General features: G+C 45.3%; 1 protein-coding gene and 1 pseudogene across 2 annotated transcripts; both read right to left on the bottom strand.

Moving 5' to 3' along the window:
* Window positions 1–2,651: 2,651 nt before the first annotated feature.
* On the bottom strand, window positions 2,652–99,948 carry ARRDC4 (arrestin domain containing 4). 2 transcript variants are annotated; one of them, XM_063925716.1, is made up of 8 exons: window positions 99,885–99,948; window positions 37,327–37,390; window positions 22,623–22,770; window positions 20,205–20,307; window positions 13,999–14,255; window positions 11,801–11,963; window positions 9,815–9,969; window positions 2,652–7,858 (listed from the first exon to the last, which is right to left on the bottom strand). In XM_063925716.1, the coding sequence occupies exons 2-8, from the start codon at window positions 37,377–37,379 to the stop codon at window positions 7,796–7,798; spliced, it is 942 nt and encodes a 313-aa protein (XP_063781786.1). In that variant the 5' UTR covers window positions 37,380–37,390; window positions 99,885–99,948; the 3' UTR covers window positions 2,652–7,795. The 2 variants fall into 2 exon arrangements, with proteins under 2 accessions (XP_063781786.1, XP_063781785.1); XM_063925715.1 differs by lacking the exon at window positions 99,885–99,948 and adding an exon at window positions 96,498–97,344.
* LOC134933795 (protein NDRG3-like) lies at window positions 44,321–85,191 on the bottom strand (annotated as a pseudogene).
* Window positions 99,949–144,179: the final 44,231 nt, after the last annotated feature.

The following is a 144,179-nucleotide window of genomic DNA, read 5'->3' on the forward strand; positions in this document are numbered from 1 at the left end:
TCAGGAAGTCTTTCAACACCTAGTGGACAAGTGGGGTCTACCAGATGTAGACCTGATGGCGTCACGTCACAATCACAAAGTTCTGGTCTTCGGATCAAGAACACAGGATCCTCAAGCAGCGTTTGTGGATGCACTGGCTATTCCATGGAACTTTCGGCTGCCCTACATGTTCCCTCCAGTGTCACTTCTGCCCAGGGTACTATGGAAATTCATGCAAGACGGAGGAATACTACTTCTAGTCGCAACAGCGTGGCCCAGATGGCATTGGTTCTCAGACCTGCAGGGTCTATCGATAGAGCGTCCTATTCTACTTCCTCAACGCCCAGACCTCCTTGTTCAGGGCCCTTGTGTCTACCCGGACCTGGCTAGATTGGCTTTGATGGCGTGGCACTTGAAGCTTCACTCCTGAGGGCCAAAGGATTCTCAGAGGCGGTTATCCAAACTGTGCTAAAGGCCCTCAAACCGGCTTCTGCACGGATTTATTATAGGGTCTGGAATTCTTACTTCACCTGGTGTGCTGCTAAGAATTATGATGCTTCCAAGTTTAGTACTTCCAGACTTCTGGCTTTTTTCAACAAGGCCTGGATTTAGGACTTTGTCTGGCCTCCCTCAAGGTTCACATATCTGCCTTGTTGGTGTAGTTTCAGAGAAAAATTGCGTCTATACCTGACGTTCATACATTCACTCAGGGCATATTGTGGATTCAGCCTCCCTATGTCCCTCCTGTGGCTCCATGGGATTTGTCTATTGTCCTGAATGCCCTGCAAGAGTCTCCCTTTGAACCTGTTTCTGCTGGCTATTGCCTCTGCTAGAAGGATGTCAGACTTAGGTGCTTTGTCCTGTCGTCCACCCTTTTTGATATTTCATCGTGGCCGAGCAGTTCTTAGAACTCGCCCTGGATATTTACCTAAGGTGGTGTCATCTTTTCACCTTAATCAAGAGGTTGTGGTTCCAGCCTTCATCTCTTCCGAATTGTCCTCCAAAGAAGGGTCTTTGGATGTGGTACGGGCTCTCCGTATATATGTGGAGAGGACTGCCTCTATCAGGAGGTCAGATACCTTCTTCATACTGTTTGGTTTCCACAAACGTGGCTGGCCTGCGAATAAGCAAACCTTGGCCAGATGGATTAGAGTGGTGATTGCGCAAGCTTATGCGCAGGCTGGACTCGCAGCTCCTGCTGCCATTAAAGCCCATTCTACTTGGTCTGTTGGACCCTCTTGGGCGGCCCGTCGTGGTGCATTCGCAGAACAGTTTTTCAAGGCGGCTATGTGGTCCTCAGTGACCACGTTCATTAGGTTCTATGTCTTTGATACTTCCGCCTCCCAGGATGCTTCCTTTGAACACCAGGCTCTCATACCCGCTAAGGTGTGTCCCCTCCCTTGAGGAACTGTTTTAGGACATCCCCGATGTATTGCCTGTGGAACACAGTGTACCCCACTGCAGAAAAGGAGATTTATGGTAGACTTACCATGGTTAAATCTCTTTCTGCGAGGTACACTGGGTTCCACAGGGCGCCCACCATGTCGAACTTAGCTTCTTTGGGTTTGTATGGCATTAGCCGCTAGTCCCTTCTCCTGTCGTGAGAACGTGGTTTTATGTGATTAACATCTGCCTTCTCTTTTACCTGCTTCTGCATTGGACTGGTTAACAAAACTGAGCTCACAGTGCCTGGAGGCGGGGTTATAGAGGAGGCCCCGCAATGCATTCTGGGATAGCCTAAAGCTTTAACCTGTTGGTGCCTCTGGATCAAGATCCATCTCTACACCCCCGATGTATTCCCTGTGGAGCCCAGTGTACCTCGCAGAAAGAGATTTAATCATGGTCACGGCCCATACACATGGTGAGATTCAGGCTATGCCCGATTCTCACTATGCGACAGGGGCTAGGTCGGCATCGCAAGCACATAATGAGTGTGCTTGCGATACTGACTATGTGCTATTTTGGCTAAGTGTCAATTTTGACTATCTCTTCTATAGAGATAGTCAAAATTGACTTGCCTGCACAGTCTATCTAGGCTAGCAATGCCGATCGTGCGGGACCACGCATCGGCATCGAATAGGGATCGCAAGGTGACTTTCACCTTGCGATCTGCACTAACTTTTCTTACGATTTTGACTATATAGTAAAAATCATAAGAAAATATCTCACCGTGTGTACACACCATAAGTGTACCATAAATCTCCTTTTTAAAAAAAATAGGGACATTAGGTGCATGTCCAAAAAATGGGTGTGTCCTCGTGGAGAAGGGGAATGGCCTAACTACTCTGGAGTTGTGTCCATCACTCCTGGAGATGCTGGGTTGTCTTAAGGCTCTCTCCCTGCACTAATTCCTATATAAAGCCTGCATCTCCCCTGTACCGCTCTATACAGCCTGCATTGCCCCTGTACCCCATATACAGCCTGCAACTCCCACCTGTACCCCCATAAACAGCCTAATACAGCAGACACTGATATCACTCCTCCTTCATCAACAGCATTACTCTCCCCTGTATCACCCTAATGTTGTTCTAACATCCATTTCTTTATATGCTATAGATAGCAATAACAAGTAAAGTTTGCAGATCATAGATTCTTACAAACGACACTAATCTCTGTACGTTTACCTTTTTGGAGAGGTTTGGACCTTATAACAAATCTACAGGAATCAGATATCCACAACATTCACTTTATTTTAGGACAGAGAAAATCATATAATTTAAGGCAATAATTTGATATTATTACGAAACGTAGCACATATTAGTGCAATGCAGACACATTCAGGATATTTTACAAATTACAGTTGGAATCTACAATATTCAGTCATTATATATGATGGGAAACCATTTGGCTATACACATAGAAGTCTTGCTACGTAATATTGCACTTAGGGGGATAATTCAGAGTTGATCGCAGCAGCAAATTTGTTTGCAGTTAGGCAAAGCCATGTGCACTGCAGGGGGGCAGATATAACATGTGCAGAGAGAGTTAGATTTGGGTGGGTTATATTGTTTCTGTGCAGGGTAAATACTGGCTGCTTTAGTTTTACACTGCAATTTAGTTTTCAGTTTGAACACACCACACTCAAATCTAACTCTCTCTGCACACGTTATATCTTCCCCCCCTCCTGCAGTGCACATGGGGGGTGATTCAGACCTGATCGCTCGCAGGCGTTTTTTTGCAGTGCTGCGATCAGGTAGTTGCCGCCTACAGGGGGAGGGGGTAGTTGATGTGCAGGGGTGTGAACGCTAGTGCAGAGAGCTGCACAAACAAAAGTTTGTGCAGTCTCTGCGCAGCTCAGGACTTACCCAGCCGCTGCAATGATCCGACCAGGAGCTGACGTCACGAATCCTCCCTCCAAACGGCTGGGCACGCCTGCATTTTTCCGGACACTCCCTAGAAACAGTCAGTTGACACCCACAAATGGCCTCTTCCTGTCAATCATCTTGCGATCGCTTTCTTCATTAAATCCATTGCTGTCTGGCGATCCCCGTCGCCGGCGGCCAACGCGCCGACGCATTGCAGAGCATATGCATGTGCAGTTCAGACCCGATCGCACCGCTGCAGAAAAAGCTAGCGTGCGATCAGGTCTGAATGACCCCCATGGTTTTGCCCAACTGCTAACAAATGTGCTAATGCAATCAACTCTGAATTAAGCCCTTAAATTGTTAACTGGAAGCAAACTTTCTGAAAAAAATAAACTGTATTTATAGTAGTTATAAGTCTTGTACACTAGATATACTGCGGTGAATGGACTTGTTAGGACAGTTAGGAGCTGGTTGTTTATCACTCTATGGGCGGTTTTCAATTAGAGGAGATAAAACACTTAGAAGAGCTTTTTCGCACTTTTTGTGATGTTTCACCAATTTTTTTTTACAGGCTATCCAATTAGGATCGCCTGTAAAAAAAAAAACAGCTTTACTCGTGAAAACATACAGGTTCAGTTAAATGGGGACTTTCCCGAGGTGGGAAAAACAAAATCTCAGATAAGCCGCGCCATGCGCCGATCAAGGCTAATTGGATGGCACAGCGGGAGAATTAGCTGCGGTAATTGGATACCGCTCAAAGAACCTGACTGAGAATCAATGGCAGATTCTGCTAAATCGCAGAATCTGCTACTGCTTGCGCTCCCATGCTGGGGGCCGGCCAGCAAAGGGCAAGGCCACTCAGCATACAAAGGTCTGCCCAGCGCTGCAATCACAATCTAATGGCATTAACATAGCTGAACTGAAATTTAAGGATGACCCCTTCTTACCCAGAACGGCTGCATATGCAGCCGCACCGCCACCATATTTTTACTCGGAGCGGATGCGTGTGACGTAACAACGGTCTCGACACGCCTTTGTTGTCCGAACTACTCCCCCACAATGTTACGTGACCCCCCTCCCCATCGGCCGCTGCTGTCAATCTCAGCGTGATTGCATCATCCAGGGATGCGATTACACTGAGCGTTTGCCCATGTGCAGATTGCCAAAAATTGCTTGTTATCGATTTTTTGTAATCTGTGGTCCTTACTGAATTAGGCCCAAAGTGCTTTAACTTTATATACTTTCCTATGGTCACAGTTGCTGCTGTTGTCTAGAGTTTTAGTTATGGACAGAATGTATTTAGAGAGTAACATCATCACTAACAAATGTAGTCCACATTAGCATATAAACAATTACACCTAAATAGTAAGACAAGGTTAGAAACACAAATATTCAAATTCATATACAGTATATATTTTACATTTCTATTTAGCTTCACAAAACATAAAAATATGTGTTTTGAATATACTTTCCCTTTGAGCACCCAGATATTATCCTGAGATATAAAAAAAAAAAAAAAGTGCTAGCTTTGGTTTATAGGTACGATGTGTGTGAAATAACTGACATTTCAAGACAGCAATAAAAGCACCAATTAAAAAGCTTATTTAATTCCACTGGGCAAATGCTACGAATGTGCTTTTCTTGCAAATAGTGATGATCCATCTTATGCAAATAAAGAAATAGAAGAAGGGGTCTGATTGGACGCTATGTTACAGTACATTTGGGTTATTGGCAACAGAGAATAAGACATAGCAATAAAATGTTCTCATCCTTTGAAAGTTTTCAAATGTTGTTGAATTACAAATGAAATGTACACATATTTTCCATTATTTTTTTTTACTGCAACAAAAAACATGCAAATCCCTGTGATTTGGCAGCCTGTGTACCATTAATTGACTGTTCTATGATCTAGAATTGGAATACTGTATGTGTCCCTTTACGCTTTACCCTGCTGCTAAGAAAGGTTTTTCCCTGAATACTAATTCCTGAAAAAATCAAATAAGAAAACTTGTGAGGGACAACAATCACTTTGAAAGAGGTCAGTGGCAGAGTGAGGTATAACAGTGGTTTAGTCAAGTATGCCATCACCACACAAAACAGGCCTATAAGAGATAGAGGCTATAAAGTGATCCAGCAACAGTCTGGTCTATATAGTATGTGTCGCTACACAGCTGTTAAAGGTTTTTCTATAATTTCAAACAATAGTAAACAAACAATAGTAATTAAAATTATATATAAAGTAATTATTCACCACATGATATGACCATGCACCTATAAATAATATTAATATTAGGCAACCTCACTATGCTAAATTGAGTACATACCTGTATTACCAAACACATTTTAATAACTATCCATTAAATAACCCTCACACACTGTCTACATTACAAAACACTTCAAAATACGTTGGGGGGGGGGGAATTCCAACAACATATGGAAATGCTATACAACACTTACTACCACTTGGTTCTCTGTGGCCTTTGACACTGTGATCCACCCTGCCTTCCTACAAACCCACCACTTCATTGGTATATGAGATACTGTTATATGTTGGTTGTCTTCTTGCCTTCCCAACCACTTCTTATCTGACCCCACCTCCTCCTCTCCCAGTGACTGTCAGTGTTCCCCAGGTTCCATTCCCTGCCCTCTTCTGTTCTCCCTGTAACTTTCATTGTGTGTGTCCGTATCATGTCATTTAGCCTCCAAAACCACACTTATGCTGATAGCACACATATTTACCTGTGTAAATCTATCTCTCCTCTTCCTCCCCCCCAAAAAAAACATAAAAGACTACCAGCACTTCTAACCTACCCTTCCACCTCCCCACCACCTATTCTTCCACACAGAATCACCCACTCTTTTACACCACACATATGCACCACACTTCTTTAAATGTTAAGCTCTCAAGATCAGGCATTCTTTACATTGTAATCCTCCTCCTCTCAATATTCCCTATACAAGTACAACTATAGTACGACCACATGCACATCCTGGGGCCATAGCCCCTGCTATCCAAACTTTTCTTATCTCAGAATTACTTGACTTTGGAGAGACAAGCCAAGAAGTCCTCATCACAGTAAAGTTGCAAACTCCGGAAGCTAGAGAGTTGTGTGTCCCTATAATGATGTGCAGGTACCAAGTCATTTGTAATTCAGAAACATTTCAAAGAGTACTGTAAAGTATAAATACTTTTGCAAAGCACACATAAAATACATACATTATATTTATTTTATAGCCATTTTTCGCAGCGCAATGATCAGGTCACTACTGTTCATGCGTATGAACCGCAATGCACAGGCGCATCATACGGGTACAAAGCGGATCATTGCTAGGCGATGGATTTAACGAAGAATCCATTTGCACAGCCGATCGCAAGGAGATTGACAGGAAGAAGGCGTTATGGGTGTCAACTGACCGTTTTCTGGGAGTGGTTGGAAAAACTCAGGCGTGTCCAAACGTTTGCAGGGCGGGTGTCTGATGTCAATTCCAGGACCGGACAGGCTGAAGTTATCGCAAGGGCTGAGTAAGTTCTGAGCAACTCAGAAACTGCACAAACTATTTTTGTACCGCTCGGCTACACATGCGATCGCACCCTTGCATAGCAAATATACACACCCAGTGGGCGGCGACTATGCATTTGCACGGCTGCAAAAAGTAGCTAGCGAGCGATCAACTTGGAATGACCCCCATACAATGGTGATGCGCAGCACATCAGTATTTGTGTTTATGATAAACACATACATCTCACAGCATGCTAACAAAGCAAATCATATCTAATGGACATAATATTTAAAATGGGCTTTGCCATGAATTTCACATTCAGTTCAGTGAGAAATTCATAGAGGAAGGGTCTCAATACCCCATCTATTAGTTTGATAATAAGCCCACCCAATAATTACAGATCTCATTCACTGATCGTAGCTGTGCTAAACTTAGCACAGCTATGATCATTCACACTGACATGCGGGGGGACGCCCAGCACAGGGCTAGTCCACCCCGCAAGTCAGTGCCCCCCCCCAAGAAGTGCAAAGGCATCGCACATCGGCAGCTTGCCAATAGAGCAGTTTGCCAATAAATGAACATGTAATTATGTAAACACAATTCTGCATACCCACATCAAACAGTCATTTTGTAGCCTAGTATCAAAAATTAAAGTACAGTATATGGGATTGGCTGCTTGAACTACAGCTACCTGTGTACCAATCATCAAAACTGTACCACAGTATATTTTCTGGAATATCTGCATCTATCCATTCTGCTACACATTATAACCAAAGTTGTAATACATTCCCCAAATTTTAATTTCACAGTTATAGATAGAACTTAAAAAAACAACAACACACACACACAAAAAAGTTTGGCAACTTCACAGCAATTTCCCAAAGTTTTTTCTCTTTTGCCCCAAAGAAGACATGTTTAAGGCAGGTTGAAAAAGGTTTAGAATTCTCCATTGTTCTTGGCATAACATCAGATTAGGAAATGGCTTTTTATTTCAATTAACTAATAGGTTTTCATCCTTCTTGAGTAAACGAGGCCGTTCTTTCTTCTGCAGATTGGTTGGGATGTTCATCTACCTGGATAGGGAAAAAGTATAACTGTGTAAAATGATTCATGTGAATACTTTCACAACGCTTTGAGAATTTTAGAATTGATATAGAAAAATGCAGTATTCCAAAGTAAACTTGTCACAGAAGCCCATCTGTTTTGTAAACTCGCTAAATCATTCAGAAATATATATTCATTCTTATGTATATATTAGGACATTTCATAGACGAACATCAGAACCAATTTTAAACCACAAAAGTGTAAGGGACCGGGTCTATTAAAAGTGTAGGTTACAATGTGACTTCGGAACTGTGTAGAAACATTGGTAACGGCAGCACAATGCAGCCATAGGTTTATTTATAATGGGAGAAAGGTGTGAGTTGTACACGGGCCCCTAGGTTCATGGGGGCCCTGCACTGCACACCCTGCACCCAGAGTATACATACCTTGTGCCAGCAAGCTGGTCCCTCCTCCTTCACTGCACCATCTTCCCAGTGACTTCTTCGAAAAGATGGCACCGCATAGTGAAAGCCGAGTCTATGGCATGGTGCCAGTCTATTCTTTCTTATGCGCATGCGGCATGGTTATGAATAGTACTGGGAATATAGTGCCACGAAGCAAGAGGTACCTCTTTGCCAGTGTATGGTAAGATGTGCAGCTGGGGTGGGGGGGATCAACCACTCAGATGAGGAAGCCTGCTGCACCTTTGGCCATTAATATGCCCTCGTTTAGCACCCCATGGGGAAGAGCAGTATAAGGAGGGATGAGTGTACGCCTGCTCACTAAAAAGTAAACATTGCTTGACATACTTATTTTAAGCTGAGCTACTCTCCTGCTAACTTTCATTTATGTAGACACAACTTTTGTAAAGTCCCCTTCCTTGTAAGAAGTAGGTTGGAAATGGAAAACTTACCTCAAACATGCAAGAGTAAAAAGTATTGGAAATACATTTTACAAGGTGAATACAGATGTAGCAGCGTTAGTCATTGCCGAAATGCGTAGGCACAAGCATAGCCATGGCCCACTGTGGCTATTCACACCCAGGACTAGACACTGTAATGTCTACAATATATGCGCACTATCCGTGGCAAATTAGTCGCAGGTGCAATTAGCCACAGACAGGATGAGTCACAGAAACATAGAATTTGACGGCAGATAAGAACCACTTGGCCCATCTAGTCTACGCTTTTTTTTAACCGCATTTTTATCTCAAAACTTATTTGATCATTATTTCTTTGTAAGAATATCCTTATGTCTATCCCATGCATGTTTAAATTGCTCTACTGTCTTAGCCTTTACCACCTCTGATGGGAGGCTATTCCACTTGTCCACTACCCTTTCTATGAAGTAATTTTTCCTCATATTTCTCCTGAACCTCCCCCCTCCATGCTCAGTGCATGTCTTTGTGTCCTATTGCTTCTCTTCATTTGGAGAATGTTTCCCTCCTGGACATTGTTAAAACCCTTGATATATTTGAAAGTTTCTATCATGTCCCCCCTTTCCCTTCTCTGCTACATCTGTATATCTGCAGATAACACCACCCTGTATTACATCTCTTTACAAACCAAAGAGATGCAGTAAACAGTATGAGCTAAACTTACTATGTGGTGCTTTTCAAAGTCCATGCATCTTCGGTGGTTTCAGTACAAAAGTGGCATGTTCCTTTGAAAAGGGCTGCACAGTAAATGTATCCCTATGAGTTCTAACTTACTGATCATACGTCCCTTTCCTGTACTCATACATCATTTATCAATTGACTACTTCTCAGTTTTATTTACCATTTTTTTCTTACAATATTACATTTTTATTGAATTAAAGTGTCTTATTTAATATTCAATTCTTATTTAATACTGAAGCTGCTTCCTAAAATAAAAAGAAATTAAACTTTAAATAATTGTATACTGAGGTTTGATGATGTCCTAAAACTGATACAATATCAAACATTTATAACTAAATATACCTCAAGCACGCATGCACACCTTTACCTCTGAGTACAGCGGTGGTGGCTGGAACCTGAACTGCTGCATGGCATCAAGTGGTGGGAAGTGAAGGCCTTCAGCTAAGTCATCCTGTTCTGTGAGTGAAGGGGCACTCCATGAAAGATCTCCCTCTGATACAATAGCAGAATAATTTGGTGGTGCTGTTGAAATATAAAATGCAATAGAGCAAATGCAAAGCATATACAGTATATTTACAGCATAGCAAAATAGTAAGATGCAATATTTGAGATATAATATATATATATATATATATATACTCTATATATTATTGATTTATTTTTATTTATTTAAAGTTATATAGCGCAGCATATTCCATTGCGCTTTACAATTAAGTAATGCTTTCCAATATGATAAAAGTGTATAAAAGATATCTTTAACACCTACGGATTGGTTGCTTTCTAGCCTTGATAAAGATATGCTACATGTCGAAACGCGTTGGTCGAGAGTACCCGACTATTATTTATACACTTTTATCATATTGGAACATGCACTGGACTGCGGGGAAGTGGTCGCAAGACAGTTATTCAGGTAATATGCCATAATACACCATCTACCATGTATGATATAGTGTTATGTATTCAGTCTTTTTAGTTTTTAATACTGTAAATTCAAAACCCTTAATTAAAACGTCTATTCTTTGCTTCTATGTCATACTCCCTATATGGGAGAGAGAGAAGTGGTCATTCAGGCTGATAGGATACTTATGGAATCACCAAGAAACTGCTATGTGGTTGATCCTGACTCATGATGTGAGAGTATAGTATGGCCATTTGTATGAAACAGTCAAATACGGTGATTTACCAATTACCTCGAATCCTGTGGTGGATTACTGTCAGTTTAACGATACCTTTATAAGCACATATCTATGTTTTATATTGTGAGTTGGGGTACGCTATTTAGAATATTGTTCATAGATCTGGAATGGTGGAGTGACTTTTTCTGACATCTACAAAAGAAACACCTTTTCATGGATATTGCACACTGAGGGATGTCATATTTTTGTGGACATACTACACTATGGGGGAGATGTACTAAGCAGTGATAAAAGTGTGCCAGTGGAGACGTTGCCTAAGGCAACCAATCAGCATTGATGTAACATTTATTATTTGCATACTGTAAAAGTATACAGAGCAGCTGATTGGTTGCCAAGGGCAACTTCTTCACTGGCTCACTTCTCCACTTTTATCACTGCTTAGTACATTTCCCCCTATATGTTGTTTTTTCTTTTTCTTTTATGATATATCAGGTTACTTCATCAAACGATATGAACTGAGACACGCATGTCACCCTGAATTCATTTGTAGAACCAAGTAACCTCAATGTATGGACATTTAATGATTTCACAGTTGTGTATGAAGCAAAGCTGAGCACCATACCTGTAGTTTTTTTATAGTATCTGCCATTTATTATAGGATTATTGGTCCTTGTTCACATGAGGCCGCAAAGGCTTTTTTGTTGCGCCTTGGAACTTATTTTATCTCTATTTGCTTGTGTTAATGGACTGAGCCAAAACCAAGCAGAAAATAACAGTGTAGGTCAGGGGTTCTCAAGTTTTCCCAACAGGACATGTACTGAGGATTTCGGTCTGCGGGAGCATGCAGTAAAATTGTACAGGTCCTAACCCTGAGACTGCTACATGCAGTGTTCAATAAAGAATGCTACTCCTTTCTAATGCACAAAGGGAGATCCTGTAAACACGTTGTTGACACATGTGCAGGCTATGTAAAGGCTGAAGAGACCTTAAGTAATCCAGGCAAACTTTACTGCATAGTACAGTAGTTAGCTTCTTATTTGCAAAGAGATCCATTTTACATTGTAATAACTATAGCTGCTGGCCACAGAGCTGTAACTAGAGATTTTAGAGTGAGGATGATCTGGTCATAAAGGGATTAATAAATCAATCAATTAAATCCAAGTCAGAGTTTTTGTTCTATACAAAAAAAAAGGACGACATATCAACATATTTCCTACCTTCTGGTTGATCTGGCAGTCCTAAGGCAAGCCAACTCATGTCTAGTGTAAAATGTCTGGCCACACTTGTGTTCCTGTACATGAATGCATTAAATGGGACTGTGCCAATAACTAGAGGTAGCTCCACCATCAGCTTCTGTGCACCAGGAATGTGAATATAGACCTAGGAGAATATTAATGTATATATTTTAAACCCAAGTTACTATAATATGATAAAAAAGGGTGGTAGGGGGCGGGGCATGGGGGTTAATGAAAGGGTGTGAGAAGAAAGATGGGGAAAGCAGTAGGTAGGGCGTGGGAAGAATAAGCATGGGAATCTAAGCCATAAGTACAGTATGAGTAGAAAAAACAGGCTTTTTGGGATGAGGTATGAGATTAGGTAGTGCCACGGGAGGGGGGTACTATTGAGTGAGTACCAAGGCTCGTAGAAAGTGTGATATCTGCCTACTGTAATATTTAGAAGGCTGGCAATATACTTAATTCTAGCAATAAACCAAATATGATTCAGTATTTCTTGACTGGTAGGAGGATTAGTTTGTGTCCAGTTATGGACCAGTTGCTAATTCGCTGTACAGGATATATGTAGGATATGTTTATTTATACTTGCATAGTACAAATTACTCGGATATAACAACAATATTTGAATACACTAAACACTAAATATTTAAAATATCCATATTTTCTATTTATTATATACTAAAGCTCTACAGTCTGTTAAATGAGAATAGCCACAAAATTTGAAATGGCTTAAATTCTTGAAGAAAGGACTAAATAGTCCTCAACAATTGCCATGATAAAGATATAATATTGATGCCACTATTATCTACTGGTACCGATGTGTCCTCTTACATGTATGCTCTGTGTGCTGCAAGTCATGCTACACATAATGTGTGAGTGCCGCCTGACTCTGTAGTGCCAAGCATCTTTTTTTGCACTTTTTCCCGCAAAGATGCGTCTTAGTTGCAAAGTAACGTAACAGGACACGCGAGCAGCTTCTGCTGAGTAAAATGATATGCAGCACACCTGACTGCAGCAAGGATGTGAGGACACATTTGTACATAGGGTACATGGGCCCTCATTCCGAGTTGTTCGCTCGTTGCCAATTTTCTCTATATTGCGATTAGTCGCTTACTGTGCATGCGCAATGTTCGCAGAGCGCATGCGCTTAGTTATTTTACTCAAAAGTTAGGTATGTTACTCACGGCATTACAAGGATTTTTCTTCGTTCTGGTGATCGGAGTGTGATTGACAGGAAGTGGGTGTTTCTGGGCGGAAACTGGCCGTTTTATGGGTGTGTGTGAAAAAACGCTGCCGTTTCTGGGAAAAACGCGGGAGTGGCTGGAGAAATGGGGGAGTGCCTGGGTGTGTTTGTGATGTCAAACCAGGAATGAAACTGACTGAACTGATCGCAGTGGCAGAGTAAGTGTCGAGCTACTCAGAAACTGCTAAGAAATTTCTATTCGCAATTTTGCGAATCTTTCGTTCGCAATTCTGCTATGCTGTCAGCTAAACCCAACGAAAATACTGCCCACAATGCAAATAGTCCAGTTTTGGCACCCATGCGGGACACTTTTTGTACATATATACTCGCCACCCCAGGAGACTATGGGGGTCATTCCGAGTTGTTCACTCGTTGCCGATTTTCGCAACGGATTGATTAAGGCAAAAATGCGCATGCGCATGGTACGCAGTGCGCATGCGGTAAGTATTTTTGCTCAAAACTTAGTAGATTTACTCACGTCCCGAACGAAGAATTTTCATCGTTGAAGTGATCGGAGTGTGATTGACAGGAAGTGGGTGTTTTTGGTCAGAAACTGCCCGTTTTCAGGGAGTGTGCGGAAAAACGCAGGCGTGTCAGGGAAAAACGCGGGAGTGTCTGGAGAAACGGGGGAGTGGCTGGCTGAACGCAGGGCGTGTTTGTGACGTCAAACCAGGAACGAAACGGCCTGAGCTGATCGCAATCTGTGAGTAGGTCTGGAGCTACTCAGAAACTGCTAAGAATTTTCTATTCGCAATTCTGCTAATCTTTCGTTCGCTATTCTGCTAAGCTAAGATACACTCCCAGAGGGCGGCGGCTTAGCGTGTGCAATGCTGCTAAAAGCAGCTAGCGAGCGAGCAACTCGGAATGAGGGCCATTGTTTTAGCCTCACACAATTACTAACTAACAATAGTTTATTTGGCCATGTGAGTGTACATACCGCTAGTGCATACTCCACATGGATGATACGGCAGTCCATGATAGTGGGTGTTACTGGAGGTATTTTGAGTGTTTTTCCGTTCCATGTTTCAGTGCTTCCAGAGGCAATGTGATTCCCACGCACGCTGGCCAGCATCTGCCTGTGTGCTTTCGTCTTTCCACAGACTCTGAAAGTTTGGGTTTGGTATATAGCAGCTTTGGGAACAACTAAACGTGATGATCCATTTTCTATTTCTGCATAAATGGGTATGGCTTCCCCTAAAATGAATGTACATTAATATACATGAACTAGTCATTAGGTGGATAATGTTTGCATAGCAGCTCATCCTGCCCACACATGCTTTTCTTGAACCCATGACTGGCTACTTTAGGAGCAGATTCATCAAAATGTAAAAGTGGGCAAGACATTGCCTATAACAACCAATCAGATTATAACTAACTTTTATCCAGTATATTCTTGTGCACTTGTCTCTGTGCGGTGTTCCAAAGTCACCTTGACTTTAAAGCCCCAAGATGTTTTCTATATGAAATCTGTCACATCTGTTAGTACTGTTTTAAACTTCCTGTCTTCAGGAGCAAATCTCTTACACAGGAAGTAGGAAACCTTTATTGTCAGTAACAAATACCATGGAATGTCAACGAATCATCAAGTAGGACCACTTAACTTAAAATACAAGTTGACTTATATAAGCTGTTGATCTTTACGAACATGACAAACATACATTATATATATATATATATATATATATATATTTCAGATGATGATGTGATCCCTACTCATTCTATAAATGGCTACTGCAGCCTGCCTCTTCTAGCAACCATAAAAGTATCAATATACTGTAGGTGGCATACTGTCAAATACAGTGACAGGAACACTTGAACAGTGTTTGAGAGCAGGTATATTTATCCCAGGTTTATGATTGATCTACAAGTTTCAAAAACCCCAGGAAGATGTTTTAGCTGTGTTGCTAAGAGGGATTTGGTAAAAGCTGGCTAGGGGTTCCTGGGTTATGGATGGAGAGTCAGGGTGGGCTCCATCCATTAGGCCCATTCAGGGCTTCTTGCCTAAGAGTAGGATAATTAGCATTTGCAGCGGGTGAGAGTGTTAAAAAGGCTGTCAGGCTGGACAGTCATTTTCTCAATGACTGGGGAAAGGGACTGCAGAGTCTTTGGGGTAAATTTACTAAGCTCCCGATTTTGACCGAGATGCCGTTTTTTCATCAAAGTGTCATCTCGGTAATTTACTAAGCAATAATCACGGCAGTGATGAGGGCATTCGTAATATTTTGAAGTCCTAGGAAAAAAATCACGAATGAATACACCATCGGTCAAAACGCGGCTGTTTAAGTATGAATCTCGGTCATTTACTAAGAAGTGCAAAGCAAAAAAAAAAAAAACACTGCCGTGAAAAATTACAACTCGTAAAAAAGTGCTAAAAAAAACCAGACCTTTTTTTTTAATTCGTGATTGGATAGGCATGCACGGATCCATGAGATCCGTGCATGTATATCAGTGGGAAGGGGTGGGAAAGTGCTTATTTTTTCAAAAAAAAATTGCGTGGGGTCCCCCCTCCTAAGCATAACCAGCCTCGGGCTCTTTGAGCCGATCCTGGTTGCAGAAATATGGTGAAAAAATTGACAGGGGTTCCCCCATATTTAAGCAACCAGCATCGGGCTCTGCGCCTGGTCCTGGTTCCAAAAATACGGGGGACAAAAAGAGTAGGGGTCCCCCGTATTTTTAAAACCAGCACCGGGCTCCACTAGCTGGACAGATAATGCCACAGCCGGGGGTCACTTTTATATAGTGCCCTGCGGCCGTGGCATCAAAAATCCAACTAGTCACCCCTGGCCGGGGTACCCTGGGGGAGTGGGGACCCCTTCAATCAAGGGGTCCCCCCCCCCAGCCACCCAAGGGCCAGGGGTGAAGCCCGAGGCTGTCCCCCCCCATCCAATGGGCTGCGGATGGGGGGGCTGATAGCCTTTGTTGTAAAAGAAAAGATATTGTTTTTAGTAGCAGTACTACAAGTCCCAGCAAGCCTCCCCCGCATGCTGGTACTTGGAGAACCACAAGTACCAGCATGCGGCGGAAAAACGGGCCCGCTGGTACCTGTAGTACTACTACTAAAAAAATACCCAAAAAAACACAAGACACACACACCGTGAAAGTATAATTTTATTACATACATACACACATACATACATACTTACCAGGGCCGGTTCAAGGGCGCAGAGCGCCCCGGGCAGGAAAGGGGCGTGGCCTAATACAGGGGGCGTGGTGAGTCACGCCCCCTGTACATTGAAAGCGCCGCTTGAATGCTGAGCGGTGCGCGATGACGTCATCGCGCACCGCACAGCAAAAGGTCCTCTCCACGAAGAGAAACTAGACGCTATGCGTCTAGTTCCCTTCGTGGAGAGGACCTTTGCTGTGCGGTGCGCGATGACGTCATCGCGCACCGCTCAGCAGTTACTCTCCACGAAGGGAAACTAGACGCATAGCGTCTAGTTCCCTTCACAGGAGGCGCCGAGGACGGGGACGGCAGCGGGCAGCGGAGGCGGACGGGGGACACAGCGGGCAGCAGTGGCGGATCTTGCCACGGTGCGGCGCCCTCCGGATGGCGCCAGCGCCCTCCGGAAGGCGGCGCCCCGGGCAAAAGTCCTGCTTGCCCGTGGCAAGAACCGCCACTGATACTTACCTTATGTTCCCACGCAGGTCGGTCCTCTTCTCCAGTAGAATCCAAGGGGTACCTGTTGAAGAAATTATACTCACGAGATCCAGGGGTCCAGGGTCCTCGGGGAATCCAGGTGTAATCCACGTACTTGAAAAAAATAACAAAACGGACACCCGAGCCACGCACTAAAAGGGGACCCATGTTTGCACATGGATCCCCTTTTCCCGACTGCCAGAAACCCAATCTGACTGATGTCTAAGTGGGTTTCTACAGCCAATCAGGGAGTGCCACGTTGTAGCACTCTCCTGATCGGCTGTGTGCTCCTGTACTGAGTGACAGGCGGCACATGGCAGTGTTACAATGTTGCGCCTATGCGCTCCATTGTAACCAATGCTGGGAACTTTCTGCTCAGCGGTGACGTCACTTTAGGTCAACCGCAGGGCAGAAAGTTCCCAGCATTGGTTACAATGGAGCGCATAGGCGCTACATTGTAACACTGCCGTGTGCTGCCTGTCACTCAGTACAGGAGCACACAGCCGATCAGGAGAGTGCTACAACGTGGCACTCCCTGATTGGCTGAAGAAACCCACTTAGACATCAGTCAGAGTGGGTTTCTGGCAGTCGGGAAAAGGGGATCCATGTGCAAACATGGGTCCCCTTTTAGTGCGTGGCTCGGGTGTCCGTTTTGTTATTTTTTTCAAGTACGTGGATTACACCTGGATTCCCCGAGGACCCTGGACCCCTGGATCTCGTGAGTATAATTTCTTCAACAGGTACCCCCGGGATTCTACTGGAGAAGAGGACCGACCTGCGTGGGAACATAAGGTAAGTATGTATGTATGTATGTGTGTATGTATGTAATAAAATTATACTTTCACGGTGTGTGTGTCTTGTGTTTTTTTGGGTATTTTTTTAGTAGTAGTACTACAGGTACCAGCGGGCCCGTTTTTCCGCCGCATGCTGGTACTTGTGGTTCTCCAAGTACCAGCATGCGGGGGAGGCTTGCTGGGACTTGTAGTACTGCTACTAAAAACAATATCTTTTCTTTTACAACAAAGGCTATCAGCCCCCCCATCCGCAGCCCATTGGATGGGGGGGGACAGCCTCGGGCTTCACCCCTGGCCCTTGGGTGGCTGGGGGGGGGACCCCTTGATTGAAGGGGTCCCCACTCCCCCAGGGTACCCCGGCCAGGGGTGACTAGTTGGATTTTTGATGCCACGGCCGCAGGGCACTATATAAAAGTGACCCCCGGCTGTGGCATTATCTGTCCAGCTAGTGGAGCCCGGTGCTGGTTTTAAAAATACGGGGGACCCCTACTCTTTTTGTCCCCCGTATTTTTGGAACCAGGACCAGGCGCAGAGCCCGATGCTGGTTGCTTAAATATGGGGGAACCCCTGTCATTTTTTTTCCCATATTTCGGCAACCAGGATCGGCTCAAAGAGCCCGAGGCTGGTTATGCTTAGGAGGGGGGACCCCACTCAATTTTTTTTTAAATATTTGACAGTGTTTAATTTAAAAAAAACAAAAAAAATGAACCCCAGCACGGATCACACAGATCCGGCCGAGATTCATTGTAAAAAAGTCGGCAGTGTTTTGCTAATCACTGCCGTAAAAATAGAAAAAAAACCACGAATGACATCGACATCGGAACAAAAGAAAAACCCGAATACGACAGCTTAGTAAATTAGTCGTAATCAATTCAAAAAGTTGCAGTTTTACACTTTCGATGTCATTCGTGATTGAACTTTGACCTGAAACGGGAAAATACGAATCTTAGTAAATTTACCCCTTTGTTGGAGAAAACCTGCTGCTTGGTACAAGTGAGCTATACTTGCTCAAACTTACAATGTTATTGAAATTAATAGCCAGAAATGTTTTATGTTTAGTTAGTGGCGGACAGCAAAGTTGTTTTATTTTGATGCTTTATTTTCTTTTTTTGATTAATAAAACTGGCAAAGGCGAGTTGCAGCAGAAACCTTGAACTGATGTGATCTCTCGGCTGCTGTTTTCTAACAACTAACCTGGAGATGGTACCTTTTCCCCTAACCCTGTTACAATGCTTAAAATTCATCAAAACATGGAAACATGTACATATTTTTGCAAATGTAATTTCCATCTATTTTACATAAGGAAATGTGTATTTCAGGGGGACTGCTTAGTGAATACAGCTTGTGTATAAAAATCGATTAAAATAGCAGATTAAACGGCACATACAGTAGGTCTATCGTTATTTCTGACCAATTACAAAGACATACCCAGTCACTTTCTCGCTATCTATCTATCTATCTATCTATCTATCTATCTATCTATCTATCTATCTATCTATCTATCTATCTATCTATCTATCTCAAGATAAAATAAATGGTAAGCAGCATATAGATTTCTCCTTGTGGAATATACCTCCTTTCTGACCACTGTTTAGTCCTGATAAGTATAAAGGTTTCAATTCCTCATATATTGTTTTTTTTTGAGCTACATATATTAATTTGGAAGTACACTTGCTCCTATACATAGTGGAAGCAACCTTTCAGTGGGACAAACCAATATTTTTGAGAATAATAACTAGTGGCATCAAGTATATATTTGGTATTTCCACACAATTCTGGTGAAGGGGTGGCACTATTCTATTGTTGTCACTGCAAACCTAGTAATTTTGTCAGTCCCCACTGTAACAAATGCTAACCTGCAGACAATTCCACTGCATTTCAGACAGAGCATTGGGGATAAATTATTGATATATATTGGCCAATATCAGTGAATGAGTAACGTGAATACATGTATAATTTCCTCTAGAATGAGCTCTGATGTTATTGCAGAGGTTGACGCCTATGATTTCACTGTTCACTAGGAAAACTTGTGCAAGTATTGTAAATGTCACCCTTGATGCCAGTGAGCTGTATATTATTTTCTCAGACACATGTAATATTCATATATTATATAGCAGTGCTTCACAACTTTGGTCCTTAAGGCACACTGACTATCCAGGTTTTAGTGATATCCATGCTCAAGCACAGATGGTTATATCAAAATATCTGAGATACTAATTAGGTCACCTGTGCTCAAGTACAGCTATTCTTAAAGCCTGTACTGTTAGGCCCCTTTCACACTGAACCTGAGACACTATCAGTGCAACACAGGTCCGGTTTCAGTGTGAAAGGGTCTAACCGAGTACAGAGTTCCTGGGTAGTCCCTGGTGTGAAAGTTATATCCTAGGTCATGCCTAAAAGGAGATAATTGGCAGGCTTAGTAGCGCTTGGAGATGGCATCATATCCAAGCATTCAGTGTTAGATGGAAGACTCGGGTCCGGCGTGAATGGTGACGACCCAGGAATAACCTGGGTCCATCTGCCGGTGTGAAAGGGGTAAGTAACCTAAAACCCGTCTCCAACCCCATGTTCAGTGTACCAGGTTGGAGCCGAGTTTTAGGTGTGAAAGTAGTCTAGGGGTGCCTTGCAAACTGTGGTTGGGAATACCTCCTCAACAGTATTGAGTGTTTTATCCCATATATATTGTTAGTCACAACAGTAACCACAACATACCATTGCAGTAACCTTTTCGTCCAATTTTGGCACTTAAAGATATTGGTCCAGAAGTTAGGAAAAGGCAGCCAATCATTTGCTCTTTGGATTGTTCTACAGGAGTCTAAAAAACAAAAATAGTTCTCAGACCACACGGTTAACAAATAAATGGCAGGACAGTTTTATTGTCATGCATCAAGGAAAATCTACTGTAATTAAAAGGTGCAATTAATAGTCAGCAAACAGGTTAGCCAGGTAACAAATAGTATAAAAGTCCAGTTAAGATCATGCTTATCACAAAGCAACAATTTACAGTGTTTATACTGTTCTACTAATGGTTTATCCCCTTGCTTGGAAATTAATCACATTATGCTCATAACAGTGAGGTGCGGTGAGGTCATCACAGGCTAGTATCGGAGCCAGGTTTACACACACACACATAGATGTGTCCTCTAACATCGTTGCTGCAGTCACGCTAAACAGCCCTTCAAGTCGCGCCATGCCGTGGCGGGACTCGGTAGTGATGAGCGTCTTTTTTTGCATCTTTCGCCTGGAAAATGTGTCTTAGACGCAATGTAATGCAATAAGATGCATAAACAGCTTCTGCTGATTAAATTGATATGCAGCATGCCTATATACTGTGTGTAACAGCGTCTCTATCTGCATCTGAAATGAAATGTTACAGTGTTTTCCAGGAGAACACTGTAGCATAGAATTTTGTATGCAAATACAGTGGCAGTCACACACAGAATATAGGCATGCTGCATATCATTTTAATCAGCAGAAGCTGCTTGTGCATCCTATTGCATTACAATGCATCTAAGACACATTTTCGCGGCAGAAGATGCAAAAAAAGACGCTCGGCGCAACCAAGTCACATGGCACTCACGTGTTATGTGTAACGAGACTTGTAGTACATGGAGCAAAGTTGTAAGGGGGCACATCTGTATATGATTTGGTGGTGAGATTTGACTATAGAAATGATTAGAATAACCAAATATATCTATCACAATTTGGCATTTGTCAAAGTCACTCAGATCCTTACGCTTACCCATTTTTCCTGCGCTCAACATATTAAGTTCAGGAACTGACTGTTCACTTGCTGTCTAATCTATCCCACCCCTTGACAGGTGCCATTGTGACGTCATAATCAATGTTATTTACTTCATCTGTCAGTGGTTTTAATGTGTCGTATTTCTGCACGACAACGACAACGACAACCACATGTGTTAGTTGTTACAAAGCTACCATTGGATGGTACTAGACCATCCTCCCTACAGCCCTAACCTGGCACCAAGTGATTTCCACCTCTTTGGACCATTGAAGAAGGTGGGTGGAAGGCGATGCTGGGATAGATGCCCTGGTGTAGCGTTGGAACACATACTTAGACAAGTATGGGACTATGTGGAAAAATAATCTGTACCAAGGCCATACTATTGATTATACATATATGTACGTGTTGAATACATTTACATAATGAGAGGTATTATTTATGGAACCACCCTTGTACAACGTATTATAATAATAATAATAATAATAATAATAATAATAATAATAAATAGGAGCAGGTTAAATTACAATGGAGTTGTTGGACAAGCCCTTCAAATGTACAGTACAAAATGTGGCAAACAATATGTCACCTGGATACTTAAATAGCTGCCCTACACCGATAACTTTGTACAGTTACACAAGTCTTCAGTGAACAATTCCCCTCCAAAATAATAATTAAAAAAATCTCTACACATTTTATGTGAAATTTGTGTTGTTTAAAGTCAGCTTCAATTGCCAGAGTATTTTTGTGATGATATCATTCATATTTAAATACTGGGCCATTAGGCTCCTCTATAGCTGTCATGAAAGTGCAAGGTATAATTGTATATTATTTTGATAAAATGGGAGCAGATAAAAGAATAAAGCTCATTAGCTCCACATCTCACCACTGTGTTGTTACTCAAGCTCTGATCCTCCCTGCCATACTATGTATTTGCAGTCATTATGGAGTTCAATGCTTTAATGTGATCCAATTTGCCATTAGGGCATGATAGCTGAAAGGATTCCGCCAGCAGCTGCATACACTTACTTAGTGGTAGAAAATGGCATGAAAAATGGAAGGATACGTGACATATAATGGGCTGAGTTAGATAGCAGACCTGCAATGATTAATAATAAGTCTCCCATAATTATGTCTTCTGCAGCTGTCATTATTCATGTTTAGGACAGCAAGCCTTACAAATGTAGCTTCTGCGGTAAATGGGTTTGCGTGATGTACAGCTAATAAAACAAATTGGCACACCTGCATATATTAGGAATGCAGATACCGAATGGAGACTGATAGAAGTACAGTACTTATTATTGCAAGGTAAACAGAAATTAAATGGAGTCATTCAGAGAGGCGTCAGGTTTTAAATAACACTTTCGCATTGCTAATATAGTTCTTACAAGTAAAGACGGAGAGTTGACATCAATACGACTGGTGACTCGGAGCTCACGGTGGATGCTACAAGCAGGCATGGATGGTCTCTCCAATACTGCAGTGAGTTGGTATTGAACCCTACCATATTTCCCAGTGAAAGAAGTAACCAATTGTCTAAAAGTAACAAAAATAAATGAATACAAATTATTATTGCACATCTAATAAACAGTAAAGTAGGCACTAAGAAATTTTTTCAGTCAGTGATCCCTCCCAAATATGCGATAATATTCATGATATATTCAAACAGGCCAACAGTAATGCTTATATTATGGTAATTAATCTCATAATAGTGATCACTATTTGGGGGACAATCTGCTGGCATGTACAAAATAAGGAGTGCACCGTGTAAAAAACACATACAAATATAGGCAATGTGGCTGATTCTTAGTTGGAAGTAAAAAAAAAAAAAAGAAAAAGAAAGAAAACAGTAACTTTGCACCTGGACAAACCATGCTGCAGTGCAAATATACAACAACAAAAAAGAAAAACAAATAAAAATTTTTACATGAAGGGTAAATATTGGCTGTTTCTGCACCTAGCCCACACATGCCGGACAGCTTTATTTTACACTGCAATTTACTGTAGATTTGAGCTACTGTAGTACACGTTCCTCTCACATCTCTCTGCACAACAACATGGTTTTGCCAAGGTGCGAAAGTACAGTAATCTCAACTCAAAAACAGGTCTATATGTGAAGAAAAAAAAAAAAAAAAAAGCAACTGCTTCCTCATAAAACACACTGATTAATATTATTTGGGGACATGCTAAACTAAATTTGTAAAAAGTGAATCTAATGTTTTCCAAAATATGAGGATCAAGCAGTTTAATTAAAGTAACTGAAATCTAAAAACTGACACTCAGCTTGGTGGCCAATGGAATTTGCCCATACAACTGTGATGTCAGTCCTTGCAGCCAGAGTACTGGTCGTCGGTTGAGCGCCCATACACACAGCCAGATGCACAGATATAGCTGAAGATATATCAGCCATCGGCTGTGCTGCATAGCAGACGCAATAGGGCCCGATGTAATGAGGTCCGAGTTGGCCGGAGGTGCAGGTTCCCGGCCGAACTGGATGTTTTTTAAAGAGGCAATCATGTACAAGGCAAAACCATGCCTTGTAAATCCTGTGGCACGGCACCATTTCCCTGCATGCTTCCACGCTGTGATGAGCTCTGTTGTTGTGCGCTGTCAGTCTTTGTCCTTTTAAGGACCGACTGTCAGAGTGTCCATCAGGGGCTGTGTCAGAGTCAGTCAGAGTGTCCATCAGGGGCTGTCAGTATGAGTGTCCATCAGGGGCTGTCAGTCAGAGTGTCCATCAGGGGCTGTGCTGTTGGGCTGTCAGTGTGTCCATCAGGGGCAGTCTGTGGGGCTGTCAGTCGGAGTGTTCATCAGGGGCTGTCAGTCAGAGTGTCCTTAAGAGGCTGTGCTGTGGGGCTGTCAGTCAGAGTGTCCATCAGGGGCAGTCTGTGGGGCTGTGTCAGTCAGTGGTATAACAGCCCTGGGCTGTGTCAGTCAGTGTAGTAGTGTACAGAAGAGGCTGTCAGTCAGTAGTGTACATCTAAGGGGCTGTCAGTCATTGTGTCCAGCACAGCCAGTGGTTTTTTTTTGTGCTGTCCATCAAAGGGACTGTGGTGCTGTCACTGTGTCCAGTCCCCTAAGTCCATCACAGTGGTACTGCAGTGACTACGTAGGCCCCACCCTCTGCGTTCACAGTGCGTGTGCGAAAGCGGTCTGACTCCACGCAGTGTGGGACACGGTTCGTCCAACAAAAATTAAAATAATTTTTTTTTGTGTGTGCACTGCACCCCAGCACACACTATCCATGCAGTGTGGGACAAGGTGTGTCCCCCAAAAAATAAAATACAATTGTATGTTGTGTGTACTGCACCCCAGTACACCACAGTTGTATAGTACCATGTGTAAAAGCGGTCTGACTCCAGGTAGTGTGGGACAAGGTGCGTGCCCCCACCAAACAAATAAAAAATTGTTGTGTGCACTGCACCCCAGTACACCAAAGTATAGTACCGTGCGTGAAAGCAGTCTGACTCCACGCAGTGTGGGACAAGCTGGTTCTCAAACCCTTCAAAGCAGCCACCTGTGAAGTGAGTTCCCAAACTGCTAGCTTGAGCCAGGTGGTTCCCCTAATTAGGCTTTTGGAAAAACAACTGGAGAAATTGAAGGAGGAGATAAAACAAGGCAAATTTGCTAAATATGCCGGACTTGCAGATCAAGTCTTTTTTTTGCTTCGCCAGGATCCACGGGTTGCCAATATCTTGAAATCGGATCACTACATTTTGGCATCTGTGCTTGATCCTAGGTTCAAGTCGTAAGCTATGTCTTTCTTTCCAACTGACACAGATCTTAAGAGATGCAAAAAGCTCCTGGTGACCAAATTGGTCGGGTCTAAATGAATTGGCCAGTATTAGTGACACCTCTACTGTAACTCCATCTGATATAGTCACCATCCAAAGAATGGTGGAGAATTATTTTTACAACACCATAAAAGTAGGCATGTCACAGAGTCCCTTTGTGTACTGGAAGGAAAAATAGGAATTTAATACCTACCGGTAATTCCTTTTCTCGTAGTCTGTAGTTGATACTGGGGATCTGTACTTTAGTACCATGGGGGTATAGATCGGGTCCACTGGAGCCTGGCACTTTAAAACCTTTAGGTTGTGTATGTGTGTGCTGGCTCCTCCCCTCTATGCCCCTCCTACCAGACTCAGTCTAGGAAAACTGTGCCCGAGGAGGACATACCACGAGAGAAGGTTAATACAACAGCGATGAGGCAACAAGCCAACACACAACCATAACCAAAAGGATGACGCTAACCAGAACAGAGGATAGCAGCACCAACCCAACCAAAATAGTACAGCTATCCCAACATCATAACTGGACCGCAACGGTGGGCCAACCAAAAACTTACTCAGGTAAGCAGGAATCGAAGCACTGAGGCGGGCACCCAGTATTCACTACGGACTGCGAGAAAAGGAATTACCGGTATGTATTAAATTCCTATTTTCTCTAACATCCTAGTGGATACTGGGGATCTGTACTTTAGTACCTTGGGGAAGTCCCAGAGCTCCCAAATGGGTGGGTGAGTGCTGAGACCCCTGTAAAACAGCCTGACCAAACTGAAGGTCATCCTTGGCCAAGGTGTCGAACAGATAGACCTTAACAAAGGTGTTTGAACCAGACCAAGTAGCAGCTCGGCAGAACTGTAAGGCCGAGACACCCCGGGCAGCTGCCCAGGAAGAGCCCACAGACCTCATCGAGTGGAGCTGAATAGATGTCGGCAAAGGCAGAGCCGCCAAAGTATAGGCCTGTTGAATGGTCAACCTGAGCCAACAAGCAATTGATTGCTTAGAAGCTGGACAACCAAACTTGGTGGCATCATAAAGGACAAAGAGCGAATCAAATTTCCGATGATGAGCCATCATTTTGACATAGATCTTCAGAGCCCTCATCACATCCAAGGACTGTGGCCCAATGGAAACGTCAGACAACACCGGAACCACAATGGGTTGGTTAACATGAAAAGCTGAAACCACTTTTGGCAAAAACTGAGGATGGGTCCTGAGTTCCGCCCTGTCTTCATGGAAAGTCAAATAAGGGATCTTACAGGATAAGGCCCCCAATTCAGAGACACGTCTTGCAGACACCAATGCTAATAACATCACCGTTTTCCAGGTGAGAAATTTCAACTCCACCCTATGTAAGGCTTCAAACCAGTCCGACTAAAGGAAGGAGAGAACCACACTGAGATCCCACGGAGCCATGGCAGGCACGAAGGTCGGTTGCATATGAAGCCCTCCTTTTAGGAAAGTTTGTACTTCCGGCAATATGGCAAGTTGTTTCTGGAAGAAAATAGAGAGCGCCGAAATCTGGACTTTGATGGAGCCTAAACGTAGGCCCATATACACTCCCGCTTGCAGGAAAAGTAGAAAACGACCGATTCTAAATTCCACAGGAGACACCTTTCTACTTTCACACCAGGAAACATACTTTTTCCAGATACGATGAGAATGTTTTGACGTCACCATCTTCCTGGCTTGGACCATGGTGGAAATAACACGAGAGGGAAGACACTTTCTTGCTAGAATCTCCGCCTCAACTTCCAAGCCATCAGACGTAGCCGCAGTAAGTCTGGATAGAAGAACTTTCTTGTTGAAGAAGATCCTTTTGGAGCGGTAGAGACCAGAGATCCTCCAGAGTCATGGTTAGGAGGTCCGAGTACCACGTCTGACAAGGCCAATCCGGGGCAATTAGAATTGCCTGAACGCTTTCCCTTCTTAGTCTTTTTACAACCCTTGGGATTAGCGGTAGAGGAGCGAACAGGAACACAAACTAGTATGGCCAAGGCATCGTCAGCGCATCCACTGCTACAGCCTGCGGATCTCTCATCCTGGAACAGTAACAGCATAGCTTCTTGTTGAGACAAGAAGCCATCAGGTCTATCTGCGGACAGCCCCACCGGCGAATTAATTGTTGAAACACCTGGGGATGTAGGCCCCATTCCCCCGGATGGAGGTCGTGTCTGCTGAGGAAGTCCGCTTCACAGTTGTCCACTCCTGGAATGAATATGGCTGAGATGGCCCTTGCATTGGCCTCTGCCCAGAGGAGGATTTTTGACACTTCTTGCATCGCTGCTCTGCTTCTTGTTCCCCCTTGCCGGGTTATGTACGCCACCGCCGTGGCATTGAACGATTGAACCAGGATTGCCCAATCCCTTAGGAGATGGGAAGCTTGCAGAAGGGCATTGTAAATTGCCCTGAGTTCCAGGAGGTTTATCGGCAGAATAGATTCCTGAATTGACCTTATCCCCTGGAACTGGGCCCCTTGGGTCACAGCCCCCCAACCCTGGAGGCTGGTATCTGTTGTCAGTAGAATCCACGAGTGGATATTGAAATTCATGCCTTCTACCAGGTGAGGAACTTGTAGCCACCATAATAGAGAAATCCGTGCTTTTGGAGACAAGGTCACTTCTGGATGCATGTGAAGGTGAGACCCCGACCATTTGTACAGCAGATCCAGCTGAAATGGCAGGGCATGAAATCTGCTGTATTGGATTGCCTCGTAAGCAGCAACCATCTTGCCCAGCAAAAATATGCAAAGATGTATGGACACCTTGCAAAGACGGAGCACTGAGCGGACCAAAGCCTGGATGGCCAAGGCCTTGTCCATCGGGAGAAATACCTTTTGAGACACTGTATTCAGTATCATTCCCAGGAATTGGAGACGTTGGGCCGATTCCAGGTGAGATTTCTGGAAGTTTAGAATCCACCCATGATCCGTAAGCAGGCGAGTCGTCAGTTCGATGCTGTACAATAGACGCTCCCTGGACATAGCCTTTATCAGGAGATCGTCCATGTAGGGGACTATGTTGACTCCCATCCTACGCAGTTGCAGCATCATCTCTGCCATGACTATGGTGAAGACCCTTGGATCTGTGGACAGGCCAAAGGGCAAGGCCTGAAACTGGAAGTGGTCATCCAAGATGGCGAACCTGAGGTAAGCCTGATGAGGGGACCACATGGAAATGTGTAGATAAGCATCCTTGACACCAGTGCCCACAGGGATTCCATCTTGAATTTGAACACCCGCAGATACGGGTTGAGAGACTTCAGGTTTAAAATGGGTGGCACCAAACTGTCCGGCTTTGGAACGACAAAAAGACTGGAGTAAAACCCTCTTTTGTGTAAAGGATGAGGTACTGGGACCACCACCCCTGTTACTAAAAGTTTTTGATTATCCTCTTGCAAGGTAACCCTTGCTGCGGGTAAAACTGGTAAGCCCGATCCCTGCAGGACTTTGCCCAAACATGGGCGAAGTGTTGAAAGCGAGCACCCACCTGAAAGTCGCCTTGCCGCTGGGGCCAACCGTCACGCGAACGGTTTAGCGGCAGGGGATCCGGTGGTCTGGTCCAGGGAGATCCAGCAGCTGCAGGTTTATGGAACTTACCAAGTGATCATCTCGGAGTGGTGGAGACGCCCCGGCCCCTGCCTATGAACCTTGCCACATGAAAGGACTGCAAGGAGGGTCCTGTGTAAGAACGTTGAGCAGGTGGCGCAGCGACGGCAGATAGGTAGACTCACCCGCCGTTGCCTGGGAGATCCATTTATATAACTTGTCCCCAAACAAAGCATCACCTGTAAAGGGAAGATTCTGCACACCCTTTTTGGAATCAGCGTCTGCTGACCATTGACGTAACCACAGAGCTCTGCGTGTCGAAACAGCCATAGCAGTAGTGCGCCCATTTATCTTACACAATTCCTTAACAGCCTTGCTCATAAAATTAGCAGCATCCATTATGTGTTGCAGCAGAGTAATGACCTCAACCTGGGGCAGACTGTCTAAACCATTTATAATATGATCGGACCACTTGACCATTGCCCTAGAAATCCACCCACAAACTATTGTGGGGCGCTGTGCAATGCCCGCTGCCGTATAAATTGCCTTGAGAGTGGTCTCAACTTTACGGTCAGCCGGCTCTTTTAGGGATATAGCCCCTGGCACCTGCAGTACCAATTTCTTAGACAGTCTGGACACAGACGTATCCCTTGATGGGGAGGTTTTCCCATACATTCCTGTCCTCACCTGGGAGGGGAAAGGTAGCTAAAAACCTCTGAGGAATCTTACATTTATTATCAGGGTTTAACCATGCTTCCCTGGCCAGGGAGTTTAACTCTTTTGACACAGGAAAAGTTAGTGAGGTCTTTGGTCTAACATTAAAGTACAACTCCTTATCTGGTTCTGCCTCCTGATCCAGTGTGTGAAGAACCTCTCTTACAGCAAAATTGAGGGCCTCCACCCCTGGGGACAGATAGCTGTCCTCATCCATAACATCATCATCCACATCAGGGTGATCAGAATCAGAATCAGACTGGAGCACCTGTGGCAGTGGGCATTTATGTGAAACCAACAGAGCATACGCGCACGCAGGGGGGGTTTCCGAGTACCTAGAAACCCCCCCTGGCGCAGCTGACCGATTGTTTTATTATATTTTTTATATATACAGTACGGATCTCAGTCAGTGTTATGACGTGACTGCAGCAGTTGCCTCCGTCCTACATACACAGTGGAAGGCAGGCGACTGGCGGCAGGTAGGGGGTGCTGAAGCGGGGCTGCGCAGCTCCTCTCATGAAGTTAAGTTCTCGTGTGAGGAGTATGCAGTGGCGTAACTCCCGGAGGCAAAGGAAGGATCTGCCTCCGGGCGCCAGCTGTTAAGGGGGATAGAGGAACAGAGCTGGTGGGAGGGGGGGGGGCAATGCACGCTGGGACCAGTGCCGGGTATAAGCCACCATCAAGGGAACTGCCTGCCTGCATGCATTTTAGGGCCCCGCCCACCCCCTCCCTTCACAAAGCGGTCTTTCTTTATTTTTTGCAGTGACCTGTGCGGGGAGGGAGAGGGGAAATCAATCTGAGGCTGCAGCAGGGGATTCCTTGCAAATGCATCTCTCACCCACCCACTGCTGTGCCGAGTCTCTCCATTATCTCAGCCCAAGGGTCAGATGAGCATGGCATGTGCTGATCTCTGATTGGAGGAGCTCGGCACATGCTGATTAGAAGAGCACCTGATTGGAGGAGCCTGACACCTGTTTCCCTGACCTCTGGGACATTAAGGATCTCTCTCAGCATGGCCCCCGTCTGTGAGTAATCAGCCTGCCTCCATGGGTTATGCTCCTGTTCCCATAATACCTGCCTATCTCTGCCACCCACTGTTCACTGCATCTGTCTCTCTGCATGTGTCTGTCTCTCTATATTCTCTGCCAACCATCTTCTTCCCATCTCTCTGCCCACCATCTGCCTCCCCTCCCTCTTCCCACCATCTGCCTCCCCTCCCTCTTCCTACCATCTTCCTCCCCTCTCTCTGCCCACCAGCTGCCTCCCCTCTCTCTGCCCACCATCTGCCTGCCCTCTCTTTGCCCACCAGCTGCCTGCCCTCTCTCTGCCCACCAGCTGCCTCCCCTCTCTCTGCCCACATCTACCTCCCCTCTCTCTGCCCAGCAGCTACCACCCCCTCTCTGCCCACCATCTGTCTCCCCCCCTCTCTGCCCACCATCTGCCTCTCCTCTCTCTGCCCACCATCTGCCTCCCCTCTCTCTGCCCACCATCTGCCTAACCTCTCTCTGCCCACCATCTGCCTCCCCTCTCTCTCTCTCTGCCCACCATCTGTCTCCACTCTCTCTGCCCACCATCTGCCTCCCCTCTCTCTCTCTGCCCACCATCTGTCTCCACTCTCTCTGCCCACAATCTGCCTAACCTCTCTCTGCCCACCATCTGCCTCCCCTCTCTCTCTGCCCACCATCTGTCTCCACTCTCTCTGCCCACCATCTGTCTCCCCTCTCTCTGCCCAGCATCTGGCTGGGACACACTGTCTCTTCCCAGCATCTGTCTTCCCCCCCTTTCTCTGCCAAGCATCTGCTTGTGTCCCCCCCTCTCTGCCCAGCATCTGTCCCCCCATCCTCTCTCTGCCCAACATCTGTCTGTCCCCCCATCCTCTCTCTGCCCAGCATTTGGTTGCCCTGTCCAGCATGTTTAATTTTTTTCTACAGGGGGGAGAGAAGGGGGGGAGGGGGCAGCAATGTGTTTTTATTTATCTCCTGTGGGGGGGACAATATGTGCACTAATTGTTAAAAGAAATCTCTATCAACATTTGCGGCCACCCCCTTAAAATAAAGATTCCTTATTGCCGCACTTTGCGACAATAAGGTATCCTTATTTGCCCAGAGGTATCAGTGAGTTGCAGGGACAGGAGCTCCAATAGGAGCCTGTCCTGGCGATCACTGAGAAGGTGCTGCCAGATGCCGGTTGGGATGGGGGGAAGCACTACCATCTGTTTCGCGTCCAGGCACCTGTTATGAAGTTACTATCCTGGGCGCATGGTAACTGGAAAAGGAGAAATAGTGTCTTCAAGTTCACCCTCTCTAACTCTGCTGCAGCGAGGTGGGTCTGAGCAGAGGCGTCACGGGGTGTGGTGACAACCGTTGCGCATCCTTCATATGCAAGCGCACCGAAGGCGTGGCCACAAAGAAAGGGGCGTGGCCTTGCTGGTCGTCACTCCAGGGGGAGACTGTCTGCAGCGCTGTTTGCTCCTCTGCTATGACAGGAGCCGGGTGATGTAGCAGAATTTCACACTGCAGCACCTGGCTCCTGTCACTGCGGAGGAGCCCACAGATTGGTGTCACCCTCTTCTAGCCCCGGACCCCCCGCACCCGCCTTGTGACGCCACTGGGACTGAGTCACATATGTCGGGGGCTAGGGGGAGGCGATAGTCGGTATTCTATAATAAATGATGCTGGCTTGGTCACAGCACTCAGTGTCCTGATAACCGCAGCAGTGGTTTGTGTAACCGGCATGAGTGGTGGTGGTGGTGGTGGTGGTGGGGAATCGAAGAGAATGATGGTGGCTATGCTTTCTGCTTATGGAGGGGGTGCTCGGGGGGAATAATGGTGGATGTACTTTCTGTTTGTGGAGGTGGGTTCGGGGGGGCTGATGGTGGCTTTTTTTCATAGGTTCTGCAACCAATTATTTGGAAACCCCCCTTTCAAAATCCTGCGTTTGCCACTGCAGAGGGGGCTAAGAAGCCTTTCTGGTATCTGCAACTTTAGCCATACAATCAATAGACTGTTTCAACACCTGTCTCTCCTTTTTAGCTGCAGCTAATTCTGAATAGATATTCTGAATCATGCTTTTAAAATGATCTAACCAGTCAGGTGCCTGTGAACTATGTCCCTGAGGAGATAAGGAGCATTGTTCACACGAGGGACCCTGCTGAAGAAGCTGCTTTTTTTCGCAGCAGTGCGAATGGTTCCGGAATGCGCATGCGCAGCGGGCACAATGCGCAGGTGCGTCGCTGCCCGGTGACGGGGAACACTGTGCAGCAACTGAATTAAAGGAGAGAACGAACACTGCCGCGATCGCAACGTGATTGACAGGAGGAAGACGTTCCAGGGTGGCAACTGACCATTTTCTGGGAGTGGTGAGGAAAACGCAGGTGTGTCCAGGCGATTGCAGGGCGGGTGTCTGACGTCAATTCCGGGACCTGACAGCAGTGGGTAAGTAAGTCCAGACCTACTCAGAAACTGCACAAAATGTTTTTGCATAGCTCGGCTGCACAAGCGATCGCATCCTTGCTATGCAAAAATACACTACCCCACAGGCGGCGCCTAGTTGATCGCACGGGCTGCAAAAAGTGGCAGCATGCGATCAACTCGGAATGAGGGCCCATGGGGGTCATTCCGAGTTGTTAGCTCGTTATTTTTTTCTCGCAACGGAGCGATTAGTCGCTAATGCGCATGCGCAATGTCCGCAGTGCGACTGCGCCAAGTAAATTTGCTATGCAGTTAGGTATTTTACTCACGGCATTACGAGGTTTTTTCTTCGTTCTGGTGATCGTAATGTGATTGACAGGAAGTGGGTGTTTCTGGGCGGAAACTGGCCGTTTTATGGGAGTGTTTGAAAAAACGCTACCATTTCTGGGAAAAACGCGGGAGTGGCTGGAGAAATGGAGGAGTGTCTGGGCGAACGCTGGGTGTGTTTGTGACGTCAAACCAGGAACGACAAGCACTGAACTGATCGCACTGGAAGAGTAAGTCTCGAGCTATTCAGAAACTGCACAGAGAAGTCTTCTCGCAATATTGCGAATCTTTCGTTCGCAATTTTGATAAGCTAAGATTCACTCCCAGTAGGCGGCGGCTTAGCATGTGCAAAGCTGCTAAAAGCAGCTTGCGAGCGAACAACTCGGAATGAGGGCCCATGTCCACAGACATATTTACACAACTGAGAATACAGTTCACTGAAAACACCCCCACACAGACCCTAGAGAGCCCCTGGAGTGACACTGAGGAAACGAAGACAAGCACACAAACACAGCAGCACAGTGTGTGAATTCAAGTGTACGCCTGATATAAGTGCAGCGGGGCTGCCACTGGAGAGCTCCCCCTGTGCTATGACCCGCTGGTACCAGTACAGAAGTCTGAAACAGCGTGGGTCCCCGGAGGAGCAGCATGCATGCAGCAGGAAATGGTGCCTTCCGGCCTCTGGTCCCGCTCCGGGAAGCCCAGCCCCTTGCAATGGCACGCGGTCCCTGATGTTTGTTTCTTTATACTGGCCATGTTAATACACACAAAACAGTACACACAAAGCCTTGTTTGACAGTGAGCAGTGCTGACGAGAGCCAGTTTTGTCAGTGGCGGGCACCGCAGCGCGTGGCAAATGACCATGCTGCTAAAACTGCACCGGGACCCGCTAACCGGGACCCCGGTGTAATACTCACTGCACCTTGATCATCAGCATCTATTAGAGGGTGGCGGCTAGCTGCCAGCATGGGCACACATACTGACGATGTGTGATCAGCACCTCAGTAGCTCAGTGTCCTGTCAGCTGGGATTACAAACCATTAACCCTCAGGAGGTTGGTTCGGTCCGCCTTCTAAGTCCCACGAAGCAGGTAGACTGGTTGCCAGCCAGGGCTACCTGAAAATAACTAGCTCCTTGGGCACATTTTTCTAAATTTAGTCTGGTAGGAGGGGCATAGAGGGGAGGAGCCAGCACACACATACATACACTAAAGGTTTTAAAGTGCCAGGCTCCAGTGGACCCGATCTATACCTGCATGGTACTAAAGTACAAATCCCCAGTATCCACTAGGAAGTTAAAGTCAATATGGAGGCCCTTGTACAAACTGGCTTTGTATTACTTAAGCTGCTCACCCTCCAGTGTGTACTCGGAGAGAGTTTTCAGGACAGCTGGGAACCTTGTGAGTGAACGGCATTGGAGGCTACTTCCTCAAAATGTGGAAAAGATGATGTTCATCAAAATAAACTGGAAATTCCATGAGGAAGACCTTTCCCAGAAATACAGAGACATCTGTAATGGTGGATTCCAGCGAGGATGAATTAATATTGTGTGATGAGGATGTACACACTGATGAGGGTGAGGATGAGGATGGCAATGGCGATGACATCTTCTAGACACTGTAGAGCTGTTGCTTTAAGGCAGTTGGTAGCTTGTTTTTTGGTGGACCAAACAAACCACTCATTTCAGCCACAAGTGTGGCAGTCCTTGTCGCTGAAATGATTGGTTTATTAAACTGTGCATGTCCTGCTTAATATCCAACATAAGGGTGGGTGGGAGTGCCCAAGGACAATTCCATCTTGCACCACCGTTCATTTATCCCACTGCTGGGATATGCCTCAAACTGCCGTTTGTTTGTGCCGCTGCTCTGTCGCCTAGTAGTAAGTAACCAACCAACCAACCAACCAACCAACCAACCAGTTCGCTGCAGACTTTGACCTAAAGTGGATGAAAACAACATTGTGAGCTAAAAGGTGGTCAAAATTGTCTGCAAATCACTGGAAATTAATGTTATTGAGGTTGATAATACTCTATGGACAAAAAAAACACACCAAAATTATGTGATTTGGGTGTTTTTTGACAATTTTTGGAAAATAAAAATTCCAAATCCAAATCCCGTCTCGGCTGTTTGGCAAATCCAAATCCCACCGATGAATCCAAATCTAAATCATCGGGCCCAGCACACATCTCTAGTTAAAACAGGAGAAAGTAAAACTTAATGGAGAATGTCTGCAGGACGTAAAACATTCTGCAGTTGTGATCTGAGCACGGGGTGCAAGCATGGGGGAAACCTGTGAATTTGGCCATGGTTTAGAGTTTTATGGATGGATGTGATATACAAAGTATGGGGGATGTGGGGTGAATACTGATGGAAATATGGGCAGAATTGTACACTTTAACTTGTTAGATTTAGAACGATGAGGGATTACTGTTCTGCATCTGGGTAGATGGCAAAGTAAGGTTGGTAGAGTGAAAATCAAGGGCATACAATGAGGGCCTGGAGGATACAGGGAAGGGGAATTTGGGACAAGTCTTTGATGGTGATGAAAGGATGTAATGGTCAGTGAGTGGAAATGAAGAGACCTGAAAATGAGACGAGGAGCACTGTATCTGTCCTTGCAAGTGATAGAGTCTATCAACTACTATAACCCATAGGTTCTCAAACTCAGTCCTCAGGGCACCAAACAGATCCCAAACAGTTAATGTTTTCCAGGTCACCTCACAGAATGACAAGTCAAATAATCAGCTCCACCTGTGGATGTTTTAAAATGTGCCAGTGAGTAATGAATACACCTCCCGCTAGGTGGCCTACGAAACGTGGCTGTGTGGGGTCCTGAGGACAGAGTTTGAGAACCACTGCTATAACCCAAAGAAGGAAGTGAGGAAGGCGGTAAATCCAAAGACACACATAGACAAAGGGATCAATCTGACAGCTGAAGTGTCCTAACATAAGTGGAGCCAAATTATAGGAAGAACAAGAGCTAAGACTTAGAATTAGTGGAGGAAGAAATAGAACAAGGTTATTAGTAGTTTGCAAAAACATGTAAATTCTTAGGGTGAAGAAACTAGACAGCATGTATCCCAAATGTAGTGCATATGATATTGGCAACTGGAAGAGAACCCCTCTGCCACGGCCCACAGAATGTGGTACTTGGGACATAGAGTGGCCACCACAGGCAATGGTAGCTTCCACTGATAAGTCATGCTCTGGGTGTCAGACTTCAGTTAAAGAAAAGAGCTGGATTAAGGTGCAGCATAATACACAATGGACAGTTACTGTTAGGGGCATATTCATCAATAATTTATTTTACTAAAATATTGTGAAAACGAGATCTTTCACACAAGTTTCACATGATTTTAGTATCTCTTAAATGTATCAAACGATTTTGGAGGAGTTTTCATAAATCAATTTTTTTTTTAGTAAGCAGAAATGTAATCTAATCAGATTTACTAATGTTACATTGTAAAAAAAAAAATACCAGAGGGAGCCTTCTGATAATAATACCATCTTCAGATGGGGAAAGAGGCTTCCTTCTGTTTTCCCTACTCATGCTCTCCCTTTCCTGCATGCTGACAGGCAGAAGTGAGCACAGAGTCGGTTTCGGTTATCAGTTTGTGTTTCTAAATAGATCACAGGCTGATCACAGAGAAAGAAAATAGGTGTCAAATAAAAAATAAATAGAAATAAGCCTACCTGCACCCAGGGACCAGCAGGGTTAGGTTGAGGCAGCGGGAAGGGAGGGTTAGGGTTAGTTTATTTACATGCCCCTGTCGGGATTAGGGCAATCGGGATCTGACCGCCGGTATACCATACCCAATACCAAATGAGATATTGTATAGTTGATATGTTAACATAAGCCACACACAGAAGACCTGATTCAGAGGTGGATGCACATCCAGTTGCGTCTGCATCTTTGTACGCAGTCCAATGGCTGCATCTCCTATTCACCACTGGTGTACAAAGTAAACACACACCATCGGTCGCATCATTGAACTTCGGAAAAACTCCATGTAAACTGAGGATGTCAAACCACTGGGGCCAGTTGAACTGCGTACAAAGGCAAAGTTGGTGGCTGTGATACACAACTACAAAATGTACATTTCACTAACCACCTTCCGTTACCTCACATAAACACATACTGACTGTCAATCACCCTGCTTCCAAATTCTCACTACGACTGCAGTGTGTCTCAAACACATATGCAGTACCAAAAGATATTGCCCAACTGCACACACATTGGCATAGCATCACCCCTACGAATCAAGCCCAGAGTCTCAGTGGTATAGGACTTGAACATAGAAACAAACTTACCCTGCAGGAAGTTGGAATTGAAACAGAAATGTGTGCCTCCCAGCTGTAACCATGAGGGTTTCACCTAAAACAAGGAATGGCTGTCAATAAGCATTGTGACAATAGCACTCAAATCCACTGAAAACAGTGGAAAGATATATAAACAATGTGTATTAAACTATTAATAGAACAGAACAGTGGTTCCCATACTTGGTCCTCAAGGCACCCTAACAGTCCAGGTTTTAAGGGTATCCATAGCTGAGCACAGATGGTTAAATGAAGTTGTCTATACTAATTCATCACATGTGCCCAATCATGGTTGTCCTTAAAACCTGGACTGTTAGGGTGCATTGAGGACTGAGTTTGGTAACCTCTGGAATAGAACACTACTGTACATCCCATGGATTACCAATATCCAGTTCCTAATTTTCCTAAAACCTAATTTGGTGTAGTTACTGTAGTATCTCTCCCTGCCAAGGTTACTGGTCTACAATTTTCTGACTCTGGTATCTTTGATCCTTTATGCCAGCCATATGGAACTGACCCTGATTTGACAGGCTCTATAAACATAACAAATAATACATACATGTGGGTGTAACACCAGGGGGGAAATGTAATAGGGCGTGAGACTGAGAAAGTGAGAGATTTTGGTAAAATTCTCCTATTTTTTTTAAAGTGGCAATCATTTACATGGCAAAATCATCCTGGTTTTGCAATGTAAATGATTGCCACTTTAAAAAAACAGGAGTATTTTACCAAAATCTCTCACTTTCTGACTCTCACACCCTATTACATTTCCCCCCATGGCATAGGCGTGCGCAGCAAATTTTATTAGGGGGTGCACCATCGGAGAAATGTGTCTATCACCGCCTTTTGGGCGTGTTTAGCACCATCTATTGACGGTCAACGCAATATAAAATATCCACCCTTGTACCAATCCTAATAAAGCAGATACACTGTCAGATGTTGTGGTGTGCACCAAACAAACACCCCTGATGGCACTCACTGCAATTACACTGCTCCTCCTCAGCCTGGTCTGGCTGCCCCTCTCTTTCCCCTGCAAGCTGCAGCCACTCACTGATACTGACAGTCGCACACTGACACTGACATTCGCAGACTAGTACTGCTGCTGCTGGAAAAACGAGTGACGTGTCAATGCTGCTGCCGACCGCCTGCCAGTATTAAATTTGTCTTCCTAAGAGGAACGCTGGCTGCATGCTGATCCTCATCAGTGGCTGGCGTTGGCATAGCATAGAAGGAGAGAGGTGGGCATGTGGCAGGTGTGACGGGTGGGCGTGCGAGCAGCATGACGTAATCACATCACGCTGTTTTTGTACATGGAGGTGGAGCTGGGAGTTTGAAAGCTGGTGGCAGTGGCACCCTTGATTAACCCAGACATCCGGTCAGTAATGCAATCCTCACAGGGTGCAACGCAGAGGGGACAGTAATCAGCCTGCTCGGCGATCGCTGCATCAGGCATGTGAGATCGGGGGGTCAGATATTAGGGGGTGCCTGTGCGCACCAGGCACCCCCCCTGCGCACACCTATGCCCCATGGGTTGAATGTAATAGGGTCCAAGCTGCCGGAGGTGAGCGATTTCAGCCGAGAATGGCTGTATTTTTAAAGCAGCAATCATTCATAAATCAAAATCAACACGATTTTGCCTTGTAAATGATTGCTGCTTTAAAAATACATCCATTCTCGGATGAAATCCCAGACCTCGAGCAATTTGCACCCTATTACATTTACCGCCATGTGTGCCAGGCGATTTATCATAATGACCACAGCATCCCGACTATTAAAATGCCGATACGGGACGGGGTAATTTATTTATTCCTCCCCTGTCCCCTACCATAACTGGCATGGGGTGGCAGCTAGGGCTAAGGACACAGGGTGTTTCGGCTACGGCTAATCACATGGGTGGTGGCTAGGACTAAGGACATATGGGGTGGGTGCTACGGCTAACCCCCCTTTGGTGCAAAGCTTGCCACTGGGCCTGATGCGTGGCAAGCGCAGCGAGCCGGCGAGGGGCTTAGCTACCTCATTGCCATATTCCAGCAAACAGGATTGCGCTGTCGGTATACTGACAGCCGGCATCCCTTCTGCCAGTATATTATACCGCATCCCTGCTGAATAAACCATCACACTGATTAAGTACTGGGCTATTAACTGACTCAGGGGATACATTGGTGTGTGCATCACTCTGCCATACTACCGCTAGTTGTATACACATATTCCAACCATAACAAGCAGCAGTCTGCTGCACACACTTTTCGGCAGGGTTATGGGAAAACCTGGAGGAGCCCCTGGAAAATGGCAGCACAAACTGTAGCAAATTCCAAGGGGTGTGTGATTATAGGAGGGAGAAGTTTAAAAACATGTTATGTATATGTAATAGTGCATCTTTAAATGTTGCTCAAGCAAATAATAAAATAACATAGTAGGCTAATAATAGTATCTATAAAACATGAACATACACATAAAAATCATAGAAGGCAAATCCACTTTGTTACGGTGCTTGAAAACTACAGGGTGATTCAAAAGTCGCAGTACACCCTTTTGTTTAAAAAACTGTGCAGGAAATGGGAAAACTGGATACTCCAGGAAGGTATGGGTGAGGTGGGCTACCTTTAGGGTATGCACCGAACATGGGCGCCATCTTGAAATCGGCCATCTTGAATCTAAATTAGTTTTTTCAAATGGAAATAGAGTTGTGTAACATGTCAAACAACATCAAAATTTGCTGAAAAGTTTATTGCTGCAAACAGATTTGAAATAGCAGTTATGGTTCAAATGTTACAACATTTTTTTGTTGTAAGTAACTGAAGATGGCTTTGACAAAAGAGGAGATAACTAAGGTCATTTTGGTGTCTGGAGAACGAAGTTTCCGTGTCATAGCTGCAGATTTTAACAACTGACACCAAGGAAGAACTCCAATTTCACATAACACGGTCAGGTGACTAATTTCCAAATTCAGAGAAACTGGGACTGTGGCTGGCAAGTCACGGAGTGGTCGTCCAAAAAGTGCCACTGGTCTTTCTGGGTGGCCGGTTGTTAAAATCGGCAGCTATGACACAGAAACTTCATACTCCAGACATCAAAATGACCTCAATTCTCTGCTCTTTTGTCAAAGCAATCTTCAGTTACCTTCAACATAAAGGCCCTCATTCCGAGTTGTTCGCTTGTTCTTTTTCATTGCATCGCAGCGATTTTCCGCAAACTGCGCATGCGCAATGTTCGCACTGCGGCTGCGCCAAGTAAATTTGCTAAGAAGTTTAGTATTTTACTCACGGCATTACGAGGTTTTTTCTTCGTTCTGGTGATCGTTGTGTGATTGACAGGAAGTGGGCGTTTCTGGGCGGAAACTGGCCGTTTTATGGGAGTGTGTGAAAAAACGCTGCCATTTCTGGGAAAAACACGGGAGTGGCTGGAGAAACGGGGGAGTGTCTGGGCGAACGCTGGGTGTGTTTGTGACGTCAAAACAGGAACAAAACTGACTGAACGTATTGCAGTGGCAGAGTAAGTCTCGAGCTACTCAGAAACTGCTTAGAAATTTCTATTCGCAATTTTGAGAATCTTTCGTTCGCAATTTTGCTAAGCTAAGATTCACTCCCAGTAGGCGGCGGCTTAGCGTGTGCAATGCTGCTAAAAGCAGCTTGCGAGCGAACAACTCGGAATGAGGGCCAAAGTGTTGTAACTTATAAACCATAACTGCTAGTTCAAATCTATTTGCAGCATTAGACTTTTCAGCAAATTCTGATGTTGTCTGACATGTTACACTACCCGCTTTCCATTTGAAAAAACTGACTTACATTCAAGATGGTCGATTTCAAGATGGCGCCCATGTTCATTTCATACCCTAAAAGATAGCCCACATCACCCATACCTTACTGGAGTATTCAGTTTTCCCATTTCCTGCACAGTTTTTGAAACAAAAGGGTGTACTGTTACTTTTGAAGCACCCTCGGTGAGATCCCTACAAGTCTGCCTGATGTTTTAAAACCACATGGGCAAATGTACGAAGCAGTGAAAAGAGTGGAGAAGTGAGCCAGTGGAGAAGTTACCCATGGCTACCAATCAGCTGCTCTGTATAATTTTATAGTATGCAAATTATAAATGTTTTTTCAATGCTGATTGTTTGCCATGGGCAACTTCTCCACTGGCTGACTTCTCCACTCTTATCACTGCTTCATACATTTACCCTCTAATCACTTAAAAGGCAAAGCCAGGTTAGTTTTGCCTTTTAAGTGATTTCCACTTTAAAACATTGAACAGACTCGCCTGGATCTTGCAGGCTATTACATTTCCTTTGATTGGAGATAATAGTCCCAATCCTTGAAAATATATTTATATATATATTTTTTTTAGAATGACAATGTGTTTATTTAGCAGCAGAAAATTTGTTTTACAGTTATATTTAAGTCTACATTTTCATTCAGTAAGAGGAAATATAAATCTGTCATGAGAAGATACAAATTTGAAAAAATCCCTTTAGGTTTTATTGCTGTAATACTTTTCCTGGATAAAAAGGTCACAATGGGAGGGGATGGGTATATAGAAAAGCACAAACCTTAAGCCCCGTACACAAGGGGAGATGTGTGCTGAGAGATCTAGCACAGACCACTCAGCACACATCTCTCCCCTGCTCAGCACACAGCGCGATGTGTGCTGAGTGGGGGAAAGAAAATCCAGCGGTGAAATGAGCGACCTGCATGCAGGCCAATCTAGTACCGGCGATAGCGTGCACAGCTATGGGGCATACACACGGAGAGATCCATGATTAACTTCTAAGCAATCTAGTCAGATTGATTAGAATTTAAGCACGGATCTCTCCGTGTGTACCCCCCTAAAGTGAAAACCAGCACAATATGGGGGAAGGGAGGGGGTGGGGGGTTTAATAATAATAATAATAATAATATAAATATTGTATATGTATATAATACCTCAAGAACAAAAAGCACATGAACTTTAGGATTAGATGACAAAAGAAGCATTATATTTAAGCTGACCTAATATGTATATTACAAATCACTGTATGTAGTTTTATTAACAGTACTGGCAGTATCTCAGCATTAAGAGCATTCTTGGCATTACAAAAACAACCTTTGTTAGTACGTCAAATGAAACCATTTATTCTCTATTAAAACTTTCTCTTTAATAGTAATGACATTGACAATATATCACTTTGACCCATAAACCTAAGCAGCACTTACACGCTGTTCTACTTTCCAATTTTCCCCACTTTGTAGTTAAGACCCAACTATAACCATATTACATATTACTAATGAAGTAATACAACACGGTGGTGCAATGCCGTAACTAGACTTTTTGGTGCCCTGTGCCAGCGAGAGAATTGGTGCCCCCCTTCCCATCCTTTTTCTAATAGGGACATAAAGCGCATGCCTCGTGGTGAAGGGGCATGATAAGATGGATCCCAGAGAAAACCCATGCTATGATGCCCCTTCCCACATTTTATATACAGTATACACAAATCCTCTGTATATCACATTCATGCACTTAACTTGAGAGCTTGCTGTTATTCACTTACAATACCCATTATTAAATAACACATTTCAATATACTGCCATACCCAGGATTCATACCAATAACCTGTTGAATTCTAATCATTGAGCTATTATGATCACTATATGAAGCTACTGATACTTTGTAAAAAAAATAATCAGCATTGAAATTGAGCAGATCTATGTAGTGTGCAGCCACACATCCAATCTCTTGCAGCCGCACACTACATAGATCTGCTCAGTCGCAATGCTAATCACCCCTTCACAAAGTACAAGGTAAGCTTCAAATAGAATTCTCTAGCTTAGAATTATCTACCTTTCTCTTTAAGGGCAGATAGCTCAATGAATAGATTGTCTGACTGCAATGCCACAGGCAATGGGTTAGAATACCAGGTATGTCAGCATCTTCAAATGTAGTAAAGGACAGTGTGACTGAATAACAAAGAAATCTCAAGTTGAGTTCATGAATGTTGTGTAGGTATTAGCAACAGAAGGGGTGGGGCTAGGAAAAAGGGGCGGTCAGTAGATGCTGGGCTTCAAAAAGGGGGAATCTGCAAGTGAAAGTAATTAAAACAGATAATTGACAAGTGCCAACAGCGCCCCCTATCCAGCAGCGCTATATGCGGTGCCCCCCCCCCCCCCCCCACCCCCCCGCACACACCTAGTTACTGCTCTGTGGTGGTGTATATATACTATTACCGTTACTATAAATAAAAATATGTCTGACTGGTCACTTGTTATTATCCTAGTGCTAAATTGTTCCCCTCTGTGTTTGAAGGTCAAAATTCTGTACCCCAATCAGCATAAATACTTGGTTCTACATTCCAGAAAAGGCAAAATGTAGAATAGAGAAACAGACAGCATCTAGGAAAATCTTAGCAGGTTGGACAACGTATCAAGAGAGTTTTCAAGTACACTTGCTATTTTTAAAGGACAAAGATAAGACTATTTTATGGTATTGGCATTATCTTATTTATTCTAATTACAGTACAGCTGTGAATGTTTGCATATTTAGTGCCTTAGCTACAATTGCACCAACATAGGAAGTATGGGATATCAAAAAGTACAGATAAACACAGTGAAAACATATTTACATATATTACGCATAAAGAAACATGTTCAATTTTAGTTTGTATGACAGAAAATAGTCTAATCAAATTGATTGTTAAAGACGAGGAATGATACAAAGGATAGGATTTTTCATTTTACAGAAATATAAGTATCAAAGACTAATCAGATAAGTATACAGAATGTTCATGCAAGTGTTACATCTTGACCAATTCATGTGAAGGAATGGAAAGGTTATTTCCGGAGCTGCTCAAATTGCAGGTTTAAGTAGGTCCATTGTTCAGCTGATAAATGAATAGAGATTTAGCAAAACAATTTCATTGCTTGAGGAGATTCGATTCTTGGAGCTCATTTGTACCTGCAGTGCCAGGGATGGTCTCTAGCTAGGCATTGCTGGTTTGGGAACGGCTGTGAGGAACTTCTGTTTAACCCAATGCATGAACTGAGTGCGTGCGTGAATGTACAAGTCTCGCCATACTTCATGTTGGCAAGTATCCCATTCCTTGCACAAAATATTTCATGGCATCTGCCAGCTTTCCAGGCTGGACAGTTTATGGTAATACCTCGCAATCAGCCATTTTAAGTAGGGTTGTCCTAGTTTGGTCTAGTCTGGAGTTACATTCCACTACAATGTGGATTGCATGTGAGTTATCACCGACCACTAGCAAAGCATGGCACCTGAGTGTGCAGACTGAATTACTGGATGTGATAAGAGGTCTCTCTATATCAGGATCTTTGCAGCTGTTTAAGAATTTACAAAAAGGTGAAGGTTTTGTAGATATCTTGGGCAATATATATAGTCTAGGTTTGAATTAAATCACCATTTGACTGGAGTTCATCATAAAGAGGTGAGCCAACACAATAGTCACAATGGCCCTCATTCCGAGTTGATCGCTAGCTGCATTTGTTCACAACCGCAGCGATCAGGCTAATAAACGGCAGTTAGGCACATGTGTATGCGGCGCAATGCGCACGCGTGACGTACGGGCACAACAAATGATGTAGTTTTGCACAGACTCTAGCGATGCATTTCAGTCGCACTGGTTGCCGCAGAGTGATTGACATGAATTGGGCATTTCTGGGTGGCAACTGACCATTTTCAGGGAGTGTTTGGAAAAACGCAGGCCTGCCAGGGAAAAAACAGAAAGCAGGCGTGGCTGAGCAAACGATGGGCGGTGTGTGAATAGTCTGAAGTGATCGCAAATGCTGAGTAGATTTTGAGCTACTCTGAAACTACACAAATTTTTTTGCAGGCGCTCTGCGATACAACCGTTCGCACTTCTGCTAAGCTAAAATACACTCCCAGTGGGCGGCGGCAAAGCGTTTGCACGTCTGCTAAAAACTGCTAGCGAGCGATCAACTCGTAATGACCCCCAATGTTTGTTGTTCATCCAGTGAATTTGGAAGCTGCCCAATCCATCCCTTTGCACAGGGTTCAATATTTATTATCACAAGACCTTCCACCAGTTCTGGGTGATCAAGAGCAAATCTTGACAATACATAGGCATCAGCTCCAACACCAATTCCTATAATGGTTTTTAGGCTGACATGTGTTAAGACAGCCAATAAACATATCAGCCAGCTCCTCCATGGTCAGGTACTGGTATCCAGTCGCTGTGTCTCGCCCAGCGGCAGATGCTCTGCCCGGGACTGAGTGACTGACAATCTCGTACTGCTGTGCCTTTCAATATTTTCTAATATCAGTTATTTTTTACTAATGTACAGTATTACCATATTATATATTTTATAAAATTTATGCTTACAGAATATAAAGTATACAAAGCATCTGAAACAAAAAGGTCAATGATTTTAAGTAGGTACTGAAGACCCTAATCACATGAGCTTCATGAGCAATCAACATTTGACTTTCTAGTATGTTCCAGAAACCAGAAGTTCATAAGGTTTAGATTAAAACAAAATTAAGCATGTGAAATTTGGAAAGTTAACTGAATTGAGGAACACAACGCAAGGACGAGAGTTCAGAGAAGGCATATTACTCAGCACAGATGTATATTTCAGTCACGTATAGCATGCTTCAGGCTAGAAGTTCATAGATATAGAGTGAAGCTAAATACTATTTTGAGGGTGTGAAAAGTTTGAAGGTGAAGTGAGTTGAGAAACCAGAAAGCAGTAACAGGAAGAGAGTTCAGAGAGGACAAAATTATTCAACAGAGAAGAGATGCATATTCTATTATGACAAACGAAAACTGCATACTGTAGTTATGTTGTATGGGTTGGGGATGAGTGACCTGCAATCGGAATGCCGGCGTTCAGTATACCGATATCAGCATCCCAACAACTGAAATCCCGACAGCTACCTATGTTCTACCCTGTCTTCTGCCCCTCCCTCCATGCAGCCTAAACCTAACCTCCCCTCTGGTGGTGCATAACCTACCCCCCACCCCCTTTCCCGCAGGCTAAACCTAACCTCCCAGGGTGGTGCCTAAACCTAACTTCCTCCACCCCTGGCCCTAAACCTAACCGTCCCGCTATACTCACAGTCGGGATGCTGGCTGTCGGTATTCTGGAGTTGGTATCCTGACCTGTTCCAGATTACATCATCAGTATTCTCACAGGTGTCCCTGTTGTATACTGTATATCAGTCACTCAAGTTATGCAAGGTCTACAGCTTTCTGATTATGAATAATAGATAGATAGATAGATAGATAGATAGAGCGATAGATAAAGCGATATATAGACAGTACTGTGCATAAGTTTTAGGCAGGTGTGGAAAAAATGCTGAAAAGTAAGAATACGTTCAAAAATAGAAGTGTTAATAGTCTATTTTTATCAATAAACAAAAGCAGAGTGAATGAACAGAAGAGAAATCTACATCAATTCAATATTTGGTGTGACTACCCTTTGCCTTCAAAACAGCATCAATTTTCTAGATACACTTGCACACAGTTTTTGAAGGAACTCAGTAGGGTAGTTGTGACAAACATCTTGGATATGGATGTAGGCTTGCTCAAATCCTTCTGTCTCTTGATATAATCCCAGACAGACTCAATGATGTTGAGATCAGGGCTCTGGGGTACATTTATTAAGCAGTGATAAGAGCGGAGAAGTGAGCCAGTGGAGAAGTTGCTCATGGCAACCAATCAGCACTGAAGTAACATCTATAATTTGCATACTATAAAATGATACAGAGCTGCTGATTGGTTGATGGGGAAATTTCTCCACTGGCTCACTTCTCCACTCTTATCACTGCTTAGTAAATGTACCCCTCAGTGCCATATCATCACTTCCAGAACTCCTTGTTCTTCTTTACGCTGAAGATAGTTTTTAATGACATTGGCTGTATGTTTGGGGCCATTGTCCTGCTGCAGAATAAATATGGAGCCAATCAGACGCCTCCCTGATGGTATTGCATGATGGATAAGTACCTGTCTGTATTTCTCAGCACTGAGATCACCATTAATCCTGACCAGGGGCCTAATTCAGACCTGATCGCAGCAGTAAATGTGTTAGCTAATGGGCAAAACCATGTGCACTGCAGATGGGGCAGATGTAACATTTGCAGAGAGAGTTAGATTTGGGTGGGTTATATTGTTTCTGTGCAGGGTAAATACTGGCTGCTTTATTTTTACACTGCAATTTAGATTTTAGTTTGAACACACCCCACCCAAATCTAACGCTCTCAGTACATGTTATATCTGCCCCCCCCACAGTGCACATGGTTTTGCCCATTAGCTAACAAATTCGCTGCTGTGATCAGGTCTGAATTACTGTAGGCCCCAAATCCTCAACTCCGTTTGCTGAAATGCAGTCCCAAACTTGCAAAGAACCATGCATCACTGTTACCTGAAAACACTCATTATTGTACTGCTCTCCAACCCTTCGATGAACAAAATGCCTTATGCTACAGCCAAATATTTTAAATTTTGACTCATCAGTCCAGATCACCTGTTGCAATTTTTCTGCACCCCAGTTCCTATGTTTTCATACATAGTTGGCCCACTGGTTTCTGCCCTTTCTGAGCTGATGGCACTGCTGGACATCTTCCAATTTCGAAGGGACGTAAGCATGTTGTATCTTTCATCTGATGAAGTTTCCTTCACGGACCACTGCATCTATGGTCCTTAATGTTGCCCGTTTCTTTGTGCTTCAAAGCGAAGAAATACAAGCAGGTACTTAGCCATCATGCAATACCATCAGGGAGGCGTCTATGTGGCTCCAAATTTATTCTGCAGCAGGACAACAACCCAAAATATACAGCCATTATCACAAAGAACTATCTTCAGCATAAAGAAGAACAAGGAGTCCTGGATGTGATGATATGGCCCCCACAGAGTTTTTATCTCAACAACATCAAGTCTGTCTGGGTTACATGAAGAGACAGAAGGATTTGAGCAAGCCTACATCCACAGAAGTTCTGTAGCTTTGGGGTCTCTTTATCAAGCAGCGATTATCCTTTTTCCTAAGTTTTTGGATGGAGATAAGGGTTACCACTGCTTCTTTATATTTAACAAGGTATAATGCAGTAAAGTCATTTTGGGAGATGTATTAAGCAGTGAATAGAGTGGCAAAGAGTGTCAGTGGAGAAGTTGCCTATGGCAACCAATCAGCTTTGAAGTAACATTTATCAAGTGACGACTGGGACTGGGACAAGGACGACTGGGACCTGCCTAACCCCCCAAGAGATCCCAGCTCCATGCCAACAACACTATGTTGGCACTATGGTGTAGGTAAATCAATCAATTGGACACTTTGGATACTGCCTTTCAGAAATGGCAAAAATAAATAAATCTCAAATTGGAATTATTAATAGCATAAATACCATAGCTTGATTACTAAAAAACAAAAAGGTTCGGCAACACTATTTTCTGTGCATGAAGCTGTGGGCGGGGCATAAAAACATCCTCACCTTCTTTATCGTTAACTCCACCCCAACTGAATGACAGTATCTAAATGAACAAGCTAACTGCATTTTATTTAGTAACAGTGTTTTATAAATTGAAGTAGCCTACAGTACATATAACACAGGGCATTACAGGACATATTCAGTTACATCATACCCTTCCTCAATCGAGGTTTACACTCTAAATTCCCAAGTACTTTACATTGTATTTCACAAAATGTACAAAATAACTTCACATGAAACATTTCCCTTGCATCGTGCAGGTCAGAACCTCTATCACATCTCGCTACCACCTGTTCCTCTATTCCATTAATGGCAGGAACAGTGTGCTAAACTGTAGCAGTGTGAGTGCCGGAAATTTTTCGGGTTTTGTGTTTTGGTTTTGGGTTCGGTTCCGCGGCCGTGTTTTGGGTTCGACCGCGTTTTGGCAAAACCTAACCGAATTTTTTTTGTCGGATTCGGGTGTGTTTTGGATTCGGGTGTTTTTTTCCAAAAAACCTAAAAAACAGCTTAAATCATAGAATTTGGGGGTCATTTTGATCCCAAAGTATTATTAACCTCAAAAACCATCATTTCCACTCATTTTCAGTCTATTCTGAATACCTCACACCTCACAATATTATTTTTAGTCCTAAAATTTGCACCGAGGTCGCTGGATGACTAAGCTAAGCGACCCTAGTGGCCGACACAAACACCTGGCCCATCTAGGAGTGGCACTGCAGTGTCACGCAGGATGTCCCTTCCAAAAAACCCTCCCCAAACAGCACATGACGCAAAGAAAAAAAGAGGCGCAATGAGGTAGCTGTGTGAGTAAGATAAGCGACCCTAGTGGCCGACACAAACACCGGGCCCATCTAGGAGTGTCACTGCAGTGTCACGCAGGATGTCCCTTCCAAAAAACCCTCCCCAAACAGCACATGACGCAAAGAAAAAAAGAGGCGCAATGAGGTAGCTGTGTGAGTAAGATAAGCGACCCTAGTGGCCGACACAAACACCGGGCCCATCTAGGAGTGGCACTGCAGTGTCACGCAGGATGTCCCTTCCAAAAAACCCTCCCCAAACAGCACATGACGCAAAGAAAAAAAGAGGCGCAATGAGGTAGCTGTGTGAGTAAGATAAGCGACCCTAGTGGCCGACACAAACACCGGGCCCATCTAGGAGTGGCACTGCAGTGTCACGCAGGATGTCCCTTCCAAAAAACCCACCCCAAACAGCACATGACGCAAAGAAAAAAAGAGGCGCAATGAGGTAGCTGTGTGAGTAAGATAAGCGACCCTAGTGGCCGACACAAACACCGGGCCCATCTAGGAGTGTCACTGCAGTGTCACGCAGGATGTCCCTTCCAAAAAACCCTCCCCAAACAGCACATGACGCAAAGAAAAAAAGAGGCGCAATGAGGTAGCTGTGTGAGTAAGATAAGCGACCCTAGTGGCCGACACAAACACCGGGCCCATCTAGGAGTGGCACTGCAGTGTCACGCAGGATGTCCCTTCCAAAAAACCCTCCCCAAACAGCACATGACGCAAAGAAAAAAAGAGGCGCAATGAGGTAGCTGTGTGAGTAAGATAAGCGACCCTAGTGGCCGACACAAACACCGGGCCCATCTAGGAGTGTCACTGCAGTGTCACGCAGGATGTCCCTTCCAAAAAACCCTCCCCAAACAGCACATGACGCAAAGAAAAATTAAAGAAAAAAGAGGTGCAAGATGGAATTGTCCTTGGGCCCTCCCACCCACCATTATGTTGTATAAACAGGACATGCACACTTTAACCAACCCATCATTTAAGTGACAGGGTCTGCCACACGACTGTGACTGATATGACGGGTTGGTTTGGACCCCCACCAAAAAAGAAGCAATTAATCTCTCCTTGCACAAACTGGCTCTACAGAGGCAAGATGTCCACCTCATCATCATCCTCCGATATATCACCGTGTACATCCCCCTCCTCACAGATTATCAATTCGTCCCCACTGGAATCCACCATCTCAGCTCCCTGTGTACTTTGTGGAGGCAATTGCTGCTGGTCAATGTCTCCGCGGAGGAATTGATTATAATTTATTTTTTTAATGAACATCATCTTCTCCACATTTTCTGGATGTAACCTCGTACGCCGATTGCTGACAAGGTGAGCGGCGGCACTAAACACTCTTTCGGAGTACACACTTGTGGGAGGGCAACTTAGGTAGAATAAAGCCAGTTTGTGCAAGGGCCTCCAAATTGCCTCTTTTTCCTGCCAGTATAAGTACGGACTGTGTGACGTGCCTACTTGGATGCGGTCACTCATATAATCCTCCACCATTCTTTCAATGTTGAGAGAATCATATGCAGTGACAGTAGACGACATGTCCGTAATCGTTGTCAGGTCCTTCAGTCCGGACCAGATGTCAGCATCAGCAGTCGCTCCAGACTGCCCTGCATCACCGCCAGCAGGTGGGCTCGGAATTCTGAGCCTTTTCCTCGCACCCCCAGTTGCGGGAGAATGTGAAGGAGGAGATGTTGACAGGTCGCGTTCCGCTTGACTTGACAATTTTCTCACCAGCAGGTCTTTGAACCCCAGCAGACTTGTGTCTGCCGGAAAGAGAGATCCAAGGTAGGCTTTAAATCTAGGATCGAGCACGGTGGCCAAAATGTAGTGCTCTGATTTCAACAGATTGACCACCCGTGAATCCTTGTTAAGCGAATTAAGGGCTCCATCCACAAGTCCCACATGCCTAGCGGAATAGCTCCGTGTTAGCTCCTCCTTCAATGTCTCCAGCTTCTTCTGCAAAAGCCTGATGAGGGGAATGACCTGACTCAGGCTGGCAGTGTCTGAACTGACTTCACGTGTGGCAAGTTCAAAGGGCATCAGAACCTTGCACAACGTTGAAATCATTCTCCACTGCGCTTGAGACAGGTGCATTCCACCTTCTATATCGTGCTCAATTGTATAGGCTTGAATGGCCTTTTGCTGCTCCTCCAAACTCTGAAGCATATAGAGGGTTGAATTCCACCTCGTTACCACTTCTTGCTTCAGATGATGGCAGGGCAGGTTCAGTAGTTTTTGGTGGTGCTCCAGTCTTCTGTACGTGGTGCCTGTACGCCGAAAGTGTCCCGCAATTCTTCTGGCCACCGACAGCATCTCTTGCACGCCCCTGTCGTTTTTTAAAAAATTCTGCACCACCAAATTCAAGGTATGTGCAAAACATGGGACGTGCTGGAATTTGCCCATATTTAATGCACACACAATATTGCTGGCGTTGTCCGATGCCACAAATCCACAGGAGAGTCCAATTGGGGTAAGCCATTCCGCGATGATCTTCCTCAGTTGCCGTAAGAGGTTTTCAGCTGTGTGCGTATTCTGGAAACCGGTGATACAAAGCGTAGCCTGCCTAGGAAAGAGTTGGCGTTTGCGAGATGCTGCTACTGGTGCCGCCGCTGTTGTTCTTGCGGCGGGAGTCCATACATCTACCCAGTGGGCTGTCACAGTCATATAGTCCTGACCCTGCCCTGCTCCACTTGTCCACATGTCCGTGGTTAAGTGGACATTGGGTACAACTGCATTTTTTAGGACACTGGTGAGTCTTTTTCTGACGTCCGTGTACATTCTCGGTATCGCCTGCCTAGAGAAGTGGAACCTAGATGGTATTTGGTAACGGGGGCACACTGCCTCAATAAATTGTCTAGTTCCCTGTGAACTAACGGCGGATACCGGACGCACGTCTAACACCAACATAGTTGTCAAGGCCTCAGTTATCCGCTTTGCAGCAGGATGACTGCTGTGATATTTCATCTTCCTCGCAAAGGACTGTTGAACAGTCAATTGCTTACTGGAAGTAGTACAAGTGGGCTTACGACTTCCCCTCTGGGATGACCATCGACTCCCAGCAGCAACAACAGCAGCGCCAGCAGCAGTAGGCGTTACACGCAAGGATGCATCGGAGGAATCCCAGGCAGGAGAGGAATCGTCAGAATTGCAAGTGACATGGCCTGCAGGACTATTGGCATTCCTGGGGAAGGAGGAAATTGACACTGAGGGAGTTGGTGGGGTGGTTTGCGTGAGCTTGGTTACAAGAGGAAGGGATTTACTGGTCAGTGGACTGCTTCCGCTGTCGCCCAAAGTTTTTGAACTTGTCACTGACTTATTATGAATGCGCTGCAGGTGACGTATAAGGGAGGATGTTCCGAGGTGGTTAACGTCCTTACCCCTACTTATTACAGCTTGACAAAGGCAACACACGGCTTGACACCTGTTGTCCGCATTTCTGTTGAAATACTTCCACACCGAAGAGCTGATTTTTTTGGTATTTTCACCAGACATGTCAGTGGCCATATTCCTCCCACGGACAACAGGTGTCTCCCCGGGTGCCTGACTTAAACAAACCACCTCACCATCAGAATCCTCCTGGTCAATTTCCTCCCCAGCGCCAGCAACACCCATATCCTCCTCATCCTGGTGTACTTCAACACTGACATCTTCAATCTGACTATCAGGAACTGGACTGCGGGTGCTCCTTCCAGCACTTGCAGGGGGCGTGCAAATGGTGGAAGGCGCATGCTCTTCACGTCCAGTGTTGGGAAGGTCAGGCATCGCAACCGACACAATTGGACTCTCCTTGTGGATTTGGGATTTCGAAGAACGCACAGTTCTTTGCGGTGCTTTTGCCAGCTTGAGTCTTTTCAGTTTTCTAGCGAGAGGCTGAGTGCTTCCATCCTCATGTGAAGCTGAACCACTAGCCATGAACATAGGCCAGGGCCTCAGCCGTTCCTTGCCACTCCGTGTGGTAAATGGCATATTGGCAAGTTTACGCTTCTCCTCCGACAATTTTATTTTAGGTTTTGGAGTCATTTTTTTACTGATATTTGGTGTTTTGGATTTGACATGCTCTGTACTATGACATTGGGCATCGGCCTTGGCAGACGACGTTGCTGGCATTTCATCGTCTCGGCCATGACTAGTGGCAGCAGCTTCAGCACGAGGTGGAAGTGGATCTTGATCTTTCCGTAATTTTGGAACCTCAACATTTTTGTTCTCCATATTTTAATAGGCACAACTAAAAGGCACCTCAGGTAAACAATGGAGATGGATGGATACTAGTATACAATTATGGATGGACTGCCGAGTGCCGACACAGAGGTAGCTACAGCCGTGGACTACCGTACTGTACTGTGTCTGCTGCTAATATAGACTGGTTGATAATGAGATGTAGTATGTATAAAGAAGAAAGAAAAAAAAAACCACGTGTAGGTGGTATACAATTATGGATGGACTGCCGAGTGCCGACACAGAGGTAGCTACAGCCGTGGACTACCGTACTGTACTGTGTCTGCTGCTAATATAGACTGGATGATAATGAGATGTAGTATGTATAAAGAAGAAAGAAAAAAAAACCACGGGTAGGTGGTATACAATTATGGATGGACTGCCGAGTGCCGACACAGAGGTAGCTACAGCCGTGGACTACCGTACTGTACTGTGTCTGCTGCTAATATAGACTGGATGATAATGAGATGTAGTATGTATAAAGAAGAAAGAAAAAAAAAACCACGGGTAGGTGGTATACAATTATGGATGGACTGCCGAGTGCCGACACAGAGGTAGCTACAGCCGTGGACTACCGTACTGTACTGTGTCTGCTGCTAATATAGACTGGATGATAATAAGATGTAGTATGTATAAAGAAGAAAGAAAAAAAAAACCACGGGTAGGACTAGGTGGTATACAATTATGGATGGACTGCCGAGTGCCGACACAGAGGTAGCTACAGCCGTGGACTACCGTACTGTACTGTGTCTGCTGCTAATATAGACTGGTTGATAATGAGATGTAGTATGTATAAAGAAGAAAGAAAAAAAAAAACCACGGGTAGGTGGTATACAATTATGGATGGACTGCCGAGTGCCGACACAGAGGTAGCTACAGCCGTGGACTACCGTACTGTACTGTGTCTGCTGCTAATATAGACTGGATGATAATGAGATGTAGTATGTATAAAGAAGAAAGAAAAAAAAACCACGGGTAGGTGGTATACAATTATGGATGGACTGCCGAGTGCCGACACAGAGGTAGCTACAGCCGTGGACTACCGTACTGTACTGTGTCTGCTGCTAATATAGACTGGATGATAATGAGATGTAGTATGTATAAAGAAGAAAGAAAAAAAAAACCACGGGTAGGTGGTATACAATTATGGATGGACTGCCGAGTGCCGACACAGAGGTAGCTACAGCCGTGGACTACCGTACTGTACTGTGTCTGCTGCTAATATAGACTGGTTGATAATGAGATGTAGTATGTATAAAGAAGAAAGAAAAAAAAACCACGGGTAGGTGGTATACAATTATGGATGGACTGCCGAGTGCCGACACAGAGGTAGCTACAGCCGTGGACTACCGTACTGTACTGTGTCTGCTGCTAATATAGACTGGATGATAATGAGATGTAGTATGTATAAAGAAGAAAGAAAAAAAAACCACGGGTAGGTGGTATACAATTATGGATGGACTGCCGAGTGCCGACACAGAGGTAGCTACAGCCGTGGACTACCGTACTGTACTGTGTCTGCTGCTAATATAGACTGGATGATAATGAGATGTAGTATGTATAAAGAAGAAAGAAAAAAAAAACCACGGGTAGGTGGTATACAATTATGGATGGACTGCCGAGTGCCGACACAGAGGTAGCTACAGCCGTGAACTACCGTACTGTGTCTGCTGCTAATATAGACTGGTTGATAATGAGATGTAGTATGTATAAAGAAGAAAGAAAAAAAAAAACCACGGGTAGGTGGTATACAATTATGGATGGACTGCCGAGTGCCGACACAGAGGTAGCTACAGCCGTGGACTACCGTACTGTACTGTGTCTGCTGCTAATATAGACTGGTTGATAATGAGATGTAGTATGTATAAAGAAGAAAGAAAAAAAAAACCACGGGTAGGTGGTATACAATTATGGATGGACTGCCGAGTGCCGACACAGAGATAGCTACAGCCGTGGACTACCGTACTGTACTGTGTCTGCTGCTAATATAGACTGGATGATAATGAGATGTAGTATGTATAAAGAAGAAAGAAAAAAAAACCACGGGTAGGTGGTATACAATTATGGATGGACTGCCGAGTGCCGACACAGAGGTAGCTACAGCCGTGGACTACCGTACTGTACTGTGTCTGCTGCTAATATAGACTGGATGATAATGAGATGTAGTATGTATAAAGAAGAAAGAAAAAAAAAACCACGGGTAGGTGGTATACAATTATGGATGGACTGCCGAGTGCCGACACAGAGGTAGCTACAGCCGTGGACTACCGTACTGTACTGTGTCTGCTGCTAATATAGACTGGATGATAATGAGATGTAGTATGTATAAAGAAGAAAGAAAAAAAAAACACGGGTAGGTGGTATACAATTATGGATGGACTGCCGAGTGCCGACACAGAGGTAGCTACAGCCGTGAACTACCGTACTGTGTCTGCTGCTAGTATAGACTGGATGATAAATAATGATATAAAAAATATATATATATCACTACTGCAGCCGGACAGGTATATATTATATAATGACGGACCTGCTGGACACTGTCTGTCAGCAGAATGAGTTTTTTAATTTTTATAGAATAAAAAAACACCACACAAGTCACACGACGAGTGTACTTTTTCAGGCAGACATTCAATCACAATATACTATACTGGTGGTCAGTGTGGTCAGGTCACTGGTCACAGTGGTCAGTGGTCAGTCACACTGGCAGTGGCACTCTGGCAGCAAAAGTGTGCACTGTTTAATATGTACTCCTGGCTCCTGCTATAACCTATAACTGCTCCCCAGTCTCCCCCACAATTAAGCTGTGTGAGCACAGTCAGATATTATACATAGATGATGCAGCACACTGGGCTGAGCACAGATATGGTATGTGAGTGTGACTGAGTCACTGTGTATCGTTTTTTTCAGGCAGAGAACAAGAACAGAACGGATTATTAAATAATAATAAATTATAAAACTGCACTGGTGGTCAGGTCACTGGTCATCAGTCACTAGTATAACTCCTCCTAAGCTCCAGTAAGTAAATGAAGTGTCTCACTCTCACTCTCCTATCTATTTTAATTTCTAAACGGAGAGGACGCCAGCCACGTCCTCTCCCTATCCATCTCAATGCACGTGTGAAAATGGCCGCGACGCGCGGCTCCTTATATAGAATCCGAGTCTCGCGATAGAATCCGAGCCTCGCGAGAATCCGACAGCGTGATGATGACGTTCGGGCGCGCTCGGGTTAACCGAGCAAGGCGGGAAGATCCGAGTCGCTCGGACCCGTGTAAAAAAACATGAAGTTCGGGCGGGTTCGGATTCAGAGAAACCGAACCCGCTCATCTCTATGTAGCACCCCTGCAAGAAGTGATAGAGAGTGGTGGGCCATTTGACGATGAGCAGTAGAATAGTCTAAGAATAGAATCTTTCTAAGGGGGGCGATACAAGTGGCTCGGCGACGATGGGGAACAGCACATCGCAGTCGGCCACTTCCCTAGTTTTTCCTTGCTCCCCATAGAAGTACTTAGGAAAATTAGCTACTGTAAAAGTTGGAAAGTGACCGGTCAATAATCACAATGATGGCACTGCTCCCATGTCTTTCAGTAAACTGTGATGTACTAGGATTTTGCCCAGGGATAAAATAACATGTATAAAACAAGTAGGACACACAATGAAAAAACATATTTTCTCATACGTCCTAGAGGATGCTGGGGACGACATCAAGACCATGGGGTATAGACGGGATCCGCAGGAGACACGGGCACTCCAAAGACTTTTCATTGGGTGTGAACTGGCTCCTCCCTCTATGCCCCTCCTCCAGACCTCAGTTTTAGAAATGTGCCCAGGTTGACTGGATGCACTCTGAGGAGCTCTACTGAGTTTCTCTGAAAAGACTTATGTTAAGTTTTTTATTTTCAGGGAGATCTGCTGGCATCAGACTCCCTTCTTCGTGGGACTGAGGGGGCAGAAGCAGAACCAACTTCCTCAGAGTTTCATGGCTCTGTTTCTGGCTGACAGGACACCATTAGCTCCTGAAGGAAACTGAACGCTAGCCGTGTCTAGATGCTCACTCCCACAGCACGCCGTCACCCCCCTCACAGAGCCAGAAGTCAGAAGACAGGTGAGTATGAGAAGAATGATCTTCAATCAAGTAAGTGACGGCTGAGGTGCGGCGCGGCTGGCGGGAGCGCAGCGTGCCATTGCTGCCCACACACACAGGCACTGCAGGGTGCAGGGCGCGGGGGGGCGCCCTGGGCAGCAAGAAAAATACCTCAAACTGGCTAAAAGGGGGCATAAGATGCCGCTGGCACAGCCCTACCCCCGCCAGTATAAATATTGTCATGGATACTGAGGGGCGGAGCTTCTTCCTCAGGCAGCCAGCACACTACTCAGCACCATTTTCTCTCTCTCCTCAGGCTGCAGAGAACACGCTGATCCTCTCCTCCATTTCTGACAAGTACAGGGTGCTATAAAGAGGGGCACAAAGCGATTGTGGTGCATTTCATAGTGTATATTACTATTTAAAAGCGCTTTTGGGCTGTGGATATAATGTGTTCACAGGCAATACTGGTGCTGGGTTTGTGAACTGGCTACTCCTATCCTGTGTCCCTCTGACAGATTTTACTGTGGGTCTGTCCCCAAAATAAGTCCCAGTGTGTCTGTGAGTGTGGTGCATGGCCGGATTAACAATGGGGCGGATGGAGCTGCAGCTCCAAGCCCCCCATTGAAATAGGCCCACAGACCTCCCTGCAGTGCAGGTAGTACTAGTAGCCAGTGCTGACAGGAAAAAAAACATTTCCTGTCAGCACATACAGCAGATCCCTCACCTCCGGCTGCACATTCACCCCCACCCCAAACTGGGTAACCTGTGCCCTGACCTCTTAGTGTTGCAAGGGGGCGGGGCTTCGGACGGGCACGGGGGCGGAGCCTCGGAAATAGCTCCGAGACAGCAGCCTCCTGTCAAGACCCTTCCCCTCTTGCTTGAGGCATGTTATTGTTGGGAAGCTGTAGCAGGAAAGGTAAGCTGCAGCAAAAGCATTTATGTTTTGATTGGCGAGGGGGCGGGGCTTCGGACGGGCATGGGGGCGGAGCCTCGGAGATAGCTCCGAGGCTCCGCCCTCGTGTCCGTCCGAAGCCCCGCTCCCTTGTCCATCAAAACATAAATGCTTTTGCTGCAGCTTACCTTTCCTGCTGCAGCTTCCCAACAATAACATGCCTCATGAAAGAGGGGAAGGGTCTTGACAGGAGGCTGCTGTCTTCTAGGAGAGCTGGGTCCCTGGATGTCAGAGCTGAGAGGGCATGCAAAACCATGTGAGTAGAAGCCCACACCAGACCCTGAGGTCTCCTATGTAAGTGGTGTCTATGTCAGTAAGTTTTGAGGGGTGTGTGTCACTGAGTAAGTAGTGTCTGTCAGTAAGTAGTGTCTGTGTCAGTAGGTTTTGCGTTGTGTATGTGTCAGTAAGTTTTGTATTGTGTCTGTTTCAGTAAGTTTTGCATTGTGTGTGTGTGTGTGTGTGTCAGTAAGTAGTGTCTGTCAGTAAGTGGTGTCTGTGTAAGTTTTGTGTTGTGCCGTGTGTGTCAGTATGTTTTGCGTTGTGTGTGTGTGTGTCAGTCAGTCCTGCAAGTGTGGCGGTACGCTCCGGTACGGCGTACCATTAAGAATGTGTCCGCCAGTATGCCATACCCCCGCCACACTGTAAAACACCACCACCAAGCTCTTAGATCTTGCTCGGAGGCGCCGCCAGCACCTTCTTCCTTTTCCAGGAAAAGGACTGCTGCGAGCATGAAAGTGATGTCATCACCCTCCCGCACCTGGCAGACTGGCAGAGAAAAAGTGACGGTGGGGTGCCGGGCCAGCGGTGTGTGGGTGGTATTCAGTATACCAGTTGTTGGGATCCCGGCGCACAGTATACCGGCGCCGGAATCCCGACAACCGGCATACCGACACCTTTTCTCCCTCTTGGGGGTCCACGACCCCCCTGGAGGGAGGATAGCGTGGCGCTTACGCACGCCACCGTGCCCGCATGGTGAGCGCAGCGAGCCCTCAAGGGGCTCATTTTCGCTCGCCCTGCTGTCGGGAAGCCGGCGGTCGGGATCCCGGCGCCGGTATGCTGGCCGCCGGGGACCCGGCCGTCGGCAACTCTTACTACACATCCGGTGAGTAACTCTAATGGTCGGGACCCCTCCTCACAAGTACAATGAGGCGACACTCCCGAGTTTTGCTGGTGCAGTAAGATTTATTGATCCAGAATCTTACTTAATAAATCTTACTGCACCAGCAAGACTCGGGAGTGCTGCCTCATTGTACTCTGTCCACAGCTTGAAAAACCGAAGGAGGGAACTGGAGCAAATATTCACATTATAACAGGATGAGTGCTGGGTACACATCTTATATATAATATTTTTTATTCTATAACCAGTGTCACATCCTGCTGTCCTTGTCTCTGTAGTCCGCAGGGACAGGCGGTGTCTGTGCCATGGATTCACATAATATATAACCACTCCACCTAGTGTCACATGGTCACATCCCTTAATGGCATGTGACCACGCCCACGGCGCGCAGGCACAGTACCACTGAGAAAAAAATTCTGTGTGCAGCACTGGTGTCAGTAAGAAGTGTCTGTCAGTAAGTAGTGTTTGTGTCAGTACATTTTGCATGGTGTCTGTGTCAGTAAGTTTTGCGTTGTGTTTGTGTGTCAGTAAGTAGTATTTTTGTCAGTATGTTTTGCATTGTGTGTGTGTGTCTGTCAGTAAGTGGTGTCTATGTCAGTTAGTTTTGTGTTGTGTGTGTGTGTGTGTGTGTGTGTGTGTCAGTAAGTAGTGTCTGTCAGTAGGTTTTGTACTGTGTGTGTCAGTAAGTAGTGTCTGTCAGTAAGTGGTGGGTGTCTGTGTCAGTAATACCCCTTTCACACCGCAAAAATTACCTGGTATAGACCGGGTATATTGCCGGGTCGACAAGTTTCGATGTGCGTTGTGAAAGGGGTCATGAGCGAATTCCAGGTTGCCTGACCCGGTAATTCAACCCGGGAATAAAGCAACCCGGGACCCGTTCACTGCATAGGGAGTGGCGGCGCGGAGATGATCTCATCTCCCAGCGCCGCCTCCGCACCCGCCCCAGATGCCGACTCCATCTCCGCCCACGGATGGCAACCCGACCCAGCAAATTGCCGGGTCGAGTTGGCGGTGTGTAGGGTCCAATGCCGGGTCCCACCCTGGAATGGACCCATTTCCAATTCCCAGGTGGGACCCGGCATTGTGATGTGAGAGCGGTATAAGTATTGTGTTGTGTGTGTGTCAGTAAGTAATGTCTGAGTCAGTAAGTCTATCTGTGTTGTGCGTGTGTGTCAGTCAGTAATATCTATCAGTAAGTGGTATATGTGTCGGTAAGTTTTGTGTTGTGCATTTTAGTAAGTAGTGTCTGTCAGTAAGTGGTGATTGTGTCAGTAAGCTTTGTGTTGTGTTTGCGTGTGTGTCAGTAAGTAGTGTCTGTCAGTAAGTGGTGACTGTGTTACTCACATGGCATAGGCCACACCCCCTATTTAGACCACACCCACACCACAATGATCACACCACCACATCACTAGTCACACCACTGAAGCGCTTCACACCTCCTGCTGAGGCACACAATAGGCCCTTCCTAAATTTCAGCTCCAGGCCCATATGGACCTTAATCTGGCACTGGTGTGGTGTACACGTGTGAGGCATGTCTGAGGCAGGGAGTTCCTCCCCGGAGGAAGCCATTTTAGGGACACAGAGTTGTAATGTGGTGGCACTACCGGCACACCAAGAGCCTGCATGGGTGAAAGAGCTACGTGACAGTATGCATCTGATTAACCGTAGATTAGATAAGTCTGAATCTAAGGCTGCATGCTGGAGAAAATCTGTGGAAGATGTGATTTTTCAGGATGCTGTTATTCCTTATGCGAGCGGCCCCTCTGGGTCACATAAGAGACCATTTGCAAATGTTGTAAACACTGATACCGACACGGATTCTGATTCTTGTGTCGACAATAGTGAATCCAGAGAGATAGATCATAAATTGGCAAAAAGTATACAATATATAATTGTGGCTATAAGGGACGTGTTGGAGGTTACAGAAAGCACTCCTGTACCTCAGGAGAAAGCTTATTTATGTAAGGAAAAGAAATCCAAAGTCACGTTCCCTCCGTCACACGAACTAAATGCTCTGTTTGAAGGGATGTGGATGAATCCTGATAAAAAATTTCGTATTCCCAAAAGGGTTCACATACAGTAGCTTATCCTTTCCCGGTTGAAGACAGGAAAAAATGGGAGTCACCCCCTGTGTTAGACAGTGCACTTTCCAGGTTGACAAAGAAGGTAATTCTCCCTGCTCCTGGCACGGCTTCTCTTAAAGAGCTGGCAGACCGCAAAATGGAAACGACATTGAAATCCATTTATGTTACCAATGGTACACTGCTCAGGCCCACTATTGCCTGTGCATGGGTGAGTCGCGCTATTGAAAAATGATCAGAAAGCGTGTCATCAGAAATTGACACGATTGATAAAGATGAGATACTCCTTAAGTTAGGGAATATCAAGGATGCTGCCACTTACATGCTGGAAGCAATGAAGGATATTGGACTCTTGAGTTCACAAGCCGCTACCAAGGCAGTATCGGCTATGCGGGCGTTATGGATTCGCCAGTGGAACGCTGATGCAGATTCCAAAAGAAACATGGAGGCTCTCCCATATAAAAGTGAGGCCTTATTTGGCGATGGCCTGGATGCGTTAGTCTCGGCGGCTACCGCAGGTAAGTCAACATTTTTGCCCTCTGCGTCTGCACCGGCAAAAAAGACCTATCACCCGCAAATGCAGTCCTTTCGGCCCAATAAATACAAAAAGGCGAGAGGTTCCCTCTTCTTTGCAGGTAGGGGAAGGGGAAGGGGAAAGAAGCCCACACCGGATCCAGGTTCCCAAGAGCAGAAGTCTACCCCTAATTCTGCCAAATCCCCAGCATGACGCTGGAACTCCCTTGCGGGAGGCCGCTCGGGTGGAGGCACGTCTCAAACTCTTCAGCCAGGATTGGATTCTGTCTGGCCTGGATCCCTGGGTGATGCAAATAGTATCCCAGGGATACAAACTAGAGTTTCAAGACGTTCCCCCATGCCGATTTTTCAAATCGACCTTGCCAGCTTCTCCGCCAGAGAGAGAAGCAGTAACAGCGGCAATCCAAAAATTATGTCAAGACCAGGTTATAGTCCTGGTACCGTTGTCACAACAAGGGCGGGGTTTTTATTCAAGCCTCTTTGTTGTTCCGAAGCCGGACGGCTCGGTCAGACCGATCCTAAATCTAAAAGATCTGAATTTCTTCCTGAAAAGGTTTAAGTTCAAGATGGAATCACTTCGGGCGGTGATTGCCAGTCTGGAGGAGGGGGACTACTTAGTGTCGGTGGTCATAAAGGATGCTTACCTGCATGTTCCCATTTATCCTCCTCACCAGGCTTATCTGAGATTTGCGATTCAGGATTGCCATTACCAATTCCAGACGTTACCTTTCGGTCTCTCCACGGCGTTGAGGGTATTCACCAAGGTGATGGTGGAGATGATGGTCCTCCTTCGTCAGAAAGGAGTCAATATAATCCCTTATCTGGACGACCTCCTGATAAAGGCGAGATCCAGGGAGCAGTTATTACAAAACATATCCCTCTCCCTGTCAATACTCCAACAACACGGGTGGATCATAAATTACCCAAAGTCACAGTTGGAACCGACGACAAGGTTGTCTTTCCTCGGGATGATTCTGGACACAGAAGTTCAGAGAGTATTTCTTCCGCTGGAAAAGGCTCTGGAAATCCAGAAAATGGTAAAACAGATATTGAAAACATCAAGTGTCGATCCATCAGTGCATTCGGTTGTTGGGGAAGATGGTGGCGGCCTACGAGGCCATACAGTTTGGCAGGTTCCATGCCAGAGTATTCCAGTGGGACCTGTTGGACAAGTGGTCGGGGTCACACCTACACATGCACAGAAAGATAATCCTGTCGTCAAAAAACAGGATTTTGCTCCTGTGGTGTTTGCACAGCTCACACCTGCTAGAGGGACGCAGGTTCGGGATTCAGGACTGGGTCCTAGTAACCACAGATGCAAGTCTCCGAGGCTGGGGAGCAGTCTCTCAGGGAAAAAACTTCCAGGGACGTTGGTCACAACAGGAAGCCTGCCTTCACGTAAACGTTCTGGAGCTAAGAGCTATTTACAACGGCCTTCAACAAGCGGTACATCTTCTTCAAGACCGTCCAGTGCAGATCCAGGCGGACAATGTAACAGCAGTCGCATACATAAACAGGCAGGGCGGAACGAAAAGCAGAGTGCAATGGCAGAGGCAACAAAAATCCTCTGCTGGGCAGAAAAACATCTTCAAGCTCTGTCGGCAATATTCATTCCGGGAGTAGACAACTGGGAAGCAGACTTCCTCAGCAGACACGATCTCCATCCAGGAGAGTGGGGCCTCCACAAAGAAGTCTTCGCAGAGGTGACAAGTCTTTGGGGAGTTCCTCAAATAGACATGATGGCGTCTCGTCTCAACAACAAGCTTCAGAGATACTGTTCCAAGTCTAGAGACCCTCAAGCAGTAGCAGTGGATGCACTGGTGACCCAGTGGTTGTTTCCGTCAGTGTATGTTTTCCCTACACTTCCGCTGATCCCAAAAGTACTCAGGATCATAAAAAAGACAAGGGTTCGAGCAATCTTCATTGCCACAGACTGGCCAAGAAGGGCTTGGTACCCAGATCTTCAGCAGTTACTCATAGGAGATCCTCGGCCTCTTCCTCCTCGGGAGGACCTGCTGCATCAGGGGCCGTGTGTGTACCAAGACTTACCGTGGCTACGTTTGACGGCATGGCTGTTGAGCACTGTATCCTAGCCAGGAAGGGTATTCCTAAGGAGGTCATCCCCACCCTTATTCAGGCCAGAAAGGGAGTAACGTCAAAACATTACCACCGTATTTGGAGAAAATATGTGTCTTGGTGTAAATCCAAGAAAGCTCCTACGGAAGAGTTTCACTTAGGACGTTTTCTCCATTTTTTGCAGGATGGTGTAGAGACGGGCCTACGATTGGGATGAATCAAGGTCCAGATTTCGGCCTTGTTAGTGTTCTTCCAAAAACAATTGGCCTCTCTTCCAGTGGTTCAGACCTTCATGAAAAAGGTTCTGCACATCCAGCCTCTATTCGTGCCTCCAGTGGCACCATGGGACCTTAACGTGATATTGCAGTTCCTTCAATCGGATTGGTTTGAGCCTCTACAAAAGATAGAGTTGAAGTTTCTCACTTGGAAAGTGGTGATGCTTTTGGCATTGGCATCCGCAAGGCGGGTGTCGGAATTGGGGGCCTTGTCTCACAAGAGCCCTTACCTGATTTTCCATGAAGATAGGGCAGAGTTGCGAACTCACCAACATTTTCTTCCAAAGGTGGTTTCTGCTTTTCACATAAACCAACCTATTGTGGTGCCAGTAGTTACTGACACATTCACTGATTCAAAGTCTCTAGATGTGGTTAGAGCTTTGAAAATCTATGTAGCTAGAACAGCTCGTATACGGAAAACAGAGGCTCTGTTTGTCCTGTATGATCACAACAAGATTGGCTGTCCTGCTTCCAAGCAGACTATTGCACGTTGGATTAGAAATACGATTCAGCAAGCTCATACTATGGCTGGATTGCCGTTACCGAAGTCGGTAAAGGCCCACTCCACTAGGAAGGTGGGCTCATCCTGGGCGGCTGCCCGGGGGGGTCTCGGCATTACAACTTTGCCGAGCAGCTACTTGGTCAGGGTCAAACACATTTGCTAAGTTCTACAAGTTTGACACCTTGGCCGATGAGGACCTAAAGTTTGGTCAATCGGTGCTACAGGGTCATCCGCACTCTCCCTGGAACTTTGGTATAGACCCCATGGTCTTGATGTCGTCCCCAGTATCCTCTAGGACGTATGAGAAAATAGGATTTTGATAACCTACCGGTAAATCCTTTTCTCCTAGTCCGTAGAGGATGCTGGGCGCCTGTCCCAGTGTGTACTTTACCTGCAGTTTAGTTATTACAGTTACACAAGTTGTGTTATCTTGGTTTCAGCATGTTGCTGCAATTAGTTTATGCCTGTTGGCGTGTGTTATGTTGAATGCCATGTGTGCGGCATGGTTGAGGGTGTGAGTGGGTAGATATCTCACCACTAGTTAAGTAATTCCTTTCCTCAAAATGTCAGTCTCCCTGGGCACAGTTCCTACAACTGAGGTCTGGAGGAGGGGCATAGAGGGAGGAGCCAGTTCACACCCAATGAAAAGTCTTTGGAGTGCCCATGACTCCTGCGGATCCCGTCTATACCCCATGGTCTTGATGTTGTCCCCAGCATCCTCTACGGACTAGGAGAAAAGGATTTACCGGTAGGTTATCAAAATCCTATTATTTGATTAAAATTTAACCCCTCAAATTAAACAAATTCATATAATATACAAAAACACCTTTTTCAAAGTACTGATACCACCTTTCATAATATCGCTAACGTGGATGTCTGTCACTGCTCAGCGGAACTAATTTTACAAAGACAGTAGTATCATCTAATATTGTGATGTATATTTTATATTGTACACATTGATCACAAAATTTCTTTGTAAACAATATTTGCAGTTTTATCCTTCAAGGATTACCACAAAAGGATGATTGGGGCTACTAACTTAAGCCATGTAAAGATGCCTATAGGAGAAGCAGCTGGTCCTGAGATCTATGCCTGCAGTCCTGAGCGTTTGCCCCTGTGACTTGTTGATCATCATAGCGAAGTTGACTGTACAGGAAACTGCAGGCGCTTGAATTGAAAAGGAAAATTGTTGTGGATAAGGGGTATAAACACAGTCTCACCTACACAACAACCTGTTAGAATCACTGCCTCAATTAGGTTCCTCTGCAGAGCAGTCACTTTAACTCGGGTTCCATTGCATAACTTCGGCGGAGTTAAGTTTCGCAGAAGAATGACTGGAAAAGCAACTTTCAGTGCAATGCTGTGTTCTGGAAGTCAAGCGACTAGTTTTTCCTTTATTGCTCCTGTACCTGATGTCACATCGATATCATAAAGACTTCAATTTCTTTCTAGTGCAATAAGCTATACAACAGTGAAATCTCCATCACAATTCATCCAGTAGTTTATGTGTGATGCTGGAACGAACAGACAAAAAGACACTCAAAAATGATTACAATTTTTTTTTTGTCTCCAAAGTTCCTAAACAGTCCTGGAAGTATATCTTGGGCAAACGCAGGATTTTTACAGGGGGTTTAAAAAAAAAAAAAAAAATATATATATATATATATATATATATATATATATATAAAATTTATATATATAAATAAATATATATATATATATATATATATATATGCAAGTGAGTGTGTACCCTCAAGAAGGGTAATAGACGTTGGATATGGTGGACTTCTTAATTGATTTTTACACGATTCCCAGACCAAGTACATACCCTCCAACTGTACCTTTTTAGCAGGTACAGTACCTTTTTTTACGGTCTGTACCGATTTTTGGCTCCCCAAACTTCCACTGAAAGTACAGGAAAAGCACCCGTGGCCACACCCCCTTTCCTAATTTGTACCGATTTTTATGTGTAAAATGTTGGAGGGTATGCAAGTAGTACCATCATTGCTATATACACTGCTCAAAAAAATAAAGGGAACACTAAAATAACACATCCTCGATCTGAATGAATGAAATATTCTTATTAAATACTTTGTTCTTTACATACAGTAGTTGAATGTGCTGACAACAAAATCACACAAAAATTATCAATGGAAATCAAATTTATTAACCCAAGGAGGTCTGGATTTGGAGTCACACTCAAAATTAAAGTGGAAAAACACACTACAGGCTGATCCAACTTTGATGTAATGTCCTTAAAACAAGTCAAAATGAGGCTCAGTAGTGTGTGTGGCCTCCACGTGCCTGTATGACCTCCGTACAATGCCTGGGCATGCTCCTGATGAGGTGGCAGATGGTCTCCTGAGGGATCTCCTCCCAGACCTGGACAAAAGCATCCGCCAACTCCTGGACAGTCTGTGGTGCAACGTGGCGTTGGTGGATGGAGCGAGACATGATGTCCCAGATGTGCTCAATTGGATTCAGGTCTGGGGAACGGGCGGGCCAGTCCATAGCATCAATGCCTTCGTCTTGCAGGAGCTGCTGACACACTCCAGCCACATGAGGTCTAGCATTGTCTTGCATTAGGAGGAACCCAGGGCCAACCGCACTAGCATATGGTCTCACAAGGGGTGTGAGGATCTCATCTCGGTACCTAATGGCAGTCAGGCTACCTCTGGCGAGCACATGGAGGCCTGTGTGGCCCCCCAAAGAAATGCCACCCCACACCATTACTGACCCACTGTCAAACCGGTCACGCTGGAGGATGTTGCAGGCAGCAGAACGTTCTCCTTGGCGTCTCCAGACTCTGTCACGTCTGTCACATGTGCTCAGTGAGAACCTGCTTTCATCTGTGAAGAGCACAGGGCGCCAGTGGCGAATTTGCCAATCTTGGTGTTCTCTGGCAAATGCCAAACGTCCTGCACGGTGTTGGGCTGTAAGCACAACCCCCACCTGTGGACGTCGGGCCCTCATACCACCCTCATGGAGTCTGTTTCTGATCATTTGAGTAGACACGTGCACATTTGTGGCTTGCTGGAGGTCATTTTGCAGGGCTCTGGCAGTGCTCCTCCTGTTCCTCCTTGCACAAAGGCGGAGGTAGCGGTCCTGCTGCTGGGTTGTTGCCCTCCTACGGCCTCCTCCACGTCTCCTGATGTACTGGCCTGTCTCCTGGTAGCGCCTCCATGCTCTGGACACTACGCTGACAGACACAGCAAACCTTCTTGCCACAGCTCACATTGATGTGCCATCCTGGATGAGCTGCACTACCTGAGCCACTTGTGTGGGTTGTAGACTCCATCTCATGCTACCACTAGAGTGAAAGCACCGCCAGCTTTCAAAAGTGACCAAAACATCAGCCAGAAAGCATAGGAGCTGAGAAGTGGTCTGTGGTCACCACCTGCAGAACAACTCCTTTATTGGGGGTGTCTTGCTAATTGCCTATAATTTCCACCTGTTGTCTATTCCATTTGCACAACAGCATGTGAAATTGATTGTCAATCAGTGTTGCTTCCTAAGTGGACAGTTTGATTTCACAGAAGTGTGATTGACTTGGAGTTACATTGTGTTGTTTAAGTGTTCCCTTTATTTTTTTGAGCAGTGTATATATATATATATATATATATATATACACACACACACACACACACACACACACACACACACACACAGCTATATAGATATAGTGCACATGTATGTCTAACATACACGCATACAGCTGTATATTTAGCACACACGTATGTTACAATCACACACACACAGCAATATATGGCACACATGTACATTATGTCATACACACACAAACACACACACACACACACACACACACACAATATAGCAGCACTCATGTATGTCTCACACACAGTTACAATATATAGCACACTTACACACACTGTTACACACACACCTTTTTCACAATAAAATAAAACAGCCATGTAAAGCAAGAAAATTGTAAATAAGCCACCATCATTTATGAAAGCACCCCCCTCCCCCCCATATACCTGGACAGGCGAGTCAGACACACTCCTGCAGTTGGAATTACTGAGTAGTGACCCAGCCAACATCAAAGACACCCACCCATCACTCTCCCACCCTGGCCCCCCCGACACGAGAGACACACACCTTTTGGCTACAGCAGAGTCCGTGGAGCCTAACCAGCTCTCTCCAAGTAAACTTCCTTAGAGGAGCTCCCTCTACTGTTCATGCAGGCAGCTTCCATCTCTCAGAAAATATGTGGAGACCACTGCCGCGTTATACACACACCCTGCGGAGCTACTACATCTCAATAAAAAAACAGATGTATTGGTCAGTTATGAGATGGATCGGTGGGCAGGGGATCGTTTCCGGCAGGTACTCGGAACCCACCCCTGCCTGCACGTATGTATATTCCTCAAAACAAACTGCTATGTGCAGACACAACCCCTAGTTTTATATGACTGTACAGGGTCTGTCCGGAAAGTAATGAGACTAATTCCGGGAAAACCTTTTTATTGAACTTTCAGATACATAGGGTTAATAATCTTCAAAGTATGACCCTTGAGCATTGATATACCGTTGCCAGCAAGTCTGCCAAACTTGGTACGCCTCCTGGAAGGCATTTACCGGAACGTCCTTGAGTGCCTTTGACGCGGACGCTTCCACTTTATCTATGGTCTGGAAACCGTGTCCTTTCAGGCCGCGTTTGATCCAGGGTAACAAAATTAAGTCAGTCGGGGCCAGATCTGGACTGTAGGGTGGTTGAGACAACGTTGTCACGTTGTGTTTGGCCAAAAACTCCCTCTTTAGCAGCAATGTGTGACTTGGCACATTGTCAAGATGGGGGACCCAGGTAGTGGCAATCTCCTTGCGGACGCGGAGGACCGTTTCTCAACCGATTGCGCACTCCCGTGTAAAATGCACCATTGACAGTTTTGCCGGTAGGTAGAAATTCCTTGTGGACCACACCCTTCAAGTCGAAAAAGACAATAAGCATGGATTTGGTCTTTGATTTGCTCATTCTGCTCTTTTTAGGGCGAGGTGACGATGTTGTGTGCAACTCTGTGCTTTGCCTTTTGGTCTCCGGATCATACTCAAAGATCCAAATTTCGATCACCTGTTATCACTCTGTCAAAAAAATTAGGCTCACTTTGCACACGCTCCAGAAGATTGCGGGAAATCGCGGACACACACCTTTCACATCGCTAATTCATTTGTCAAGATCTTTTTGAAAGTCCTAACCTATCTGCAACCATTCTAACACTCAAAGGACGGTCAGTGTTCAAAACATTGTGCACTTTGTCCACATTTTGCTCATTTCGGCTTGTTGAAGTTGTCCAGAGCATGGTTCATCCTTAACGTCTTCTCTACCCTCCTCGAAGAATTTAAACCAGCGGTAAACTTGCGCCTTGGACAAGGATTCCTCCCCGAAGGCCTTTTTAAGCATGGCAAGTGTTTCGGTACCCGATTTCCAGAGTTTAACACAAAACTTGATCGGATATCGTTGCTCGATGGTACGCTCCATCTCGAACCTCGACCTAGGTAAAAAAGGAAGCTTTGCTTACAGCTCGATCCATACACTGTAAAGGCTCACAGGCAACTTCCGCAGCCGGGAATGTGTAGCTGAGACACCCCTCCACCCATCCCGCCCTACAGCGCCTCTCATTAGTTTTTGGACAGACCCTGCATGTATGTACAGTGGGGCAAAAAAGTATTTGGACAGCCACCGATTGTGCAAGTTGACCCACTTAAAAAGATGAGAGGTCTGTAATTTCCATCATAGGTACACTTCAACTGTGAGAGACAGAATCTGAAAAAAAAAAAACAGGAAATCACATTGTATGATTTTTAAACAATTTACTTGTATATTCTTGTGGAAAATAAATATTTGGACACCTACCAAGCAGCAAGATTTCTGGCTCTCACAGACCTGTTACTTCTTCTTTAAGAAGCTCTTCTATCCTCCACTCATTACCTGTATTAATGGCACCTGTTTGAACTGGTTATCTGTATAAAAGACACCTGTCCACACCCTCAAACAGTCAGACTGCTACCTCTCCACCATGTCCAAGACCAGAGAGCTGTCTAAGGAGACCAGGGACAAAATTGTAGAGCTGCACACGGCTGGGATGAGCTACTCGACAACAGGCAAGCAGCTTGGTGAGAAGAGATCAACTGTTGGCGCAATTATTACAAAATGGAAGAAATACAAGATCACTGACAATCTCCCTCGACCTGGGGCTCCATGCAAGATCTCACCTTGTGGGGTATCAATAATCTTGAGAACGGTGAGGAATCAGCCCAGAACTACACGGGGGGGGACCTGGTCAATGACCTCAAGAGAGCTGGGACCACAGTCACAAAGGTTACCATTAGTAACACACTACGTCGTCATGGATTGAAATCCTGCAGCGCCCAAAAGGTCCCCCTGCTTAAGCCAGCACATATCCATCCCCATCTAAAGTTTGCCAGTGACCATCTGGATGATCCAGAGGAGGATTGGGAGAATGTAATGTGGTCAGATGAGAGCAAAATCGAACTTTTTGGTATAAACTCCACTCGCCGTGTTTGGAGGGAGAAGAACGATGATGGCATCCCAAGAACACCAAACCCACTGTGAAGAATGGGGGTGGAAACATCATGCTTTGGGGCTGCTTTTCTGCAAAGGGGACAGGACGACTGATCCGTATTAAGGAGAGGATGAATGGGGCTGATGGTGTAGGAGCTTGCGCAATATAGCAAATATATATTGATTCACGCTTTTTTGCATTTATTAAGATATTTACTGTTAATCACAAATTGTGTTCATGTATCCTTAAGAAAAATATTGCAGAGCTGGGCAGAATACTATATTTGCTGAATATCTTGTTTTAAAGCATGACTTGTACAAGGACAATGCAACATTAAATGTATCCAAGGCGGACAAAGCAACACCAGATATATCCAAGGCTAATTGAGAAGAATGTTGAAAGAAATCTTTTGAGTTTATGTCCGAAAGACTGATAAACGAAACAATAACCATTTTCAAGGCTGTTCTAGTTGCCACTTGGAACATTGTATGACAATCGATGTATTTCAAGACATACATGGTGTATTCTGATTGGCTAAAATGTATTGGCAAGCGTGATTTTGTTTAAGCTATAAATAATAAACCTATGACGGCCCCTAGCAGGTCATTTATGATTTGATTAAGGTTACACATGATCCTGTGTCCTTTTTTCATTTACTGACCTCCAACCGGTTGAACAGAATTCTGACTGATGACTGCAGAGAGTTTATAGACCAAACCTGAACAGGTTAACATACCCTAACATTTTGGGAGCATCGTCCGGGATATTCCAGCATCTCCTCCACTGGCAACAAATCCTCTGATCTTTCAGGAACCGCTGATAAAAAAAAACGGTAAGTGAGAAATGTGTAGATTTCTACCTGCTCATTTGAATCAGCGTTTCTTGACATCTGGGGAAGTCCAGTCGGGAAGATCAGAGAATATCTTAAAGAGCCCAGAGTCAGTCAGAAGAAATTTTTTAAGGTACCATACATTTATGTTATATTGTTAAATTGTGGGTAAATATCTTCAGCTAATTTGTCACAAGTGTACAGGGGGAATTAATCAAATATCCAAAAAAATGTTACATTTTTAAAAGGTGGCGTATGGCCAAGGTGTATTCTAATGCTGATAAACAGTTTGAATTGAGAAATAACCAAAGAGGTGTATGCAAATCTTGTACCTGTGTTGTTGTGTTAAGAAAATACAAAGGGTCCGTAGCACCGAGATTGGTGGCAATTACAAGCACTGAAGTCTCATTTGGTTATGTGGAAAATGATGATGAATTTTATTGTACAATAGGTTGTCATTTTAAAAAAGGGAATTGTTGGAACATTACATTGAGAATGATTGGTCTAACATCATAACCTATTGGCCTAGGAACCACATAATCCCAGGTCTAAGACCCATTTGCCCGTACAGCCTCAAACAGTTGCCGTGCACACAGATAACAGATATAGCATTTACTGTCATCCTTGTTTTTTTGGATCCTTGCACTGTTGTATGTACTCTGCCAATATGCTTTTGAAAAGGTGGGGGGGAGTCGGGGTGTCTGCTGAATAATGAAACCAGTGTCAGTAACTAGATTCTCCTGCACACATTGTACTGTATATATTGTATGTCCCTATGCAAGACAGTTAAGGGGTAGGATTGGGTCAGTAATAAAGAACAGCTACTGTCTGAAAGAGACACAAGGTGAACATATTCCAAGAATAGTGGGGAGTTTACCAAGAACACAAGGAACAACAGGGGTACTGGTACAAGCAGGAGTCTATATAGGCAGGGGGATAGACCCTTGGAGTGACTTAACAATAATATTAGGGACGCATCTCAGTGATCCAGAAGAAATAATCTATTATGCAGGTCTCACTTGGGGAGCAGTACTAATAGATTTTCCACCAATACAGGGAGGAAGGGGCAACACTACAACCCCAGTCATTTGTCCACAGACGGATTTAAGGAGCTCTTTAGGTACAAGGATAGAAGAGATTCTTCAGAGTCAGCGTCTCACAAGGAGATTTTAATTCTCTCATAAGGGGTTACTAAAATACCACATCAGGAGGGGTTCCGCGCACGTTCACCCAGGCATGGGAGCGCGGTCTGTAAAGATGTCAGGGCCTGACAAACCCGTGGATATTGTTAGTAACAGGGAGGGGAGGAAAGCTCTGAAAGGAGATGATTTTAATTCCCTCATAAGGGGTTACTAAAATACCACATCAGGATGGGTTCAAACCCGTGGATATTGTTAGTAACAGGGAGGGGAGGAAAGGTACTCAATAGCACCACAACCAGCGTTAAACTCACTGCCTGTGATTCCAGCAACAGCACCTCCACACTATACCCCACCCCTATACCCAGACATGCATGCACACCCAGGTACCCCTAGCATTAACAGAATTGAATCATCTGCAAGCTCACTAACAGTGAAATTGAAAAGAGATGAACCAGGAAAAGAGTGGCGAATAATCAGCCTTATCTTGGAAGGATCTGTGGTTGAAAACCCGAATGATTTACCTGAGCTATGTGTACAGAGTATGCCCCAGTGTCCTGATACTTTATCACAAGAAACCCCAACAAGATCAAACCAAAGAAACTGGGCACCTAAAGTTCCCCTCATGTTTAAACGAGTGGTAGACACCTGGAATCAAGCTATGAGTCCAGTAAACAATAGTCCACAATCAGGAACTATAGGCGAAAGGGTGCAAATCAGGCGGAGAGGAGAAGCAAGGGATCAAGACACAGCCTCTACAGCTTTTCATGCCCAGGTGCATAATGTACAGAATAAACTGACATATTTTCCAGAAAGATTGTGTCCGGTATGTCAGTTTTGCGTTTCAGAAGGATATGAACATTGCCCAAATTGTGGAAACTGGATTTCATCACATGAACCGCCATGCTCATGCACAGACACTCAGGGCACCAGCAGCCCCAGATTTGAAACAGGAAAATACTGAGTCCATCAGAACTTACTATGATAAAGTCACTATACGACACACAAGATGATAGAATATGAGGGTGTGCAACTCCTGTGTCGGCAACAGTGTACTCAGTCACCACTGGCAGTTCGATAAAAGTGACTTTACCCACAGGAGACACAAGGGTTTCAAGAGCTGTTTTTATGCACAACCAAATTCCTCTACATTTACTTACTGATCAGGCCATTGCAACGACTGGATTGGGAGGTTAAGCCCTACCCCTGCAAGAAAGCAAAGATGTAACCTGAAATACAAGCTGCTATACAAGTCTATCTCTCACAGGAAAAGTAAGACAAAGAGGAACAACAACTCCCAGCATGACTTCTCGGACTTGGACTAAGAAGATGACATGCCAGCAGCAGTGAGAAAGAATATGCAAGTAAAGAAAGGACAAAGTATGAAGAATAATGAATGAATCATAAAGAGAGGTGATTGAAAAAAGAAAAGTTGAGAAACAATATGAAGGTCGCATGAAAGTTTGGAGACTAAAGGAAGTCTGCTTTAAGAAGGACAAAGAAAGACATCTGACAAGTGGTCAGTACTACATGGCAAGATTACAGAGATAATGCCATGATTTAAAGCAACAGAAGCTCCGGGGTTTAAAGCAAATAATAAGGAACAAGACAGAAAAAGTTCCAAAAGACAAATGAATGATGCTTCTTCTGCCAATATGAAGTACAAGCTTCTTCAGGTACTCCCCAGTGAACATAATGTCTCCAGAGGAAACAGCAGAAGGTATGATTACAGTCACCTTGCCCACTGGAGAAAAACGTTTGTGCCTAATGAATACTGGAGCCAGCACACGCAGAAGACAGCAGAGGGAGATACCACAAGACCTGATGATATCAGAAATTCTTAAAAGGACAGGAGATGCAAGAACTACAGTCACCAATACCAGCCCAGTTCTTGACCTCGGAGTACATGTCCAGTGACTTTGCTGGAGCACAATGTACTGAAGCTTATCCAAGGAGAATACAGTACACACCAGCAGAAGTTTAACTTTCTAGCAACTTATCAAAGGAAAGAACAAAAAAGCCATTTAGAAGCAAGTCAGAACAGAAGTTCAGTATTGGCTCATTCCCGCAGTACCAGTTGTAGAAGAAAGTAAGCAATACTACTGGACCAGGATAGCCCTGTGGAGGGGCTATATCACCAAGTGATTTATCCACAAAACACACAGCTAAATACAGGATGTGAATGAACTGCTGATTGCCACCACTACTAAAAGAATTACCAAGAAGGGGCAGTGTCCTTAGTGAAGTTTCTGGAAGAACAAGACTGCAAAGCCTCAAAAGGAGAAATTGCAGCTAGTCAAGCAAGAGTTAATCTTCCTAGGACACTCAAGGTACCCGACATCTAACAAAAGTAAGAAGGAAAAGATTTATACTGCAAGCTAAGATGCCAACTAGTGTCAAGCAAGTCAGATGATCATTCCTGGGCCTAGTAGGACACTACAGAACATGGATACCTCTAGCACCAGTCTACATGCAAGCATTGTATGACAACACTGAAAGGGAGGAGGGTCCGCATCCTACATACAGCAACAGATGAATTAAGCTATTGAACAATTGGAAACAGCAGTTGCCTCATCTCAAGCCCTAGAACTACCTGACTATTAAAGAAGGAGGCCATACATAGAAGTCCTTATGCAAAATCATGGAGTGAGGTGAAGACCAGTGGCCTACAACTCAAGCAAGCTTGACAGCAGTAATCAGAGAGCACCTACCGGCATCAGAGCAGTGATAGCAGCAACAGTCCTAGAAGAGTATAAGAGCACTGACACAGTGCTGAATCAGTAGTCCTAGAAGAGGACAAGAGCACAGGCATAGTGCTGAATCATGAACTTATCATCCAGGGTCCACATGCAGGTACAGAGAAGCTCCAACAAGCAAGAACCAAACACCTGTCAGTGGCAAGGCTGACCATGTATGAAGTAGCACTATTAAGCGCCTCCCATGTCACCATCACAAGATGCACTGTACTAAACCCAGCTACACTCCTTCCCATCAACGATTCAAAAGAGGGGAGGAGAGGGGGAAATGGTAATGATGGTGAATCGTCAGATGAGGAGGAAAATGCTGCTACAGACGCAGAAAATACAACACAAACATTTCCACATGATTGCCTAGCCCTCATGGAATTAGAGACTTTACCTCTTCCTAATGTCCAAGATACACCACTGGACAATCCAGACATGAACCTGTTCGTCGATGGATCAAGATATTATGATAATGGATCCCCAAGGACAGGATATGCAGTAACAACTGAAACTGAAGTCATAGATTCTGGACCAAGCATGTCAGCACAAGAAGCAGAACTCATAGCAATGACCAGAGCCTGCATACATGCTGAAAACATGACAGCTAACATCTACACGGATTCACGCTATGCTTGGGGGGGTGTCCCAGGATTACGCTGTTATTTGGAAAAGTAGGGACTTCAAAGGTGCAAATGGAGAACCCATCAAACATGCCAGTTTGATTATGGAACTCTTCAGAGCATTGGAACTACCTAAAAGAATTGGCGTAATCAAGGTACAAGAACATACTAAGAGCCAAACCATGGAAGCTAAAGGAAATGCATTTGCAGATGCAGAAGCCAAGAGAATTGCCTTACAATCAAAAGAACCTGAGCAAGTCTTAGTAGCTCAAGATGTGAAGCAAATGCCTAGTGAAGAGGAGCTGATCAAAATTCAACAACAAGCATCACAAGGAGAAAAGGAGAAATGGAGACGATTGGGGGCAGAAGAAGATGAACATGGACTTTGGAAGTCAAGAGAATTAAAGTACTGTCTACCAGCAGCTCTATTTCCACATATGTTACAAGTAGCTCATGGACAAGTACATCATTCAAAGGAAGCCATGGTGAATAGAGTACAAGAGCATTGGATAGCTCCAGGCTTCAATAAAGCTGCAACAAACTTTGTAGCAGGATGCTGGATCTGTGGAATCAGCAATCCATGTCAAAGAATCAAGACACCTCTAGGAACTATACCCAAAGCCTCTTACCCATTTCAAAAGACTACAAATCGACTATATACAGTTGCCACGAAGCGGTCCATATGAATATGTACTAGTAACAACGGACATGTTTAGTCACTGGGCCGAAGCCTGGCCAGTAAGCAAAGCCACAGCAAAAACCACTGCAAAGAAACTGATAGCAGAAGTAGTATGTAGATTTGGGGTACCTGAGGTTATAGAATATGATAGAGGTACACATTTCACAGGAGAAGTCATGCAGCATATAATGAAAGATTTGGGGGTACAGCAGGCCTTCCACGTGCCTTACCGCCCCCAGGCAAATGGGAGGGGGAACATCTGAACTTTGACCTTAAGCTAAAACTACAGAAAATGATGACAGAAACCAAAAGAACTTGGCCAGAATGCCTACCTATAGTCTTGTTCAATATTAGGACCACACCTATGAGACCTAGTAAACTGACTCCATATAAAATATTGTTTGGGTCAGCTCCAAGAACAGGTTGTTATTATCCACAACAGTTACAACATAATCATGGTGATTTAACAGGTTATGTACAGGAGGTCTGTAAAACATTGACTAACCTCCATTGCCGAGTGTTTTCTTCCATTCCAGACCCAGAAGGATCAGCTACGCATAAGCTAAATCAAGGAGATTGGGTCTATTTAAAGAAACATGTGAGAAAGACCTTTGAACCAAGATATGATGGTCCATATCAAGTGCTGCTAACCACGCCTACCTCAATTAAGGTGAAAGGTCGTGATACCTGATTACACGCCTCCCACTCGAAGAAGCTGACAGTGACTCTCCAGCCAGAAGAATGAAGTTGCTTATCCTTTGGTTGTTGTTAAGGGTAATCCCCAAGGTTTGGACTATAAGTCCAGGCGACTGGTTTACTGAAAGAAAATAGTTCAGGCCTAGTGTAGGTAGAATAGGGAGAAAAAGTGGAATCAAAAAGAGGGGAAATGATGGTGTAGGAGCTTCCGCAATATAGCAAATATATATTGATTCACGCTTTTTCGCATTTATTAAGATATTTACTGTTAATCACAAATTGTGTTCATGTATCCTTAAGAAAAATATTGCAGAGCTGGGCAGAATACTATATTTGCTGAATATCTTGTTTTAAAGCATGACTTGTACAAAGACAATGCAACATTAAATGTATCCAAGGCGGACAAAGCAACACCAGATATATCCAAGGCTAATTGAGAAGAATGTTGAAAGAAATCTTTTGAGTTTATGTCCGAAAGACTGATAAACGAAACAATAACCATTTTCAAGGCTGTTCTAGTTGCCACTTGGAACATTGTATGACAATCGATGTATTTCAAGACATACATGGTGTATTCTGATTGGCTAAAATGTATTGGCAAGCGTGATTTTGTTTAAGCTATAAATAATAAACCTATGACGGCCCCTAGCAGGTCATTTATGATTTGATTAAGGTTACACATGATCCTGTGTCCTTTTTTCATTTACTGACCTCCAACCGGTTGAACAGAATTCTGACTGATGACTGCAGAGAGTTTATAGACCAGACCTGAACAGGTTAACATACCCTAACAGGGCCATGTATCGTGAGATTTGGGGCAAAAACCTCCTTCCCTCAGTAAGAGCATTGAAGATGGAACGTGGCTGGGTCTTCCAGCATGACAATGACCCCAAACACACCGCCCGGGCAACTAAGGAGTGGCTCCGTAAGAAGCATTTCAAGGTCCTGGAGTGGCCTAGCCAGTCTCCAGACTTCAACCCAACAGAAAACCTGTGGAGGGAGTTGAAAGTCCATGTTGCTTGGCGACAGCCCCAAAACATGACAGATCTAGAGAAGATGCATGGAAGAGTGGGCAAAAATACCTGCTACAGATTCTGTCTCTTACAGTTGAAGTGTACCTATGATGGAAATTACAGACCTCTCTCATCTTTTTAAGTGGGTCAACTTGCACAATCAGTGGCTGTCCAAATACTTTTTTGCCCCACTGTATGTATATATATATATGATAACAAAATCCGTAGAACTATTTTATAATGCTGTTCCCACTCTATAGTGGTTATTTTCCATGCTCTGCTCTCTCACAGCATCAGAATCCTGATCACAGCGGTGACTCAACCATTGCTAGGAGACACCGTGTTTGCTATGTACTGTAAGCAATTTTATATTTATTTTTTATGACCATTGTGATCCCATATAGATAAATCAGATGTACACATAATCCTCTGAGCAATGTTATCTCTTCATTTACGAGAAGTGCTATAAAACTAGGCCATTCAGTGTATACGAACACAGAAGAGGAAGTATCAGTCACATGCTAGAAAGCTACGTGGAAATAGAACACATTATATTGACCAAGCTTGCCTTGCAATAAACAATACAGCAATGACACAATTATGTTTTTTATTATTATTATTATTATTATTATTATATAAAATATTTAATATTTAAATATTGAATATTTGGGCAGTACGGATGGTGTAATGGCTAGCATTACTGCCTCACAGCACTGAGGTCATGGGTTCAATTCCCACCATGGCCCTAATGGAGTTTGTATATTCTCCCCGTACTTGCGTGGGTTTCCTCCAGGTACTCCGGTTTCCTCCCACAATCCAAAAATATACTGGTAGGTTAATTGGCTTCCAACAAAATTACCCCTTGCGTGAATGTGTGTGTGTACATGTGGTAGGGAATATAGATTGTAAGATCCACTGGGGCAGGGACTGATGTGCATGGGCAAATATTCTCTGTAAAGTGTTGCGGAATATGTGTGCACTATATAAGTAACTGGTAGTAGCAGTAATAATAATAATAATAATAATAATAATAATAATAATATGTGACAGAACTGTTAAAACTCATTAACTAACATAATAGATCAAACAAGTAAACCAAAACAATTTCACTACAAGGACTGAAGCATCCCCTCACTTACAGCTTTTAGTAGGATTAGGACTAGCAAGGGGAACATAAAAGCTTCCCTAGTTGAGTACAGAGGTGGAAGAAATGTATGTGACATGTACACCCAATAGGTATGGAATGTTTGGTTCTTGCTAATATTAGAGGTATATTTAGCAGTAACACATTCTGTCCTGGTCCCAGCTGGCTTCTCACAGTCCTATTTTCGCAGCCAGAGCTGTGTAACAGGAGGGAGAGTCGGCTTCTCAATGTTCACTAGGTCATAGGCAGGGAAATTAATCTCTAAAGCACAAACTACTCACAGGCTGTATTTTGTCATTTTCATACAGCGTTAGCAATAATTCTGTTTTAATTACAGTTTTGCACATAATATTTGCATACTGTATTACTAGTTACTGGATACTACAGTACGTATTCTAAATACGTTTAAGATTTGAAACTACATTGACAAGGCAAGAATGCACTATTCATTTCATCATAATAATTAATGACCTTTTCTCAATGTACTATGGGGGTCATTCCGAGTTGTTCGCTCGCAACTGCTTTTAGCAGCTTTGCACACGCTAAGCCGCCGCCTACTGGGAGTGAATCTTAGCATATCAAAATTGCGAACGAAAGATTAGCAGAATTGCGAATAGACACTTCTTAGCAGTTTCTGAGCAGCTCCAGACTTAGTCGGCATCTGCGATCAGTTCAGTGCTTGTCGTTCCTGGTTTGACGTCACAAACACACCCAGCGTTCGCCCAGACACTCCTCCGTTTCTCCAGCCACTCCCGCGTTTTTCCAAGAAACGGTAGCGTTTTTTCACACACTCCCATAAAATGGCCTGTTTCCGCCCAGAAACACCCACTTCCTGTCAAACACACTCCGATCACCAGAACGAAGAAAAAACCTTGTAATGCCGTGAATAAAATTCCTAACTGCATAGCAAATTTACTTGGCGCAGTCGCACTGCGGACATTGCGCATGCGCATTAGCGACTAATCGCTCCGTTGCGAGAAAAAAATACAGAGCGAACAACTCGGAATGACCCCCCATATTCACTTTAGGGTTAGGCACTAGTGGGAGAGTTAGGGGTTAGTGATATTCTCACCACCGGAAGCCCCACATCATTAGCTGGAATTCACGAGGACATCACCACCTATAAGACATTGCTGGAGCCGATAGACCTGCCATAACAGGACAATCACCACTAGACTACCAGGGTCATTTTGTCAAAATTCTAATGTTGTCACTTCATCAGTGTCAACATGATAAATGTTGACATGGTCTATGTTGACGTGATAATGTTAAGCTTTTCATGGGAGCATTTGGAGATTGTCCACAATTGTACTAGTTACTAATTGTTTATACTGTACTGCACTTAATTTAGTATACCTCTAATAAAGCCAAGCTGTGCATAAAATGTTATGGGTGTGGTTCATAGGGTCAACCACACTTAGGTCGACAGTGTCCAGGTCAATCACTATTGGTCGACAGTAACTAAGTCGACACCCAAAATAGGTCGACGAAAGCATTAGGTCGATATGAGCAAGGTTGACATGCCAAAAGGTCGACACTAGGTTTTTAAAAAAAATGTAGTGATATTTTCTTCGTAGAGTGACCGGTAACCCCAATTAGTGTGTGTCTCCACGCTTAGCACTGTGTCTCCACGCTTCGCTCGCCATGCTTCGGGGCAAGGTGCCTCTCTCCGCTACCGCTGCGCTCGGCACGGTTACTGTTCCCAATTGTAGTCCACGTGGATCACAAAGTAGAAAAAAGTTCCAAAAATTAAAACAATCGTGAAAAACTCATGTCGACCTAGAACATGTAGACCTAGTGACCATGTCGACCTACAAACCCCGTCAACCTAATGCATGTCGACCAATAGTGGTCGACCTAGTGACTATCGACCTAAGTGTGGTCGACCTAGAGACAGGATACCAAATGTTATAGCAAGGATGGATACAGAGAGGATACAGAAGTGTTTTGTATCTTTGCTGGGCTATATGTATTTTTATATTTCAGGAAAGGCTAAATAGCTTTTGGAAGTAAAGGCCTTATTAATTAAGTAGAAGTCCTATTTTTACAACTTTTTTTTCACAATCTCATATACTCTCTGTAGTTAACCATATAATAAAGGGAAATACTGGAACAGGTTTAGATTGGACCTAGGCCCTCATTCCGAGTTGTTCGCTCGTTAGATTTTTTCGCAACGGAGCGATTAGTCGCAAACTGCGCATGCGCAGTGTTCGCAGTGCGGCTGCGCCAAGTAAATTAGCACAAAAGTTTGTTATTTTACTCACGGCCTAACTAAGTTTTTTCATCGTTCTGGTGATCGAAGTGTGATTGACGGGAAGTGGGTGTTTCTGGGCGGTAACTGGCTGTTTTATGGGTGGGTGCGAAAAAACGCTGCCGTTTCTGGGAAAAACGCAGGAGTGTCTGAAGAAACGGGGGAGTGTCTGGGCGAACGCTGGGTGTGTTTGTGACGTCAAAACAGGAAGGAAACTGACTGAACTGATCGCAGTGGAGGAGTAAGTCTGGAGCTACTCAAAAACTGCTAAGAAATTTCTATTCGCAATTCTGCTAATCTTTCGTTCGCAATTCTGCTATGCTAAGATACACTCCCAGAGGGTGGCGGCTTAGCGTGTGCAATGCTGCTAAAAGCAGCTAGCGAGCGAACAACTCGGAATGAGGGCCCTAATTCAGATCTGATCGCAGGAGCAAATTTGTTAGCAATTGTGCAAAACCAAGGGGGTAATTCAGAGTTGATCGCATCTGCAAATTTGTTAGCAGTTGGGCAAAACCATGGGGGTCATTCTGACCTGATCGCATGCTGCCGTTCATCGCAGCGCAGCAATCGGGTCAGAAGTGTGCGAGCGCCGGCGCATGGCTGACAGCCGACGGCTGTCGTTACCTAGCGATCGCTTCTGTCTGATTTTGTTTTGTGGGCAAGGTCTGGCCAAGCAGGCGTGGCCAGACCGTGCAGGGGCAGGATGTAGCGGCTGCGTGACGTCACGCGCAGCCGCTGTGACCCGGGCATCGACGAGTAGCTCCCGGCCAGCACGCAAATTTTTTTTTCAGGTCTGAATTAGCCCCCATGTGCACTGCAGGGGAGGCAGATATAACATGTGCAGAGAGTTAGAAAACGGACAGTTGCCACCCACAAACGCTTTCTTCATGTCAATCTCCTTGCGAACACCCGTGCAAACGGATCCGCCGCACAAACTGCTAACAAATTTGCTGCTGCGATCAGATCTGAATTACCCCCATAGCCCCTTGAGCTGCCATACATTGCACAGCATTATCACCATTGCACACTGATGCATAAGTTACATAATGATCAGAATAATGGGGGTCATTCAAGAGACCCACAGAGCTGTGAAGACGCCTGGATAATCAAGAGTCCACCCAGTCGCAAATAGTTCAATTTATTCAAACCATGTCTGACTGTTTGGATGCTCTTCACGCGGCTGTCTGTCCCCCACAGTCCCGGCTCCGGCAGTCTCCTCCTCTGCTACAGTTTCTCCGGTGACTGTCCCAATTTCTCGACTGCAACTACCTCCACCTAGCAAGTTCGATGGAACCCCAAAACTCTTTGGGGTTTCCTCAACCAGTGTGAGATACAGTTTGAGCTTCAGTCGGCCAGCTTTCCATCAGCCCGTACAACGATCGCTTACATTATTTCTCTTCTCAAGCATTGGAGTGGGCATCTCCGTTTTGGGAGAGAGGGGATCCAATCCTCTCTGATTATGCTGGATTTGTTTCTTCTTTCAGGAAGATCTTTGATGAGCCGGGTCGAACCACCTCAGCGTCCCTAGAGATCCTTCGTCTTCGGCAGGGTTCACGTCCGGTCAGTCAATATGTAATCCAGTTCCGTACTTTATCATCAGAATTGAATTGGAATGAGGAGGCCTTAGTCGCTGCCTTTTGGAACGGCCTTTCTGACAAGATTAAGGATGACTTGATGGTCCGGGATGTGCCCACGAAATTGGATGAACTGATTTCCATTAGCAACAAACTGGTATAGAGAACGTTGTTTGGAGAAATCTAAGTCTGAATGTTCAATTCCTTGTTTCCAGTCACGACCTCGGCAAGATCTTTCTTCTTCTCAAACTGCTCCCGCAACTGAAGAACCAATGCAAATTGGTCGCTCTCGACTTTCAGAAGAAGAGCATTCTCGTCGCCGCCGTGGAAACCTTTGTATGTACTGCGGCTCCTCAGAACACTTTGTGAAATCTTGTAACCTCCAGCCGAAAAAACTCCCGCTCCAAGCTTACTCCAGAGAGGTTAAGCTAGGAGTTACTTTAGGGTCACGTACTGGAAAGGAGCCAACTTTGCCCATTAGTTTGGAAGTTCCATCTTCTGTCATCTTTATCTCAGCCCTCTTAGATTCCGGAGCAGCTGGGAACTTAATTTCTTCCGCCATCGTTCAGCAATTTAAGATTCGGACCATGCCTTTGGACCTTTGGAACAAGCAATTTCTATTATGGCGGTGGATGGAAGTCGAATCCCGGAAGGCATATTCACCTTTCAAACTACTTATCTTAGAATAAATGTGGGCGTATTACACTCCGAATATATCTCCTTCCTTGTGATTCCCAAAGCCTCTCACGATGTGATTCTCGTTTTACCTTGGTTGCAAAAACATAACCCGAAGCTCTGTTGGCGAACTATGGAGATTCAATCCTGGGGAGAATCTTGTATCAATGGTTGTTTGGCCCCAGTTAAACCTCTTCGTTCAGCTCATGCCTCCGAGTTACGCACAGTTTACCAGTCCTACATAGACGTCTTCAGTAAGCAAGGAGCAGATTCCTTACCACCTCACCGTGAATGGGATTGCCCGATCGATTTGGTGCTGGGTAGAACTCCTTCCAGAGGCCGAATTTATCCGTTATCCATTCCTGAGACTCCGGCTGTGTCGGACTACATACAAGAAAATTGGACTCCTCAAGCTACTAAAGCCTTCCTCGATTTGAAACAAGCCTTTATGTCTGCTCCCATTCTTCTTCAGCCAGATCCTAATCGTCCATTTCTCATGGAGGTGGATGCTTCCACAGAGGCAGTCGGGGCTGTTTTGTCACAGGTTTACGAGGATAAGAAGGTCCATACATATGGTTATTTTTTTCAAAGATTCCTGCCCGCTGAACGAAACTATGCCATTGGGGAGCAGGAATTGCTTGCCATTAAGTTAGCATTTGAAGAGTGGAGATATCTTTTAGAGGGAGCTCAACATCCCATCACAGTATAAACTGATCATGAAAATCTTCTATATCTTCAAACGGCACAATGTCTCAATCCAAAGCAAGCAAGATGGGCTCTCTATTTCACCCGGTTTAATTTCAAGCTCACTTATCGCCCAGGATCCTTGAATAAGAAGGCTGATGCCCTCTCCCGGTCCTTCAATTCTTCTGAAGCCAATGATTTAACCAGTAAACAAGCTATTGTAAGTCCAACATCTTACCTAATGACTCAAATTTCTTCAGCTCCTATACCTCCTCCTGGGAAAATGTTTGTCGCCTCAAACCTCCGGAAACGGCTATTAACTTGGGCTCATGCTTTATCTTTTTGTGGGTCACCCTGGGGTCCACAAGACTCTTGAATTTATTCAACGGTCCTACTGGTGGCCACGTCTTAGAACTGACATCCAATAATTTATTGCCGCTTGTCCTAAATACGCCCAACACAAAAATCCCAAGGGACCACCACCTGGGCTACTACATCCACTATCCATAGCCAAAAGGCCTTGGACCCATATTTCATAACCGATTTACCTCCGTCGAAAGGACGAAATACCATCTGGGTGGTGGTAGATTGATTTTCAAAAATGGCACATTTTATTACTCTTTCAGGTCTGCCCTCGGCTCCAGTGCTTGCCAAATCGTTCATCTCCGAGATCTTCAATCTACATGGTCTTCCTCTTGAAATAGTTTCAGATCGAGGCATGCAGTTTGTGGCCAAATTTTGGAAAGCACTCTGTTCTCCTTTAAGCATCAAACTGAATCACTCTTCGACATATCATCCCCAGTCGGATGGACAAACATAGGCGTGAGCATGGGGGGTGCCTGGTGCGCACAGGCACCCCCTGATGTCCTGCACCCCCCCCCCCCCACTCCTGCTGCTGCCATTTCAAATGGCCGCCGGAGACAGGGACTGTTAAGTGAGGCGCAGGAGAGAAGCGCGGTGCGCTCGCCTCCCCTCAGCGTTAGAGACGGGAATCGGCGGCACTGGCGGCAGGAGGATGAGCACAAATAGGGTCACATATGTATCTGCCATCACTGGGGGCATAAGTATATCTGGCACCACTGGGGGCATATGTATCTGGCACAGCTAGGGGCATATGTATCTGGCACCGCTGGGGGCATATGTATCTGGCACCGCAGGGGGCATTTGTGTATCTGGCACCACGGGGGGCATTTGTGGATCTGGCACCGCGGGGGGGCATTTGTGGATCTGGCATCGCTGGGGGCATTTGTGGATCTGGAACTGCCGGGGGCATTTGTGGAACTGGCACCGCTGGGGGCATATGTGGATCTGGTACCGCTGGGGGCATATGTGGATCTGGTACCGCTGGAAGTATTGAGTAAGGGGCACCGCTGGGGGCATATGTGTATCTGGCACTATGGAGGCATATGTTTATATTGCTTTGAATGCCAATAGGCAGTGCTAGACATGCCCAATAGGCGGTGCTAGACACACCCAGTAGGTGGTGCTAAACACACTCCTCCGACGGTGCACCCCCTAATAAAATGTTCTGCGCACGCCTATGTGGACAAACTGAACGGGTAAATCAAGATCTCAAGACTTTCCTTCATTTATATATTTCCTCTTCACAAGATGATTGGTTGTACTTTCTTCCGCTGGCAGAATTAGCTCATAATAATCTCTTTCATTCATCATCTGAATCTACTCCGTTCTATGTCAATTTTAGTTTCCATCTGCGAGTACCGGAATTTCAGCCTCTCCCAGCCCAGGAGGTGCTAGCAGCTGACTTAGTTTTCAATCAACTTTCTAAAATTTGGACTTAAGTACGCAGGTCTTTAATTAAAACTTCCATATGTTATAAATTATTTGCAGATAAAAGACGGAAGGCAGTACCTAGTTACAAGGTGGGGGACCAAGTCTGGATATCTACTCGCAACCTCAAGTACCTTCCATGAAATTCGCGCCCAAGTATATTGGTCCTTTCCCTATAGAAGAGTGCTTAATCATTTGCCTTATAAAGTCAAACTGCCGTCGTCCTTCAAGATACCTAACGCTTTCCACATATCACTTCTAAAGCCTTTAATTATCAACAAATTTCATGCAGCCTTGCCCAAACCTCCTAAAATTCACACTTTGCAGGATGAAGAATTTGAGGTCAAGGAAATTCTGGACTCTCGTCATCATTATGGACGTCTGCAGTATCTTCTTGACTGGAAAGGGTATGGACCCAAGGAAAGGTCTTGGGTTTTCGCTGAGGATGTCCATGCTCCAAAGTTGATACAAGATTTCCACTCCAAAAATACTAACAAAGCCCCAAGGTGTTCGGATACCACCCTCAAAATGAGGGGTACTGTCACACGGCGGGTACTCACCGCCACGGGTCCCGGGATTCATCCCCTGCCTGCGTGGCTAAAGGTGGTGCTCGGTGGCCGCATGGGGGCGCGGCGCAGTCAGCGGCAAGAGTGATGGCTTCCTGAATGCTGGAGGGAGGACCTAGTGGCCCGCAACCTCCCTGTGTCTGCAGTATAGGGGGTGGCCATGTTGGAGACCAAGTGCAGCACCAATGAGCGTAATGGGCGAGTGTCAGCCAATCCTGTTATTCTGCTGCCTATAAATAGGCTGGGATTTCTGCATTCTGTGCCAGTGCTATGTTGTGGTTATTCTGTACCCTAGCTCTGTGCTCCCGCAGATTACCCTGTGCGTCTCTAGGTAATTTGGTCCCATCTTGCTCTCCGAGTTGTCAGCCGGCTCTCGCTGCACTACGTCTGCCAGCTCCCCAGTCCACGGTTATGGTCGACCATTCTCCAGCCAGTGTCTTTGAGTTCTACAGGATTCCCGTGGTGGTTCATCAGCCTCAGTCTGTGTCTTTCGGTCACGTCTCCACATCATCCAGTGAACGATCCTTGCAGCTCCTCAGTTACGTCTTCACTTCAGCTTGCTAACCCGTCTTCACAGCTCTTCATTCCCGTCTTCGCATCATCCTGCAACCAGTCTTCACAGTTCTCCTTCCACGTCTTCGCATCATCCTGCAACCAGTCTTCTCAGATCTTCATCCACGTCTTCGTATTATTCAACAACCAATATTTGCAGTTCCTTAAGCCACGTCTTCGCATCATACAGCAACTTAACTTCACAGTTCTTCAGCCACGTCTTCATATCATCTAAAGCAAACTCTTCACAGTTCTTCAGTCCTGACTTTGTATCATTCACTGGACATTCTTACAGTTTTTCACTCACATTATCATCCCATCCAGAAACCTATTCTTCACAGTTCATCTCACGACCCACGTCACCCTGCAAACCTCGTCATAGTTCCACAGTCACGCCCCTTCTTCAAACCATCTCTCTCTGCAAGCACCAACCTATTCCTTCAGGAGTTCAGAGACTTCATTCTCTACAGTTTATCAATCCTGAACTAGTTTGACTTTCTACCGCTTTATTTTGTTTGTTGCCGTTAATAAATATATGAAAAGGAATTATCTTCGTCCTCCTTGTTTCCTGCACTCCGGAGCATCTGCTCCTTCGGTTGGTCTGAGTCCAACGGATTCACAAAAAACAGCCTGCCCTGATAGGGTGGAGGTCATGTCTGCTAAGGAAGTCTGCTTCCCAGTTGTCCACTCCCGGAATGAAGATTGCGGACAGTGCCACAGCATGTCTCTCTGCCCAGAGGAGAATCCTTGTCACCTCTGACATGACTGCTCTGCTCTTCGTTCCGCCTTGTCGGATTATGTACGTCACATTGTCCGACTGAACTTGGATGGCTCAATCTTGAAGAAGATGTGCTGCCTGCAGAAGGGCATTGTATATGGCCCTTAGTTCCAGAACGTTGATCGGAAGAATGGTTTCCTGACTTGACCATTTTCCTTGGAAGTGTTCTCCGTGGGTGACTGCTCCCCAACCTCTGAGACTTGCGTCTGTGGTTAGCAGAATCCAATTTTGAATGCCGAAACTACGGCCCTCGGTCAGGTGAGAATTCTGTAGCTACCACAGAAAAGAAATCCTGGCTCTTGGTGACAGACGTATCTTCTGGTGCATGTGGAGATGCGATCCGGACCATTTGTCCAGCAGATCCAACTGGAAGGGCCTTGCGTGAAACCTTCCGTACTGCAATGCCTCGTAAGAGGCTACCATCTGCCCCAGAAGGTGAATGCACAGATGCACCGATATTCGGGTCGGCCTGAGGACATCCCGCACCATTAACTGAATTACCAGTGGCTCCAGCCGCCCCTCACAGCAGACACTACAGTGTACCTGAAGCCTGGAGCGCAGCGTGCATGCAGCGCTGCGCTCCTACCCTCATGCCACCATCACAGCCAGTGACCCGCTACCTGGGACGCCGGCCACCTACTCACCACTCTTCACTCTTCTGGCTCTGTTAGGGGTGGCGGTGTGCTGCGGGTCTGTACGCTCGCCGTGGTTGGGCTTGCGAATAGGACCCTCAGGAGCTTAGTGTCCTGTCAGCGGGGAACGGGACCATTAACCCTAGGGAGGTTGGGCCGTTCTTTCCCCCAAAGTCCCATGAAGCAGGCAGTCTGTTGCCAACTAGACCTGCCTGAAAATAATAAAACAGAAAATAAACGCAGAAAACTCTTCAGGAGCTTCCCAAGCGTGACCAGCTCCCCCGGGCACATTTTCTAAACTGTGTCTGGTAGGAGGGGCATAGAGGGAGAAGCCAGTGCACATTATTGATTTCTTAAAGTGCTCAAGGCTCCTAGTGGACCCGTCTATACCCCATGGAACTAATGTGGGCCCCAGTATCCTCTAGGACATAAGAGAAATCCCCCATTGCCATTCATAAATAACATAAATACCATTGCTTGATTACTATAAAACATAAAAGGTACTGAACCATTATTTTCTTTATACGACGCTGTGGGTGGCGCTTAACATCCTCGCCTCCTGTCTTATCCTTAACTCTACCCCACTGAATGACTGTATTAATATGAACAAGCTCACTGCATTTTATTAATTATTTATATAGTGCATACAAAAACATTTATTATTACAAATATATAACAATAAATAATTATCAGCAACTAAACATTTAAAGATTTGGAAAGTGAACAATACTTCTGTTCTCCAAATTGCTGTTTTATCATTGTTTTATTTCCGCACCATTACTATTTAACCCCTACATACTTCCCATCAATAGCCGTATACATACAGTACTGTAAGTACTGATTGAGGCAGTACAAAGAACAGTGCCTGCCAAAGATGTCCATTCACACCCCCATCATAGTAACATAGTAACAGTTTCTGAGGTTGAAAAAAGACAATTTGTCCATCGAGTTCTACCTATTTGTGGTCACCTACACAGTATTATTTTCAGGACTAATTTTGTCTGTTGCTAATGTCGGCCGTTGTGTTTATTCCTCTTTTTTTTTTATTATAAGTATAGTGCACGACTAAGCAACAAAATAATCCTGTATATCCTTATCCATTAGGTACTTATCTAGCCCATTCTTAAAAGTGTTGACAGAGTCTGCCATTACTACTCTCTCAGGCAAGGAATTCCAAACACGTATTGTCCTTACTGTGAAGAAACCTTTACATCTCTGTGTGTGAAATCTCCTCTCCTCTAACCTAAGCGGTTGTCCACGTGTCCTCTGTGTTGATCTTACCAAAAACAGATCCCCGCAAGCTCTGTGTATTGTCCCCTTATATATCTGTAAATGTTGATCTTGTCCCCTCTTAGTCTTCTCTTTTCCAGTGTAAACTTGCCTAGCCTTGCAAGTCTTTCCAGCGTCTCCATCCCCTTAATTAGTTTGGTCACCCGCCTCTGAACCTTTTCTAGTTCCAGGATAACCTTTTTGTAGTATGGTGCCCAAAATTGTGCACGGTATTCAAGATGTGGCCTCACTAGGGATTTATATAATGAGAGTATAACACTCTCATCCCTTGCGTCAATTCCCCGCTTTATACATGCTAATACCTTGTTAGCCTTCTTTGCTGCAATCCTACTTTGGGTACTGCTGTTTAGTTTGCTATTTATGTGAACACCTAAGTCTTTTTCCAGTACAGAATCCTCTAATTTTACCTCATTTAGCATGTAGGTGTTATTTTTGTTCTTGCTACCAAAGTGCATTACCTTACACTTGTCTGTATTGAAGCTCATTCTTCATTTTGATTCTCATGCTTCCAGTTTAAGTCGTTCTGAAGAGACTCTGCATCTCCCTCCGTATTTATAACCTTACATAATTTGGTATCATCTGCAAAAATTGACACTATGCTCTCTAGATCTACTGCTAGATCGTTAATGAAAATCTTGAACAATAGTGGTCCAAGTACAGACCCTTGTGCACACTACTTAGTACTTCAGTCCAATTTGAAAAAGTTCCATTTACCACAACACGCTGCTCCCTATTATCTAACCAATTTCTGACCCAAGTGCATATTGTGCTCCCTAGCCCTAGTTCTTGTAACTTATAGATAAGTCTCAAAGCTTTAGCAAAGTCTAAAAAGATTACATCCACCTCCTTACCCTGATCAAGGTTCGCACTAACCATTTCATAAAACCCTAGTAAGTTTGTTTGACATGATCCTTCCTTCACAAATCCATGTTGGTTCCTATTAATAACCTTATTGGCTTTAATGAACCTCTGTATGCTATCCCTTAGAATACCTTTCAGTACTTTCCCCACTATAGATGTAAGACTAACTGGTCTATAATTACCCGGTTCAGCTTTACTTCCCTTTTTGAATATCGGCACTACTTCTGCTATACGCCAGTCTTTGGGAACCATGCCTGATGTAAGTGAGTAATTGAAGATCAAAAATAGCGGTCTTGCTAGTTCAGAGTGAAGCTCCATGAGAACCCTTGGGTGAATTCCGTCGGGACCAGGTGATTTATTAATCTTATTTTTTTTAATCGGTCACAGACTACCTCCTCGCTTAAATAAGCACTTAGCAGTGAGACATTATCTTTGTTGAGATTGTGTGTTAATCCCTGCATCTGGTCCTCTCTTGTGAATACCAATGAGAAAAACTCATTTAATTTGTCCACAATGTCATTATCATTTTTGATTAAGACGCCCAGCTTGTCCTTTAAAGGGCCTATACTCTCCTTTTTTAGTATTTTGCTGTTGATATATTTAAAAACAAAAATTGGGGTTTGATTTGCTTTCCTTTGCTACTAGCTTTTCAGTTTCTACTTTAGCCGCTCTTATTTCTTTTTTGCATATTTTGGTACAATCCTTACAGTGCTGGAATGACTCAGAATTCCTGTCTGATTTGTATTTTTTGAATGCTCGCCTTTTTTTGCCCATTAGTTCCTTAATCTTTTTGTTAAGCCACATTGGTTTGGAATTTTTAGTCATTTGCTGCCCATGGGAATAAATTTGCGAGTATTACTAACGAGCAGTGATTTTAATACCTCCCATTTCTCCGTAGTATTTTTTTCTTGAAACAAAATTTCCCATTCAATGTCCCTTAAAGCTTCCCTCATCATGTCAAAGTTGGCTTTGCTAAAGTTTAGAGTCCTAGTTGGGCCAATATAGGACTGCTTAAGAAAACTGATATTGAATGTGACCATACTGTGGTCGCTGTTTCCCATGGACTTCCTTACTATAATATTTGATATCAATTCCCCATTGTTAGTTAATACCAGGTCTAAGATTACATTATACCTAGTTGGTTCCTTGATTAGTTGAAGTATTTATCATTTAGTGTGTTTAAAAACATATTACCACTAGCAGTACCAAATGAATCATTTGTCCAATTTATCTCCAGAAAGTTAAAATCTCCCATCACTATTACGTCTCCTACTCCTGCTGCTTTTTCAATTTGCTTCAGTAACATTTTCTCATCAGACACATTAATACCAGGTATAACATGTGCAGAGAGAGTTAGATTTGGGTGGGTTATTTTGTTTCTGTGCAGGGTAAATACAGGCTGCTTTATTTTTACACTGCAATTTAGATTGCAGATTGAACACACCACACCCAAATCTCTCTCTCTCTGCACGTTATATCTGCCTCTCCTGCAGTGCACATGGTTTTGCCCAACTGCTAACAAAGTTCCTGCTGCGATCAATTCGGAATTACCCCCATTGTCTCCTATATAGGAAACATACAAATTCTAACTATATGAAGTTACATGTAATTGTCAGAGAAGTAATTTCATATAGTTAGAATTCTCATGTATCCTATACAGGAGCAAATAGCTCCATCAGTAAGGTGCCTGTTTCCAGTGTAATAGGTTGTGGGTTCTAATCCTGGGTATGACACTTGTAAAATGTGTCTAACGTGGGAGTCGGCCACAGAAGAGATAGTGGCAGCTGTCGATTAACTTTGTTGAATGAATGTGCTGAACACACGGAACGGGAGGTGCCCCCCCTCAGTGCAGGAACCTGGCGGCAGCTGACTCCATTGCCTCCCACAGTTACGCTTCTGTGACCCTACATGTTCCCTGTTTGCCCATCTGTGCCCTTCACATGGACCCTCCTCAGCAGCCCTTCATTTCTCCTTCCTCACTTCATTGTGCACTACATGCCCACCTCCTCACCGGAGATCTGTCCCATGTGAATGGAGTAAGATAACATGGTGATGTCACACTGACATTAGCACATTCTTAATACCAAGGGAAGCAATTTGTTAGTACAGCAGGGAAGTCATAGAATAATATATATAGTAATATAAGGAGAGGAACAGAGCAGATATCACCATACCCCACTGCCAACCATGTATCACAAAATATAAATTTCTCAATGGCCAACCATATATTGAATAGACACCTCCCTCCATTGCAAACTATATACTGAATATATACCCCTCCATAGTCAGACGTAATGCACAGATGACAATTACAATTCTGTGCGATACCAGATTAAAAAATACATACTGTACAATTGGAGTGCCGGGGGTTTTCTAATGTTTTGCGCTTTTTAAATCTATTTGATTCCATCAAATTAATTTAAAAGGTACAAATTGCTGGACAGCACAGGCACAGGCATTTCGTGATTGACTGCAATTTACTTTTGTTACACTAAAGCTGTTTAGACTATCTTATTGTAGATAATAAAACTGCAATGTGAACAAACTTCCTGACCCTCAGGCAACATGGCAGGACAGCCCAGGAAGTGCCCAGCTGTGCCATACACAGAGAAAACACATGCACGTTATGCTAGGGCTGATGCACAGTTAGGGGGCTATTCAGAGACGCAGATTTGCTGCTCACATGCTGGGGGCCGTCCAGAACAGTGCAAAGAGTGCCAGCATGTGTGTGGCACCGCCCCATGATGCACTCACAATTAAATTGCAAATGCATCGTTTAGAGGACAACCCCAGCCTGGCTGCGCTGGCAGGGGGTCCGGCGTCATGTTTTTTCTTGGTGCGGCTGCATGTGACATCACGCAGCCGCACCGAAAACAGTCCGGAAACACCTGCGTTGTCCGGACCGTGCACTCTAAGCGCTGCGTCGACGCCCCCCGACGGCCTCCACTGACAATCACCTTATGGTTGCAACCTTCCAGGGTGCGTCGCACGATGAAGGGTCGCGCACATGCACTATGGCCAGTGCGCATGCACAGACCAGAAGGACGTGTCTGCTGCATGAGAATGCAGCGGCTGCGTCCATCTATGAATAACCCCTAGTCAATAATCCCATCTGCATTCCTAAATGCATATTTATGCCCGTGTGCACAGCTGTACACGGACCAATATCTGTTTACCTGGTTTGATAGTTGATACCCATTATTATCATCATTAGTGAACACTCACACCAGCTCTATGTGCTGCGAAAACTGGCCACACCAAGCTTTGCCTACATGAGAATGGCCTGTTGTATAAGTGGAGAATTTGTGCCCCTACTTCCATGCGTTCTATTGCGGAGCTCACACACACAGCAAGAAGCACTCTACAAACAGGTCTATGCGGAACTTGTGCATCAGCCCCTCTGCCTGCAGTGTCTAACACATCTAAATATACAACTTGTTACTATAGTAGAAAACAAAACACTAGACACACAAAACTACTATGGGATAGAGGGGAATTTAATTGTTTTTATTGCAGCTTATGGGCGCCCAACGGACCAATTCAATTGTTGCTCCAATCGGGTGCGAATGCCACATGTGTCCATACAGTATATCTGCTTGCATCATCCTGAGTTGCTGAGCAGAAATTGGTGAAAAGTCTGTGGTTCGGGCGCTCTAATCAGGACTTTATCTTGAACCACTTTACGAAGCGAAACCCTTTGCTTTTGGGTACGACAAGCACAGCAGCAGGTGGACGCCCAAAAACAATTTAACTGAATTCCACCCAAACTACAGAGAGGCAGTTATTCATGCTGTATTAATATTGATATAATAATCTTCAGCTTCACCTTTTTTCTGACTGGGAGCTGCCGTGTTGATTGCTCTTAAAGTGAGTGGTATTATGGCATGCCTTTATTATAGTTGGGACAGTTTTTACTGTATATAAATCTACCACTTTTATAACATACAAAAATATTTTATCCCTAATACCCAAATGTTTTCACTGTATTTACTGTTCCCCAGTCAGCGTGTACAATGCGGTGCTGTACTGATGCCCTCACCTGTGGATGCAGCCAGTAAAGTAACCTCCTCATTAAGGTACTGAACACATTCTCCTGAACATGGTGTATTCTGGCTCTCTCCTCCTCTCCTTGGTGTAAAGGACACTACAGCTCCACCATGTGCATATAGGTGAAGGCCTAATACACGAGTATCTTCTGCCAGCTCCAGAATCACCTGTCCAGATACAGAATCACCTGCAGAGTAGCCAAGTTCTCCCTCATTCTCAAGAAGAATGTTCATGGTAAATACCCCAACCATTTGCCCCAGGCAGTAAAGGGGTATGTATACTTATGCAACAAAATTTCTCATGGTTGTGATAAGTTATGCAAGCCCTGGCTGTATGAGCAAAGTTTGTCCAAAGATAAGGGTCAGATCTAAAAGGATGCAAAAACGCAGCAGAGACCTATGCCCACTCCAGGACAGCAGCTTCTATACTGCAACAATAGCAGCAGCAGCAACAATGTAACAGTAGCTAAAGAGATAATACAATGGTCTTGTGGATCCCGGTGGGAGCAACAGTTGGCTGGTGCGGATATGTCACTGCTGCCTGCCATCGAAACAAAATGTGCACACCAAGTGTGAAGGGGACTGGCCACACTGCAGGGCGCAATGCTGCAGGCTGTGGGAACACATGCTTGTCATGTTGACATCTCTCAGACAGGGCATAGTTGCGGCTCTCCCAGGTGTCCAGGGACGATGTCTCAACTGAACAGCAAAGTTCCAAAGAATCTAGAGTAATCAACTTGTCCCAGTGGGATTCTCCAGCCAGCTCACTGTGCAGTCCTTATGCTGGCTACAGCAGGGTCTATTCCTGAGAGAGTTGACGTCCAAACAACAGCACTTCCGTGAATCCCAGCCCAGTCCCCTCCCCACTCACAAGTCACAACCATTTGGTAATGCAATGGTTATCCTCAGTGACACTCACCAATTACATCGCTGTCCTGCGTGATCCACTGCACAGCAGCAGAGCACAGCTTGTGAAACTGATAGCCTGGAAAGTGTATCTGAGTTATACAGTAGCTTGTTATTGGGAAGTTTTGTGTTTATGGAACTACAGCAGTAATCAGCAGACAAGGGAGAGGAATAAGATGATGTGCATGTATAACTGGCAGTGCAATGAATGAGCTATACTTTAGTGTTTAGTGGAATACTTTGACTACTGCAGAACAAAGATGAAGAATGATGCATGTGCTTGGGAAACATCTGTACAGTGTTCTACCTCTGCTGACCTGATCAGCTTTCAAAATAAAATTGCAGATTCATGACACAAATGTGCCTCTGTCATTGCAGGGTTTTATTGTTTGGTCTGAAGTACTGTATAGTATAGATATAGATGTACTGTAGATCATAGGCGTGCACAGAACATTTTATTAGGGGGTGCACCATCAGAGGGGTGTGTTTGGCAACACTTACTGGGCGTGTCTAGCACCACCTTTTAGACGTGTCTAGCACCGCCTATTGGCACTCAAAGCAATATAAACATATGCTCCCAGCGGTGCCAGATACACACTTGTCCCCAGCGGTATTCAGATACACACTTGCCCCCAGCGCATACTTGCCTACTCTCCCGGAATGGTCGGGAGGCTCCCCGAAAATCGGGTGACCCTCCCGGCCCCACGGAAGAGCAGACAAGTCTCCCGGTTTTCAGTTCCCCCCTGCCCGGCCGCCCACTTTGAGAGTAAAGTGGGCGGTCCGGACAGTAGATGACGCGATTCTTGCTGAATCGCGTCATCATAGTCACGCCCCCTGCTGTAAAATGCCGGTTATAGCGGCATCACAGAGCGGGGGGCGTGGTTAAAACGATGTAATGCTGAAACCCTGCCCTCATTCCGCCTATGCCCCTCCTTTGCCACGCCCCATTCCACCTCCTCCCCGCCCCCTCCTCTCGTCATTGCCCAGCCCAGCCCCTCCACTGAGCCGTCCTGGCAGCTCTCTCCCGGAGAGAGCTGCCAGAAAGTAGGTATGTATGCCCCAGCGGTGCCAGATACACACTTGCCCCCAGCGGTGCCAGATACATATGCCCCCAGCGGTGCCAGATACATATGCCCCCAGCGGTGCCAGATACATATGCCCCCATTTGTGCTCACCCTCCTCTGTTGCGAGTGCAGCCGATTTCCATCTCTGCCGCTGAGTGGAGGAGAGCACAGCGCGCGTCTCTCCTGTGCCTCACTTCACTGAGTCCCTGGCTGTCTCCGGCGGCCATTTGAAATATGGCGCAGGCTTGTGAGCCAATCAAGAACCTGTCTGCGAGCTCTGATTGGCTAACAGCTGAGAGACATTGTAAATGACTGCCAGAGACGGGGACACACAGTGAGGGGCAGGACAGACGCGCGCAGCGCTCTCCTCCCTTCAAGTTCAGCGTCAGACTGAGACGGGAATCGGTGGCAGCAGCAACAGGCGTGCGGAGGGTGCCGGACATTAGGGGGTGCCTGTGCGCACCAGGCACCCCCTGTGCGCACGCCTATGCTGTAGATGAATACAAAGTTACCACTCACAAGCTCCAAAATTCATAATGGGAGTCAGGACCCATCCATACGTATCTTGTGTGTGTCTTTATATAAGGGACACAATTCTAAATGTTTCTTTCCCCCATTAATATATAGGAGCTGATGCAGAGTGAGTGCTATGACAGTTTGTGTAGTGCTTGTTGAGTGAGTTAGCTTGGCACATGCCCAGACAGCGAACATACACATAGTGTATGCGTGATGGCAGACCTGCACAGATCAAACATGACTGGAGAGTTAGAGCGGCAGTGGCAGATCTGTAATGGGTGCCAGGTGTGCAGTGCACACGGGCCTGTGTCAGTTTCTGCCACCCCTGCCCAACTCTTAATATGCCCCTGCATGTGAAATGCTATTGCCATTGGTATCCGTTTGGATGGTCGACCATGTTATGGTCGACAGTCATTAGGTCGACCACTATTGGTCGACATGGACACATGGCCGACACATGAAAATGGTCGACACATGAAAATGTCGACATGCGTTTTTCAATTTTTTTTTTTCTTTTGTGTAACTTTTCCATACTTTACGATCCACGTGGACCAGGATTGGGAACGGTAATCTGCGCCAAGCGCAGCCGGTAGTGGAGTGAGTCCCCTTGCCCGAAGCATGGCGAGCAAAGCGGGCCATGCGAGGGGACACGTTGCACTAATTGGGGTTCCCCCGTCACTTTACGCAAAAAACGACACCAAAAAAAGTAAAAAAACTTATGTCGACCTTTTCATGTGTCACACTTTCATGTGTCGACCTTTGTCCATGTCGATCATGCCAATGTCGACCAATAGTGGTCGACCTAATGACTGTCGACCATAACATGGTCGACCATTCATACCGGAACCCTATGAAATAAGGTGTCAGTACTTGCAAAAAAGTACCAGTACTTACCTAAACTTCTGAGAACGTCTGTCCAGGTTAGTGTCTCCCTTGTCAGTTACATACTGTAGCAGAAATGGACAGTCTGCGGGTGATACAAGTTTTGAGAAGGAGTGTTATAACATATCAGCTATAATGGCAATACTGACACCTTATTTCATAGAAAAGAAAGGACTGTTTATGCCAATTTTTACACTAATTTTGGATTAGCCCCTTGATTTAAACTGTGGCTAAAATACACTCCTCAAAAAAATAAAGGGAACACTTAAACAACACAATGTCAATCACACTTCTGTGAAATCAAACTGTCCACTTAGGAAGCAACACTGATTGACAATCAATTTCACATGCTGTTGTGCAAATGGAATAGACAACAGGTGGAAATTATAGGCAATTATCAAGACACCCCCAATAAAGGAGTTGTTCTGCAGATGGTGACCATAGACCACTTCTCAGCTCCTATGCTTTCTGGCTGATGGTTTGGTCACTTTTGAAAGCTGGCGGTGCTTTCACTCTAGTGGTGGCATGAGACGGAGTCTACAACCCACACAAGTGGCTCAGGTAGTGCAGCTCATCCAGGATGGCACATCAATGCGAGCTGTGGCAAGTAGGTTTGTTGTGTTTGTCAGCGTAGTGTCCAGAGCATGGAGGCGCTACCAGGAGACAGGCCAGTACATCAGGAGACGTGGAGGAGGCCGTAGGAGGGCAACAACCCAGCAGCAGGACCGCTACCTCCGCCTTTGTGCAAGGAGGAACAGGAGGAGCACTGCCAGAGCCCTGCAAAATGACCTCCAGCAAGCCACAAATGTGCATGTGTCTACTCAAAGAATCAGAAACAGACTCCATGAGGGTGGTATGAGGGCCCGACGCCCACAGGGGGACGTTTGGCATTTGCCAGAGAACACCAAGATTGGCAAATTCGCCATTGGCGCCCTGTGCTCTTCACAGATGAAGCAGGTTCTCACTGAGCACGTGACAGACGTGACAGAGTCTGGAGACGCCAAGGAGAACATTCTGCTGCCTGCAACATCCTCCAGCATGACCGGTTTGGCAGTGGGTCAGTAATGGTGTGGGGTGGCATTTCTTTGGGGGGCCGCACAGCCCTCCATGTGCTCGCCAGAGGTAGCCTGACTGCCATTAGGTACCGAGATGAGATCCTCAGACCCCTTGTGAGACCATATGCTCGTGCGGTTGGTCCTGGGTTCCTCCTAATGAAAGACAATGCTAGACCTCATGTGGCTGGAGTGCAGTTCTTGCAAGACGAAGGCATTGATGCTATGGACTGGCCCGCCCGTTCCCCAGACCTGAATCCAATTGAGCACATCTGGGACATTATGTCTCGCTCCATCCACCAACGCCACGTTGCACCACAGACTGTCCAGGAGTTGGCGGATGCTTTAGTCCAGGTCTAGGAGTAGATCCCTCAGGAGACCATCCGCCACCTCATCACGAACATGCCCATGCATTGTAGGGAGGTACCGAGATGAGATCCTCAGACCCCTTGTGAGACCATATGCTGGTGCGGTTGGCCCTGGGTTCCTCCTAATGCAAGACAATGCTAGACCTCATGTGGCTGGAGTGTGTCAGCAGTTCTTGCAAGACGAAGGCATTGATGCTATGGACTGGCCCGCCCATTCCCCAGACCTGAATCCAATTGAGCACATCTGGGACATCATGTCTCGCTCCATCCACCAACGCCACGTTGCACCACAGACTGTCCAGGAGTTGGCGGATGCTTCAGTCCAGGTCTGGGAGGAGATCCCTCAGGAGACTATCCGCCACCTCATCAGGAACATGCCCAGGCGTTGTAGGGAGGTCATACAGGCACGTGGAGGCCATACACACTACTGAGCCTCATTTTGACTTGTTTTAAGGACATTACATCAAAGTTGGATCACCCTGTAGTGTGTTTCTCCACTTTAATTTTGAGTGTGACTCCAAATCCAGACCTCCATGGGTTAATAAATTTGATTTCCATTGATAATTTTTGTGTGATTTTGTTGCCAGCACATTCAACTATGTAAAGAACAAAGTATTTAATAAGAATATTCCATTCATTCAGAATTCAGATCTAGGATGTGTTGAAATAGTGTTCTTTTTACTTTTTTTGAGCAGTGTATATTTTTATATGGACCTCAAGATGGCACAATTTATTGCTCTAAGCTGTACAAACTTACCTGTATATTTTGTTACTTTGGGGTCTGTTTATGAAGCAGTGAAAAGAGTGGAGAAATTGCCAGTGGCAACCAATCAGTGTTGAGGTTACATTTATAAAGTGCATTCTATAAAATTAGATGTAGAAGCTGATTGGTTGCCATGGGCAACTTCTCTACTGACTCACTTCTCCACACTTTTTACTGCTTCATGAGTAGAACCCTAAGTGTCTGCGGCGCACACAGTCACCATCTTGGATTTCCTATCAGTTGCTGCATAGTTGCCAAAGAAAAAGTAAATCCTCTATTCTCAGCCTTCTTAATCTATATGCTACCTCCTTCAAACTCTCCATTACATTGGACTCCTTGAATCAGACCTGTCATGGTTCACTTCTCACCTCACCATCTGTTCCTTTCTGTGTCTACATCTAACTGCACAACCGTAAACCTCCTCTATTCTCAAAGTATCCTTCCTTGGCTCCTCCTTTTCTCCATTTATACTGTACCTGCTACTTTGGTAAACTCATTAGTTCATTCTTTATTACCTGTGTAATGATAATACTCAAATTTACCTATCCTCTCTTGACCTCTCTCCCTTAGTGCTCGCTTGGTTTTATTCCCTCACCCATCTGCTATCTCATCCAGAATGTGTAAAACAGAAGTCATCATCTTCCCTCATTCCAGTCCCCTCCCTCCCCAGTGCACTCTGAATCAGTTGCCTCCCAGAGAGGCCCATTTAACATACATTGAGAAGTGTTAACGTCCACCTTAATTGCCTGGAGATACTCAAAGGTGCTTATGTTTTCATGCACAGTTTACTAAAATTCTAAGATTCAGCCACATATGGACTTGAATGTGACTTAGAAGAATCAGACCCAATGTCTTCTTTTGAAGCTTTAATAAATGTACTGTATTTTAAGTTTCTGACTGTTAGCAGACAGGAACTCTTTATTATTGTATGTATAGGATCAAACACATGCTTAAATCTTAACATTATGCTTTTAACATGGAGGAGGAAAGAAGAACACCCACTTCTCTAACAGAGTCTGGATGAACACGTGAGAGGCGTGGTGCGGCTTGGTGCAGTGCGATGCCTGCTGCCGTGCAGGTACAGACTGGCTGCTTACCAGGCGTCACACCCTCTCACCTCCAGGACGCAAGATAAATCAATGGTCCTAGTACACCAACTGGACCTGCGCACGGGTGAGAACCGTCCCTTCCTAAAGAAGACCAACGTGCACACCGAACTTAGAGGTGTCCACAGATAGGGACTTCGGGCTTAAGTGAGGGTCATCCTCAGCAATCTTGGCCTCAGAGCCCAAAATATCACCTATTGGTACTTGCGCACCAGGTGAAAATTCAACCTTGCACCGGGGTGCAAGGTCCACTATCTGCCCAGAAGAAAGGAGGATAGGTAGGAACAAACACACGCAGATAGGGATGCACAAACAGAGATGTTTCTCACCGTCGACAATCTTGTACTTCACCTGCTTCTCCACTTACAGGTCCCTGTAAGGAGACGAAAACATCACCACCATGCAGAGCCTAACTCTAGCCTGGTGTAACACCACTACACTAACTGCAACAACAGAGCTCTCAAACAAACACGAACAGTTCTTAGTGACTTTGCCCTGCACGGAAACAACAACACTGTACAGTACAGGAATGAAATACGGTTCTGTCCCTTTAAACCCCTACCTATGGCTGTTCCATCCTCCTACCTATCCAGAGCTGGCCAGCCCTTCCCTATCCATGGCTGCTATGGCGAAGTGTGTGGAGCTGGACCGCTCCTCCACACAAGGAAAATGACTCTAATTACTGAGGAGTGGGTGCCGCAAAGCTTACCCACGTCCCCACGCTACTATTAATTTACCAGGGGCTCAGAACTAAATGAGGGGCTCACTACTGATCTGAGCCTAATGCCCTGATCACCTTATTAAATTCAAGGCTCATGCCCTTTTGGCCTGCCTAACTCCGCGGCAGCAGTTGGAGTGACCCGGGCCTTGCGCCCAGATCACCCTTATCCAATGTGGGCATGGTCACACTGCTCTCCTACCCAGGGCCAGTTGGAGTGTACTGGGCCTAATGCCCAGATCACCCTTATTTATTATGCAGCTCAGGCTTAAAGCCTGCCTAACTGTGGACTTGTGTAGGTGACCTGGGCCCAGTGGTGCAAGTGTGTGGGTACAGGTGGGTACGGCGTACCCGTAAGAATTTAGCCGTGGGTACTCCGTACCCACACCGACGGGCCGCCGCTCCTCTTCCCTCCATCCCTCTGCTGCTCCTTGCCGCACCCGCCGCACCGCCGCTGATGTGAGGGGAGGGGAGCGCAGCCTGCGCCTCTCCTTCCCCTCAGTCTCCGGCGGGTGTCTCAGTTTAATTCAGCACCGATCCGTGAGCCAATCAAAGCTTGCGGTGCGGCAGCGGTGAGCAGAGGAGGAGGGGGGGACACATGTATACCTGACACTGGGGGATATCTGGCACTGGGGGGGCATGTTATACCTGGCACTGGGGGATATCTGGCACTGGGGGGGGGGCATGTATACCTGGTACTGGGGGATATCTGGCACTGGGGGGGTCATGTATAGCTGGCACTGGGGGATATCTGGCACTGGGGGGGGGGCATGTATAGCTGGCACTGGGGGATATCTGGCACTGGGGGGGGCATGTATACCTGGCACTGGGGGATATCTGGCGCTGGGGGGCATGTATACCTGGCACTGGGGGATATCTGGCACTGGGGGCATATCTGGCACAGGGGGGCATATATACCTGGCACTGGGGGATATCTGGCACTGGGGGGGCATGTATACCTGGCACTGGGGGATATCTGGCACTGGGGGGGGCATGTATACCTGGCACTGGGGGATATCTGGCACTGGGGGGGCATATATACCTGGCACTGGGCGATATCTGGCACTGGGGGGGGGCATGTATACCTGGCACTGGGGGATATCTGGCACTGGGGGGGCATGTATACCTGGCACTGGGGGATATCGGGCACTGGGGGCATATCTGGCACAGGGGGGCATATATACCTGGCACTGGGGGATATTGAGCACTGGGGGGCATGTATACCTGGCACTGGGGGATATATGGCACTGGGGGGGCATTTATTCCTGGCACTGGGGGATATCTGGCACTGGGGGGGCATGTATACCTGGCACTGGGAGCATATCTGGCACTGGGGGGGCATGTATACCTGGCACTGGGAGCATATCTGGCACTGTGGGGGACTTGTGTACCTGGCACTGGGGGATATCTGGCACTGGGGGCATATCTGGCACTGGAAGGACATGTGTATCTGGCACTGGGGGCATATCTGGCACTGGGGGCATATCTGGCACTGGGGGGACATGTGTATCTGGCACTGGAGGGACATGTGTATCTGGCACTGTGGCCATATCTGGCACTGCGGAGACATGTGTATCTGGCACTGGGGCATATCTGACACTGAGGGCATATCTGGCAATGGGGGCATACTTGTGTATCTGGCACTGGGGGCATTTCTGTATCTGGCACTGGGGGCATATCTGGCACTGTAGGGGCATTTCTGTATCTGGCACTGGGGGGCAATGTATATCTGACACAGTGGGGGCATTTGTGTATCTGGCACTGCGGGGCAATGTGTATCTGACACTGTGAGGCAATGTATAACTGGCACTCTGGGGGCATTTCTGTATCTGGCACTGTGGGGCAATGTGTATCTGGCACTGTGAGGCAATGTGTATCTGGCACTCTGGGGACATTTGTGTATCTGGCACTCTGGGGGCATTTGTGCATCTGGCACAGTGAGGCAATGTGTATCTGGCACTGTGGGGCAATGTATATCTGTCACTGTGGGGCAATGTATATCTGGCACTGTGGGGCAACGCGTATCTGGCACTATTGGGGTCATACGTGTATCTGCCCTCCCCCATATGTGTATCACGCCCCCATTTTCATTGACCACGCCCCACGTGACATTTGGCCACACCCATTTTTTTGCGCGCGCCTTTGGCGCACGCACACAGTACCCGTATGACATTTTTTCTACTAGCACCACTGCCTGGGCCTAGTGCCTAGAGTCACTTTATTCACCTATAGAGGGGGCCACAGTCGAAATGGACCTAGTACCCCCTAATTAGCCACAAGCCTGAGGCCTGAGTCATAGCCACGGGCCTAATGCCTACCTTCTGCACCTGGGCCGAGGGGCCCGCCTAGTGTGCCACAGGCCTAGTGTACCACAGGTCTAGTGCCAGAATGGGCTCACGGGCCTAGTGCCCGATCCCTGATGGTCTAGGTTGGCGGGTAGGTGACAGGTGCCCTTCACCGAGGAGTCGAGGACCTACCTGTCCGTTGGGTCTTCAGCTTCACTTTTCTGCTGCTGACCCATCCTGACCAGCACTGCGGCCGCCGCTTCTCCACGTCCAGACGCCGGTGGAGATTTTTTTTGTTGATGGCCACATCTTCAGGCCTCTTCCATGGCCTCAGGAGTTCTTTGTCCGGCATCTTCTTTCTTCTCCTGGCGCCGCCCAACTTTCTTCTCCGATTCCCAATGCGTCTGATTAACACAAAAAAAGTATCCTCTATCGGGGTAATTCAGAGTTTATCGCAGCATCAAATTTGTTAGCAGTTGGGCAAAACCTTGGCCCTCATTCCGAGTTGTTCGCTCGCAAGCTGCTTTTGGCAGCTTTGCACACGCTAAGCCGCCGCCTACTGGGAGTGAATCTTAGCATAGTAAAATTGCGAACGAAAGATTCTCAAAATTGCGATTACACACCTCTTAGCAGTTTCTGAGTAGCTTCAAACTTACTCGGCATCTGCGATCAGTTCAGTGCTTGTCGTTCCTGGTTTGACGTCACAAACACACCCAGCGTTCGCCCAGACACTCCTCCGTTTCTTCAGCCACTCCCGCGTTTTTCCCAGAAAAGGTAGCGTTTTTTCGCACACACCCATAAAACGTCCTGTTTCCGCCCAGAAACACCCACTTCCTGTCAATCACATTACGATCACCAGAACGAAGAAAAAACCGTGAGTAAAATTCCTAACTGCATAGCAAATTTACTTGGCGCAGTCGCACAGCAGACATTGCGCATGCGCATTCGCGACTAATCGCTCCGTTGCGAAAAAAAAATAACGAGCGAACAACTCGGAATGACCCCCCATGTGCACTGCAGGTGTGGCAGATATAACGTTTGCAGAGAGAGTTAGATTTGGGTGATTTAATTTGTTTCTGTGCATGGTAAATACTGTCTGCTTTATTTTTACACTGCAATTTAGATTTCAGTTTGAACACACCCCACCCAAATCTACTCTCTCTGCACGTTATATCTGCCCCCCTGAAGTGCACATGGCTTTGCTCAACTGCTAACAAATTTGCTGCTGCGAACAATTTTGAATTACCCCCTATGAGCCTAATTCAGACTGCTGGCAGGGAGCTACCTGTCGCTCTCCGCGCGTGACGTCACGCAACCGCCGTGGCCCACCCCCCGCACGGTCCGGGAACGCCTGCGTTGCCGGACTGTGCCCCCAAAACGGCAGCCCAACTCCGCTGGCCCGCCCCCTCCCGCTCAGCGACCGCCTCTGCCTGTCAATCAGGCAGAGGCGATCGCTGGGCAGAGATGCCGATCGCTTCTCTGGCATGCGCCAGCGCACAATGGTGCATGTGCATGCGCAGTTCAGACCTGATCGCCCACTGTGCAAAAACGCACAGCAGCGATCAGGTCTGAATTATGCCCTATGTCTCTAAGTAAGTGTGAGCACAATCAGTGCATGCGGCTCTCATAGTAGGTTTCGTCATTCCGGCCCAAAATAGACAAAAAGCACAAAATACAACACAGTAATATTATTATTGTTCAAGTAAATTAGTATCGTAACTTAAACTAAACACATCAAATCATTTTTAATTTTATATATGTATATACAGGTTGAGTATCCCTTATCCAAAATGCTTGGGACCAGAGGTATTTTGGATATGGGATTTTTCCGTATTTTGGAATAATTGCATACCATAATGAGATATCATGGCGATGGGACCCAAGTCTAAGCACAGAATGCATTTATGTTTCATATACACCTTATACACACAGCCGGAAGGTAATTTGAGTCAATATTTTTAATAAATGTGTGCATTAAACAATGTGTGTGTACATTCACACAATTAATTTATGTTTCATATACACCTTATACACACAGCCTGAAGGTCATTTACTACAATATTTGTAATAACTTTGTGTATTAAACAAAGTTTGTGTACATTGAGCCATCAAAAAACAAAGGTTTCACTATCTCACTCTCACTCAAAAAAGTCTGTATTTCGGAATATTCCGTATTTTGGAATATTTGGATATGGGATACTCAATCTGTATATACATACACTGTATATAGATACACACATACAGTAGTTTACATACATAAATACATACAGTACTGCGATGCTGCTGACATGACAGGTGTTTGTGTCAAGCATAGCTACAGCCAGCAAGTTGGGTATGTGCCCTTCTCCAAATATAGTAGAGCTGTATAAATATCATCGATAACTGTTTCTTCCTATGACTGTTGTTTCTTTGCAGGATTAGTAGTTATTACTAGTGATGAAAGGGTTCGGATCCTCGGGATCCGAACCCCCCCTAACTTCACCCATTTTACACGGGTCCGAGGCAGACTCGGATCCTCCCGCCTTGCTCGGTTAACCCGAGCGCGCCCGAACGTCATCATCCCGCGGTCGGATTCTTGCGAGACTCGTATTCTATATAAGGAGCCGCGCGTCGCCGCCATTTTTCACTCGTGCATTGGAGATGATCGTGAGAGGACGTGGCTGGCGTCCTCTCAGTTTCTATCTTCAGTGGGCTGCAAATTGTGCTGCAAATATCTGTGCTCAGTGTGCTGCAAATATCTGCTCAGTGTGCTGCAAGTGCAAATATCTACGTTCTCTTCCTGAAAAACGCTCCATATCTGACTGTGCTCAGTGTGCTGCAAATATCTGTGCTCAGTGTGCTAATTGCTTTATTGTGGGGACTAGGGACCAGCAGTATTATATAGTAGGAGGACAGTGCAGAGTTTTGCTGACCAGTGACCAGTGACCACCAGTATTATACGTTCTCTGCCTGAAAAACGCTCCATATCTGTGCTGCATTGTAGTATATAGTAGGAGGACAGTGCAGAATTTTGCTGACCACCAGTATAACTTGTCAAAAGTCGAAAAATATTGCAGTACACACATCACGTACAAACCACACACAGATGGCCTCTGCACGTGTACTTGTTCTCCCGTGCGTGCACATACTCGCAATTTGCGTATGGTCACTCCCGCGGTCCTGCGCGTGGTATGGGTATTTACGGCAGAGTTTGTGAACGCATGGAGAGCTATCAAAACACATTACATATTTAATCCAAATAGTGCACAATGTACACATAGTCTCCTTACACCACATCAGAAAGTTATAGCTGTTTAAATGGTTGCAGAACAAAGGGATTCACCTTTGCAGGATAAGAGGGGACAGACTAAGGTTATAAGGTGATGTTTGTTATCCAGCTGTAGGGTTTTTTAAGGGAAACATTCCGGTGTTGGTCTGCGGAAGATCGCATGTTCCTGCTGATAGTTATGTGCAGAAATAGAATATAGATATAAACTGTATTTACTGTATATTATGTATGCGGGGGGAATCCAGAGGAGACCACCCACAAGAGCAGTTAAGAAAGACATTGCCCACCTATTCAAACAGACCTATGACCTCTCCTGTACTGTAAATGACCATCCCTGTGTCCAATGAACAAAGAGATTACAGTATCCATTGTGTTATGTTTTGGATGAAGTGAATAAAGAGAGACTGCAGCAGGCTTGGTCACACAAGACTCTCAACGCTTTCAACCTGATAGCGGAGGACCGGACTGGGAAGCGCATGCAAATATTTTCACGTATGTACATTGACTGTAGCCATTTACTCTGTTGTATTGTAGTGCATAATTTGTATTGCTAAACCCCTTTTTCAGATATATTACTCTGTGGTGTCGGAACCCAGTGATTAACTACAAATCGGTGTTGTGTCCTCTTTTCCCTGCTAAGGTTTAAAGTGTAATAGCATCACACTGGATTGCTGCATAAGGTTTAAAGTGTAATAGAATCACACTGCATTGCTGCATAAGGTTTCAAGTGTAATATCATTGCATTGCATTACTGCAAAGGTTTAAAGTGTATCTAAGTGTGTGTAAGGTATATCTTTCATTCCTGCATATCCTTTTTAATAACAAATATATACATCAATGAGCTTTGGAACTCAGATAATGTGTGGGTGTATTGTTTTCTCTTAAGGGATACAGCGTTTGCGATGTACAGCGCACTTTTATCGTATATGGTAATAAGATGTGCCTGGCGTCTGCAATATATATTAAAGCGGGCATTTTAAATATTTGTGAGAAATCTAAAAATGGCATTCATAGATGGGGGCTCTGGTCCACGATATCACGTTCTTGATAATGCACTGTACATTACAAATGCGGCTGAAATTGACCGGCTCCAATGGACGCATTGAGAAGCTGATGAAAAAATCATATCCGTGTGTAATGTGTTGTGTTATTAGTAAGACGCTGATATGAAATTTAAGGGACAATTCGTTTCTCATAATATTTAAGATGCTAAAATGTATTTTTATTGTTGCAAAACAAGGTTCAAATAAGTCATATTGTGTTTGATTCAGATTGGATTGCTTATCTGTTAAGTAGGGTTAAAAGTACATTTAAAAGTTGCTGCAATAGCCTTGATATAGTGTTTTTTTTTTAACTCAGGCCTAAAATAACTTCAGGGGCTTGCATGGTGTGTGATTTCTTTGTGACAAAGGAAGCCGCATGTTCTGTCCTCCATTTGGACTAACCACATGGCCTGTCCACCATTTTGTGTAACCCTCATGGATGTGGAAGGGGGAGGAGCAGCGGCCATGTTGGGAAGATCATTTTTCTAAATGGCTGATTTTCACTTCCCGGAATAATCAGCTCTCCTTGGTCAAAAAAAAATAAAAATAAAAAATCACCATTTATGAGTTACCAATGCATTTATTTAACCCATGCCATAGTCAATTACAAATAGTTTCAGCTGGGCCTAGTGAAAAGTTAATAGTAAGATGAATACTTGATATAAGAAGTACACACAGATATAAAAAAAAAAGTTTTTTTTCTTTTACCTCTAAGATTCAGTTAACTCTGCTTGCTATAAGATAGCCATTGAAATGTAAATTAACCTGTGTAACTGCTTTTTCCTAGCAGTGAAAAAACCACCTTCACAGGCAGCCAATAGCACATAGCATTCATATGCAAATTAGAAGCACTTAATGGGTAAATGAATCGCAGGAGACCAGTGAATGGTACATATATATAATATTATAATTATGTGTGTGTTTATATCAATGTATGTTCTGCAAGATAGCTATCCAATCTGAATCATACCATTTGAATTATTGATTATTGCTAGATTCATTTTAGAACTATGTGAAAACAGGAGATATTTGGTGCTATATAGTTAAAAAAAATAAAAAAAATATTTAAGGAAGTAAGTGTAAGACACACACGCAGCCTGGCCTAGTTGTAAAGGTTTATACAGAAGAAACTGTGTGTTGTGTTAAGTGAGCGATTATAGTTAATATTGTTCACATTGATAGAATTGTGTGATTTGTGCTATTGCGGACGTACGGTTTTGTACACGTGTCTCGGACAAAGTACAAGACTGTGTATGCAGTGTAAGACACGCACGATCGCGTGTTTACGCAAATTGCGTAAGAAGTACGCTCGCTACATTAGCACAAATTGCTCAGTTTCCAAGATTTAGTTTAAATAAAACCTTTTTTACTGTATTACCTCTGGTACTAAGGATGTTTATCTGAATGAAAGTTAATTTTCTGTACAGAAAAATCAAAGTGTATTTGAGTGAACGTACGTGAGTGAGCAAACATAATAAAGGTTTTGTGGACCCAGGGAATTCGGGATCCCGTAGAAGTGGTACACCGAGTGAGTGGAGACTTGGTGGCGTGAGAATAGCTGACTCACGTTAATATAGATTGAAGTACAAAGGAGCAAGGTAGCAGAGTACCGCAGACCAGAAGGTCAGCGAGGTTTAGAGTACCGCGGCCTAAGAGGTCAGCGAGGTTTAGAGTACCGCAGCCCAGGGGGTTAGCGAGGTTTACCCATATAGGCTTGTTTTTGATACGCTCCGGCTGAGGTTTCGCAGCCTGAAAAATCGATTCCATTGGTCGTACGGCAGATAAGTATCAAGTACCTATACGCTGTGCGATTGGACCGCGCGTGAGTGGGTGCAATAGTTAGCGCAACGTGATACTTTTTTTTACGAGCTTTGTATAAAATCACGGTATCATTAGCGCTGAGTATCAGTAGCGCATACGTAAGCGTGATTTGTGTATAATAAAGGTTTAGGGAGTTTTCGCTGGTCTCTCTCAGGAAATCTCCAACGGCCAATATTTACTGGAAAGGGTAAGTTATTCCCAGAAACTTCCAGTGAATAGAGGTTACACAGGGCCCTAGGTTGGGCACATTGCCTTCGCTATCGACAGTGTATGGTAGTATTGGCCAACGTGGGCGTGAGTGGGTGGAAGCACTCGGAGAACTTTCACCGTTGCCTTATATTGAGTATTTTGGTTATTTTTGTGGGATTAGCCAAAAGGACTATACCTGCAAAATATGGGGGCCAGTTGCTCAAGTAAGGGATGTTCAACCAGGGTTCAGGTTGACATTCCGCGGCACAGGGGGTCGACGAGGTACATAATGTGTGAGAAGCATGGACCACACACAGAAGTTTTTTTGCAATGAATGGGAACGTATGACTGCGGAAGATAGGGAACCATTCCCTAAGGTAGGCAGTTTTGAACCAGAGGTATTGCAGAATTTAAGGAGTAGGATATGTCTAATAAAATCCAGAAAACAAAGGATTAGACATACAGATTGTTTAAACTTATGCAGCAAGAGGGCGATATGCAAGGGAAATTAACATATGCAGCAGGTTCCAAACCTAGCGGGAATGAGAACACAAACACACCATTGTCGACACAGGTCGAAGGGGAACAGAAGGCTACAGTCAATGATACATCCGTAAATGATAGTAATATGAAAGAGCAATGTATTAACCCTAATTTTTGCAAAATGTATCCTGTTTTGAAGTCTCTCCAAGGTTTTAGGTCACAGGGAGATATAGGATTCAGCCAAATCGCAGCTCTCCTCCAAGCAGTCATGTTGCAGGAAACTCAGGTGGGACCTGTCCAACCAGGTAGAGCAGTAACAATATTCCCCAATGAAAGAACTGGTGAGGTCACAGCTACCGGTAAGTATGAGACAGTTCATTGCACAGAAACAACAACACCTCACTGTAAACAGATTAGGAACGGAACGGTAGGATTACACTCTGTCTTGGAAATAATAACTCCCAATGGGGGAACCGATAGTCAGGAAGTAGTCCCCACCAGGAATAATGCAATGTATTGCCCGTGGCCCAGAGATGAGCTGCGATCAATCATTTCAGAATTCCCCGACCCTCGGAAGCATTTAGCCAGATGTCAGAAATTTATCAGAGATCTGGGTAATGCGTATGAACCGACAAACCAACATTGGCGGACATTTTTGAAAGCATGCCTACCCCCTAATATTGACACCCAAAAATTTACCACTGATTGTAGGCTAGAGTCGGATAGTCCTATGACTGACAGAAACAATCAGGAAAATATAGAACGAATTAATAGGCAACTAGAGTTGTGTTTCCCCACTGAGTGGAGAAGAATTTTCTCCATAAAACAGAGGGGAAATGAAATGACATCTGAATATTTCCACCGAGCACTGCAGGAAATGGATAGATACATGGGGGTATCAGATACAGGGAACGACACGAAATACAGGAAGGTAGCCATGTCTGTGCTAATGGACGGACTCGATAAGACAGTAAGGGACAGAGTACAAACATCTTTGCCTAATTGGAGAGGGATCACAGTAGCCTGCCTTAGAGAGTGCGCAATTGTACACCACAAGAATATTGTTAGGCATAGAAAACAACAGGAGGAGAGGCTGAGGATTGAAAGTATACAGGCTCTTACACCAAAGTCTCATCAGCCCAAGCCCCAAAACCCTAGTAGTAACAAAAGACCGAGAATATGTTACATTTGTAAAAATAAAGGACATTTTGCTAGAGATTGTAAGAGTAGTACAGCACATAGCCAATATAGACCCCTAGACAGAATAAACAAGCCACGTTATTAAACACATAGACGGGATCAAGGGACATATAGTAAGGAATCACGATACAGTATAGAAAAACACAGATTCGGTTAATGGGAAGAACAGAATAAATGCAACTTTACCCTTTTGACAGAACTTACTGAGATTAGGAGGAGGCCTCTAAACTTCTGCTTCTCTCTCTAGCAGAAGTGACCTCTAAGTAATTTAACAGGAGTTTGTTAGAGATGGTATACATATAGAGTGCTCCCACCCAGGAAGCACAAAATATGTTAAATACCCACGAAGACTAATATTGCATTCCACTGTTTTAGCCGCATGTCCATCACAGGTAGAGGAAATTATCTCAAGGATACCGGGTTCCCTATGAACTTAGAATGGACAAGACACTGGATTGATGGCTGGGATAGTCCCAGTAGAGATATAACACACATATAATTTTTTTTAAGGGGAACAGACCGATTAGGGAATCATTCCCCGTAGTGCCCAATCCAGATGTCAAACTTTGTAAAATCTTCTTTGCCTTTACAAACTTACCTGTTACTAAACTCTGTAATTTGTCTTCAAAGTTTCCTCTTCATTTCTTGCGTTCACTAACAGGATTATAGTTCAAACGCCACATGCCTACTCGGTCTTTCAGAGCTCTGCCTAAATCCAGTATATCTCAGTAGCATAGGGACACCAGTATCAGTGTGCCTGGTCATGCACAAAGGGTGAAGAATGGGAATACTGGTGAAGATAGACTGTGCATAGATACCGATATACATGATGGTGTGACAGCCTGATGGTGAACGCAAATCTGACAAATTTTCTTTTTATTATTTCCCCTCTCTTTTCACTTTCCAAAGATGGTTTACTTCACACAACTGATAATACACAACAGTTAAACACATTGAAATGCAAGATTTATGTTTCCTACAGAAAGGTCGCTGACCCGGAGAGAACATCGTATCACTGGAGTGTCTGTGACGGGAAGGTTAAGAGGCAGTACTGTTGAGACGGCACCTAAGCGCGGAGAACAACAAGACCAAGAGGCGGTTGTCGCACCAGTTTTCTTTTTTCTTTTTTTATTATTTTCTCCATCTCCCACTACCCTCCTTCTCTCCTTCCCTTTACAATAGAAACATAGAAACATAGAATTTGACGGCAGATAAGAACCACTTGGCCCATCTAGTCTGCCCCTTTTTTATTTTATCCTTTAGGCAATCTCAACCCTTTTTTAACCTTAATTCTTTGTAAGGATATTCATATGCCTCTCCCCCTTCTTGTTTCCTTTCTCTCCCCTTAACAAGATGGACCTACCCCAAGAGACTGCATTCCGGGTTTTCCTGTTAACCCTGTTGTTGACCAGAACAGTCTGTTTTGGTGAAAGTCCCAGAGAGGTCGAGAAAGGATCTGGAATGGGTTCTGATGGCGAGGACGGATTTGTAGAATTCCAAGAGCAACACATCACTCGAGCAAAGGCGAGTATCAGAAAACGATCTGGTAGTCAGGGAGCTCGGAGGCACTGTGAAGGATTATTGGCTGAGGAAAATTGCATTTGTAGGAATTGTGAGAACATAGTTGAGGATGGGTGCATCCAGAGATGTCAGTCCAGCCTTAATATCAACATGGACCGTCATCCATTGAGTGATTACCACTCACTAGTGGGTAAGGTTTTAAACCAAACAGAATGCTGGGTGTGCTCACAAGTACCTCAAGGTCAGAGCAAGTCAGGATTAGTACCGTACCCTTTAGCAATAGATGAGGTACTCGAATTACGGGGTGGGAGACCGGTGGACAAGAAATTTAATATTTCTAGGCCCCCTAGTTTGAAGCTCCATTAGTATCATGTAGATAGATCCTTATTATGCTTCAACATTTCCAATTACCGAAAACCAGGAAATTGGGAGGTGACATGGAATAAGCAGACCATGGCCTTTTTCGCATAGAGCTGATAGGATACCCATAGACTCGCAACTTGTACGCCAAATAGCCAACAGTGGAAGGTATTTTTGGTATAGGTATACTCGAGGAAGCAAGACCATGTGGGTTGGAGAAGTATCACCAGGGTACTGTGCTCATATCATCCAGCCTGATACTTGTACTGAGCAGATGGGAGAACTAGGGATTGGGTTTTTCACTTGGAAAATTTGTAATATGGTAATGTCATATTCTGTCCCATATGTTCTCCCCGATGATGCCTATTTCATATGTGGGAGGAAGGCGTATAAGTGGCTTGCACCAAACTCAGAAGGATTGTGTTATGTTGGAAGAGTGTTGCCAGAGGTCATGACCATAACCCATGATAAAATGAAAGATGTTCACCGCAGTGCTCAGGCTCCTTATACTCACACTCATTATGAACACATCGTTAAGAGACACCTCATAGATAGGACAGAGCACGTAGCCTCTGATTTGATCCACGAATCGACCGGGATTCAATTCCTTCTCGCATTAGACATCACCCGTACTGCCAGAGGAATTATAAATTATAGGTATATCCATGCGCTAGCGAACTTGATAGATAATATCACTGAGATGTATGACGACACCTTTAGGTATACGGGTAGGGAGTTGCAAGCTTACAAGACAGAACTGATCCAGCATAGGATGGTCCTCAATTATATCACAGCCGTGACGGGTGGGTACTGTGTCACTTTGGCAACCCAATATGGTGTGAAGTGCTGCACGTATATTACAAACAGCACTGACACCCCACAGAGATTATCGATCAAAAGATGGATGATATATTGCAGTTGAAGTGGGAGTTCCGGAGGAGGCACAATCTTACCCTGACCGCTGTGGGTAATGAACTGACTGACTGGGTATCATGGTTGAACCCACGCAATTGGTTCTCAGGTTTAGAAGAGTTGGCTCAAAATGTTATTATGAGTGTAGGGAAGTTTCTCCTGGGAGTCGTCATAATTATTGGCTTGATATTTAGGTGTGTTCAAATTCTAAAGCGGCGCAAGCACGGCACAAAATTGATGAGTCTAAGGAGCGGGGGCATTGTTACAGCAGCAGATTTCATTTATGACCCATCCATAGAGACAGTGTTATGATAAGGATTGCAAATGAATTCCATGGCCTGTTTCTTTCACCCGTTTTTCCTTTGTCTCCCCCTTTGCCCAGATACACCGATCCGGAAAAGACATCGACCCTACCCAAGAACGATTATGAAAATGTTATGTGAACGTATATTAGATATGTGTCTTATCTTCATCTCTACAACCTTCAGTTAGTGACACACATAGTCGACAGGTGATATCCACACATACTAGCACTCACATATGTTCCCCCTCCATGTATCATCGACTAAATGTGCACCCCATTTTTTGGAACAAGAAGCCGAAAAGAGCTCAGTAGTGTTTGTTGGCCCACTTACAGATCCTTAATATGGGATAAGAAGGATTTAATGTATACTTCGCAATACCTCGAAGCTTATCTAGAACATATACGGCACAATGATACATGCCCCTCAGACATGGATTCATACATACATGTTTTTTACTATCCGACTAGGTCATACATTTCCTACCTACCACTCTCCCCCGATCATCCAATCGTCTGTAGATATTGTATTGATATTTTTCTGTTTAGTGATTAGATAGTGGCAGTTATTATTGACTGCCAAAGGGTGGACTGTCAAAGTCGAAAAATATTGCAGTACACACATCACGTTCAAACCACACACAGATGGCTGGCCTCTGCGCGTGTACTTGTTCTCCCGTGCGTGCACATACTCGCAATTTGTGTATGGTCGCTCCTGCGGTCCTGCGCGTGGTATGGGTATTTACGGCAGAGTTTGTGAACGCATGGAGAGCTATCAAAACACATTACATATTTAATCCAAATAGTGCACAATGTACACATAGTCTCCTTACACCACATCAGAAAGTTATAGCTGTTTAAATGGTTGCAGAACAAAGGGATTCACCTTTGCAGGATAAGAGGGGACAGACTAAGGTTATAAGGTGATGTTTGTTATCCAGCTGTAGGGTATTTTAAGTGAAACATTCTGGTGTTGGTCTGCGGAAGATCGCATGTTCCTGCTGATAGTTATGTGCAGAAATAGAATATAGATATAAACTGTATTTACTGTATATTATGTATGCGGGGGGAATCCAGAGGAGACCACCCACAAGAGCAGTTAAGAAAGACATCGCCCACCTATTCAAACAGACCTATGACCTCTCCTGTACTGTAAATGACCATCCCTGTGTCCAATGGACAAAGAGATTACAGTATCCATTGTGTTATGTTTTGGATGAAGTGAATAAAGAGAGCCTGCAGCAGGCTTGGTCACACAAGACTCTCAACGCTTTCAACCTGATAGCGGAGGACCGGACCGGGAAGCGCATGCGAATATTCTCACATATGTACATTGACTGTAGCCATTTACTCTGTTGTATTGTAGTGCATAATATGTATTGCTAATCCCCCTTTCAGATATATTACTCTGTGGTGTCGGAACCCAGTGATTAACTACAAATCGGTGTTGTGTCCTCTTTTCCCTGCTAAGGTTTAAAGTGTAATAGCATCACACTGCATTGCTGCATAAGGTTTAAAGTGTAATAGCACCACACTGCATTGCTGCATAAGGTTTAAAGTGTAATATCATTGCATTGCATTACTGTGAAGGTTTAAAGTGTATCTAAGTGTGTGTAAGGTATATCTTTCATTCCTGCATATCCTTTTTAATAACAAATATATACATCAATGAGCTTTGGAACTCAGATAATGTGTGGGTGTATTGTTTTCTCTTAAGGAATACAGCGTTTGCGATGTACAGCGCACTTTTATCGTATATGGTAATAAGATGTGCCTGGCATCTGCAATATATATTAAAGCGGGCATTTTAAATATTAGTGAGAAATCTAAAAATGGCATTCATAAACTATATATATAGCAGTACGGTACAGTAGTCCACTGCTCTACCTACCTCTGTGTCGTCAAGTATACTATCCATCCATACCTGTGGTGCATTTCAGTTTTGCACAGTTTGCTGACCACCAGTATTTACTATATAGCAGTATGGTACAGAAGGCCACTGCTCTACCTACCTCTGTGTCGTCAAGTATACTAGTATCCATCCATACCTGTGGTGCATTTCAGTTTTGCACAGTTTGCTGTCCACCAGTATATAATATATAGCAGTATGGTACAGTAGTCCACTGCTTTACCTACCTCTGTGTCGACAAGTATACTATCCATCCATACCTGTGGTGCATTTCAGTTTTGCACAGTTTGCTGACCACCAGTATATACTATATAGCAGTATGGTACAGAAGCCACTGCTCTACCTACCTCTGTGTCGTCAAGTATACTATCCATCCATACCTGTGGTGCATTTCAGTTTTGCACAGTTTGCTGACCACCAGTATATACTATATATCAGTACGGTACAGAAGGCCACTGCTCTACCTACCTCTGTGTCGTCAAGTATACTAGTATCCATCCATACCTGTGGTGCATTTCAGTTTTGCACAGTTTGCTGTCCACCAGTATATAATATATAGCAGTACGGTACAGTAGTCCACTGCTATACCTACCTCTGTGTCGTCAAGTATACTATCCATCCATACCTGTGGTGCATTTCAGTTTTGCACAGTTTGCTGACCACCAGTATATACTATATAGCAGTATGGTACAGAAGCCACTGCTCTACCTACCTCTGTGTCGTCAAGTATACTATCCATCCATACCTGTGGTGCATTTCAGTTTTGCACAGTTTGCTGACCACCAGTATATACTATATATCAGTACGGTACAGAAGGCCACTGCTCTACCTACCTCTGTGTCGTCAAGTATACTAGTATCCATCCATACCTGTGGTGCATTTCAGTTTTGCACAGTTTGCTGTCCACCAGTATATAATATATAGCAGTACGGTACAGTAGTCCACTGCTCTACCTACCTCTGTGTCGTCAAGTATACTATCCATCCATACCTGTGGTGCATTTCAGTTTTGCACAGTTTGCTGACCACCAGTATATACTATATAGCAGTACGGTGGTACAGAAGGTCACTGCTCTACCTACCTCTGTGTCGTCAAGTATACTATCCATCCATACCTGTGGTGCATTTCAGTTGTGCGCAGTATATATAGTAGTAGGCCATTGCTATAGATATATTACTGGCATATAATTCCACACATTAAAAAATGGAGAACAAAAATGTGGAGGGTAAAATAGGGAAAGATCAAGATCCACTTCCACCTCGTGCTGAAGCTGCTGCCACTAGTCATGGCCGAGACGATGAAATGCCATCGTCGTCTGCCAAGGCCGATGCCCAATGTCATAGCAGAGAGCATGTAAAATCCAAAAAAATAAAGCTCAGTAAAATGACCCAAAAATCTAAATCTAAATCGTTTGAGGAGAAGCGTAAACTTGCCAATGTGCCATTTACGACACGGAGTGGCAAGGAACGGCTGAGGGCCTGGCCTATGTTCAAGGCTAGTGGTTCAGCTTCACATGAGGATGGAAGCACTCATCCTCCTGCTAGAAAACTTAAAAGAGTTAAGATGGCAAAAGCACAGCTTTCACAAATCCCCAAGGAGAGTCCAATTGTGTCGGTTGCGATGCCTGCACCTCTTTTTTCTTTCATTTTTCTTTGCATCATGTGCTGTTTGGGGACTATTTTTGGAAGTGCCATCCTGTCTGACACTGCAGTGCCACTCCTAGATGGGCCAGGTGTTTATGTCGGCCACTTGGGTCGCTTAGCTTAGTCACACTGCTACCTCATTGCGCCTCTTTTTTTCTTTGCATCATGTGCTGTTTGGGGACTATTTTTTTGAAGTGTCATCCTGTCTGACACTGCAGTGCCACTCCTAGATGGGCCAGGTGTTTGTGCCAGCCACTTGTGTCGCTTAGCTTAGTCCCACAGCTACCTCATTGCGCCTCTTTTTTTCTTTGCATTATGTGCTGTTTGGGGACTATTTTTTTAATCTGCCATCCTGTCTGACACTGCAGTGCCACTCCTAGATGGGCCAGGTGTTTGTGTCGGCCACTTGGGTCGCTTAGCTTAGCCATCCAGCGACCTTGGTGCACCTCTTTTTTTCTTTGCATCATGTGTTGTTTGGGGACTATTTTTTAAATCTGCCATCCTGTCTGACACTGCAGTGCAACTCCTAGATGGGCCAGGTGTTTGTGTCGGCCACTTGGGTCGCTTAGCTTAGTCATCCAGCGACCTCATTGCGCCTCTTTTTTTCTTTGCATCATGTGCTGCTTGGGGACTATTTTTTGGAAGTGCCATCCTGTCTGACACTGCAGTGCCACTCCTAGATGGGCCAGGTCTTTGTGTCGGCCACTTGGGTCGCTTAGCTTAGTCACACAGCGACCTATTTGCGCCTCTTTTTTTCTTTGCATCTTGTGCTGTTTGGGGACTATTTTTTGGAAGTGCCATCCTGTCTGACACTGCAGTGCCACTCCTAGATGGGCCAGGTGTTTGTGTCGGCCACTTGGGTCGATTAGCTTAGTCATCCAGCGACCTCGCTGCAAATTTTAGGACTAAAAATAATATTGTGAGGTGTGAGGTGTTCAGAATAGACTGGAAATGAGTGGAAATTATGGTTATTGAGGTTAATAATACTATGGGATCAAAATGACCCTCAAATTCTATGATTTAAGCGGTTTTTGAGGTTTTTTTGTAAAAAAACACCCGAATCCAAATCACACCCGAATCCGACAAAAAAATTTCAGGGAGGTTTTGCCAAAACGCGTCCGAATCCAAAACACGGCCGCGAAACCGAATCCAAAACCAAAACACAAAACACAAAAAATTTCCGTTGCACATCACTAGTTATTACTATTTGTGGGGATCCACAACATAAGTTGTAAAGCTACTGTACTTACGGTGGATCTCTATTGTCGGCAAATAACTCAGGTTACCTGATGTCAGTGATCTTTTTTAAGGACTTTTTTTTGTCATGTTTTTGATGTAACACGTTATTTGACCTTATTTAATATATTCATAATAGGTGTTTGAAAGTAAGCGCACAAACAATAATATATTGCATTATATCAGTAGATAATAATAATATTAATAATTTTATTTATATAGCGCTCTTTCTCCAATAGGATTCAAGGCACTTAACATATAGAATGTACATAATATAGTATAGAAACAATGAAGAACAGAAAAGCTTTTCATAAATATAGAGAGCATGGAGATACTAAAGGGACATTATGGAAATGCTTGAGTAAACAGGAAAGTCTTGACTCTACTTTTGAAGGATTCTATAGTTGGAGCCTCTCGAACTGTGCAGGAAAGTGAGTTCCATAGAGTCAGAGCTGCATGACTAAAAGCTCGACCCCCAGATGAATTACGGGAGATTCTAGGTACTGCTAAAAGTCCTTCATCTACAGATCGCAGTAATCGAGTGTGGCAGTATGGAATCAGAAGCTGCTTCAGGTACCTTGGGCCCTGGTCATGTAGTACTTTGAAAGTAAGCCAATATTGAAGATGATTCGCCATCTTACAGGCAACCAGTGAAGGGAGTAGAGAATGGGTGTTTTTGTTGGCAGAGTGTTGCGGTGTCAGATAGGGATGTTAGTCCATCCAACAGCACTTAACCAGGATGATTGGTTTATTCAGATAACAGAGATAACAGCTTGTAGTATATAGAAGATGTTCTGCAGCAGGAACTCACAGTATATATGTGAAGCAGTACAGCAGTAACATAGCGTCTCAGTACACACAGGATGCGGCTGCATACACATAGGGTGCAGCTGCGGGGTAGACAAGGTCACACACTGAGGAGATCAGAAGCTGCACATCAGTGCAGTTTGTCTCTCCCAGGAAGAACTCTCTCAGACTGTGCACTTAGCACCTTCTCCTGCGCTGAGCTGACACTAGGAGGGAAAACACTAGAGCAGGGAAGCTGGCTGTAGTGCTGGAAACGGAGACAGACCGCAGGGTGATCCACTGTCTAACAGTTATGTGGCTAGAACGGGGCTGGTTGGTTAACAGCCTGGCAGCTGTGTTTTGCAGTTCTGCTGATAAGCAACGGCAGTTTTCATCTCTGATGAAATTGCCATTGCATAACGACAGAGAAACATGTAAGGAAGGAGAAATTGGCATTTTGGACTTGCACTGAATTTACTCTCAGCAGGTCACCGAGTGTTTTGGAGTTCATTCTTCCCAACCTTCACGCCGGCAAACCAAGAAACGGCAGGTACGCTAAATTACCTAACCAAGAGGTCTGCAAATAAAACTCCTCTCTGGGCTGGAAGTAATACGTTGAACTCCTATACATGCCAAGTGCAGCGGCATTCTGCAGAGATGGGTCAAGCATAACACCCTGATTTCCAGCGCTTACAGCATCCTCCCTGCCCTGCCTCTTAGAGACATGGGGGGTCATTCCGAATTGATCGCTAGCTGCCGATGTTCGCTGCGTAGCGATCATTTAAAAAAAACGGCAAAACTACGCATGCGTATGAGCCACAATGCACACCCGCGGCATATGGGTACAAAGAGCATCGTTGTTTTGCATTGCTTCTAGCGATGATTCCATTCGCACAGCCGAACGCAAGGAGCTTGACAGGACGATTGCGTTCATGGGTGTAAACTGACCGTTTTCTGGGAGTGCTTGGAAAAACGCAGGCGTGGCCAGACGTTTGCAGGGTGGGAATCTGACATCAATTATGGGACCTCCGTCGCTGGAATCATCGCACAGAATAAGTAACTACAGGGCTGGTCTTGTTCAGCACAAAATGTGTTTGTACCCGCTCGGCTGCACAGGCGTTCGCACACTTGCAAAGCGAAAATACACTCCCCCGTGGGTGGCGACTATGCGTTTGCAAGGCTGCTAAAAGTAGCTAGCGAGCGATCAACTCGGAATGAGGGCCATTATCTGACCGCAATCAGGGCTTCGAATCGTACTACACTCACTGTGTGTCCCCTCATCACATATAGTCCTTCTGTGCTATTACCTGTGAAAGCGTCATAAGGTGCACAATGCTCATTGATTCTAACACCAGGGATTCAACTTGCCAATAACAGACGTGAACGGAATACTTTTTTTTACAAGCATTTAACAATTAGCCCTTTTATTCACATGAAAAGGATTGGATCCAGTTGAATTAAGGAATTTATAAACAAATGGTGATTATAACCACTCCTTATTCATTATAGGAGATCTAGTTTTTAATTGCTTTTACAGAGTAATATTGTATGTAATTTTTTATTGTACGTGTGTGTGTATTTTAAACTGTGTCATTTTTATGGAAATTTATTGATATAATAAATTGCTAATGTGCTCTCGATAAATTGATCTATTGATCTTATTTATCATATTTTTTTCTTGTATACTATTGGCAGGACAGTACTGCTAAATTGGGAGCGGCATTACAATTATAATTATATAAAAATTGGTTAAGCTTGGTGGCTTGGAAGCGCTGGGACTTTGTTGTTGTATCCTATCATAAGGACCGCTGTTTTATCCAGTTTCAGTCACAGCCAACTGGCGCTCATCCACTCCTGGAGCTCAGCTAGACAGCCATTTAAGGTTGGTATTGGGTTTTTCAGTGGCCAGAGCAAAGGACAGGTAAAGTTGTGTATCATCGGCATAGCAGTGGTAGACCAGGCCATGGTGTCTTATTATTTCACCCAGTGGTAGGCAGCATGTATACTGCAAAAAACATGGGAGATAGTATAGAACCTTGTGGGACACCACATGACAATGGCACTGATGGTGATGAGTATACTCCAGACGATACTCTCTGTGACCTGCCTGTGAGAAATTATTTTAACCAGCTCAGGACTGTGACATCCAGTCCACAGAAATTTATCAGTGCTCAATCAGAAGCCCAAAGTCCACGGTATCAAATGCTGCCGAGAGATCCAGAAGGATTAAGATTGAGCAGTCACCTCTCTCTCTTGCCATCAGAAGATCATTTAAAACACACCAGGGCTTTTTCAGTGCTATGTCTTCTCCTGAATCCTGATTGGAATGGATCATAAATATCATGGGTTGACAGGCGGGTTTCCAGTTGATTTGCAACCACTTTCTCAATAACCTTTCCTAGAAAAGGAAGGTTTGATACCAGTGGTCATACAGTCGGGATATAAATTAGGTTTTTTAAGAAGAGGTCTAACAATTGCTTCCTTTAGGAGTCCAGGAAAAATGCCTGTCTGCAAAGAGCATTGAACAATTTTGTAAAGACAGGACCAATTATATCCAAGCTTGGTTGAGGCAGGGTCTAGATCACAGGTAGTAGGACGCAAAATCTGAGCAATTTCAGCAATATCCATTAGATTTCTCTTTCTACTGTATGTCCCAGATTAATAGATCATGTAAGGTAAAGGGGCCTGATTCAGAGATGGACACACTTCACATACTTGCAGAGCCGGATTAAGAGGGGGTCACAGGGGTTGAGTACCCCGGGCCCCCCCTTTCTCCATGGGCCCCCTGCCCGGAGCTGCTCCGACACAGCTTTTACAGCTTTTGCGTTAGCAGTAGCATACCCAGCAGCAGCGCAGTTGGCTCACTGCTGCTGGAGACAGTAGATTGTATAAATCTGCTCTGCACTGCCAGAGAGGCCTGTCCGGAGTCTGCTCATGTAGCACTGCTGCATGGGTGTCAGGGACTGGGAAGGCCAGGTACCTGCACGGCTACTGGGCTTACTCCTGCAACTGTTCTGGAGGACAAAATGTAGCGGAAGCTATAATGTATTGGGTGAGCTGGCAGGGGAAGTTGGTGGAGACTGCAGCCAAGAGATCTGTAGCATATGCTCCCAGGGTCACAGGCAACAGGTGGTCCCTGATTTCAAACTTACTGCTGCTTTCCAGACTCCAGCATGAGCCAGCCCCTTTTACCCAGTAGTGCTGTGCTTACAGTGGCTGGCTCCTCCCCTAGGACCAGCCACTAATGAGCTGCACTTCTTTACAGATTAGCCCCTCCTCTCCTTTCTCCCATCATCAACTCTATATTTACAGTACAGTCTATACAGCATCCTCTTCTCTGTACTCATGGCTGCCTCCATGGCATTAACTCCAGAAACCAGGTAAGTTCTGAAGGGGGGAGAAGCAGTGCCCAGTATTTTATCCTCTACAGTAACTGACTGCACTAGTACACTAAGGAAGGGTATGAGCTTTTGTGTGTGCCATTGTTTTATCCTCAACAGCAACTTATTACACTGCTACTGTTCAAGTGTGGGGAAGGGGGGGGGGGGGGGTGATCACATTTTCATCAACAGTAACTTACTGCACTGGTCTGTATACATTTTGCCTCATATATTTTGTTACTATATTGAGGGGTTCGGTATGATATATCTGTAAACAGTATGCTGGCTGTCAGTATAGCGACAGCGGCATCCTGTTTTTTGGAATTCTGGCAGCGAGTCCCCTTGCAGGCTTGCTGAGCTCGCCACACTTCGGTATCGGTATTTCACCGGCTGATGGGATTCCGGCGTCAGTCTCCTCAATGCCGGGATTCCAACAGCCAGCATTTTAAGTGCATCCCATATTCACGTGTGCAAAGAATTCTGTGAATTGATTTAGATTTCTTTTGAGAGAGTACTGGAGAAAATATTTGTAAGGTGACTGAGATGTTCCCCTGCTGTGTTTTAATGCAGCTTATACTTATTTTTTTTTTTTTTTCTATTTACTTGGCCCATACTTGATATAGTTGTAATACAGTGATTAACACATGCTTGTGTCATAATAATATAATAATATGTGGTATTTTGGTTGAAGTGGGGTACACTGGGGTATATATATATATATATACATATATATGTACAGGTTGAGTATCCCATATCCAAATATTCCGAAATACGGAATATTCCGAAATACAGACTTTTTTGAGTGAGACTGAGATAGTGAAACCTTTGTTTTTTGATGGCTCAATGTACATAAACTTTGTTTAATACACACAGTTATTAAAAATATTGTATTAAATTACCTTCAGGCTTTGTGTATAAGGTGTATATGAAACATAAATGAATTGTGTGAATGTAGATACACTTTGTTCAATGCACAAAGTTACAAAAATAAATTGGCTAAAATTACATTCCGGCTGTGTGTATAAGGTGTATATGTAACATAAATGCATTCTGTGCTTAGATTTAGGTCCCATCACCATGATATCTCATTATGGTATGCAATTATTCCAAAATACGGAAAAATCTGATATCCAAAATACCTCTGGTCCCAAGCATTTTGGATAAGGGATACTCAACCTGTATATATATGGGGTATTTTGGTTGAACATGGGGTACACTGATTTAGCATAGGTAAACTCATACCTTTATCCCTTTGACCGAGTTACCAACTGCCAGTGACTGACAGTTCGTGAATGAGAGACTGACTTTCCATGAACCAGGAGACACCACAGAGAGACCAACTGTCCGTGAGACTCACTCTCTAACTGTGACTGACTGGACTGAGAGACCACCCCCAAGGTTTTTCTGCACACCGTTTTTCACTTACTGAGGAAAGGCAATGTTTATTTATTTTGCTGTGAATGACAACTTGTGTATTATTTTTCTTGTGCAATGTTTTTCATCTGCGCATGCGTCTGAGTTGCACCATGTATACATCCCGATGGTGTTTGTACAGAGTCATGCTACAGAGTCAGACGGATGCACCAAGAAGTGTATTAGAAATGTGTAGGGCATTCCTAGGCGGGGGTTGGCTAATCAGACAAAGTAGTAGCGTAGTATGGGTGTGATACTGTAGGGACACAGGCATGTTGCTGATAGTGGTTGTGTATAGAGATGCTGAGTTGCTCCCATTGGAGACCATACTCAGATGACCTGCACATAGCATAAGGCTGGTGAAAGTGCCAGTGGTGCAACTGATGGTGGTGTTGACACACAAAGCATGATTGCAGAGCCTGTACACACTGACAGTGGGCGTCTCAGTCCTTGCGCTATAGAAGGGCGGTGTAGCAGTATTACCATAAAGTTGCAGACGCAACCGCAGCAAAAACGCAAGGAAGGCCATAACTGTGTCCATCTCAGAATCAGGCCCTGTGAGGAGAGAGCATTCCTGCTCCCTCAACAGACCCCGCCCCCTTAAAATATCCCATCTCTAATAGGGCTGCTTCCTGAAATCTCCAGGGCTGATTTCCCAGCCTAATCCACCCCTGCTGGGGACCCTGTCATTTGTGGGGCACGCATCATATGGATATGTATACAGAGGGACAGAGGCTGCAGCAGGAGCTTGCCATGACCCTGCCACATGCAGAGATCCATCCGAGCACATCTTCAGCTAGGAGCAGCAGCTAGGAGCACTGTGTCCTCTCCTAGCAAGTACGCTGATTCATGTATTACTGTGTCCTCATCCTCCATTCTCCCCATCATCACATAACTGCTGCCCACTAGTCCCAAGGCTTGGAGGAGACCTTTTCTCCCCACTCCAATCAGCCACCACCAGCTATAACAGACGCTGCTGCTCAGAGGATTGTGTGTCCATGCCAGGAGCAGCCTAGAGCACTCCACCCTGGATGGAGGTGTGCAGCCCTCAGCAGCCATTGCCACCTCTCCCCTTAGGCATTCTGCAGTCTTCTCCAAGCTTGGGTGCATCCTACAGCTGGGAGCTGATATCACCCTAGGACCATCAGTATCCCCTCTATGCCACCCAGGTCCCACTTCCTTAGGATATGACTTCTCCTCTGTGTTTGCCCATCCCAAAGCCCATGCTCTCTATAAGTGTCTCTGTGTCTAGGTTGTTTGCTGCACCTTTACAGGAGACATTACATTCCCCATAGAGAACCCGAGGAAGCAGATGTACTTGGATCTACAAGGCGAGTTCTGTGCCATTGTGCAGGTAGGACCTGCGCTGCTGATTCTGCCTCATGGGGTAGGAGGCACACACAGACACACAGCGGGCACATCCAGGGAGGTAGAACAGACAAGAGGTGGAGGGCCCCATATCTTTAGTGCCCTGGGCCCCCCGAAGGCTTAATCCGGCCCTGCATACTTGCTGCGTTTTTGCACGCAGAGACTGTGCAATAATATGCTAATGGCACCTTTGTGTAAACAGATGGCTCTTGCCAAATTCTCTTGTCTGCTGCTGCGCAGCATCAAATCATCTGTGTGAACATCAGTCATATGAGTAACCCTAAGTTACTCAGGATGGCTGGTAAATTCACGAGGCTGAAACCAGTGAAGCTGCGTGCAAGGACGCAGCAACTGGCTTAAGCATGCACAGAAAAATGGGAAGACACTCCCCGATTTTTTTGTATTGCTGCAACCAAGCACCAGTATCATGGCAATCATGCTGCAGTGTTTGGGGCACTAAGAGTTACATTACAGTTCCAAATCTGCAAATGTGCAGTGCACCTTTTGTACATGCGCAGATCTAAAGACATCGTCCATAAACAGTCCCTAGAAGTATAAGTGTAAAAAAAAAAGAAAAAAAGAAAAATGTCTATGGGGGTCATTCCGAGTTGATCGCTAACTAAAAATGTTCGTTGCGCAGCAATGATGCAAAAAAAACGGCACTTCTGCGCATGCGTATGCGGCGCAATGCGCACGTGCGACGTACTTTCACAATGGCCGATGTATTTTTACACAAGGTCTAGCGACGCTTTTCAATGCCAGCCGCAGAGTGATTGACAGGAAAGGGGCGTTTCTGGGTGGCAACTGACCGTCTTCAGGGAGTGTTTGAAAAAACGCAGGCGTGCCAGGAAAAACGCAGGCATGGCTGGCCAAATGCAGGGCGTGTTTGTGACGTCAAATCCGGGATTGAACAGTCTGAAGTGATCGCAAGCTAGGAGTAAGTCTCGAGCTACTCTGAAACTGCACATTTTTTTTGTAGCCGCTCTGCGATCCTTTCGTTCGCACTTCTGCTAAGCTAAAATACACTCCCAGAGGGCGGCGGCTTAGCGTTTGCACGACTGCTAAAAACTGCTAGCGAGCGATCTACTCGGAATGAGCCCCTATGTACAGACACAACCCTTTTACTGTTAGAGTGTATGAGTAATAACCTCAATTAAGGACAAATGACAAAAAAATCGGAGTAAATCTGTGAAAATCACAAACATATTCCGATTGGTCTGATTCTGCATATGCCATGCTGTTATAAAAATACCCCAAAACCGCCAAAAGAAGTGCATTGGTGGTGCTTGTTCAGTCCACAGGACTCAATATTCTGCCACAGCCATGCTGGGTAGCAGAAAGAGAGCGCTGCAGCTGATTGGCGGCCTTTTATAAGCATCATGATTGAGATTGTACTACTAAGAATGTTTTACAAATGAAAACACGATTTTTAAAACAAATGCATTGATTTTGTGCATTGTGTTGCGATTTTGGTGTGGGTTTGGTCCAGGGCCGGATTAAGGGCCACGTGGGCCTGGAGCGGAAAATGTTCAAAGGCCTGTACTGAGAAGGGGAGGAGCTGTGACCAGTGCACTGAGTGTGGCGCCGAGATTTAAAAAAAAGTTTGGGAACCACTGCCCTACACTATTAGAATACATATAAATTTAATAACTTTCTGAGAAAATACATTTTCAATACTTATGATTTATGGCTGATGATGGGCCTATTTTTATTTGGAGGCATGGAGCTGCAGCTCCATCCGCCCCATTGTTAATCTGGCCCTGGTTTGGTCAATTTTGCAAACAAAATGACATGACACCGTACACCTCCCTGTGCCCTCACCCTGTGTACACTGGTACTATGCAGCTCCACCTGTGCCCACTGACACTGTGCATCCCGCTGTGCCCCTACCCTGTGTACACTGGTACTATACAGCTCACCTGTGCCCATTGACACCGTGCATCCCCCCTGTGCCCTCACCCTGTGTACACTGATACTATGCAGCCCACCCTGTGTCCTCACCTTGTGTACACTGGTACTATACAGCCCCCTGTGTCCTTACCCTGTGTACACTGGTATTATGCAGCCCCACCTGTGCCCACTGACACCATGCATCCCCATGTGCCCTCACCCTGTGCACACTGGTAATATGCTGCCCCACCTGTTCCCACTGATACCATGCATACCCCCTTTGCCCCCACCCTGTGTACACTGGTACTATTCAGCCGCATCTGTGCCCACTGACACCATGTATCCCCCTGTGCCCCCACCCTGTGTACACTGGTATTATTCATCCCCCTGTGCCCCCGCCCTGTGTACCCTGGTACTATGGAGCCAACCTGTGCCCATTGACACTGTTCATCCCCCCTGTGCCCTCACCCTGTGTATACTGGTAATATGCAGTCCCCCTGTGCCCACTGACACCATGCATCACCCTGTGCCCCCACCCTGTGTACACTGGTACTATGCATCCCCCTGTGCCCCCACCCTGTGTACACTGGTACTATGCAGCCCAACCTGTGCCCACTGACCGTTGCATTCCCCTGTGCCCCCATCCGGTGTACACTGGTACTATGCAGCCCCACCTGTGCCCACTGACACTGTGCCTCCCCCCTCTGCCACCACCATGTGTACACTGCTACTATGCAGCCCCACTTGTGCCCACTGACACCATGAATCCCCCTGTGCCCCCACCCTGTGTACACTGGTAGTATGCAGCCGCAACTGTGCCCACTGACACCGTGCATCCCCCCTGTGCCCTCACCCAGTGTACACTGGTACTATGCAGCCCCACCTGTGCCCACTGACACCATGCATCCCCCTGTACCCCCACCCTGTGTACACTGGTACCTTGCATCCCCCCTGTGCCCCCAAACTGTGTACACTGGTACTATGCAGCCCCACCTGTGACCACTGACATCGTGCATCCCCCCTGTGCCCCTACCCTGTGCACACTGGTAGTATGAAGCCCACCTGTGCCCACTGACAATGTGTATCCCCCTGTGCCCTCACCCTGTGTACACTGGTACTATGCAGCCCCACTTGTGTCCACTGACAACATGAATCCCCCTGTGTACAATGGTACTATGCAGCCCACCTGTGCCCACTGACACCATGCATCTCCCCTATGCCCCCACCCTGTGTACACTGGTACTATGGAGCCCACCTGTGCCCACTGACACCATGCATCTCCCCTATGCCCCCACCCTGTGTACACTGGTACTATGGAGCCCACCTGTGGCCACTGACGCCGTGCATCCCCCTTTGCTCCCATCTGTGCACACTTTAAGTATGCAGCCCCCCTGTGCCCTCACCCTGTGTAAACAGGTACTATGCAGCAGACCTGTGCCCACTTACACCGTGCATCCCCCCGTGTCCCCACCCTGTGCACACTGGTACTATGCAGCCCCACCTGTGCCCACTGACACCCTGCATCCCCCCTGTGCCTCTACCCTGTGTACACTGGTACTATTCTTCCCCCCTATGCCCCCACCCTGTGTACACTGGTACTATGCATCCCCCCTGTGCCCCCACACTGGTACTATGCAGCCCCACTTGTGTCCACTGACACCGTACATCCCCCCTGTGCCCCTACCCTGTGCACACTGGTACTATGAAGCCCACCTGTGCCCACTGACAACGTGCATCCCCCTGTGCCCTCACCCTGTGTACACTGGTACTATGCAGCCCCACATGTGCCCACTGACACCATGCATCACCCTGTGCCCCCACCCTGTGTACACTGGTACTATGCAGCCCCACTTGTGTCCACTGACACCATGAATCCCCCTGTGTACACTGGTACTATGGAGCCCACCTGTGCCCACTGACACCATGCATCTCCCCTATGCCCCCACCCTGTGTACACTGGTACTATGGAGCCCACCTGTGCCCACTGACACTGTGCATCCCCCCTTTGCTCCCACCTGTGCACACTTTAACTATGCAGCCTCCCTGTGCCCTCACCCTGTGTAAACAGGTACTATGCAGCAGACCTGTGCCCACTTACACCGTGCATCCCCCCGTGTCCCCACCGTGTGCACACTGGTACTATGCAGCCGCACCTGTGCCCACTGACACCCTGCATCACCCTGTGCCCCCACCCTGTGTACACTGGTACTATTCTTCCCCCCTGTGCCCCTACCCTGTGTACAATGGTACTATGCATCCCCCCTGTGCCCTCACCCTGTGTACACTGGTACTATGCAGCCCCACTTGTGACCACTGACACCGTACATCCCCCCTGTGCCCCTACCCTGTGCACACTGGTACTATGAAGCCCACCTGTGCCCACTGACAACGTGCATCCCCCTGTGCCCTCACCCTGTGTACACTGGTACTATGCAGCCCCACCTGTGCCCACTGACACCATGAATCACCCTGTATACACTGGTACTATGCAGCCCCACTTGTGTCCACTGACACCATGAATCCCCCTGTGTACAATGGTACTATGCAGCCCACCTGTGCCCACTGACAACATGCATCTCCCCTATGCCCCCACCCTGTGTACACTGGTACTATGGAGCCCACCTGTGCCCACTGACACCGTGCATCCCCCATTTGCCCCCACCTGTGCACACTTTAACTATGCAGCCCCCCCGTGCCCTCACCCTGTGTAAACAGGTACTATGCAGCAGATCTGTGCCCACTTACACCGTGCATTCCCCCATGTCCCCATCCTGTGCACACTGGTACTATGCAGCCCCACCTGTGCCCACTGACACCCTGCATCCCCCCTGTGCCCTCACCCTGTGTACACTGGTAGCATGCAGCCCCACCTGTGCTCACTGACACTGTGCATCCCCCCTGTGCCCCCATCCTGTGTACACTGGTACTATGCAGCCCACCTGTGCCCACTGACACTGTGCATCCCCCCTTTGCCCCCACCTGTGCACACTTTAACTATGCAGCCCCCCCGTGCCCTCACCCTGTGTAAACAGGTACTATGCAGCAGACCTGTGCCCACTTACACCGTGCATCCCCCCGTGTCCCCACCCTGTGCACACTTTAACTATGCAGGCCCCCCGTGCCCTCACCCTGTGTAAACAGGTACTATGCAGCAGACCTGTGCCCACTGACACCGTGCATCCCCCCATGCCCCCACCCTGTGCACACTGGTACTATGCAGCCCACCTGTGCCCACTTACACCGTGCAACCCCCCTGTGCCCCCACCCTATGCACACTGGTACTATACAGCCCACCTGTGCCCACTTACACCGTGCATCCCCCCTGTGCCCCGACCCTGTGCATACTGGTACTACTAACACTGTGCAACCCATCTGTGCCCACTGACACCATGCAGCACCACATGAACATCATCAGCAACTTGATAGGTGCTATAGTTTTTGTAAAAAAACACATTTGTGTACATGCATTACCTCCATAAACTATAAACTGATGCTCACCCTGCGTACATGTAGTTGCTGAAATGAGTTACAGTGCTGTGTCATCTGTATGCTCCTGGGGCAGTAATGTTAATGGTTTATTGTGATTTATGAATTGCTTATTCCTGCGCCTCAGTGTTGTGAATGTGTTTGTTTTGATCTGCACCTTCTTACTTTTTTTTGTCTTGATATACATTTTATGTAATTTGGACATTGAAGCTGAGGGAGGTGATGTGAAGTGGTTATTGTACAGTATATTGGACCTCATTCTGGTCCAGTTGATGTTGCTACTTATTATCGATACTTTGCTCATGCGCAGGACCCGTTGAGTGTGTGCACAAACGGGTTCTGCGATGTAGGAAGTAGGATGGCAGCAGATTGTCAGCGATAGCCAGTCTGCTGCCATTTTAGGGTGGGGAGGGGTGGCAACGCCCTCAGTTTACCATAACAGAGGAATGTCACTGCTGTTTAGGGGGAGGGAAGAGGCCAGGAATCTCTGCAAGCTGTCCGATGGGGAGTCAGTGATCCGATGCCTGCGTCCTAGGATGTAGGTCAGATCACTACTGCAGCAGGAGGCGTCTACTTGTAATAGATGCCTCCTGCTGCATCACCATACAGCGCTATCACTGCTGCTTCCAAGTAAGTGACAGCCACTCCATCCACACCTGATTTAGGCCCATTGTTTCCTATGTTTTATATAAGTCATTAGAATAGTTTCTGTTTGTCACACAGGACTGGTAGGCGATGTATTGTTCTTAGACTGTAACAGGAGTCTTGCTAAAATGTGCTCTGCTACAAAAATTCCACCAGCGACCGACTCCAGGCTTGTGCAAAAACAACAAATACCTCTTATTCAGGTAGCTCTAAAACAAAGATATACATAAAACAAAGATCACTGTCTTTAGTATAAACTACCACTTAATAAGGAACCCTTCAGGTCCCGGCATCCTGACACTAGTGGCCCAGCCCGCCGGATGCCACTGTCCCTAGCAGGCCTATCATCTGGACACTGACTGCCTTCAGGAGCCCTGACTCATGGGAGAGACTCTACTTTAAACCCAGCACCCAGGTGCTGGCTGATGAATCAGCTTCTTGGGCTAAGAAGCCTATAAGACCTGGTCTGGGTCAAATGGATGGGAACCTGGTCCATCCACACTTCCCATCTACCCCCAGGACCCTGTGTATAGCTTACAGGTGGCAAAGTACCTCTCCTGCCACATACCCTTTCCCTCAGCTTTTCCTGGCTCAGAAAAGCGGCATGTGACCAATTACTTTGGGCTGACAAATCTTTGGGACATAACTTGGGCCCATACATCTGGGTCCCAAGTTCCTCTCCCAAGTACACACCTGAGGCCCCTTTAACTGGCCTTGGAATCTATTTCCATTAAAGGTTGGTGACACCAACTCCACTGTGCCACCTTCCCTTTCCCTCCACTTTGGCATAGTGGCCAAAGTGGTCGTTTTAATGGACAACTTCCTGTTGCCCACTAAACTTCCCCTTCTCTTCACCTTTCCACCTTTAGGGATGTTTCCCTTATTGGGCTCGGATTTACTGGCTACTGAGGAAGTTGCTTCATTCTTTTCTGGGTGTTTGTGACACCTGACATTAACCAACTCTGGACTGGGGAAGGTTTTAAGTTCACTCTGGGCCTAGTAGTCACCCCGGCCCTCACTGGTCTTGGCCTATATGGACAATTCCACCTTTTATGGCCAAGCTCTTGGCACCGGTAACACCTAGTCTCTGCCCCAACTTTAATTGTTCTGAGGTCATGGTCCAACTTCGCCCCCGCCCTTTCCCTCAGAGTGAGGCACTGGTCCCGAGTCTCAGAAAGTCCTTTCATTTGTTGAACTTTTAGTGCTTCCTTCAGCCTTTCCAGCTTGGATAACATTTTCTTCATTAACACAACTGCTTCATCCTCCAATCTCCCATCTTTGACCCTAGTCACTGTCTCCTGCTGTTCTATGACCGGCACATAACCCATTTTGAGTCTCTTGTCCAGGTCTCTTATTTGACTCCGTAGTTCAGGAATCTCCTTCACTACTTCTTTTAGCTGGCTATTACTTAGGGCCAGCTTGTCACGATCTGGGTTACAGGACACCATTATTTACCTTTCAGGTGTCTCCTGAGGCTGGCTCAGCATTCCAGGGCCAGGTCTCCATCATGCTGCTAAACATCCTTACTTCATATCTCCTCTCTGCCAGTCCGCAGACGCTGTCACAAGGAACTCTTATAAGTGGAATGGCACTTCTAGCCCATCGCGGCCTCCGCCGCCATTACTGCACTCTCAGCACTTTTACAACTTTCCATAACGTCCCCTGTCAGCGGCGGCCTTTGCCGCTATTATTACAGTTCAAAGCACTAATAGGTCTGTGCGCCGCATCTCACCCGCTGTGGTCTCTGCCGCCGGCTCTGTGGGTTTGCTGTGCAGCTTCGCGTCCACTGTCCCCTGCGGCCGCCGCCGCCATTACTGTAAAATCTCCACATGGGATTACAAACCAGGTTTCCCACCAAAGACCAGTATGGGTGCAGCCATGTTGGTTCTGATCACATGACGCTATTTCCTCCAATCTACAGCATCGCTGAGCTCTAACTGATTGCTGATCCAATCCCTGCACTGCTGAGGGTATAAAAGGACTGATCCTGAACCAGGAAGTTGTCAGTGCTTTGGTTGTCATTACCAGTGTATCCTGTCTCTGCTCTCTGTGATTACTAACTGTGTTCCAGGTATTCCAGCTGCTGTGTCTTCAGTTCTTCAGAGACCCGCACCAATCACCACCCTGCGGTGCCTGCCTGACTCCATAGTATCCTCATTGCCTTCTGCTATTGGCAGTGCTCTAAACACCGGTGATAAAGCTAAATATTTATCTTATATAATACCCTTTATGAGGTCTAAGAACACTGTATGCTATCTACGTATGAAGTACCGTAAGGGTACGCACGTTGCGTAACAATCGCTTAGCCGTAGTCGAGACGCTCAAGCGTCACGTTCGCTCACGGCCAAGAGATCACAGGCAGGCACGCTATTGGCTGCTGACTAACTTAATGATTCGCTATAGCGTAGCGGACGCTCGGGACCACGAGGAGATCACCAGCGGCGCTGACGCTCACAATGTTAAACCTTTGTATCTAAACCATAAACAGTGTATTGTGCAGAAAAACCTTAGTGTGATGATAGAGTGTAAATGCAACACAGTGTAACCTTATTAACTCAAAAGCTGTATGAGCGTCACCGACGCTCTGAGAATACTTAACACTATAAGAAATACACAGATACCTGGGCTTAGGGTCCAACGCCTAATATATATATATTATGAATGATATACTTGCAAAAGAATTAATACAAATACAAATCATACACTACAATATAACATAGACTACCTAACCAGATAACTACACAGGAAATATAATACAATTACGATTTAAGAGAAAATGAGAGAGAAAGAGGAGAAGAGAGAGAGAAAGAGAGATTGGCCCACAATAACAAGAAGATCAATATAGTTGCGGAGAAAACTTACGCACAAAGGAAACGATCGCATGCGCCTCTGGACATCCAGCTCCCGATTTTCAGCAATGATAACCGTTGAAGAGTGAGAGCTGGATGTGATCGGCCTGTCTATTTATGCCCCACACACAATGCAATTCAATGGTCCCTACAATCTCATTGTTCATTGGACACAGGAATTCCTCTTCGCATTATAACAAAAGGTCATAGGTTGATTCATACAGGTGGGCTGTGACTATTTCCAACAGCTCAGGTGGGAGGGAAACTGGGTTTCCCGCCGCATGGATAAGTAAGTGCAAATACAGTAAATGTTCATAAACTTCTTATGTCCATAACTATTCGCACGAGCGATTAATCTGCTTCAAACCAACACCGGAATATTGCTAATTAAATACTCTTCCGATGGGTACTAAACACCACTGTATTACTCCTGTCTGACCCTTCGTATCAAACAAAGAGGGATTTCTCTGTTCACGAACATTCTATATTAACCAAACTTTCAGAATCTATCAAAGGGACCATGATCTACAAAATACATTATATAGTGAAAATATGTAACGACTGAGTCGCACGCTACGATCACATAAACTCTACCGTAAATACGCATACCGTGCGCCTGCGGGTGCCCGCGACTGTGAGTATGCGCACGTACGGGAGAGCGTACGCATGCGCAGCACGGACCTGTGTGAGGTGCAAATATGGTAGTGTGCATAGAGATATTTTTCTGACTTTGACAGTCCACCCTTTGGCAGTCAACAATAACTGCCACATTCTAAAACATTTCAAAAAGAGAAAAATATATGTCAGGGGTTAATACATTTACATGGTTGGGTAGGGGAGGAGAGGAGAAGGTAGGAAAAGGGTATGACCTAGTGAGATAGCAGAAGCATGTGTGTATGAATCCGTGCTTGGGGGTCATGTATCATCGTGCCGTACGTGTTTTAAATCAAGCTTTGAGGTATTGCGAAGTATACATTTGAATTCCTTCTTATCCCGTGGTACGGGTCTGTGGATGGGCTGTCAAACTTTACCGAGCTCTTTTCGGCTTTGGTTGGAACAAAATGGGGGAGCACATTTTAGTTGATGATACATGAATGGGGGAGATATGTGATTGCTGATATCTGTGCCTGTATTCCCTATCGACTATGTGTGTCCTTACCTGAGGGTTGTAGAAATGAAGAAAAGACATAATTACGGTAAATGCGGTGGTATTCTATGTCAGGTAAATGTACATTCGTCGATTGAGGTCTTGTTTGGTGTCTGTTGAATGCAGTCTTCTTTGTACTTTTGCCCATAAGGTGCGAGCAAAAGCTGTCAATGTCCATAGATTTACAAAAGTGTTGGGCTAGCGTAATTTTAAAATTTCTAGGGAAACTGGGGATCCATGGCATAGTTCATCAAAAATCTGTGTATCAGGTTGTCAAAACTTCTTCTTTAATCCCTCTGTTGTCTGTATATCGGCTCATCAAATTCCTCGTCCAAGTGGGTCTTTTTACCTTGGAGGAAACGGAAAAACAGGTGAAAGAAACGGACCGTAGAAATCGCATTTTCATCACATCATTGTTTCTACATTTGGGTCATAAATCAAGTCCATTGGAATTACAGTTTCCTCACTCCTTAAACTCATTACCCTAGTACGACGATTGCACCTCATTAAAGCCTGACCGCATCTAAATATCAAGCCAATCGTTATGATAACACCTAAGATACATAGGAGAAACTTCCCAACATCCATTATGACTCCTTGAGCCCAGTCTCCTAAACCAGAGAACCAATTTCGCGGGTTCAACCATGACACCCAACCAGTCAGCTCATTACCTACAGCAGCAAGAGTGAGATTGTGTCTCCTGCGAAATTCCCACTTCAGTTGGAGAATATCGTCCATCTTTTGGTCTATGACCTCGACCGGGTCCTCGGTGCTATTCGTAATATATGTGCAACATTTCACGCCGTATTGTGTTGCCAGTGTGACACAATATCCGCCTGTCACTGCTGTGAGGTAATTAAGAACCATTCTATGCTGTACCAGTTCTGTTTTATAAGCTTGAAGTTCCCTTCCAGTATACCTAAACGTGTCATCATACATTTCAGTGATATTATCTAACAAATTGGCGAGCGCAGATATGTATTTATAATTCAACACTCCTCTGGCGGTGCGAGTGATGTCTAACGTGATTAGAAACTGAATCCCGGTGGATTCATGGATCATGTCAGAGGCCGGATGCTCTGTTCTTTCTATCAGGTGCCGTTTAACTACGTGCTCGTAATGGGTGTGAGTATAAGGAGTTTGGGCAACACGGTGTATGTCTTTCATTTTGTCATGTGATACAGTCATTACTTCAGGCAGTACTTTTCCAATATAACACAATCCTTCAGAGTTTGGGGCAAGCCACTTATACGCCTTTCTCCCGCATATGAAATATGCATCATCGGGGAGAACATATGGGACGGAGTAGGACATAACCATATTACACACCTTCCATGTGAAATCTCCTAACCCTAATTCTTCCATCTGCTTAGTACACGTATCAGGTTGTACGATATGTGCACAGTATCCTGGTGATACCTCTCCAACTCTCGTAATCCTATTTCCTAAGGTATACCTATACCGGAAAGATTTTCCTCTACTGGCTATGTGGCGTATAAGCTCTGTATCTGTAGGCATTCTATCTGCTCTATGCGAAAAGGTCATGGTTTGATTACTCCATGACACTTCCCAATTTCCCGGCTTTCGGGGATTGGAGATGTTAAAACATAATAGGGACCTATCCACATGGTATTGGTGGAGCTTCAAACTAGGAGGGCTGGAGATATTAAACCTCCTGTCCACCGGTCTCCCACCACTTAACTCAAGTACCTCCCCTAACGTTAAAGGAAATGGTACTAGCCCTGATTTGCTATGACCTTGAGGTACTTGAGAGCATACCCAACAATCTGTTTTATTTAACACACTACCCACTAAGGAGTGATAGTCACTCAATGGATGCCGGTCCATATGGATATTAAAACTGGATTGGCATTTCTTTATGCACCCATCCTCAATGACATTGTTACAGAGCCGACAGATACAGTTTTCTTCAGCTAACAATCCTTCACAATTCCTTCTATGGTCAGTGCTATCGGATCGTTTTCTGATACTCGCCTTTACTTGTTGGTTAAGTTGTTCTTGGAAAACTACGCCTCCATCTCTGTCATCAGAACCCATTCCAGAACCTCTCTCGACCTCCATGGTACTCTCGCCGGAACAGACTGCTCTGGTCAACATCATGGTCAACAGGAAAATCCGGATCACAGTCTCTTGGGGCAAGTCCATCTTGTAGGAGGAAACGGAGAAGAATGAGAAGGGGGAAAAAAATAATTTGAGGGAGAGGGGATGGGAAGTTGGAGAAAAACAATAAAAGGGAACAGGGGATCGACAACTGCTTTTGGTCTTGTGATTTTTAATGCTCAGGTGCCGCCTCAATCCTCCTGGAACAGACACTCTAGTGATACAACCTCTACCGTCTGTTCCTTATCACGGGACCTCTCTGGATCAGCAACCTTTTTACAGTGGGACGAATGAACCCAAGTCTCTCTCTCAGCAACCTTCAATGCTGTAGTGCTAGTCAATAAGACCTGGTATGGTCCTTCCCATCTGTCAATAAGGCAACCTGAGCGTAGAAAATTCCGTATCATTACATAATCCCCAGGTTCAATGGCATGACAATTACTATCTGGTAAATCAGGAATCACTAACTTCAGATTATCATTTTGATTCCTTAACTGTTTACTCATGTTAATCAAGTATTTTACAGTCACTTCATTGTTACACTTCAAATCATCCTGAGGGTTAATCATAACATGCGGTTGTCGACCAAACAAGATTTCAAAGGGAGACAGATTAAGAGGGGACCTGGGAGTGGTTCTGATGCTGTACAGTACAATGGGTAAAGCTTCTGGCCATGTCAATCCTGTCTCTGCCATCACTTTACTCAGTTTATTTTTAATAGTGCTGTTCACTCTTTCCACTTTCGCACTCGCCTGTGGACGGTATGGAGTGTGCAGCTTGCTATCAATTCCCATCAATTTACACATTCCTTGAAAGACATCACCTGTAAAATGGGTACCCCTATCACTTTCGATAATTCTAGGGATACCATATCTACATACAAATTCCTGCACAATTTTCTTAGCAGTAAACATAGCGGTATTTGTGGCCGCTGGAAATGCTTCGACCCAATTTGAGAAAACATCTATACAAACAAGTACATATTTCAAATTTCGACAAGGGGGTAATTGAATAAAGTCAATCTGTATTACCTGGAAAGGGCCGCCGGCAGGTGGGATATGAGATGGTTCTGTAGGTATTGCCTTTCCGATGTTCTTTCTCAGACAGGTAAGGCATGACATTGCTCTTTTACTCGCATGAGATGAAAATCCCGGGGCACACCAATATGCTCTTACCAACTTGCACATCCCTTCCTTGCCCAGATGAGTCAGCCCGTGAGCTGCCTCAGCTAAACATGGAAGGTATGCTCTGGGGGCCACTGGTTTACCGTGTCCATCCGTCCAGAGTCCTGAGGACTCCTGACCATATCCTTTTGCCTTCCAGACTGCCTTTTCCTGTGTGGAACACAAATTTTGCATCTCACACAACTTCTGTGTGTTGATGGTATTAAATACCATCAGTTGTGTGGTGTCTGTCTGTCTGGGGGTAGCAGCTGCTAACTTAGCAGCTTCGTCTGCTCGGCTGTTACCAAGTGATACTGGGTCTTGGCTATATGTGTGTGCTTTACATTTGATAACAGCCACTCTGTCGGGTTCCTGTATCGCTGTTAGAAGCCTTTTTATGTGAGCTGCATGCGCTACCGGTGTACCAGCTGCCGTCATGAAATTTCTGAGGCGCCATAGGGCTCCGAAATCATGGACTACCCCGAATGCATATCTAGAATCGGTGTAGATATTGGCTGATTTGCCCTTAGCCAATTCACATGCTCTGGTTAGGGCGACCAGTTCAGCAACCTGGGCTGAGTGAGGTGGGCCTAGCGGTTCCGCTTCTATGGTGCCTTGGTCATCTACGACTGCGTATCCAGTACACAAGTCTCCCGAGTCTGACTGTCTATGACAACTACCGTCCGTGTAGAACGTAAGTTCTACATCTTCCAGTGGGTTGTCACTGATGTCAGGCCTTGCGGTAAAATTTTGGGTCAAATATTCCATACAATCATGTGTGTCTTCCTTTGTATTAAATCCTCCTTCCCCACCACTCTCATCCTCCACCCTTTGTGCCTGTCCAGGCACACCTGGGAGATATGTTGCAGGATTTAATGCACTGCATCTCCTTATGGTGATGTTTACGGGGGCCATTAGTGCCAATTCCCATCTTGTAAACCGCGCTGATGAGACGTGTCTGGTTTGGGCAGAATTTAACAAGGCTGACACTGCATGTGGTGTATGAATTGTGAGGTTGTGACCTAGCACGACGTCTTCGCTTTTCGTTACTAGCAATGCTATCGCAGCAACGCTTCGCAAGCATGTGGGGAGGGATCGCGCTACCGTATCTAGCTGAGCGCTGTAATATGCTACTGGCCTGCTGGCATCACCGTGCTTTTGGGTTAGTACGCCTGCCGCGCAACCAGCACTTTCTGTTCCGTATAGTTCAAAGGGTTTCCCATAGTCTGGCATACCTAATGCTGGTGCCTGCGTTAGGCACTGTTTAAGTCTCTCAAATGCTGTCTCAGACTCGTCTGTATGCGAAATCCGATCAGGTTTGTTTGAGGAGACCATCTCCTGCAAGGGTAACGCTAGAATGGAAAACCCTGGGATCCAGTTACGGCAATACCCACACATTCCTAAAAATGTTCTGATCTGTTGCTGGGTTTGTGGCAGAGTCATGTCTCTAATTGCTTGAATTCTATCAGCGGTCAGGTGTCTCAGTCCTTGTGTTAGACAGTGTCCCAAATATTTTACCTTAGTTTGGCATAATTGCAACTTATCTTTGGAAACCTTGTGTCCTGTGTCTGAAAGATGAAACAGGAGCTGTTTCGTATCCTTCAGGGATGCTTCCAATGAATCAGAACACAGTAGTAGATCATCCACGTACTGTATTAATACTGATCCACTCACTGGTTGGAAAGACTGTAAACAATCATGCAAAGCCTGGGAAAATATACTTGGACTATCTATGAATCCTTGTGGTAATCGAGTCCATGTGTATTGGACTCCTCTGTATGTAAATGCAAACAAATATTGACTGTCAGGGTGCAGAGGTACCGAAAAGAAAGCGGAGCAGAGGTCAATAACAGTGAAAAATTTCGCAGTGGGAGGGATTTG

This window comes from Pseudophryne corroboree, chromosome 6, assembly GCF_028390025.1.
Source record: "Pseudophryne corroboree isolate aPseCor3 chromosome 6, aPseCor3.hap2, whole genome shotgun sequence".
Classification (NCBI taxonomy): domain Eukaryota; kingdom Metazoa; phylum Chordata; class Amphibia; order Anura; family Myobatrachidae; genus Pseudophryne; species Pseudophryne corroboree.

Coding starts and splice junctions, on each gene's coding strand:
- ARRDC4 (XM_063925715.1), bottom strand. CDS start 96,756: ATGGTTGGGGTATTTACCATGAACATTCTTCTTGAGAATGAGGGAGAA. Junction 22,771..37,326: donor CAATTCCAACTTCCTGCAGG/GTAAGTTTGTTT, acceptor TGTTACTTTTAG/ACAATTGGTTACTTCTTTCA. Junction 11,964..13,998: donor ATGTGGAGTATGCACTAGCG/GTATGTACACTC, acceptor ATATTCTCCTAG/GTCTATATTCACATTCCTGG.